This window comes from Hippocampus bargibanti, linkage group LG18 (assembly GCF_051943395.1).
Source record: "Hippocampus bargibanti isolate YZ-2025 linkage group LG18, ASM5194339v1, whole genome shotgun sequence".
NCBI lineage: Eukaryota > Metazoa > Chordata > Actinopteri > Syngnathiformes > Syngnathidae > Hippocampus > Hippocampus bargibanti.
The window spans coordinates 1,035,269-1,179,447 of NC_142751.1; the positions used below are offsets into that span (position 1 = coordinate 1,035,269).

Genomic DNA, 144,179 nt, shown 5'->3' on the forward strand with positions numbered 1-144,179 from the left:
AGATAGCTAATAGATAACTAGCTAGAGAGCCAGATAGCGAACAGACAGCAAATGAATAGCTAGCTAGGTAGCCGGCTAGATCGCCAGCTCGATAGTCAGTGAGATAGCAAATAGACAGAAAATAGACAGCAAATAGCTAGCTAGCTATATAGCCAGCTAAGACGACTCGAGTCCTTGTTTTGACCATGGTTGCACAAAAGCATCTCATTCACACTCTAGATCTATTACGGTTATTTAATACCTCTCCCAATTCGTCAGTGCGCTGTTTAAGGAAGCATAACAACCTTGCACAAAAATACATAAAATAAAATACATTTTAATAAATCTAATTGTAACTCACCTGTATCTTCTGGTAATTTTCACTCCAATAGCTGATGGCCTGCTCAGTTGTATAATCATGTATCTAAAAGTAGAAGCAGAAAAATGGAAATAATAAAATAAATAATCAATTGCAGTAAAAAAAAAGTGTCAGTGATGATCTCTGTTTCCAGAAATGTCTATATGGGCGTGGCTTAAGATGCAGGTTATGCAAATCCAGTCGGAATCCATCTTGTTGGGCCGACGTGTGCAACCGGCGTGATTGCCACAAAGGACGCAAAACCCAAATATGCGGTCTGATACTCAACATACTCGGTTGATTTGAGTTGTTTGGGGTACAAATCCCTCCACTCGAAAGTCCCTCTGAGTTACGGTGGCAAAGTCGGTTTGGGGAAGCGGCGGGTTCCGTTCTGCATGAATCTTATCCCTGCACACACAAAAAAAAAAAAAACATGAAGAAATGATTCCGTGATTGTCCCAAAAAAATAAATAAATAAAAAGGTGTCATGTGAATGAATGCCTACCGTATTATCTGAGCGATTCTTCTTTCCAAAAGTTCAGACCTGAGGCCTAAAAATAGGAAACAGGTGATGAAATAAAGTCAATGGAAGGTTCACAATATGAGAAAACACTTGAATTAGGACAGTCCCCTGATGAACGTGTGACCATCCACATACCCTGCATCCTCACCCCTGGATTCTTTGGGGGGGCAAATGCGGATTTCAGGGTAGTAATATTCTCCATTTTTGCTCCTGTGTTCATGGTGATGATTCCCTTGTGTCCGTGTCTCAGGATGTGCTCTCTTGTTTGCTTGGGAGGCAGATGAAATATGACATTGCAGTGTTAAGACGTGACAACTTTATTGGTAGAGCAAAAAAGGGCGTGATTCAATTTTGACTTGAATATTTTTATCAGTTTCGTATCTTTTTTATCGAATAAAACTCACGTCTTGCGGGGTGTCATTGTCTTGATCTACAGCATCCACGCCGTCCGCCATTTCAGCAATTTTTCGACCAATAAAATCGTATCTGCCGAGATTTACAGGATTCAAGTGGTGAGTAAATTGCTTTTAATCGAGAAAACGCACCGCTCGTCCAAATGGTGTCCGGACAACGGAAGTGTCTCCATGGTAACGACGTACACACGTGACTTTTCGGGGCAGCCTCGCGGCACCGTGACGTCATGCAATTCCGTCAAAATAATATAACATTATTCCGTCAATAATAATAAGAATAATGATGATAACTTTCTGCGGGTGAGCAGCAGCAGTCAGACGTGCCAGCCTTCACTCAAACCGGAAGTTTAATGGCTCTTTCCAACTTGTTTTTGTTCGTTTTATTTTGTGCATTCCAACCAAGCTATTTGTCCGAAAAGGCCGTTTTCCGGAACACGGAACAAACAATCCGCAAGCGCATGCTTCCCCAAATTGCACCTGGCGCTGCAAACTAAAGTATATTTTTTTCAGTTTTTCGCTGGTTTGGCATTGTTTTGGTCTTACTCAGTCCACGACGTTTGCAAATCTAGCCCGGAAATCAAGCCAACTACCTCGTAAACAAACACATTAACGATTTTTCCTTCTGCTTGGAATGAGCACTCAATCTAATCATTTAATTTTTTTTTGGTTTTGAGCTAGCAGATTTGCAATCCGACCAGCTCAATTTTCCAGCCGTACTTTATTTTAACATCAACAGAAAAAAAAGTAAAGAAAAAAGACCCCACGATTGAATTCACACTGTGGAGTTCCTGGCGTGTCACTCAGTCCTGTTTCCAGACACACAACCCCCTTCTGAAAAATTAGGAAGAAAGTATTCCACAAGTTACCGAGTCCACTGGAGAATGCATCAATCAAACCTTCTGCAAGAATTGGAAAGGCCAAAAGTAAGTTACTCGTTCCATTTAATGTGTTTGATAATATTTCACGGGGGAGGGGGGGGGGGATTCTATTATTGCAAAAACACTTTGAGGGTGTTTTCTTTTGATTATTTTTCGACGAGTATTTTTGGTTGTATCACTGAGAGGAAACCATTTTGTGTTTGTTCACCTTTATGGCAAAAGGAGAATGGGTATGTAATTGTCAATACATTTTTAAAAGACGTGTGTACATAAATGCATTTCAGAGCCAATATTTTTGATTTTACTGGGGTGTATAACAAACCGACACATTTTTAGCCAATATGTGCGTCATATATGGATAGTTTACTTCTCTATCTTCACTTTCCAATATAAATAGATGCAAACGATGACAGTTTTTAGCATATGATGTATACTAACCTCTCAATTACTCTCTGATCTCATCAGTACAGTACGTTTATTGTTCGGAACTATCTTTGCGATGCTATTTTGTGTTTTCATAGTCATCTAATTTTGCCAACTTGCTCTGCCTAGGAAGTGGGGTTACTACTAACCTCTCAATTACTTTCTGATATCATCAGTACGGCACCAGTTAATTGTTCTGAACTACAGTGAGACCTCAACTTACAAACACCTCAACTTACAAACTTTTTGTCTTACAAACGTCAAATTTATGAAAATTAAACCTTATAATAAGCACTATTTTCATAATACACACCCACCACGCCTGGCGGAGTGATCTTCGGCGCAAGCACACGACCGAACAGCACCAGAGGTTGTTACCAACAGTCCTTATGGAAGGTGACTCTCCTTCCATAAGCCATCAACAACCATCAGAAAGGTAAATAAAACTTTATTTTACAGCACAGTTTATTTCTTTAATTACAGTCATCATGTAATGCGTCTCTCTTTCCAAACAGCAATTCCCTTTGACCTTCGACCTCCAACGCCATTCCATCAAGCCATAAATGACCATCACAAATGTAAATAAAGTGACTTTATGATACAATGCAGTGTATTTCTTTCATTACAATACAATAGCACATTTTTTATACATAGAATAAGGTATGTTGTGTGTAGTTTTAAGGCTTATTTAGTTGAAAAGTATATTTTATGGAAACCCGGGAACGGATTATTCCCATTTTAATGGTTTTCGCCTCACACACTCTGTCTGGGAACCAATTAAGTTCGTAAGTTGAGGTCTCACTGTATCTTTGCGATGTTAATTTGTGTTTGCATAGTCATCAAATTCTTGCCAATTTTGAGGTGTTACGTGTCCGGCTTAGAAAGTGGGGTTTCCTCTCAGTTACTGTCTGATCTCATCAATACGGCTGTAGTTAATTGTTCTGAACAATTTTTGCGATGACCATTTTATATTTGAGTTATCGGTGTACATTTCTGGGTTGAGTGAACGCTGGCGTGTCTGGCTGCCGCTGTTCACCCGCAGAAAAATATGTCGTTCTTATCCTGTGCCTGTAAAGTGCCCTTGAGAGTTTTGAAATGCGTTTATAAATACAATGTATTGTTATTATTATAAATACGAACCACTGCAAAATGAAGCCAAATAATTAGACACTGTCATGACAGCCACAATTAAAAATGAGTTCCATAATAAAAAAAGAGTTAAAAAACATTTCCTCTCTGTGGACGATGAGGGTGGAATTGTTTGCCTCCCATTCCTCCATGTGTCTGCAGAGGAAGTTTGCAAGACTTTTGCAAACCGCTCGCCTGGGGTGCAATTAAGGGAAAAAAAAGACATTGCGCCCCTGTCATTTCACCACCTGTTAGACATTTAATTACATCTAATCGCTGATCCATCAAGTCGTTTACGTAACAGCGGGGTTGCGCTGTGGCGCATGTTCTCCAGCAGAACCTGCCATTGGCCACCAATGGGCTCTTTTATTTTCTGGACTCTTGAAGCAAAAATACAAATCCAAGTTGTGTGCGTGATGTGAAATATTCAGTCCCGCGCCGTTTCCCGTCACATCCCCCATTTGTCTTTATTGAAAGTGATGCAAAACCCTGTTGATCTCGTTGAAGCGGATTTGTGACTAAATGAAAACCGCAGAGCTCCTCGCTGAGCTTCTGCAGCGTACTTTTGACTGTCAGGCGGCCAGGATGTCTGGAAAGGGCTGCCAGCTCAGCGTGAAGGCCTCCTTGGCTCCTCTCAAAATTCTCTTACTGGGCTTCATTGCAAGGGCGAACGGTTTTGATGAAGACCGTATGATTCCAGGTGTTTTGAGTGAGCGGGGTGCGTGGGAGTGTGGATGCTACATATTCATGGATCCGTGTAACAAAGAATTTAATGGTACGCGTACTATGTTTTGAGTTTATGCAACAACAAAAAATGCTCAAACAATGACCTAACCTCGTGTTCCCCCTTCTGAAAGAGTAACGTATTTTCCGGGGTATAAGGCGCACCCAAAAGCCTTGATTTTCTTCAAAAGAGGACCCTGCCCCTTATACGCCAGTGCACCTGATATGTGAAGTCATATTGAGCCACATCAGGTCTTGTCAGCGGACACGACTCCATTTCCCCCCCCTGTCCATTTCCCTCCCCCGCCTAACGATGTGGTGCACCTTATACAGTAAAGTCTCGGTATATCGATATCGGATATATCGATAGTCCCGGTTATATCGATACTATTTCTATGCACGCACGGAGAAAATTACATGTCACTGTGAGACGAATAAAGGCATATCCAATCCAATCCAATGTAAACAGGGCCGGATATATCGATAGTCCCGGTTATATCGATATTTTTTCGGACTCCCTTGAATATCGATATAACGAGACTTTACTGTATTTGGAAAACTTTTCTATATTTCAATATCATATTACTTTTTTTTAGCTATTAGTGGTCGAGTAATAAGCCGTTATATCTTATATATATATATATATATATATAAATATATATATATATATATATATTTTTTTTTTTTTCATTCGTTGAAGGTGCGTCTTATACTCCGGTGCTACTTATACACCGGAAAATACGGTCACTTTTTCATAGGCAACATTTTTCCCCCAGCGTCTCTTTCCAAAGGGATATTTGGATTGGATTTGCCTTTATTAGTCTCGCAGTGGAGAAATTTACATTTCACAGCAGCAAAGTGATGAAAGTAGAAAAGCAAAACACGGGAGCTGCTGGAAAGGCAGCCACTATTTTTAGGTGTTCTTAATGAATTGTCCGACTGATGTAGATTCCGCACGGCTCTCTCGCGGCTGTCGTTTCTCGTTAGGATTTCGACATCTTCGGAAAAGTTAGTGCAACAAAAAGAGACACTTCCTAACCTTTGACGTACAGGTCCGCCCAGAATCCGGACTGTGTGGGCAAGGTTACATACGAAACGGCTCGATAACCGGTTGCCATGGTAACGTGAACATCGGCAGTCCCTGACTGTTCGACGGTTGAAATGAGGAGTGATTCACACACTTCCTATGATGGATTATTTTCAACCTCTTGTTCCATTTGCTTGGGTCCCACAAAATGGATGCCATTTTGGAGCTTGTTTTGGAGTGTCGTCGTTAGCGACATACAAAGCATATCGTCGTTGCTCTTGTTTTTTGGTTCTTTGCATGATTGCAGATTTCACTTCACTTTAAGTGCAAGCCACACAGCAACTCTTCATTTATTATACTGTATTTCCATTCGTCGTCCGTCCGACCCGCCCCGCCCGCCCATCTATCTATCTAGCTAGCTCGCGTTTCTATTTATTTACAGCTATTTATTTATTTATTGTTGCTTTATTTATTTAGTTATTTATCTGTTTATCTCTTTATTTGTTTATTTATTATTGTTGTATTGGTTTTTTTTTGCGTCTCCCCTTGCACGAAAAAAAGGGTTTATTTCTAGTTTCCTTGATGAGGCTAGCTAGCTATCTAGCTAGCTATCTATCTATCTCGCTAGCTATCTATCTAGCTAGATATTGAGCTAACTCACATTTTTATTTATTTATAGCTATTTATTTATTTATTATTGCTTTATTTAGTTAGTTATCTGTTTGGCTCTTTATTTGTTTATTTATTATTATTATTATTATTATTATTATTATTATTATTATTATTATATTTATTTATTTATTTATTTATTTATTTGCGTCTCTCATCTGTTTATTTTTTATCAAGTGTTTATTTGTAGTTTCCTTGTTGACCGCCATCACACCAAAGCAACCCATCGTTCCTCTCCCTGCTTTCATCTTTTAATTAAAAAATAAATAATAATAATACATTTAATTTCTAAGCGCCTTTCAAAACTCTCAAGGACACTTCAAAGTCATGGGATAACGATGAAAAGGTTTCTTCAGCCGTCATCTGTACTTCTTTGAAGGTGTCAGACGTTTCGCTTCTTATCCAAGAAACTTTGTCAGTAAACTAAAGCCTTACTGGTAGTTTAGGCCCTATATATATATCCCTACTGTCCAGACATGGCGGTGCCGGACTCTGCTATGATAGGTCCCTGCTCTCAGGTTGGGAGGAGCAGAGGGCGACTCCCTGCCGCTCCACTGATTGTTCCGATTGTTCTAACTAACGACTGGCCTGAATGCCCTACTTCCACCGGTATCACCTCATCAGTATTCCTAATCCTATTTTGCCTGAGTAGGCTGTTGTACGAACAATCCAAATTGAACCTCACCCCACCATATCGGTTTAAAGAAGGATTTAGCTGTTTTATGAAAATCACTTCTTTTACTCCCCTTTCAAACCATCTATGTTCTTTCGCTAAGATTTTAACCTCATTGTCGTCAATCAGAATCAGAATCAGAATACCTTTATTCGTCCCGCAATGGGGAAATTTGCAGTCCACAGCAGCAATTGAAGAGGGATGGGGTTGGGATGGGAGTGAAAGGATAGAAAACAAGATATTCTAAGCAAAACAAAATAAAAATGTCAACTGTATACTGTGCAAATGTAGATGTGCAAAAACCGTTCTATAAACAAGACTGTACATAGTGCAGAATCAAGAGATGCATTTAGATATATTGCAACAACCCATATTTACAAGTGTCCAGTTTTTTTTTTTTTTGTTTTTTTCACATGTGATCATTGGGAATTGTGAAGCCTGACTGCAGTCGGTAGGAACGAGCGGCGGTACCTCTCCTTCTTGCAGCGCGGGTGTAATAGTCTCTGGCTAAAGGAGCTACCCAGAGCTGTCAGGATGGGCAGGAGGGGGTGGGAGGGGCTGTCCGTCATAGCTTTTAGTTTAGCTAGCGTCCGTCTGTTGCCCACCTCCTCAAGAGAGTCCAGCGAGCAGCCCACGACAGAACTGGCCCGCTTGACAAAGCGCTCCAGTCTTTTTCTGTCCCGGGTGGTGATGCTGCCTGACCAGCAGACAATGCCATAGTGGATGGCTGATGCCACCACAGAGTCATAGAAAGTCTTTAGGAGTGACCCCTGAACTCCAAAAGACCTCAGTCAAATGAGTGGTTGCTAGCTTTTAGGTGCAAATGTACTGCCGATTGAGGCCCACTAGGATTATCCCTGGGATGTTGATAAAAAGTCTTTTTTTGAGAATATGTTTAGTCTCCCCAATGTACTGCTTTTTACAATTTTCATTCTTACAATGTATTGAATAAACTACATTACTTTGTTTTTCATTTGGTAGCCTATCTTTTGGATGCACTAATTTTTGCCCTTAAAGTGTTTATCGGTTTGAAATAAGTAGGAATTTTGTGTTGCCAAAGGACTCTTTGTAGTTTTTCAGAAAGTCCTGCAATGTAAGGTACTGCTACTCCTCTCCTTTTTGTATAATGAGAATTATTGGTTTCATTCCCTATTCTTTCTTTCTGACATTTGTTAAATGTCTACAGAGGGTACCCACAGTTAGTGACTGCTCTCCTGATATGTTTTGACTCCTTTTCTCTTCCTTCAACGCTTGTTGGTATTAGTTTAGCCCTATGCTGGAGGGTTCTGATAACTCCTACTTTGTGTTGTAAAGGGTGGTTAGAATCGAAAAGTAAGTATTGGTCAGTGTGCGTAGCCTTCCTAAAGACTTCTGTTTTTAGCGCTTTGTCCTCTTTTATAATTACTTTACAATCCAAAAAGGCTAGTTGGTTCTCTTTAATGTCCTCATGAGTAAATTTAATGTTGATGTCTACAGAGTTGAGGTGGTCTGTGAAGGATTGAATTTCGTGTTTTTTAATTATGACAAAAGTATCGTCCACATATCTAAACCAGTGTCTAGATTTTGTCCCCGGGAAGGATTGCGAGGGCCTGTTTCTCCATCTCTTCCATGTACAAATTAGCCACTTTGGGTGAATCTGGTGAGCCCATAGCACAACCATGAATTTGTTTATAAAATTTCTCCCTAAATTGAAAATACGTAGTATTAAGGCAGATTTCCAATAATTGGCAGATGTGGTCCGGTTTAAGTTTGGTTCTTTCATCAGAATCAGAATCTCGCAGAGAAACGTCCGCCAGCAGTCTCGTCCTCACCACCGAGACTGCTGCTGGGGTTGGGACAGATGTAAAGAGAGTCACATCGTAAGATGCCAATGTTGCCTCAGGTTCCAATATGAGGTCTTTGATCCTCTCTACAAACCCTGTGGTGTTCTCTACGTGATATTCTGTGTTACCAACCAACGGAGCTAAGATAGTTTTTAAATATTTGGCTACATTGTATGTAGAGGAGTCAATGCTACAAACAATGGGTCTGAAGGGGAACCCTTCTTGATGTATTTTTGGCAGGCCATAGATACATGGCGTGGCCTCTCCCGGGTATAATCTAAAATACATCCGTGTGTCTAGATGTTTTCCTTTCTCTAACTTTTGGAGACAGTGTCTCATTTCTTTCTTGTATCTATTGTCCCTTTTTAGTTGCTCATAAGTGATTAACCTATTTATTTTGTCTTCATAATCCAATGTGTTGAGAAGCACTGTACACCTACCTTTGTCTGCTGGCAAAATAGTCATATTTTTATCTTTTTGTAGAGTCTCTCTTCTAATGTTATGTTGGACGGAGGTGGTTTGGCACTTCTAAGAAGGGCCGATATTTTAATGCGTAGATCATCTGCCTCTGCATACGAAAGTTTGTTATTTTCAATAGCCGATTCAGTAGCTGTGATGTAGTGACTGCTGCGACTCCTTTGTAAACTACCAGTAAGACTAGTTTGCTGACGAAGTTTCTTGAATAAGAAGTGAAACGTCCGACACCTTTAAAGAGGTACAGATGATGGCTGAAGAAACCTTTTCATCGATGGACCACTCCTGTACCACTGAGAGCTTACACTGACGTAAGTCATGGGATAAGAATGTTTTTTTTTTTGTTTTAGTTGTTTTTTTGGTGCGGGTGAGCAGCGGCAGCCATTCGCACCAGCGTTCACTCTACCCGGAAGTAACACAGCAGCAAACTTATGAAAGAAAGAGGAAAGGAAAGAAAGAAGTAGCAAAACAAAATACAAAACACTTTAGTTCAACACTTTGTTAGCTATCTAGCTAGCATTCCATCTATTGGAGTTACTTCCGGGTTGAGTGAACGCTGCCGCATGTGGCTGCCCCTGCTCACCCGCAGAAAAAACGATCCGATAACTGTAAAGTGACCTTGAGAGTTTTGAAAGGCGCTTAGAAAATAAATTTATTATTATTATTCATTCTTCAGCACTTGCTGTACCCTCTTTGTGACATGAAGCAGTTCTAGATGAAAGAGAAGAGGATCAAAGCATCATTTTCAGCAGTGGAAGTGACAAAAGGAAACACAAAGACAAGGAAAAAAAAAGCAATGCTCATTAGAGCACTTGCTCACGGCTGCCTACTCGGGCGCCATCTTGGAAAAGGCTTTATCAGCATGTCCCTGCTAATCCCCTTTTGGTCATTGCCTTCAAAATAAAAGCCAAAGTCATTAGGCATCATGAGCACAATCCGCCGCCGGGTTAATCCAACGGCATTCTTTCAAGGGTCAGCCATTTTGGATGAAAGTCATCTTGCTTTCCGCCGCCCAAAGACGTCCCGCTGTTTGGTTAGCGAGGGGCCAATGTCATCCGCCGCATGACTTTCATGAACTTGCGTCAAGACAACGTACCCGAACAGCGTAATCGTGGTGCGCATCCCTCTTTTGATACTTTGGGCTAATTTTCGGAGCACAATGGGAGAACCAACGATGACATTAGAGGTAAAAGGTGACGTGGACAATCGTGCGGATCCTGAAGGGTATAAAAGAAGATTCCCAAGAGTTTTCGGTCGTGACTAGAACCTGAGACATCTGCAGAAGCGATTCGTCCCTGAAGTCGAGCGATCTCCCAAAACGATCTTCACGATGACAAAGTCCTTGGTGTGCGTCATCGTGGCCGCAGCGCTTTTGGTGCACGCTTGCTGTGCGTCGCCCATCGACCTGGTCCAAGGCGGCTCACTGGAGCAGGACGCCTTCGCCTCCCTCCTGAGCGAAGAGATGACGGACAACAACGGCGGCGATGCGACCGCCGTCTCCGACGGCAAAACCAGAGGTCAGCGGGTCATCGTCGTGGCCGATCCCGCACTTTGGCGAGACCTCCGAGTGCTCCACGACGGGATGAGCGTCTACAAACGACGAGCCGACGACAACAGCCAGGCCGTCCAACGTACCAACGGCGGCCAGGACCCGAGCATCCCCATCCTTAGGCGAGACACCGTCAGATGCATGGTGGGACGTGTCTACCGGCCATGCTGGGAAGTCTAGGACACTTGGGACGCGTCCCCCCCGGGACCCACGCTCAAAATCATGTGTCCTCCGTTGATTTATTTGAGATTAAAGCTGATTCATTGTATTCCCACATCTCCTTTGTTTTATTGTGTCTTTCTGTGTCGTGTGTGTGACTTTTGCTCCGTCTGACAGGCTAACTGGAAATAATAATAATAATAATAATAATAATAATAATAATAATAATAATACATTTAATTTATAAGCGCCTTTCAAAGCTCACAAGGACACTTTACAGTCACAAACAAGCATAGATACTATCATAAATAAAATACAATGATACATAGAAACAAGAGATAAAGCTACACCGAAAATTCCATTTGAAATAGGTGGCTTTTGAGATGGGATTTGAAGGTGGCAAGAGAATCGATGTTACCAAGGGAGAAAGAGGATATGAGGGAACCAGAGGGAATAGAAATTTGAAGGAGGTCAGATAGGTATGGGGGCAAGGTTATGAATAGCGCAAAGAATAATTTTAAATTGATGTTGTTTCCCTGCTCATCTGGGAAAGGCCAGATTAGATTACGTTACATTATATTATATTAGATCACAGGTGTCCAAGTCAATGCCCGGGGGCCAAATCCATCCTGCCACATCATTTTATTCGGCCCCCAAAAGCAAATCAAACCAAAATTTCAAATTGTTATATATAAACGACAATAAAAGTCATTATTCTTTGTGTTACATTCATACTGTCTCTTTATTATCGAATTTACAACAAATTCTTTTCTTACAGACAGTTGTGTCTATTACCTGACATGTTTCGGCGCGTAGATTAGTCATTCTTCTTGACTTCAGATTTGAAAAGTAGTTCTTCATTGATTTGTTGTGCGTTCTGGATGTAATATGTGGAAGGGATGAACCATTCGAAAGGCTTCCCCAAATTCAGAACGGCCCTCGAGAGGAAACCAGAACTACAATGTGGCCCGCGGCAAAACATTACTTTGACACCCCTGCATTAGATGATTCTTTATTTGTCCGACAGTGGACAAATTTACATGCATCATTTTTTTAGCTTCACAATAAAATGAGGTGGCTAAAGTCCATGTTGACCTCACAGGAGGATTTACCAGACCAAATGTGTCATACGTGATAATAATAATAATAATAATAATAATAATAATAATAATAATAATAATAATACATTTCATTTATAAGCGCCTTTCAAAACTCTCAAGGACACTTTACAGTCACAGGATATTTTTTTCTGCGGGTGAGTAGCGGCAGCCATACGTGCCAGCGTTCATTCAACCCGAAAGTAACAAAGTAAAAAAAAAAAACAAAGAAATAGATAGCAAATAGCTAGCTAGCAAGATACCTAGCCAGATAGCTGGATGGCCGTTGTAAAAAAAAAGGTTTGCCCAATGCTACCTTAAAATTATTTACAGATGTATATGTATATGTACAGACAAGTCTATTCTGCACATTTGGCGGGAATATTGAGTTTTGTGATTCTGTGACACTACCAAGAACACAGCGATAGACTAATCAATGTACGTATTGTCTATTTCCACATGTAACAATTATTTTTATTATTTTAATAGTATTGTGAGAATTCCGACGCTGACCTCCTTCAAGGCTAATAGCTAGTCACTCCGTCACTAGTAGCTATTAAAATGGACAACTGATAAGCTAGCCCCCTTGTCTGACCTAAAAGAGTTTGCCCACGACCTGGTGAGCTAACAAGATAACAAACAGCTTGTAAAAAAACAAGCTAGCTGAGTGTATTTCTGACTAACTAACCGGTCAACCAATAGCTAATGACATGACTGCCTTCCAGCTATTTGAGTTACTTCCGGGTTGAGTGAACGCTGGCGCGTGTGCCTGCCGCTGCTTACCCACAGAAAAAAACTTATCCTGTGACTGTAAAGTGACCTGGAGAGTTTTGAAAGGCGCTTAGAAATCAAATGTATTACAGTGATACCTTGGCTTACGAACTTAATTGGTTTCCAGAGTGCCTAAGGCGAAAAGTGTGTGAAATGTATTATTATGTACAGTGATGGCCTCTGCAATGTATTTTTTTAAATAAAGAGGACAACCATTTCCGTTTATATCAAAATTACAGGCTAGCAAAAAAAGTCATTTCAATGTTAAACATTGAAAGGATGACTGCCAGAATGGACCATTTTCACAGTGATAGTTTTATTTAAAAGGGAAGTTCCACCTACACCATCTGTCGCAGGCAATAAAGCATATCAGTAATTGTTATCTGATTTGGTGCTGTGACAATGAGTGGCACTCACTGGATGAAATCCGATTCCCAAAGCTAATTAGAGCCATCTTTTTGTGTGTGTGTGTGTGTGTGTGTGTGTGTGTGTGTGTGTGTGTGTGTGTGTGTGTGTGTGTGTGTGTGTGTGTGTGTGTGTGTGTGTGTGTGTGTGTGTGTGTGTGTGTGTGTCCTCGGCGTCATCTGGCTTGGTCAAACGGTTCCGTGGCATCTGGCGCCAAAGGGGTCTCCCACGTCCGTTACTAATTGAATCCCACCCAGTCGGTGTCAATGATCAGTGTCCAGCTCAAACTCAACATGTTGAATCACCAACTCAAAAACAAGACTTCCTGAATATTCAGCGCAAGTCTTAAAACGTGAAATATAGCTATATGCGGTGGGATCTTGGTCAAATACGTCATTTGAAGTGATTTTACAATATGGACACAACTTGTCCGGAGGCATCGGTTGTCCTTTAAATGTAATTTTCATTTCATTGTAATTTAATCTAAATATAATTTGTATTTTAATTGAATTGAATTAGTTTAATTTTAATTTTGATTTAAAATTAATTGTCTTTAAAATGTTAATGACATTTTATGTTATTTAATGTTTTAGTTTATTCATTTTGCATGTAGGCGTATAAGTATGTGAACTTAATGAGGATTTTCGGATTTAATTTTACGTATTTAATTTATTGTATTTATTTTTGTCTTGTGATTTTAATATAGTTTAATTTAATTTACATGTAATTTACATGTGACTTTAATTTTAATTTAATTTCTATTTCATTTTAATTTACTTATTTAAATTTTAATTTAAATTTAAATTCAATTTGATGTTATTAATTTTGTAAATATTTCTTTATTCATCCTTTTTTTTATTTTTTTTTATGACTCTTACCACCAGCTAGACTTTTGTACGACCGACCGGTGTCACGCCATATTCCGATGTTTTGTGTTTTTTTCATGAATTCACTCTCGTTAAATATTTCTGCAGATCACACACTCAATCGAGCACATACTGTACGCCAGGGGTGCTCACACTTTTTCAGCATACGAGCTACTTATAAAAACTACCAAGTGAAAATGATCTACCCACGACAAAAATGCAAAACATAATTATTTTCAAATGTTTTAAGGATTCTTTGTATGTACAATGTATGTTGATGTACCTTGCATAACTGAATAAGCCAATATTGCACAACACACATAATACTACTACTACTACTACTAATAATAATAATAATACATTTCATTTTCAAGCGCCTTTCAAAACTCTCAAGGACACTTTACAGTCACAGGATATTTTTTTCTGCGGGTGAGCAGCGGCAGTAACTACATATACATAACATACTAAATAACTATGAACATTTTTTTGTAATTACCTGAGTTTACTTTGATGACTTGCACTGAATTGAATCAGCCAGGGATGCATAGTCCGGACAGGAGCTGCTGACAGCCAGCCTCAAGCACATTTCCAAATGTTCATCATTCATGGTGGAACGGTATTTGGACTTAATGATCTTCATGTAGGAAAAGGCTGACTCACATAAATAAGTGGAGCCGAATAATGCAGTCAAGGAGGTAGCACATTTGCACATCTACATTTGCACAGTATACAGTTGACATTTTTATTTTGTTATGCTTAGAATATCTTGTTTTCTATCCTTTCACTCCCACCCCAACCCCATCCCTCTTCAATTGCTGCTGTGGACTGCAAATTTCCCCATTGCGGGACGAATAAAGGTATTCTGATTCTGATTCTGATTCTGATTTCCTCATGTTGGGGTACTTTTCCTGTGTGAGTAAGTTACAGAACTGTCCATGAGCCCTGGACTTCAGCAGTGAGAACACTCACAATCTCCGATGTCTTTCCACATTTGCTGGGTTAAATCCTCAGCCTTGGCTTCACAGCGCCGTGTAACTGTATGTCTTGACAGCTGCAGAGCTTTGATTGAAGATATCTCTGCCTTATTTTTAAAGTCTCTGACAAGGAGTCAGCTGCTTCAACGAATGCTTCTTTTACCATCTCTCCGTCTTGGAAGGACTTATTGTTTTTAACGATGGCGTGACTCACCCGGAACGATGCTTCGGTGGCGGCTTTCGCTTTTGAAGTATGTTGAGTGAAAAATGACTGCTGTCCGGACAACTGGGATTTTAGTTTGTCCACCGTTCTCTTTCTCAGCTGGCTTTTCGGCGGGAAGACAGTCCGAAAATGCCGCTCCACATTTTCCCATTCCGTATGAAAGTAATATATTTTACCCCCTTACTTTATCCAGGTTTCTCACTCATTTTGATCACCATATGTTTTAGCAAGGGCTTAAAATCGGAGGTAATTCGCTGACTAGCTTGTAAATTTTGCTGCGTTTAGCGCCGTTGTTTACGCATGCACGGCAACCTAAAGGTAAAAATTCAGTTGTCATCTGAATGGTTGCCCTGTATGTCAATCAAGTGACGGGACGTTTGATAGGCTGACAAATGTTTTTTTACTGTCACGCTGCGATCGACCAGTAGATCGCGATCAACGTAATGAGCACCCCTGCTGTACGCTTTCCGGCGACATAGCGGCTAACAAAAGTTATTGATGGAATTGGTCCAGAAGGAGCAGTTTCCTCTTGGGCCATTGTAGTCGTGCACTTAAGGGTGAATGTCGCAGCGCAGTTTTGCATCCCAGGTTGCAAAGTGCCTTAATTATTCACAACGGCTTCCCACCAGCGTTGACCCTCCATTAGAGGCCGGAGAACAGGGGCATGCAGCGAGGTGTATCAACATGAGGTCACTTTTCCCCGATTGAATCACGGCGAGGGCGCTTGGGACTGAATGATGGACCCGGTGGTCATCAATCACCCGCGTTCTTCTGAAAGTCACCAAGTGCCGCTCACTTCATAATAATAATAATAATAATAATAATAATAAGCTAATATATAGATAATAGCTAGCCAGCTAGATAGACAGCTGATAGATAGCTAGATAGCTGATATATAGCCAGCTAGACAGATAATAGATAGCAAATAGCTAGGTAGTAGGTAGATAGACAGCTGTATAGCCAGATAATAATAATAATAAAAATAATAATAATAATACAGTAAAGTCTTGTTATATCAATATCGGTTATATTTATAATACTGCTTATTACGATACTATTTTCATTTTATTATTTTTATTATTATTATATTATTTTATTATTATTACGATAATCTGGTTACTACGGTGCTCTTTTTCATCTCCCGCCGGCTATTTTGCTATGTTTATATCGATACAAAAGATACTTGAGGTAAATCGATATTTGCTTAGGGGTTTCTATACAGTACTACCATTATCGAAATCTGTATCGATCGCGCCGTTGGTTGACTTGGTCACGTGACCTGGTCACATGACCAGCTCCCGTGTGCAGTGTAGCAGATGTCATTTTCTACCATCTTAAACCATAACGAAACAAAAGAATTGTGACCTCGGAACGAAGTATAAGGCAATCGTGGCTGTTGAGGAGAATCCAACACGGAATCAAAGCCAAGTATGCCCCAGAAGATTCCCATAATGACGAGGATGATGAGGATGAAGAACCAACTGAATACACACCTATTGCAACAAAGACACAAGCGTTGCAAGGTGCTACGGACACGATCTTACTTAGAATCCAGAGAAAATGAATCAGGTTTTTTTTTAGAAATGTTGAACAAGATTGAATCGTTTGTGAAAAAAGGTGAAAATGGGAAGCAGAAGAAGATTGAATATTTTTTTAAATTGCATAATAAGATGTAACTGTACTGTATGTGAATGCAATCGTTTTTTGCAACAATGTTTATTGTTTTGTCTGATGAAGCGTGATGATTTTGAAAATTATTGTACATGCCATACTGTATTAAAGATCCCCCAGTCACGTAACCGGCTTCCGTGTTTTGACCTGTCATAAGCGAGCACTATAAAAAAATTCGTAGCAGAGCTCACGTCTTTCATTACTGCTGCAATAGCATCTGAAACATGCTGAGGGGCATGTTGCGCACAGTCGCTGCTATAGCGGGTCGGTCTTTTTAATAACAAACGTAGCAGTTATCACATACAGATACAAACCGGAGCTGCTGTTGCGCCACAGCTCGGCCATTCTATTCAGGCACTCTCTCGAACCCCGTTGTCGGGTCCTCCCAAGCCCCAGTCACGTAACCGGCTTCCGTGTTTTGGTCAGTCGACGCGAGCACAATAAAAAAAGGCGTAGCAGAGCTTATATACAGTACTGTTGTTCAACACCAATTTCAGCCGTGGGGTAACATAAGAATTGTGATATCCGAACAACGTACAAAACAATAGTGGCTGTGGAGGACAATCCAACAAGCAAATCCTTCATCGCGAAAGAGTTTGACGTGCAGCAGAATACTTCATCAACGTAAGCCATGTAAACGTTGCAGTTTTGGTTTTTCATCCATGTATTTGTGTTGCATTCAGATATCTTTATCGCTTGCAACAATCACTGTTTTTCATATATATATATATATATATATATATATATATATAGTAACGTCCGGGGCGAACGAGAAGTCCGCGAGAGAGCGAGAGAGAGGACTGCGCGTGAGTTGTGGCGTAACAACAACTCCGGTATGATTGTGCGAACTGCAACGTTTGCTTAATAAAAGCCTGACCAGCTGTGCCAACGACTGTGCGCATCCTTTATCACGCCGAGGGGCATTACAATATATATATATATATATATATATATATATATATATATATATATATATATTGGATTGGATATGTTTTTATTAGTCTCACAGTGGAGAAATTTACATTTCACAGCAGCAAAGTGATGAAAGTAAATATATATATATATATATATATATATATATATATATATATATATATATATATATATATATATATATATATATATATATATATATATATATATATATAAATCCTCGTCTCACCCACCATGGGTGGTGTCTGTCCCCATTTCAGCTCGGGTCCTCTACCAGAGGCCAGGAAGCTTGAGGGTTCTGCGCAGTATCCGTGCTGTTCCCAGCACTGCGCTTTTCTGGACCGAGATATCCGATGTTGTTCCCGGGATCTGTTGCAACCACTCGTCGAGTTTGGGGGTCACTGCCCCAAGTGCTCCGACCACCACAGGCACGACTGTCACCTTTACCTTCCAGGCTCTCTCCAGCTCCTCTCTGAGCCCTTGGTATTTCTCCATTTTCTCATGTTCCTTCTTTCTGATGTTTCCATCACTCGGGACCGCTACATCCACGACAACGGCTTTCCTTTCCCCTTTATCTATGACCACGATATCTGGTTGGTTGGCCATTACCATCTTGTCAGTCTGTATCTGGAAGTCCCACAGGATTTTTGCTCGGTCATTCTCCACCACCTTGGGAGGTGTTTCCCATTTTGACCTTGGGGTTTCCAGTCCATACTCCGCACAGATGTTTCGGTAGACTATGCCAGCCACCTGGTTATGGCGCTCCATGTAGGCTTTCCCTGCCAGCATCTTACACACTGCAGTTATGTGTTGGATTGTCTCAGGTGCCTCTTTGCACAACCTCCACCTTGGGTCTTGTCTGGTGTGGTATATCCCTGCCTCTATGGCTCTGGTGTTCAGGGCCTGCTCTTGGGCAGCCAGGATGAGTGCCTCTGTTCTGTCCTTTAGGCCAGCCCTCTCTAGCCACTGATAGGACTTCTTGAGATCAGCCACTTCTGCTATGGTTCGGTGGTACATCCCGTGTAGGGGCTTTTCCTCCCATGATTGTCCCTCTTCCAGCACCTCATCCTCTGTTCCCCATTGTCTGAGACATTCTCTGAGTACATCATCCGTTGGAGCCTTCTCTTTGATGTATTCATGGAGCTTGGATGTTTCATCCTGGACAGTGGCTCTCACACTCACTAGTCCCCGGCCTCCTTCCTTATGGCTTGTGTACAGTCTCAGGGTGCTGGACTTGGGATGGAACCCTCCGTGCATGGTGAGGAGTTTTCGGGTTTTAACATCCGTGGTCTGAATCTCTTCCTTTGGCCACCTTATTATTCCTGCAGGGTATCTGATGACTGGCAGGGCATAGCTGCTTTCCTTGTTGCTAGTTCGAGGTTGCCATTGGCCTGTGGTATACCAAGGTACTTGTAGCTGTTTTCAATATATATATATATATATATATATATATATATATATATATATATATGTATGTATATGTTGCATTTTTGAAAGGAAATAGTCATTAAAAAGTGTAAAGACGTTTTTATTTTATGCACAAGTTTATTTTTCACTGCACTACTGTACAAAAAGCATGCTAGATACGCAAATCCATGAACCCAATGATAAAGTTACATGCCATATCAAAGATCCCCGATTTACGTGTTGCCCCCCCCCCCCTTTTTTTTTTATGCAGTTCGGCGCAGGACGGATATATCGATAGTCGGGTTATATCGACATTTTTACCGACTCTCGAGAATATCGATATAACGAGACATTACTGTAATAATAATAATAATAATAATAATCATAAATTTAATTTCTAAGCGCCTTTCAAAACTCACAAAGTCACTTTTCAGTCCCAGGATCAGTTTTTCTGTGGGTGAGCAGCGGCAGCCACACGCGCCAGCGTTCACTCAACCAGGTAGTAACTCAAATAGATAGAAAGCTAGCTAATATATAGCTAATAGCTTCAGCGACCGATTTCATTGTTGGGCACGATGGAAATGTCCAGAAACCAAAAAGAACTATTGGAGATATCAATTTGCATTATCGGGCAGAGTTCCATGCTGCTCGCGACTGGTCACGACATAAACAATGAGATCCTCGACCCCCAAAGTTTGGTTTTAAGATTGCGTTCCCAGATTGAAGTGCAGGACCGCCTTGAGGATTTTACCCAAGGAATTAATTGTCTTGAGTTATCAAGCGAGCTTTAATATGTTTTGCGCTGAATAGGATCCCACGGCGATAGCTGCTTCCAGAAACAAACATTTCATCAAATTGGATTTCATCAAATCTGCAGAGTCATCAAACAAAAAGATATGAAGATGCGCGCATTGAATAAAACGGCTCATCGAAAAAAAACCTCACTCCAACATATACGTCAACATTTTCTTTGGCACTCTGTCTTTCATAAATTTCAGTCAAAAAAGTTCAGTAAAAAATTATTATTATTTGCGTATTGCAAATTGCTCAGTAAGGAAATCCCATCGGAGACCCATGGAATAGTCTCCCTCCTTTCAGACAGTAGAACAAATGTTTCCTTAGCTTTGCTCGCCATGCTTCTTCTCTGTTGGCCCCAAAGCCAAACATGAAAAGGCTTTAGTGGTCTAGACAAAAAAAAAAGTCGACTTGCAGCACTTTGCTCTAATTGGAGACAATGGCTCCTTTGTTAGACACAAAATCTTCCAAATTTCATAGCCATGTGGAATTTGCTTGATAAGCTAAATGCCGCCCAAATAAATGGCGCCGTGTTGATGCACGCGACGCTCGACCTCATTCTGTGCAATTTGCCTTCTGCAAAGCCATCAGCACCCCACAGAATCGCCGCTGGCACTGCCCGTTTGTTTGACTTCAGCACTCACCAATGGAAACATATGAAATGATAGACACGGAGGGGTCGAGGGGGGTCTTTGCGCCTTCAACGGTTTATTTGTTCAAAGACTCGGTCGTTTCGGACCATATGCAAACTTGGGGGAGGAGGGGGGGGGATTAAAAATTCCGAGACTGATCTCAAAGTTGCTGGAATTCCAGACATTGGAGGCTCACGAATTCCATTCTTGGAAAAACTCAGACCTCACTAGCAAATTCTCCCCATGGGGGGTGAAAGCAGTGAAGAGCGGGAATAAAATGGATGGATGGATGGATGGACCGATGGGTTTGGGTGGAAGGATGTGGTGGGAGGTGTTGTGGATGGAATGATGGATGTACGGATGGATGGAAGGACGGGTGGATGGAAGGGGTGGATGGTTGAAATGGGTGTTATGAATGGATGGAGGACGGATGGATGTATTGATGGCTAATAAATCAATCTTGAAAAAATGAATTGTTTTTTTTTTTGCCCAAGGCCGTGTGTCGATTTTGGAAATGTCTTATCACATTTGACCTTTTATTGTTGCCCTTTCCCCCCCATTGCAAACGAGTCCTGCTTAGAACTTGCTTTAAAATGAAATGTGCTAGCCATAAAAAAATAATCTACGCACGGAGCAATTTAATAAAACGGGACCAATATGCTTTTTCTCAACACATTCCATCCAAAAAGTTGAATTTAGCGTGTTGACTTGACCCTCTGCAAGCACTCCACTTTCTCATGAAAACAATTTGCCCACCTTATTTGCCCACCTTTCATAGTTTATTTTCAAATTAGTAGTCAAGGACTGTCCAGCGAGCATGTTTTTTTCTTTCGATGTGCCGCTTTTGGGTTCAAATCCGGGCTCCGGCTTTCCTGTGTTGACGATGCGTGTTTTTCCCCCACTCTCCGGGTGCTACGCTTTCCGCATACGTTCCAATAACATGCATAGTAGGAAAATAGCATGCCAATTGTGAGTGTGAATGTTTTTTCTCTTCTTGTGTCTTGCCATTGGCTCATAACAAGTCTACTGTGTGCCTTGCTCATCAGAATATTGCCAAGTATGTAGGACACAAGGAATTTGTTTCAGTAGAACACGCTGCACTAGTATCATCATCAAAAAATTGCAAAGAGGCACTATACAGTTCCATTGCGTGGACTCATACTATTATGCAAGTAAAATTTAAATTAAAATGCAGTCAATTGGTACAGAAATCCTAATACTGTTCAATTTAGCACCCACTACAAATGTGTTATTGATACTGATAACCACTTGTTTATTAAAATGCAATCGCATGAGATTTTAATTGCAGAGATAATCTTCGTTTAAAGCATTCAGTCTTTGTTGTGGGCACAATAAAGTTATTAAAAGCACCTTTACAGTGAAGCAATTTTGAACATTTTAAATTGGGAAAATAGTCAGTTTTTTTGACAGTCAAGACTGCCCTCTGCTGGTAAAAAAACTGGAGTATCAACATGAATTAAAAAAAAAAAAAAACAAGAGTAAAAACTTTGTGGTCAAAACATTTAATTTTCAACACAGTCAAGAATGTAAACAGCGTGAAAATGTCGCTGTACAATTACATCACTTGAACAGCAGCAAAAATGTCACATTTATCAAATAAAATCCACAAGTCATTAAGAGCACACATTTTAGAAAAAATTCTGACGATCAATTACTATCATTTAACAGATTACATCTGATGCAGGTGCAAGATCAAGAGCCAAATCAATCTTTCAACCGACATTTTCACACAGATTTAAAAACAGAATTAAAAGCATTGAAAAAGGATAAAAGCTTTGAAGGGTGGGGGGGGGGGGGGGGGTTGTCATAAGGTGAAATCTGTACAAAAAATATATATAAAATAACAAAATGTACACGCAAAGTCACTCCATTAGCTGCTTCAAAAGATCTTTCACCGCCGAAGACTTGAGCTGTGAGATGGTTGCAATCCTCATTTGTTTTGAAGAAGAGTATTTGTCTTTGACCGCCTGTCAGGTCCAAAATAAAATTAGAAATGTTCACATGCCATTGCGCCAATCAATGTCAAGAGAACCAAAACAGCCCCTTACCAGATGCTTAGTTAGCCCGTCATTCACCTTCACCACATTTTTGGCAATGTGCGCCATGACTGGAAGCAAACTGTCTGAGGTGTAGTCCATGTAATGTTGCAGCGTCACATCCTAAAATAAAATTTAAAAAAAACATCAACCTGGAGGTAATTATCGATACACACCAATTTCCATCCCCGTCCGGGTAAGCGTGGAGTTTTCACTCAACTCCTCACCCATTCACCCGCATCCAGCAGCTTGAGCGTAAGCGCCAAGGCGGCACTCGCCACCATGGAAGGTGGGTAGTGAATCATTTCGTAGTCCACCATGGTCAGCTCCAGCAAGTATTTTGCCAGGGTGTGTTGCTCTGCAGTCACCTGAGTCAAAACATTTCAGTCAGTTAAACGCTTAAAAACTATCAAAAATGGCACTTTGGGTATTTGAGTTTCTGCAACCAACTTCATGAATCTTTGAGGCCCTTCTGAGGAACTGCAGAGGAAGAGGGCGACCCAGTTGAAATTTTAGCACACGCAATATTGTCATTTCCATCTCTCGGATTTGGGCAGTGGTGTAGGCCTGATCGGTCACCAAGGCAAAGTCCATGATCTCCGGTGGATACATCTCCTCATACTTTGAGGCGAGGAACATGGCGGTCACTCCGACCAGCTGCAGTTGCTTTTTGGAGACTGGATTGTCCTATTGAAAAAGATAATAATCCACTTCATTTCTAAGCACCTTTCAAAACTCTCAAGGTCACTTTACAGTCACAGAATAGGTTTTGCTGTGGATGAGCAGCGGCAGCCACATGCACTCAACCCCAAAGTAACACAGATAGAAAGCTAGCAAACTATCTGGCTAGCCGTTAGCTATTCATTAGCTAGCCGGCCAGCTATTATTTCAAGCTATTGTTTAAAGGACAACCGACAATTTGTGTTTCCTAACTGACATCAGAAAAACGTTCTAAAATACCCAAAACTGGCTGATATTTTTAGTCAATTGCAAAACACCAATAAAAATAACTGTCCCAAAACTGCCACAAAATGAGCTCGGAACTGGCAAGATTCAGAAAGTCCCGCCCCCCTGTTCGTGACATCACGGCAGAATACTCCTCCACAAACTGTTGCTCCAGAGAGTTCAGATTCAGAGAAAATGTTTTGTTACTCATCCAGTTATGAATATGATTCAACTAGTTCTGAAGAGGAAAGCATAAACGTTTGCAATTGATTAAAGAAGTCCTTCCGGATCAATTCGAGCCATCTGGACTCCAATGTAGCGGACAGAAAATGCACAAGATGGCACATAAAAGTTGATTTGTCCACTGGGAATTTGTGTCAACTTACACCTTTATGCGTGTTACCGCAATTGGCTGCAACTCACAACGATTCACCATCACATTATTTATGTAGTTCGCCTTCTAATTTCGCGATCAACACTGTTTTCAGTTGAAAAAATTACCCAAAATGCATTGTGTGTCAGGGGCATTCCAAATGTGATGCGACGTCAGGAATCATCACCAACTCAAAAACAAGACTTCCGGAATATTCAGCGCGAGTCCTAAAACATAAAATATAGCTATATGCGGTGGAGTCTTTGTAAAATGCGCTCAGGAGAAGTGGTTTCACAAATTTCCCAGAGGTGTCGGTTTTCCTTCAACTTAAACCCTCAAAAGTCCAGCATCTCAATTGTAAATATTTTGACAAAACATTTTTCCATTCAAAACCCTTCTTGGAAGTATTTACTCCTTTTTTAAAGCAAATCCAAATGATATCCCTCATGTTAGCCACCACAAGTTATGTGAAATAATGTAAGGATGCGCTAACTCTGCTAAAAGGTAGCCATTATCGGAAAGTTGAATTTCAAATACTTTTTTTGTTATGATCATTTTGTCACTATAATGTAAAGAGAGTTATGCAGAGCGCTTGTAAATGAAATGTATTGATAGATTCTCACCACTTTTTTTAAGCGTTTCATGAAGCAAGCAGTCTGAAGATTTACCTGAAGAAAGCGGTCAATTATCCCCACAGTCATGTACATGGTCTCCTGCAGCAGGCGGAACTTCAGGCTCACTTGGACGAGCCAGTCGATAAGGATGGCCCGCATGTTGCCCGTCACTTCCTGGTCTTGAAGGTAATTTGCTCGGACACTCTGCTCAGCCTTTGTTGGGGAGGAGGGGGGGGGGGGGGTTAGCAAGGCAGCGCATTTAAGCTCAAATGGGCAACTTCACTGAACTTGAAATCCCTTCAGTGTATAGACCAGGCGCTATGGAAGTCAATTGAGATTTATTTATGCAATAAGCGAATGCCTTAAACAAAAAGTAGACTTGAAAATAGGTTGTCTGTCATCTGAATGTTCAGTTTTAATAAGAGGTGAAAAAAAACAGACAGGAACCAACTGATTGGCTTTCAATATTCAAAGATCATTTTATAACCGGGAAACAAGTTAAGCTCTAATCATGACCTCTCCCATAATTGACAAATGTGTTGTCATCCACATCATTTCCTCACCTCCAGCTGACGCATATACTTGTATATATCTTTCACATATTCGCTGCAAAGCATGGGGTTGTCGTAGTCGTTGGCATCCACGTCCTTGATAGCGCTGTGCAGAATGACGTCAGAAAATGCTTGACACAAGTCAGCTGGTTCGCAACCAGAAGTCTCCATTGGAATTGGAGACACCGACTGCAGTACAGGCTCCGGCACCACCTAAAACAGCCATCAAAATATTTTAGCCATTCAACGGATATAAATAAACCTAAATTACAATTTACCTGTACCACTGGAACATTTTTTGCTTTCGGTTCAGCCTTTTCGGTCACAACGGGTGGTTTGGGCTTTTTAACAGCCTGGGCCTTGACTGGCTAAGTGGACATCATAAGCAGAAAGTAACAATCAATGCAACCAAAATATTTCACACGCAAGAATGCAAGAAATACATTTGCTGCGCTGACAGCCTCGTCTTAACAGTGGAACAACATTTTTGAGACATTACTAAAATGGCTCGCTAGAATTTGATCATTGCAACAGCCAGGGGTATAGATAGCACGAAACAGTCGCTCGATTACAAAATTTAGAAAAAATATTACCTTCTTCTGGGGCTGTTTGTTGACTGGGACATTACCAATGTCCCCAAGAGCGGCTCGCGCCTTGAGCGGGGGCCCAGTAACGGAGCATGTCTTTGAAGAGAGGTCAGTCCGAGTGGAGGTCAATCGGTTCTGAACACAGATTTTACATTTTAAAACATTTTAAGAAGTTATCGTTCGTACGCGAGTGGTTTACCCGCAAATGTAGCATTGTTAAAAAAAGGGAAGGGCTGCGGATAATTGCTGCACAAAACCAGAACATGCATCGTTTGCACTCAAATTTTCAGATTATCCGAAGGTTCAGCATATAAACCTCCACCCGGCCGAGCGAAGAGCGACAAACATTCACGAGAAATGATGGATTGCTTACTCTTGTAACACGAAAAGCCATTCCCGAATGCCCGTTTGTTTGCCGCAGCGTTCTGAGAGCAAGAATAACGTTGAACCCGACCCACACTACAGCAAACTGCGTGTCTTGGTTTAAATCCTTGAGCACTGCAATCTGATTGGCCGATTCAAATTATTTGGAGGTTTTGATTGGTCGAACGCATCTGCTTTCAATGCATTCCCATGACTCCGGACAAAAAAAACGAAGAGAAAACAATGACATATAAACAACATCGACATATAGAAATACAACAACTTCTCTTCCTCTGGTTTTAATATGTAAAAATAAATCAAGTATATTATAAACACTATTTCGATTCCGGAAATCACCTGCCCTTTAATAACCAACTTCCGTTTCCTTTATTCCCTGACGTGTTTGGGACTGAGTAAGTTAAAAAAAGCTAATCATGTGTGGGCTAATATTTTGACACGTGGATAAAAATGAGACCTCGTTTGTTAAAAAAGGGAGATAATGGTTAAGGATTACGGATATTGCGCAACTTTTATGAGAGACAAGGAAAGAGGCCTTGAATGCATCCAACGACGACTCCAGTACACATACCGCTAATACTATAATAGTATTTTGATGTCCAAAAGAATCGGCCATCTACCGTACTTTAATGACATGTGAGGACCAATATTTTTAAAACATCCTGCTATCGCCCAAACACGTCTTCCTGTCAGTCAGAAGTTCATAATTTCCGTGACGTCTACCGGAAGCTGAGTCCCTCTACGCTACATGAAACAAAACAGATGCTCGCTCGGACCAGCTCCATAGTTCACACTAGGACGCTAGCGGGACAGTAGCTAAGTTCTGGGTCAGACGACGACGACGACCAGGACAAATATATAATAAAAATCTCAAAAGAAACGACATTAAGTATCCATTCGCAATACCCTTTATTCTAAAAGGAAAACCAACGGTCATCCACATAGCCGGTGAGTAAACTTCACGAGAGCTAGCTAGCTAACTAGCATTGCTAGTTTGTTTGCTGATTTTCTGGAGTTGCCTTAACCCTATGGACTTGGTTTTGAAATGAGATGTAAAACGAATAAAAAATATCGTCGCTGGTGTTTCAAGAATTGTAACTGTCAGTTTAAATGTGCGTGGTCTTCATATTGTATTTCATAAATTGACTATGTCTGTATAAATACATTCCCATGCGTCGAGTTTTATGTTGGGTATTGTTTAAATATGTACTGTATATATATTTTTTAGAATATATACAGTACGTTGTTAACTTGCTTTGGCGACGTTTGTTCAAGTTAGAATTGAAGGAATATGGTCTGAATATTTCACGAGCACATGCTCGGAAATGTTCTCATATTTCTTTGATGATATACTCGGTTATGCCATATTTCGTAAACATATACCGGACAAATAAACACGAAGACAACGAAGAAATCAGAAACTATGGACTTTCCTTTCAATTTGGGACTTTCCATTAAATTTGACCACCAACTAATACCGTATTAGCGTACCGTATTAATCACGAGAAGTTCACCACCTCGCAGTGTATTTGGCTAACTATAGTTAGCGTACTAGCTACGAGACTCAAAAGTTGTGTCGACTTGTATTTAAACCACATCTTTTGGGCCTTGCAGGCTAAAATAGTTTCTCGCATTGTATCGTTTGTCCCACCTTTAACTAGGTTTGAAAATATATTTTCTTATTTCGAAAAAGTAACTTGGTGGCAGCGTTTAGCGTGCTAGCATGACTCAGTGGAATTGCTCAAGTGACCCGGTTGTGGCCTGTTCGGAAGGTGGAAACCGGTGATGGCTAACGCGTTAAATTGTTTCTCTTCCAACCCTGTCAAAGATAATCGAGTAGACGGTCTGAATTGTAGTTTTCAGTGGCGTTATCTGGCGGCGTTGTCAACGTTTTCGGGTTACACGCTATCTGAGATGGTTCGCCTTTGTCTCGGTGTTTTAATGAAGCATGCCCCTGTTGTTCATCCAATTCTCTTTTTATGTAGGGATGCGACATTTTTTAATCATAATTCATCACACATTTTCTGAGACCCTATTAAAGTGCATCTAAATAGCTTTCAAATGATGTATAGATTATTATTTTTCTATGACAAATAATAACGAAATAATGGAATTTTTAGTTTTCGAAATATGAGGGGATTTTCTGCCTGTAATTACAGTTAAAACAATGAAAATCTGTCACTGAGTTCTTGATTACAGTTTAAACTATCATAACTTTCTTAATTTTTGGCAGATCTTAACGAGTACAGTACCTTTGGAAAGCTTTTGACATTCTAAACAAGAATAGAAAACACAAGAAAATATTCAAAATATAAATTTGTTAATATCAACGATCGAATGCAGGCAGAATTTCGTCAGAAATCAAAAATGGCTGCCACTGAGTACTAGGAAAGAGAATTGCGAGCTCTAGAAATATATATGCTAATGCTTCTTTTTGCTTGAACTTGGCAGTTATGGACAAAAATATATATTCTCCCACTTCTATGAGTTATAAAAATACAACTTACTCAACTTTATTAACTGTAGTGTTAGCAAAAAGAGCATAAACATCAATCAATTTTTTTCCCAGTTTCTTGTATTCGAAATTTCAAGAACCAGCAGGAAGGGGAAACATGTAATACATCGTCATAAACTGCATAGCTTGGAAAACCCACGAAAAATAATTGCGTACTTCACAAAAATGCAATGATATACGATTGCGAGTAGATCTGTGTAAGCTCTCAGTCGTACAGGAGTGGTCCATCTGTACTGTACTGTACAGTAGGGATATATATAGGGCCTAAACTACCAGTAAGACTTTGGTTTGGTGACGAAGTTTCTTGGATAAAAAGTGAAACGTCCGACACCTTCAAAGAAGTACAGCTGATGGCTGAAGAAACCTTTTCATCGTCTGCACTGCGAGTAGAATGCGCTCACTTCACTGGACAGAAACAATCGCAGTGGAATATAGGTCACTGTAGCATACCTACATCTTGTTGTTTTTGACATTATTAGTGGTCGAGTTATAAAAAAAAGTTGCTGACATATGGCCGTTACGTTTAGTGATGGAACGGATTTCGCCAAATTGTGTGGGACGCTCGTGATTGCAAGTCACACGAGGCTCGCTCTCAATCACGGGTCACTAACTCACACATGATACTGCATGCTTTGCACCAGGGGTCCCCAAACCTTTTCCTGTGAGGCCCACGTAACTTTTCCCTTCTGTGATGGGGGGGCCGGTGTCAGTTTGTAACAACAAAAACTGACGATGGTAGGGAGCTTAAAAAAGTCGTTTTCCAGCAAGCCACACATAAACAAATAACCAATTCCAGGCTCTTTACAGAAAAAAGTTAGGAAATAAATAATAATACTATTAATGAAATAAATAATAATTATGTTATGTTGCTTAGAATATCTTGTTTTCTATCCTTTCGCCTCAACCCCATCCCTTTTCAATTGCTGCTGTGGACTGCAAATTTCCCCATTGTGGGACGAATAAAGGTATTCTTATTCTGAATAATAACTAAATAACCCTCTCTGAGTTCTTCACATAAAAAAATCAGGAACAAAATACACTATGAAAAAAATAATAACTAAATAACTCTCTGGGTTCTTCATAGAAAAAAAACAGGAAATAAATAACACTACTTGTGAAATAAATAACTAAATAACTCTCTCTGGGTTCTTCATAGAAAAAAAGCCATAGAACATTAACTTTCTGTTGTGCCATGCACAATCTTAACAAATAAAAGTTCAGCTCAGTTGTCAGAGCAGAATCTCTCTGACACATATGAGCAGTCTTAAAGGACAACCGACGTCTCTGGACAAGTTGTGTCCATAATTTGTAAAATGGCTTCAAATGACTACTACTGAGCGTATTTTAATAAGATTCCACCGCATATAGCTATATTTTACGCTTTAAGACTCGCGCTGAATATTCAGGAAGTCTTGTTTTTGAGTTGGTGACGAGTCCGTACGTGACGTCACTGAAAAAAAGACACATTGTAGCAGTCCTTCATTACGTCAATGTATTTTGCTGTACTTTTTGTTCTGAAAACCATGTTGTACCCAAAAGCCGCCAGAAGAGGCGTCCAAGCTCCATATAAGGAATTTATCAGCCTGTGGAAACGGAGGTGGCCACAGGAGGTCGCCATTTTGTGCCTCTTTTTTGGGTGAGACATTTCCCCCCAACATTGCCTCAAAATGGCACGAAATAAATTCTTTAATCTATTGCAAACATGTATGCTTTCCTCTTCAGAACTACTTGAATCATATTCATAACTGGATGTGTAACAAGGAAGCATATTCCCCAAATCTGAAGCCATTGTTTTTATTCTCCAGCAATGCAAGACGTCTATGCGTGACGTCACGAACTGGGGGCGGAACTTTCTGAAAATGCCCAATTCGCAGCTCAATTTTTTTTCAGATTTTGGACACTAAGTCATTTTTATTGGTGTTTTGCATTTGAATAAAAATATCATTCTCAGTGTTTGGGGTATTTTAGATGCTAAAAATAACGTTTTTCTGATGTCTGTTAAAAAACAAAAAAATGACGTCGGTTGTCCTTTAAAGTTCTTGTGTTCCTTCCTTATAATCCTTTTCTAGGTTCCAGTAGGCTTGTAGACACCACTGTTTGCAGCTCTTTCTCATCAACTTCCCTGTGAAAACCACAAAGGAAGCAGGTTGAGAAACCGAACTAAGTGATACAGCACCTACACAGCACAATATGCCGCCCTTGGGGAGGGCGGCATAGAAGTCAATAAGACTGTTGGGCTTGAATGCGTCTTTCAGAACATCACAGTTCTGTAACTCAGGTCCAACTTCTTCGTGGTTTGGTACACTTGGTCAAAAATATCCTCTCCCGTGGTAGTCCCTTTGAGACTTTGGAGGGCTGGCAGCTCCTCACATATCTCAAAGTTTACGCTCACTCCACGAATAAAAAATGATCAGTTGCGCTGTGTCTTACACGTCCGTGCTCTCATCCAGTGCTAATTTAAAAAAGTCAAATTATTTAGTCTTCCGCTGCAGCTGGGCATAAACATTAATCACGATTTCTTCGCCGCGTCTGGTGATTGTACTCGCCGACAGACTTAGGGCATTATATGCATCTTTCTTCTCGGGACGCAACTCCTCCTCGACAGCATCCATACATTTCTTAACAAACTCTCCGTCCGTGAAAGGATTACCGCTGCCGTTTAGCAACCCGAAAGCTGGCCCGAACGGATGCCTTCTTCAGCTGAGCTTTGCGTACAAATGTATTCTGCTGAGATAGTATTGGATTGGATTTGCCTTTATTAGTCTCGCAGTAGAGAAATTTACATTTCACAGCAGCAAAGTTATGAAAGGAATGAAATACATGAGCTGCTGGAAAGGCAGTCACTCTCTCAATATGACAACACAAAAACAATATTACAACACAAAACACAGTCAGTCATTCTTTAGCACTTTCTGTACTATCTTTGTTACATAAAGCAGTTCTAGATGAAAGAGGAGAGGATCAAAGCAGCCTAGTAGTCCACTTTTTCGCTTTTAGAGTTTGCTCGTATTTGGCCTTGCAAGCTATCGTACTTGTCTTTGTGACGGGATTTATAGTGTCCGTTAACACAAGAAAACGGGTCTGGGACCAAATAGGGCGCCAAATGTACCACCGGACTCCCCTCCACTTCCTCATACGTCACTTTCTTGTGTCGCTTCGCCTTGTGACCGACTCCTTTAGCGTTCTATTGTGAGCAGGCGTGTTTGTATTATTCAATCACGATTATAAACAACATACATTGATTACATTGATTAAAATAGGAACAGATAATGATGGAAAACCGACCTTTGACTTGTAAAAGGATTTTTTATTTTTCTGGAGGCCGAATAGGAAAAACATCTGATAGCACCTCTGGTATTGTTCAGGGGGCTGGGCCAAATGTGCTGACGGGCCAGATATGGCCCGCAGGCCGTAGTTTGGTGACCACTGCTTTACACGCTTTGGTCCTCCAACACACCACATTTAAACACATTTTCAGTACTGTACAGTGTAGACGCACACCGCGTTTCAAGATATATCTTTTTTATTTTTTCTCCAGATTAGTCGCTATGGCCCAGGAGACCAATCAGAGCCCAGCTCCTATGCTGTGTGCGACGGGCTGTGGTTTCTATGGCAACCCGAGGACTAATGGCATGTGCTCTGTTTGCCACAAGGAGCACCTGTCACGACAGAACAATGGAGGAGTCAGTTCCCTGAGTGCTGTGGGTAAGAACTACCGTGTCTTTATGTTTCCACCTGCATGAATAAAGGTGCTTGCGCTTAGGAATGTGTTTTTGTGTCTGACTTTAATTTTAAGTTAGCTTCATGCGAGGTCAATTGAACACAGTGATATCTCGGCTTACGAACGCCTTGGCTAACGAACTTTTCGTCTTACGAACGTTAAATTCACGAGAATTTAATCTTGGCATATGAAGAAAGAAATTGTTATTGATGTCCTGAGCTGACCGATATGGTTTTACAATTTGTTTGCCACTTTCTGTATTCTCTCACACTGATCATGAATACCTGGTCCCAAGACTGATACCACTTGTTTTATCGCTTGTTTCACACTGATAATATATTTTGTATTTGATAATTTGTTTTGTATTTTTGCATGAATCGCCTTTTTATTTGGAGTGCCTGGTGTTTTCCTGACAATGTATGTTACGCTGATACGACTTTTGAATGGCTCTTTCATACGTGTTTTTCTGGAGCACCTGGTCCCAGGGCTGAGGGAGGGGGAGAAATGACTCATCCCTAGCGAAGACAAACTGGCCACTTGTTGTCGCGTGAGTGGGTCTATAAGATGGGAAGTTTCCTTAATACCGGTTGGTCTGCTCTGAACTGTGCACGAGTGTCCAGCTCTTCGGTTTTCCAGATTACTCTATCAGGGTGTTTGCCGGCTCTCCGCCCTCTGTCAACAGTAAGGTATACGATTCTGGATCTCAACTGTGATGTTGGAGTCTTTACGTAGGGGCATAAAGGTGACAGTTTGTGTCTAGCGTAATTACTCATGAGGGGAAATATTGTGAACTGCTGTCTATTCTATCATTAAACGTATGGGAAATGTTGTGAACTGCTGTGCATGCTATCATTAAACGTCACTGATATATATACAGTCGTTGTTTGTGGTCATTTCTCTGCTGCGATCTCTCCGAACCTGTAATAAGGCAATTTTTCACAAAACAGCATACAAACTATTTTTCGGGATACACACGGAGCGCCCCAATGAGTGAAGTGTCGTTCGCGAACGAGACCATTCTCCTAACAAGGAAATGGCAGCCGACTTTGTTTTGTCCTCTATTCCCCGCCCCCAGTCTTCGGTTAAAGCCGCACGTGATTGGTCAAGAACGCAGCAGTAAGGGGGTATTACAGAAACACAGAGCTGCAAATAAAAATAGATAGGCAGACAGTGAGAAAATGGATAGAAAACACTGAAATTTGGACTTGTTTCAACTTTATTGATAGTTCAAAGGCAGAGTGTAGACTGCAAGTTTAAAATATCCCATCAATCAGCCAGGCTCCACAAATAACCCGCACAAGCCATCTGTACACTTGATGCAAAAAGCTATCAACCCAGCTAATCAGAACACAATTGATGAGGAACGAGGTAAAATTATCGCAGAGAAAGCACGGCAACTTCACTCGGATATCGGCAAGAGGCAACCTGGAAGTTCGTCATCCATTGATGATTTCAAGGTTAGCCACAGATGGTTCGAGAAGCGTCGTACAGGGATTCATAGTGTCATTCGTCATGGTGAGACAGCCAGTTCTGACAATAAAGCTGCCAACGACTACAAGGAATCATGGTGAAAGAAGGCTGTTCCTCATCAAGTGTTTAATGCTGATGAAACCGGACACTCCATTCCATCACGCCATTAACGACAATCACAAAGGTGAATAAAAACTATTATACAGTACAGTTTATTTCTTTAATTACAATACCATAGCACAGGGGTGTCAAAGTCATTTTTTGCCGTGGGCCACAATCTAGTTATGGTTTGCTCTCGAGGGCCGTTATGAATTTGGGGAACCCATTAGAATGTTTAAATCCCTTCAAATATTACATATAGAGCACACAGCAAATTAATGAATAACTCATTTTCAAATCTGAAGTCAAGAATAATGACTTTTATTGTGGTTGACATCCAAAAATATGAAATTTTGGCTCAGATTTTAGCAATCATCATGGAGTCAAATCAAGTTTGATTTGCTTTCGCGGGCCGAAAAAAATGATATGGCGGGCCGGATTTGGCCCGCGGGCCTTGACTTTGACACTTGTGCTATAGCACATTTATTATACATAAAATAAGGTATATTTTGTGTAGTTTTAAGGCTTAGAAAATTAGAAAGTAGAAAATTATGTTTTATGGGGACCTGGCAACAGATTACTATGACAACTATGGGAAATTTATGTTTGGTATACACCCTTTTCGCCTTACACCGTCTGGGAACCAATTAAGTTCTTGAGCCAAGGTGTCACGATACTTGAAATTATGTTTAGGTGTGGATATGTGTATGGATGTTGTCTATATATATATATATGCACTGTGATTGGCTGATGTCCAAACCAGGTTGGACCCAATATTGTTAAAGGGGGTAAACATGCAATTTAGTACTTGCTATTTGTCCTCCACCAGGCGGCGCGAGCGGCCCCACCGTCGAGGTTTCGGCAATCCAGAGGTTAGAGGCCACCTTGAATAATGCCGCAGCAGCGGCCGTGGCTGCCGCTGAGGTTGCGGCTGAGGCGGCTGCTTCGGCCAAGGCTGCCGCAACTGAAACCCTCAGGTAAGAGGATGCAACCAAAACTCTTTTCACGAATTTCAATCCAAATTGCAGTCTCATTTCTTGACGTATTTGTATGTTGCAGCGGGATGTCCGCCACCGTTTCGATGACACAAAAGATGGCTGAAATGACTTTCTCGTCAGAGGGCAACGACGCATCGGAGAGCCAAGTAGAAAGCACAGAACCTGGTGGGTAACAAATTTAAACTGGCGAACAAAGTAAAGTTTGACACAAAAAGACATTCTTGGCCTGCCATACACTCCTTTGTGATACATTGCAATCCGCTTGGAAATGTGCTATTTCAGGTAATACAGTGATACCTCGGTTCTCGATCATAATTCGTTCCAGGATCCTGTTCGAAAAGCGATTTGTTCGAACACCGAAACCATCTCTTTTCTCCTGTCACTTGCGAGTTGACAATGGGCGGGGAGTGTGGGGGGGTTCTCCACCTGCTGTCAATTCTCTAATCATGGACACGGGTGTATGTCATCTTCCGGGATTGCGTAATTTTGCACCCTCGTGTGCCATTTGCTTTTTGGCGTAGTAAGCGGGTCGGATCACCCCCTGCCTTCTTACTCGCTGTGTTTTCTTTTATTTGTGAATAAACATCCTGCTTGGGTAGTACGTCTCTGCCGCCTGCTTTGGGATCCCAAACATTTTACTACGTTCCGACGAGTCAGCTGCCGTCACTCTCGCTCGGAACGTGAAAGCTACAGATGACTCGGCTACAGGATGTTCTTTTATCTTCAAATATATATCCAATTACACTTGCTCTCACTCCCACAACCACATCACTAGATTTCACAGCCTCCTGATTCTTTAATATTGTACTGATCGTAGATTTCGCCATGCTGTATTCCCTAGCCGATCAGACACTCGCACACCTCCTTCATATTTTGCGATTATTTCTTACTTAAATGCAATAGTTGTACGCACTACTTTTCTTTTGTCACTTTTAGCAGCACTTTCTTTGGAGGCATGAATAGCGGATAAAACTCTTCGTACGCCTATATTAAATGCGAGGGCAAAACGCAGCACGTCTGCAAGCGACAACAGTTGGTCACGGAGAGAGCGATACACCCGTACGCCGCTCACCACCCCACCCTCGCGTACACACTCACGTGTCGTCGGACACCGATTGGTGTTCGAACTACGAAGCAAGAATATCTTGAATTTTTGTTCGAACTGTGAGGCGTTCGAGAACCAAGGTACCACTGTATTAAGAAGCGAAAGATCAGCAGTCCTGCGGCCAAGTGAGATACTGTCAGCCTACTAGCTGATATTAAATTAGCTGTTTAAGGTAACCTGGATCTCCATTTTAAGGTCCACTTGCTTGTAGGCATGTCATCTCTTAGCTAGCCTGCTAGTTAGCTTTCTATCTGTTTGAGTTACTGCTCTTCCAAAGAAAAAATCAGTGACCTTGAGAGTTTTGAAAGGCGCTTTTAAATCAAATGTATTATTACAGTAAAGTCTCGTTATATCGATATTCAAGGGAGTCTGAAAAAATATCAATATAACCGGGACTATCGATATATCCCACCCTGTTTGCATGTAATTTTCTCCGTGCGTGCATAGAAATAGTATCGATATAACCGGGACTATCGATATATCCGATATCGATATAACGAGACTTTACTGTATTTGTATTATTATTTTTCGGAATGTAGCAACAGTGGTGTAATAAGACAACAGCCGTGCGGTACGAGTGATATTTCGCGAGTACAGCGGTTAGCAACTAGTGCTCTCACAAGAGTATCTATCAAGCTAGCTAGCTACATCTATTAGCTATCTAGCTAATGCTGGCTATCTAGCTCGCTATCTATTAGCGATCTGGCTTGCGAGCTAGCTAACTATTAGCCATCTATTAGTTAGCTACCTAGCTTTCTATATATTTAAGTTATTCTGGGTTGAGTGAGGGCTAGCGCGTGTGGCTGCCGCTTCTCACCAAAGAAAAACCTGTGACTGTAAAGTGACCAACCTTGAGAGTTTTGAAAGGCGTTTATCAATGAAATTTATTATTATTATTATATTAGGCAAAGCACCTAGGATCAGAGCATTGTCATCAAATGGTGAGTATAGTTGTTGCTTTTTTGAATGTTGCTGTGCCAATGACCATTTTGTGTTTGGGAGCCTTTTACTGAGCGAGTTGCTTGTTCTGTAGCCACAAAGGGACTTAAGTCTTCTTGTGCCGGTCCCAAGCCCGGATAAATACAGAGGGTTGTGTCAAGAAGGGCATCCGACGTAAAAGCTTGGCCAAAACAAACGTGGATCAAACCTCTAAAGATATAGGACACCGATTTGCTGTGGCGACCCCTTGTAGGGAAAAGCCGAAAGGAAAAGAAGAAAGAAGATTGTTATTATTATTATTATTAATTCAGACTTGTCTTTGAAAATACTTGCAGATTCCTTTGTAGCATGTGCCTTTTTGCCTCGGAATGTCATTCATCGGCATGAGTATGAGAGCCAAATGTTTTCCTTGCTCGTTTGCAGCGGCGAGTCAGAGCATGGTGACAACAGTACTTCCTCTCTCCGCTGCCGGCAGTGAAGAGTCTCAAGCCTCCGAGCCTCCCAAACCCAAGAAGAACCGTTGTTTTATGTGTCGCAAAAAAGTTGGCCTTACGGGTGAGCCCTTTTTTTTTCTTTGTAAGAAAAACATGGCGGGCGAAACTGGCTTCACAACAACAAAAATCTGAGAGACTTTTGCTTTTCGTCAATGGATGCTACAGCTTTGTGTTTGATTTCAACATTTACCTTGTAGACGTGCACATTCCACAATGACGTCCCTCATCCACTGATGAAAAAGATGCTTTAATCCTCTCCTTTTTCATCTAGAACTGCTTCATATCACAAAGAGGGTACAGCAAGTGCTGAAGAATGAATGACTCTCTGTGTCTTTGTGTTGTCTTTTTTGTTTGTTTTTTTACCCCCCAAGATGGCGGCGCGTGAACACGCAGCGGCTCCTATCTCCTGTCAAATTGGCATTTTTGTGTTTATTATGTTTGTCAAAGTCATAAGTGCGTTGCACGCTGAGTCGGAGAGGACAGTAATTTCATCTGTGCTGTATGTCATGCATATTAGCATGTTTGACAGTAAAGTTGACTTTGACTTTGTGGCCTTTTCAGGTTTCGAATGCCGCTGCGCCAACGTCTTCTGCGCCTTTCACCGTTACTCAGACCAGCACAACTGTCCGTATGACTACAAAGCCGAAGCTGCGGCTAAGATTCGCAAAGAGAACCCAGTGGTTGTTGCCGACAAGATCCAGAGAATATGAGGAGAACTTTTCATGCCTGTGTGCTCTTTTTTTTGGGGGGGGGGGCTTGACACAAAATGGACATGAGCCCAAAGCTTCTGTGGCGGACCCTCATTCTCACCAATCATGGCTTTTCCTTCCGTTGATTCATATCTCCAGCTTTCCTTCGTTGTGTGATTTTATTTTAGTTTGTTTATTCTTCCACGGTGATCAATGACAGTGGGGTTGGTGTTTTCGGTTCTCCTTGATGGAAAAAGTAATGCCTTGAAAGTTGCCCAATAATCGTGATGATCTTCCACACAGCCACTTTGGGAAGATCTGATTTTCATGGGCTGCACCGGACACGGGTAGCCGCTGTTAGCTTAGCGGCACCATCCCTCTCATGCTTGCTCTCTGCTGGCGTGAGTAGCAAAATTGAATCCTGGGATATTTTACTTTTTTCTCTTCCTCGCTTTTGGCCCCTGGTTGAGAACGGAACCCGTCTGGAGGCGCTCAGATCCCGTGCGTTCGAGTCTGCGCCGCTGCGTCCCACGCATCCACTTTGCTCACAAAATAGGAGAAAACTCACCGCGTGCCCGTGTGAATTTTTGGAAAAGTTCTGAATGTTGGCATGCCGGCCTTGCGTTCTTTAGGTCCTTTTACTTTACACGACTGTTAATTGTGTTCTCACCCCACACGTTTCTCGCCTGTTTGTGCGCACGCACGTCTGTTTTGTCATCTGACAAGTAGCCTAAACTTGAATCGTCTTGGTTTTGCCTTTCCGAGTGTGCTCCCACTAACTAATATTTTCCGTTCCAACTTCTCTTTTGAATGCATTCTGCTGTTTTTAATGTGAGTGGATGTTGACAAAGTGTTACGATAAGTTGATTTATTAAACAAAAAAAAGATTTTTTTTGCGGGGAAATATGGGAATGGGAACCGTTGTGAGAAGCGGATGAGAAAAGTGATGGATGGATATGTGAATGATTGTTGACTGAGTATTTGCGATGGTTAGTGTTTGCGTTTCATGGATTTTTTTTTAACCTTATTAGTTATGCAAGTTTGTACAAACATCTTTATTTATATACCGCGGTGTGTGTTATCTTCCAATAATACGGAGTCAGTTGTATGATGGAAATAAAATGTGTTCACAAAAATGATAGCAAGCCTTTTGTACAAATGCTTTTTTTTTTGTAAGGCAAACAAATTGAAATATTCCCAACCCTGAAATTGTATAACTCATTGTAAAAAAATGGTTTAAAATGAATTGTAAATGTTTTAGTAGGCTTTCCCTACCTGAATCACTTAGCAATGTCATTCATCGACAGTACCAACTTTAAGCATGCATGTGATGTCTGCTATTGAGTCATGGCTGGAGTCTTGATCAATATCCCGATCCTCCAGGTGCAGGTGTGACAACATCCAATGGCTGCTCGTTCATGCACATGCTCATAAACTGTCATGAACTGCCTTTTGTCTGTACGCCAGGTGAAATGGGATCTCTTGCGCTGGCCGCGTGTCACCTTTCCACACTGGACCTCGCCATGAAAGCGCATGTTTGGCGCCCCCCAGCAGTCCAGTGACCTTTTTCATCAGCACAAGTGGTGTGGCTGTAAAAAGCTCCACAATACTTTTCTTCTGACTGCTGGGCGGCCCGGTAGTCGAGGGATTAGCACACCGGCTTCACAGTGCAGAGGTCGCCGGTTCGCGTCCCGGTCCGGCCTCCCTGCGTGGAGCTTGCATGTTCTCCCCGGACCCGCCTGGGTTTTCTCCGGGTCCTCCGGTTTCCTCCCACACTCCAAAAACATGCATGGCAGGCAGATTGACCACTCCAAATTGTCCCTAGGTGTAAGTGTGAGAGTGACTGTTGTATGTCTTTGTATGCCCTGTGATTGGCTGGCAACCAATTCGGGGTGTCCCCCGCCTCGTGCCCCAAGACAGCTGAGATAGGCTCCAGCAACCCCCGCGACCCTAATGAGGAATAAGCGCTACGGAAAATGAGATGAGATGAGACTTCCTGTTTTGTTTTGAAAGAACCACTCACTTCCCAAAGCGTTTTGGATTTACAGGACGTTTGAAGCCCAAGTCGTCATAGTGACAGCTGCATTGTGAGATACCTGAGTCGGCAGAGGGCAGGACGCCATCGCCCGGCGAGGACGCGCTCATTCGTTTTTCATCATGCCGAGAAAAAGGAACTTGTCAACGGATGATGGTGAGCTAGATGGATTTTTTTGCACTTGGAATTCCTTGTGAGGTCAATTCCCATTTGCCTGGGTTGTGTTCATTCTAAACTAATGAACCAGTTAACCAATCAAATTGGATTGGATTTACCTATATTCGTTTATTCGTCTCGCAGTGTAGAACTGTACATTTCACAGCAGCAAAATTATGAAAGGAATGAAAGATGTAGAAAAAACATGAGCGTGAAGGCAAATTAATAATGCATTTTATTTCAAGCGCCTTTCAAAGCTTTCAAGGACACTTTACAGTCACAGACAAGCAGAGATACAATAATCAATACAATTATAAATAGAAGGCAATAAATAAAATGCAATTTTAAATAGTTGGGTTTTGAGATGGGATTTGAAGGTGGGAAGACAATCAATGTTACGAATGTTGGGAGGAAGTGAGTTCCAGTTTGGAGGCAGAGCAGCTGAAAGCTCTGTCCCGCATCGTGCTGAAACGGGGCGGGGGCACAGAATTCACACACAGAATAGCCAATTGGTAATGTTTTTCCTCCTTGTTTTAATGTCAGACTATTTCCATCCGACAATGACGATATTGCAAGATCGTAGATTTGTCACACACTTGTGTCATTGTCTCCGCAAACTACTTCTCACGCAGCAATGCCGATCAATATTTAATCATCATTGTAATCGGCACGCTGGGGTCATATGGTTAACTTACCCGGCTCACTATCGAAAGCTTTGGTTCCAGTCATAGCTTGAGGCTTCATGTGCGAAATTCTACAGGTGTTCACGTGAATTTTCTCTCTGCACTCTGGCTTACTCTCAAGTTTAAAAAAAGGTAGAAATTGAAATGATTCCATGATAAGAATATTATACAGGGATGAGAATCATCTGCCGATCGGCGGATGAGAATCATCTGCCGATCGGCGGATTTCCAACTTTTTCAGACCGAAATATGTATATATATATATATATATATATATATATATATATATATATAGTAAAGTCTCGTTATATCGATACCGGTTATATCGATAGTCCCGCTTATTACGATACTATTTCTATGCACGCAAGGAGAAAATTACATGCGCGCAGGGTCAGATATATCGATAGGGCGGTTAGGACGGCGGAAGAAATCATTGGCACCGCCCTACCCACTCTCGAGGACTTGCACACTGCAAGAATCCGAACAAGGGCGCGGAAAATCCTACTGGACCCTCCGCACCCTGCCCACCACCTTTTCCAGCTACTCCCCTCAGGCAGGCGCTACCCATCCATGCGCACCAAATCCAGCAGACATTTAAACAGCTTCTTCCCCCAAGCCATTAACTCTTTGAACTTTTTGAACTCTTTCAACAGTAGCCAAAATGGAACTGTATAGTGCCACTTAGCAGTTTTTTTGACAACGATACTAGTGCAGCGTGTTCTACCGGAAACAAATTCCTTGTGTGTCCTACATACTTGGCAATAAAGATGATTCTGATTCTGATAGTCCCGCTTTTATCGATATTTTTCGGACTCCCGAGAATATCGATATAACGAGACTTTACTGTGTATATATATATATATATATATATATATATATATATATATAAAGAAGTTCTATCAGTGGCTAGAGATGGCTGGCCTAAAGGACAGCACAGAGGCACTCATCCTGGCTGCTCAAGAGTAGGCCCTAAACACCAGAGCCATAGAGGCAGGGATATACCACACCAGGCAAGACCCAAGGTGTAGGTTGTGCAAAGATATAGGTATATATATTGCAAGATCGTAAATTTGTCACACACTTGTGTCATTGTCTCTGCAAACTACTTCTCACGCAGCAATGCCGATCAATATTTAATCATCATTGTAATCGGCACGCTGGGGTCATGTGTTTAACTGTGTGTCATTGTCTCCGCAAACTACTTCTCACGCAGCATGCATATATATATATATATATATATATATATATATATATATATATATATATATATATATATATATATATATATATATATATATATATATATAGTGGGGCCTCGGTTTACGAACGTTACATTTATGAAAATTAAACTTTGGATTAAGCACTATTTTCGCGATACACCCCCCACCACGGCTGGCGGAGTAATCTTCGGTGGAAGAACACCAAAGCACACGACAGAACAGCGCCTCACTGATGCTGAAGCCTATATCAGCTCATTGGTTTCCGTGATCGTTCCGGTCGGGATCACTCTCAGTGCTGCATTCACAGTTTCCATGAGACTTTCAGGTGGTACTTCACATAGCCATTGTAATCGATTTCTTGGTTGCCCAGTTTTCATTCTTGCCATGATCTTATCTCTCAGGTCAGTTGCTGCTTTGCTCAGCATTTCATTCATCGGGGCTGGCTTCCCAATCTCATCATTCATTGGGGCTTGCCTCCCAATGTCTGGTCTAACCTCTTCCTCTGATGTGGCAGCCTGGGGCCCTTCACCTCGGAATTTGTGTTAATTGACACCTGTTTCTTTCTGACTTGTATGATCTTACGAAACTGAGGCGTCACATTATCGTTCATCGTGTTGATGATTCTCATAGCCTTTTCTGGATGGAAGTGTTCAATAAAAGCCTGCACATCAACTCCTGAATGTCCTGCTTCTGCTTGTCCTCTTGAAGGCAAATCAAATCCTCTGTGTTGAGGACCGCAACAAGCTCCTCGATGTCATCTGCATCCACTTCGAGTCCCGTAGGTGCTGGCAGAGATTTTATTACAACAAAAGGCGCGAGTCCGATGATTCCACGGACACGGAATTAAACGCGACAAAAGAAGGCGGGCAGGGCGATCCGTCCAGCACATTCGCGATCCCGGAAAGCACCAAACGTGCGCGATCGCGGCTAACAATCACCTCGGGCAGAGCAAACTCTTCAACTTGCCAGCACAAGACACAGCGAGGCGCGAGGCGTCGTAATCATGTCACTGGTGAGGTGACAGCGATTCGTTGAAATGAAATGAAATTGAAGTTTCTTCTTCGGCTGGCGGAGGTCGCGAGCGTCGGCCCCGACCCAGCTGTCAACTCGCACGTGACAATTTCGGTGTCAATAGTCACGTGAAAGCATCGACTAAATAACACCTTTGTGTAAAGCTTTTAGGCGATGGATGGTTGCAATGGTGGACGGTACCGGGCTCTTTATTTGTAGAATGGTCGTAGAAAGTTACTCTCAGGGAAGTGACACACAGCGTGAGAGATGTGTCAGGCTGAGATTCACATGACAGCCGCGGTGTGCACATGTGACGCCACAAACGCAAACCTCGTTCGTGTTTCTCAATGATCTCCTTCTTCTCGACGGTGATTATTAGGGGATCATCTTGTGCCGTGCGGTGAGGTTCATGGCTGGTGAGGCACTGACGTAATCACGGTCAGATTTACAAACACATGAACGAAACAGAGTAGCTTATTCACCATTTGATTGGCAGCAGTTAACATGTTTTGTGTAAAATGTCATGTCAGCATTCTTTATATATACAAACTGTAGCATAGAAAAAAAGAATAAAAAAATGTGATGCTCATGTTACCTTTACTTATAAATGAAGTCCATGCGCCGCTCCTTCTGAAGAAAGCCATCAATAACTTCTTTGTTTGCAGCCTTCCTTATCTTTCTTCCATTTTAAAAATCTCTTTCTCAATGGGCATCACTGCCAGTGAAGAAAGTCGTCCTTGATCAGTCCTGTTCCGATTGATGCTTTCAGTCTTTTCAGTGCTGAGAATGATCGCTCCTACTGATGCTGTCGTGGCTGGAACAGTGAGCACGACCTGGAGCAACTTTGTCACCTCAGGAATAGTTTCAATGAGATCATTCTTGGCCAAAAAGCTAAGAAGCTGTCTAGGAGATTTACATCCATCCCTCACAGTTTGTGAGCTATACAGTCCGGTGTTGGTCTTCCTTTAATTATTATCTCCTGCATCGTTTGAAAGTCCAGTTTAGAAAATTCTTTCAATTTAGATATATAATCCTCCATTCCGAAAATAAGGCCAAGCAACACGAAAAAATGACTGGATGGTTGCACTTAACTTACTAACTGTTTACTGCAGCTTGCTGTCACTAATTCTAATATTCTGCAACCGAGGAGTCGCAAGATGAATCTGTAATCACCAGCGCCCCCGTCATGAGGCAGGAGAACTGTGTGCCTCATCTATGCACATAGTTTTGATAAAAATAAAATAAACACTGTATTACAGTGTTTATAATGTAGAGTGACTGTACATTATATACGTCTAAACTGTAGAAATGTAGTTCATATACTAAAAGTGTTTGAACACTTTAATAGCGATATGCAGAGGGACAGCAATGCGGTCTCACTGCAGAGCAAGCCAGCACAGTTAGTATCGTCATTGCGCAATCCATGGTGAGGCTCAGCCGGCTGCTGCCTCACTGCTCGTCTCTACTTAGTATTTGAACGGTAAATGTGAAAATTCTGCGATTTTGAAAAAAAAAGGTATTAAGTTAAATGTTAAAAAGCTTTAAAGGACAAATCACTAAATAAATATAACTGTTTAATTTATTTTTTCATTTGATATTCCCATGATGAGAGGTGAGAATGGCCGCGAACGACACATCACTCATTGTGTATCCCGGAAAATAGTTCGTATGCCAAGGTAAAATTTTCATAAATGTAACATTCGGAAACCGAAAAGTTCGTACGCCAAAGGGTTCGTAAACCGAGGTCTCACTGTGTGTTTGTGTGTGTGTGTGTGTGTGTATATATACACACACACGCACACACACACACACACGTGTGCCGCCCCCCTTTTTTTCAGACTTTTTTTCTCATTTGTCATTCTCATCCCTGACTATATTTGTTTGTTTACCATGCAGTCGAGATTGATCTGGAGGATGATTCCAGTGACGCAGACGGTAAGTCTGCCCGTAGTATCTTCTGGACTTCTCATGCGCACAGCACAATCTGTTAATTTCCTCTTCCGTAGACGCCGCCACCCGCCGACGAGGCAACCGGAGGCAAGCCGCTGGAAGAACCGCCGCCAAGGCGAGCGGCCGCGGCAAAAACACCTCTGAAGATGAAGAGGACACTGAGGCTCCTCGAACGAAAAGAGGCGCAGGCGCCAAGAAGCCCACCAAGAAACACGGAGGTGAGGACGATGAAAGTGAAGATGAGGACCCCAAGAAGAAGAAGCGTGTGGGAACTGCTAATAAGAAAAAAGGTGGTAAAAAAATGGACAGTGAAGAGGAGGAGGACGACAGTGATGAGAAGAAGGGAAAGAAAGCCAAAAAGGGAGGAGGAAAGAAAGGTGCAAAGGATGAGGAGGACAGTAAAGCCAAGAAAGGAGATCCCAAAGACAGAAAGAAGAAGAAGAAACAAGAAAGGTGGGCGGAATAATATTAATAACAATACATTTCATTTATAAGCGCCTTTCAAAACTCTCAAGGTCACTTTACAACAGGGGTTATATTATAATATTATAATAATATTATAAATTATATAATATTATAAAAATAATATTACATATTATAATACAGATTGTATTATACAGTTGGGGCTGCAGTTGGCGGAAAGCGCAATTTTGATTGGATGACACTGACCTAGAATGGCCGAAAGCGCCGTGTTGATTGGATGATAGTGGCCGTCATGTTGAAACAGGTAAACGCCCCTTTAAATGAGCCCAACTAGTGCACTTCAGCCTGAATGCACCGGAGCATTAGAGGAGAGAAAATGTTCTGATTCTAATTTGCAATGAAACAATACCATCGATGAAACAGTCGAATGTCAGTGACATTTTAACAAGCCCCTGTTAACGTTAGCATCGACATACTTCTGTATGTGGAAGCTTATGAGCCGTGTGCAGGCGAGCTAGCAGTAACTTCGCCTCTGGACCGGCAAATTGAATTTCATTCCGATCGTTTGCCTGGATTTTTACCAAACACGAGGAACGGAAAACCATCCATGTTAACGGTGAGTACTATCACAGTTATTTTCAATAATACATTCTGATATTTTGTTGACAAGTGGCCGCGCGTTTGAATGTGTGCGCGCGCACGCGAGCGTCTGTATGTGCGCGCGAGCGTGCGTGTGGCTCTCGCTGAAAAACATTTCTAAATATTTTACTTTTATGGCTCTCTTAGTCAAAAAGGTTCCCGACCCCTGCTTTACAGTCACAGGCTAAGTCTTTCCGTAGGTGAGCAGCGGCAGCCACATGCGCCAGCGTTCATTCAAACCAGATGTAAATCGATAGAAAGCTAGCTAGCCAGCTAATGGATAGCCAACATATGTCTTCTTGTGCCGGTCCCAAGCCCGGATAAATACAGAGGGTTGTGTCAGGAAGGGCATCCGACGTAAAAGCTTGGCCAAAACAAACATGCAGATCAAACCTCTCAAGATAGAGGATACTGATTTGCTGTGGCGACCGACCCCTTGAAGGGAAAAGCCCAAAGGAAAAGAAGATTTACCCTTAAAGGACAACCGACGTCCCCGGACAAGTTGTGTCCATAATTTGTCAAAACACTTCAAATGACTTCTACTGAGCGTATTTTAATAAGATTCCACCGCATATAGCAATATTTTACGTTTTAAGACTTGTGCTGAATATTCAGGAAGTCTTGTTTTTGAGTTGGTGACGACGTACATGACGTCACGAAAGGACCACCCACTGACCGTGAACGTACGTGACGTCACGAAAGGACCACCCACTGACAGTGAACGTACGTGACGTCACTAAAGGACCACCCACTGACCGTGAAAAGGACGCATTGTCACATTGTCCTGCCATCACGTCAATGTATTTTACTGTAGTTGTTTGGTCTGGGGACCTCGTGTTGCACCCAAAAGCCGCCAGAGGGCGTCCAAGCGCCATTTAAGAATTTATCAGCCTGTGGAAACGGAGGTGGCCACAGGATGTCGCCATTTTGTGCCTCTTTTTTTTTTTCTTTGTGAGAGATTTTCCCCCAATGTTCCCTCAAAATGGCCCAAATAAATTCTTTAATTGATTGCAAACGTGTATGCTTTGCTCTTCAGAACTATTTGAATCATATTCATAACTGGATGTGTAACAAGAAAGCATCTTCTCCGAATCTGAAGCCATTGTTTTGATTCTAGAGAAAGGCGAAGACGTCCTGGTGTGATGTCACGAACAAGGGGGCGGGACCTTCTGAAAGTCGCCATCTCCTGGGTCATTTTGAAGTAGTTTTGGGACACGTTAACTCATTTTCATTGGTGTTTTGCATTTGACTAAAAATGTCAGCCTGCGTGTTTTGGGTATTTTAGATGCTATAAAACGTTTTTCTGATTTCAGTTAGGAAACAAAAAAAATGGTGTCGGTTGTCCTTTATCTTCCAGTTACATAATAATAAATAAAGCAGTTATTTTACTTAATTCATACAATACAATACAATACAATACAATACAATGCGAACAATGAAACACTTTTCCTTTTCCATGGTAAAAGGTTTGTGTATCCACTTTCATGACATTCATTACATTTCATTCTTTGTTTTACGGATATATAAATGAATAAATAAACATTAATAAGTGTGATGTAATTTAAAGTGAAAAATCTATGACACACACAAAAATGACAATTTACAATACATACAATTACCAAAAAAAGTGTGTTAATAACATTTTCCCCATCAATGAACCTAAGAGGTATTTGTTGACACCTGCTCCTTCTGTGTCCCCCTCTCCAGTTCATCCGACTCCAGTTCAAGCTCCGATGAAGATGAGGAATCTTTATCCGAAGGAGAGATGGCCTTGCTGATGGAGGAGGTGGAAGAGAAGAAGAAGCTGATATCCACCATCAGGAACAAACCTTGGAGGATGAAGAGGCGACTCACGCACCTCAAGTAAACTCCAAATGGGACTGACGAGGAAAATAAAGCTTCACATTTGCTTCGCGAACCAGTTGTATTATTTGGACCATCCTCTATATGGCTCTCTTCGTATTTTACTCATTACTAATTTATAATAACAATTACACATTTAATTTATAAGTTCTTTTCAAAACTCTCAAGGTCACTTTACAGTCACAGAATAACTTTTTCTGCGGGTGAGCAGCGGCAGCCACACGCGCTAGCATTGACTCAACCCGGAAGTTACTCAAATCGATAGAAAGCTAGCTAAATAATAGATAACGAACAGCTACCTAATGGATAGCTAATGGATAGTGAATAGCTAGCTTATAGATAGCTAATAATAATACATTTAATTTATAAGCGCCTTTCAAAACTCAAGGTCACTTTACAGTCACAGGATAAATTTTTCTGCGGGTGAGCAGCGGCAGCCACACGCGTTAGCGTTGACTCAACCCGGAAGTTACTCAAATAGATAGAAAGCTAGCTAGCTAATAGATAGCGAACAGATAGCTAATGCATAGGGAATAGATAGCTAATAGATAGCAGATAATACTTTTCATTTCTAAGCGCCTTTCAAAATTCTCAAGGTCACTTTACAGTCACAGGATAAGTTTTTCTGCGGGTGAGCAGTGACAGCCACACGCCATTTACTCATTTTCCTATTTTACTCATGTCTTATTTGAACTAACAGCGCCATCACGAGGAGAAAAAAAGCAAGTGCTTCGCGAATTTTGAAGCTTCTTTTTCCCCATCACGCATCAACAGCCAATTGCTAAACAGTTTTGTCACCGCGTACGAGTTAGTGAGGCCCAATAGCAAAACCGACCTTTACATCCTCTGCAGGGAAGCTCAAGACTTTGTGGATAAATTTGAAGGAGCTCTCGGCAAAGGAAAAGGCAGGAAGTGGTACGCCTACAAAGTCATGATGACAAAGGTTAGTAAAAAAAAAATATACATATATACAGTGATACCTCGACTTACGAACTTAATTTGTTCCCAGACACAGTGTGTAAGGCGAAAAATGTGTTTTCCAAACATTAATTTCCCATAGAAAACCATTAAAATGAGAATAATCCGTTCCAGGTCCCCATAAAACATATTTTTCTACTAAATAAGCCTTAAAACTACACAAAATATACCTTATTTTATGTATGATAAGTGTGCTATTGTATTTTAATGAAAGAAATAAACTACTGTATAATAGTCGTTTTATTTACCTTTGAGATGGTCGTTGATGTAGTTGCCTCTTGATGATATCAGAGTAAAGTTATCGTGCTTTCTCAGTGATAATACCTTCAATCCCACTGTCCCCTGCGAGCTGCTTTTTGTTCATCCAAATCAACTGATGTTTTTCAACCATTTCTATTACCTGAGACTGTTGCTTAGACAACACAGAAAAACACCCTTAGCTACACGTAGCAATGGTCGACTTAGCGTACTGGGACGCTAAGTCACACAAATGCACACCTCGTTCGTGTTTCTTGTTGATCTCCTTCTGCTAGAACTTAATTTTCTTTTGTGTCTTCTTCGGCTGAACACTAGCCTGTGGTGGGGTCTTTTTCGATCCCAAAAAAGCAAAAGTATCCACTCGACAGGAAACCACGTATGTTACGTATGCACTCAGAGAAAGTGGGTGTAGAAAAGTAGTCCGCAAGCCGTGTTGGCGCTGTTCGGCCGTGTGGTTTGGTGTTCTTCCGCCGAAAACTAGTCCGCCAGCCATTGTGGCGCTCCGTGTGTTTCCCGAAAACTAGTTCCTATGCCAAGATTATATTCTCACAAATTTAATGTTCGTAAAGTCCGTGAGCTCAAGCGTTCGTAAACCGAGGTATCATTGTATATACAGTAGATATGTATATCTCACTGGTACTTTATTATTTGCGCATACGTGCATTAAACCTCGTCCTCAATATGTTTGTTTGTTTCAAAGAAATGGATAAAGTTCCAGAGGGACTTTGACAATTTTAAAACCGCCTGCATTCCATGGGAAAGAAAAATCAAAGAGGTGGAAAGTGAGTCACAGTTAATCCTTAATTTTCTCTCTTAACTTATTCAATGCCAGACATGTGCAACAATGTGTCCACTCTAGTGCCAGGGTTTTTGTCATTTGAATTCCAGGACCAACACAGTATTGACTTTTAGGACTACATACACATTCAATGGAGTGTAAGAAACACAAGACTCTTTTTTTCATCAGAAGAAAGAGTTAATTCCTAAATGATATAGGTCTGGAGTTGTCTGAGGCTGTCCAAAATACAATGCAATACATACATATAATAATAATAATATTTTTTTATTTTTATTATTACAGTAAAGTCTCGTTATATCGATATTCCCGGGAGTCTGAAAAAATATCGATATAACCGGACTATCGATATATCCGATCCTGCGGCATGTAAATTTTCTCCTTGCGTTCATAAAAATAGTATCGTAATAAGCAGTACTATCCATATAACCGATATCGATATAACGAGACTTTACTGTATTATTATTACAATAAAAATAGCCTGTCAAAGCACTCAAGGTCACTTTACAGTCACAGGAGATCCGTCTTTCTGCGGGTGAGCAGCGGCAGCCACATGCGCCAGCGTTCACTCAACCCGGAATAACTCAAATCGATATAGCGCTTTAACAACAGCTGAAGCTGGAACAACGCGTTAACATGGTCAAAAGGCAAATGCTGCGCCCTTGTGCAACGGACAAAAAAAAAAAAAAAAAAAACAATGCTAGAGGTCTGACCAGCACTTTATCAGCACCAAAGCATGACAAACCAAAACCCGGACAAATTTGGGAATGGCACTCTACGTCATATTTTCAATTCCTGAATAAATTCCGGAATGGCAGTGACTGAGTGAGTAAACATCTACGCAGTGAGCGATCATGTCCAGATGTTGAACTCCTTCCAATGTCCTCAGGTCACTTTGGCTCCTCTGTGGCTTCTTACTTCATCTTCCTGCGCTGGATGTACGGGATGAACCTCGTAATGTTTGGCTTCACTTTCGGCCTGGTGGTCATTCCTGAGGTCAACTTCTGTTCTCGGGTTTTAACGAGCAAGTTAGAAGAAATGAAAAAGTTTTTCTTTCTTTATACTGCAGGTTTTGATGGGCCTTCCGTACGGCTCCGTTCCCAGGAAGACCGTTCCCAGGGCTGAACAGGCGACCGCTCAAGACTACTCTGTCCTCATGGACTTCAATGTAAGTACAGTGATACCTTGGCTTACGAACATAATTGGTCCCCAGGCAGTGTGTAAGGCCATTAAACCATTAAAATGAGAACAATCCGTTCCGAGGTCCCCATAAAACATAATTTTCAAATTTTCTAAGCCTTAAAACTACACAAAATAGACCTTAATTTCTGTATAACAAATGTGCTATGGTATTATAATTAAAGAAATAGACCGTACAGTATAATAAAGTGTTTTACTGACCTTTGTGATGGTCATTGATGGCGTGACGGAATGGAGTGGCCGGTTTCATCAGCATGAAACACTTGATGAGGAACGTAGCCTTCTTCTTTCACCATCTTGAGGAATGATCCCTTGGAGGTGCTTTCTCAGTGATAATTTTACCCAATCAATTGTGTTCCATTTAGCCGGGTTGATAGCTTTTTGCATCAATTGTACAGATGGCTTGTGCCGGTTATTTGTGGAGTCTGATTGAGGTTTTTTTTAACCGTGCAGTCTACACTCTGCCTTCGAACTATCAAAGTTGAAACAAGTCCAAATGTCACTGTTTTCTATCCATTTTATCACTCTCTGTCGTCTGGCTGTCTCTTTAATGTTAAACCCCCCCCCCCCCCCCCCCACTGCTGCGTTCCTGACCAATCACGTGGCTTTAACTGAAGACTGGGGGTGTGGAATAGAGGACAAAAACAATTTGGCTACCATTTTCTTATTTGGAGAATGGCCTCACTCTCTCTCTGTCTGTAACCCCCGCACCCCCACTGCTGCGTTCCTGACCAATCACATGGCTTTAACCGAAGACTGGCGGCGGGGAATAGAGGACAAAAAAAAGTTGGCAGCCATTTCCTTGTTAGGAGGACGGGCTCGTTTCGCGAACGACACATCACTCACACACGACACGACGCATCATTCGCTCCGTGTGTATCCCGAAAAATACTTTGCATGCCAAGGTAAAATTTCCTTAAATTTAATGTTCGTAAACCGAAAAGTTTGTAAGCCAAGGGGTTCGTGAACCGAGGTATCAGTCACTGTATGATAAGCGATTTGGGGAAAACGTGTCATCGATTTCAAGTCTTTTTTTTTGTGTTCATTTTCTTTCATTAGTTTTGATTATGAATTAGGAATAAAAGTATTTTTGTGCCTCAGGGATATTGCAAATATTCAGTCCTGTTCTACGGCTACTACAACAACCAGAGGACCATTGGCTTGTTAAAGTTCAGGCTGCCCCTTGCCTACCTCATGGTTGGGATCGGAACGTTTGGCTACAGTTTGATGGTCGTAATCCGCACGTGAGTCGCGGGCAGTTGCTCGATTGCCGTCGCAATTGGGGAAAGGTATCATTTTCCTCATTGCAAATCCGTCTGACTTGAGTCCATCGAGGAAGAGGTATCTTCAGCCGTCATATGTTCTTCTTTGAAGGTGTCGGACGTTTCGCTCCTCATCCAAAGAGCTTCGTCAGCAAATTACAGTTATGCTGGTAACTCTGGCCCTATATCAGGGTTTTGCTCATTCAATCGCCATGATGGTTTAAGGTTTCATTTAGACCGTGCTTACAACACACTTCTTAGGCCGATACCACTTAGTGCTTAGTCATGGTAGTGAGGTGAAACCAGAGCCAGGGATAGAACAATCGAGGTAAACAGATTGGCTTCAGGTCTGGCACCACCACCTCTGTCCATTAGGGATATACAGTAAAGTCTCGTTATATCGATATTCAAGGGGGTCCGAAAAAATATCGATATAACCGGGACTATCGATATATCCGAACCTGTTTGCATGTAATTTTCTCCGTGCGTGCATAGAAATAGTATCGATATAACCGGGACTATCGATATATCCGATATCGATATAACCAGACTTTACTGTATATGGGGGCAGAGTTACCAGCACGACTTTAGTTCACTGATGATGCTCTTTGGGTGAGGAGCGAAACGTCCGACACTTTCAAAGAAGTACAGATTACCTCTGAAGCAACCTTTTCCTCGATGGACCACTCCTGTACAACTGAGAGCCTACACAGGTGACCCGAGTCCATGTATGTTTGGTGGGTCAGAATGGCAAAGAATGCGGACCTCGGTGGCGGCGATGGAGAAGACGGAGAGTTCACCTTTGCCTGGAAGATGTTCACCAGCTGGGATTACCTCATCGGAAACGCCGAGACGGCTGACAACAAGTATGCCTCCATCACCACCAGCTTCAAGGTAACGCTGCCGTAGGGAAACCTGCTTGATGACGAAAAGCCACGCGTGACCGCTTGTTTTTCAAGATCAGGAGTCAATCGTGGACGAGCAAGAGAACCAGAAGGACGAGAACATTCATCTGAGAAGGTTCCTCAGGGTCCTGGCTAACGTCCTCATCACCTGCAGCCTCGGAGGGAGCGGCTACCTCATCTACTTTGTGGTGAAAAGGTCTCAGGAGTTTGCCAATCGGAACGATCTCAGCTGGTATGAGAAGAATGAGGTGAGGTCCAAATTTGCCGACGTTGGGACCATGCGTTGTTTTCTCCACCTTTCTTTGTTTCGGTCTTGTCGTCCAGTTGGAGATCATCATGTCCCTCCTTGGCCTTCTGTGTCCCCCGCTGTTTGAAACCATTGCCGAGCTTGAGGATTACCATCCTCGGATCGCCCTCAAGTGGCAGCTGGGACGCATCTTTGCTCTTTTGCTGGGAAACCTCTACACATTCCTCTTCGCCCTTTTTGACGAGGTCAACACCAAGGTGCGTTGTCTCCCCGGGCACTCGCGTGTCTTTCTCAAAAACATCTCAGTGTGACTTCACGCCATTCATCGCACCCAATCTTCAGCTTGAAATAGAGCAGTCCATCAAGAACGCCACCATCCTGGCTTTGAAGGAATATCACGCCAATTACACCCGCCTGGTGAATGACACTGAGGCCACCCCGCCCCCCATGAACCCCGCCGATGTGATCCGAGGACCGTGCTGGGAGACCGCCGTTGGCATCGTCAGTCGCGAGATTTTCTTCCGTCTGGAATTAATTTGAGCAGTTGTGATCTGCTACTTTGGTTGCAGGAGTTTGTGAAGCTGACCGTGTCGGATATTCAGGTTACCTACCTGACCATCCTGATCGGCGACTTTGCCAGGGCCGTCATCGTGCGTTTTCTCAACTACTGCTGGTGCTGGGACCTGGAGGCCGGATTTGTGAGTAGTTTACGAAACTATGGGGAAAAACAAATACAGTGATTCCTTGGCTTACGAACTTAATTGGTTCCCATACAGAGTGTGTAAGGCGAAAAGTGTGTATCCCAGACATTAATTTCCCATAGGAACCCATGAGAATGAGAATAATCCGTTCCCAGTTCCCCATAAAACATCATTTTCTACTTTCTAATTTTCTAAGCCTTAAAACTACACAAAATATATTATGCATAATAAATGTGCTATGGGTCTGTGTAAGCTCTCAGTCGTACAGGAGTGGTCCATCGATGAGAAGGTTTCTTCAGCCGTCATCTGTACAAATTTGAAGGTTTCGGACGTTTCGCCTCCACATCGATAAATGTGCTATGGTATTGTAATAAATGAACTATACTGTATAATAAAGTGGTTTTATTTACCTTTGTGATGGTCGTTGATGGCTTGATGGAATGGAGTTTCATTAGCATTAAACACTTGATGAGGAACGTAGCCTACTTCTTTCACCATCTTGAGGAATAATCCCTTGTAAGATTTGGCAGCTTTATTGTCAGAACTGGCTGCCTCACTATGACGAATGACACTATGAATCCCTGTACGACGCTTTAAGTTCTCGAACCATCCGTGGCTAGCCTTTAAATCATCAATGGATGACGAACTTACAGGTTGCCTCTTGACGATATCCGAGGGAAGTTGCCGTGCTTTCTCTGCGATAATTTTACCTAGTTCCTCATCAATTGTGTCCTGTTTAGCTGGGTTGATAGCTTTTGTATCAAGTGTACAGATGGCTTATGCGTTTTTTTTGTGGAGCCTGATTGATGGAATATTTTAACCCTGCAGTCTACACTCTGCCTTTGAACTATCAATAAAGTTGAAACAGGTCCAAATTTAACTGTTTTCTATCCATTTTCTCACTCTCTGCCTATCATTTTCACACTCTCTGCCTATCTATTTTTATTTTCAGCTCTGTGTTTCTGTAACCCTCCCCCGCCTCTCACTACTGCGTTTTTGACCAATCACGTGTGGCTTTAACCGAAGACTGGGGCGGGGAATAGAGGACAAAAAAGTCAGCTGCCATTTCCTTGTTAGAACGGGCTCATTCGCGAACAACACATCACTCATTGTGGCGCTCCGTGTGTATCCCGAAAAATAGTTTGTATGCCAAGATTAAATTCTCATGAATTTAACATTTGTAAGCCGAAAAGTTCGTTAGCCAAGCGGTTGTAAGCCGAGGTATCACTGTACTGTATTGTCCGGTGTATGACGCGCACCGGAGTATAAGGCGGACCCCCAATGAATGGTGAATTTACCAAATATAAGGCACACCTCATGATGGGGCGATGGGGGTTACGCACTACTTCTTCTATGGATGGATATGAATGGAGGCGGTAGTTGCCAGACCTGTTGTGGCTCAATATGACTTCACATATAAGGCGCACCGGCATATAAGGCGTAGGGTCATCTTTTGAAGAAAATCAAGGATCTTGGGTGCGCCTTATACAGTGGAAAATACGGTAATCATTGATTTTGATTTGATTCATGATTTTATGAGCCGTTGTAGCCCTTTTCATTCTTCATTTTAGCCATCCTATGGAGAGTTTGACATCAGCGGTAACGTTTTGGGACTTGTCTTCAATCAAGGGATGATCTGGTATGATTTGTTTTGTCTTGATCCAGACAAATAATGTCATTCACCTCATCTAGCCCAATTAATTTTATAGGATTGGACATCAATGAACGGAACATTGTTTTTTTTTTTTAATTACCTTATTTTCTAGTATACAAGGCACACCTCCAGCCAATGGTGTTATCAAATGTATTCCATATATAAGGCCCACCGGGCCTTATATAATTAATTAAATAATTTATTTATTTGTAAAAGATGGCAACAAAACGTTTACTTAAAGGACAACCGACGTCTCCGGACAAGTTGTGTCCATAATTTGTAAAATGGCTTTAAATGACTTCTACTGAGCGTATTTTAATAAGATTCCACCACATATAGCTATATTTTACGTTTTAAGACTCGCTCTGAATATTCAGGAAGTCTTGTTTTTGTGTTGGTGACGAGTCCGTATGTGACGTCATGAAAGGACCGCCCCCTGACCGTAAAAAAGTTGCATTGTAGCGTCCCTCCATCACGTCAATGTATTTTGCTGTACTTGTTTGGTCTGAGAACCGTGTTGCACCCAAAAGCCGCCAGAAGAGGGAGTCCAAGCTCCATATAAGGATTTTCTCAGCCTGTGGAAGCGGATGTGGCCACTGAAGTTCGCCATTTTCTGATGATCCATTGTTGCCCCAATGTTGCCTCAAAATGACCGGAATAAATTATTTAATCGATTGCAAACATGTATGCTTTCCTCTTCAGAACTATTTTAATCATATTCATAACTGGATGTGCGGCCCGGTAGTCGAGTGGTTAGCACACCGGCTTCACAGTGCAGAGGTCGCCGGTTCGCGTCCCGGTCCGGCCTCCCTGTGTGGAGTTTGCATGTTCTCCCCGGACCCGCGTGGGTTTTCTCCGGGTCCTCCGGTTTCCTCCCACACTCCAAAAACATGCATGGCAGGCAGATTGACCACCCCAAATTGCCCCTAGGTGTGAATGCGAGAGTGACTGTTGTACGTCTTTGTGTGCCCTGCGATTGGCTGGCAACCAATTCAGGGTGTCCCCCGCCTCGTGCCCGAAGACAGCTGAGATAGGCTCCAGCAACCCCCGCGACCCTAATGAGAAATAAGCAGTACGGAAAATGAGATGAGATGAGATAACTGGATGTGTAACAAGAAAGCATCTTATCCGAATCTGAAGCCATTGTTTTGATTCACAAGCAATGCAAGACGTCTTGGCGTGACGTCACGAACTGGGGGCGGGACTTTCTGAAAATGCCTAATTCACAGCTCAATTTTTTGCAGATTTTGGACACTTTAAGTCATTTTTATTGGTGTTTTGCGTTTGACTAAAAATTTCATACTACGTGTTTTGGGTATTTTAGATGCTATCAAACGTTTGTCTGATGTCAGTTAAAAAACAAAAAAGTGAAGTAAAGGTTGTCCTTTAAATGAATGAAAAATGTTTTCCAAATACAGATAACATCCGACTTACGACCACCGTACTTACGACCACGACCTCCAGACCCTAATTTTACAATTGTAATTCTACGCCTGGCACCGCAATGCGCTAGCAGGCCGGCAACGCGTACAACAATTTTGTCCAGCCAGCCAGCATCTCACTCTCGCACAGCAATCGATTGTGTGATGGCACCAGAGGGGGGAGTTTGCCAGTCATTTAGCCTCAGAGTCTCTATTCAACCTTTTGAATGGATTTCGACTTACGACCGTTTGGTCTGAACGGAACTCCGTCGTAAGTCGGATGTTAACTTTATTATATATAAATACATCAGTTTTCCAATGATGATATACAGTAAAGTCTCGTTATATCGATATCGGATATATCGATAGTCCCGGTTATATCGATACTATTTCTATGCACGCACGGAGAAAATTACATGCAAATAGGGTCGGATATATCGATAGTCCCGGTTATATCGATATTTTTTCGGACTCCCTTGAATATCGATATAACAAGACTTTAGTGTATAAATACAGTATTTGTTGTTGTATAAGGAGCACAGGGGAATAAGGCACACCCCAGATGAACGGTGTATTTTCTTTCTGTATATAAGGCGCACCTTTAAAAAATGAAAAGTTTTCCAAACATAACATTTAAATATATTAAGTTTCCAAAATGGAAGGTGAACCACATTATAAGGCGCAACAGAAGAAGCAGTACATTTTCTACAAGGGAGGGGGGTGAAGTTAGTGGCTGCTGACAGTAGTTGCAAGGCGTGTTGTGGCTAAATATGACTTCACATATTGGGCGCACCGGCATATAAGGCGCAGGGTCATCGTTTGAAGAAAATCAAGGCGCCTTATTCACCGAAAAATACAACAACTCTTGTTTGAAGTGAATGTGACTATTTTAGGATGGGGGCCTTTTATGCTCCCGGTCTGGTTGGCATCAACGTCCTGCGCCTGCTGACGTCCATGTACTATCAGTGTTGGGCGGTGATGGCGACCAACGTCCCTCATGAGAGAGTCTTCAAGGCCTCCAAATCCAACAACTTCTACATGGGCCTTCTTCTCCTCATCCTTTTCCTAAGTTTGTTGCCGGTGGTCTACACCATCATGACCCTCCCGCCCTCGTTTGATTGCGGACCCTTCAGGTGATGCGGACGGCAAATATGAGGTTGTGTATTTCTGTTGTTTGCAGTCAGTGTTGATTTATTTGTATTTTTTTTTCTGGTGGGGTGGGAAAAGCGGGAAAGCCAAAATGTTTGACGTGATCATTGAGACCATCGACCTGGACCTGCCGGCCTTCATCGGGACACTGTTTGGCTACGTAGCAAACCCGGGTCTCATCATACCAGCTGTTTTGCTCATGGTGTGAGTACACAGACCCAAAGCAAAATGAAATGGTTTGCATTTCCTGCCTCTACAAAAATGTCAATAACGTCCTACTTTCTTCTTCAGACTGGCCATCTACTATTTGAACTCAGTCTCGGAGGCGTACAAAAACTCCAACTTGGATCTGAAGAAGAAGATGCAAATGGTAGGTAAATGGAGATGATGATGACGCTCTGATAATAATAATAATAATAATACATTTGATTTCTAAGCGCCTTTCAAAACTCTCAAGGTCACTTTACTGTCACATGATCAGTTTTTCCCCCAGTTTTGCCCCACGCGGCAGCGTTCACTCAACACGAAAGTAACTCAAATAGAATAGTAAGACAAATAGATAGAAAGCTAGCTAGCAAGCCAATAGATAGCTAATAACTAGCCAGCTAGATAGCCAGCCAGCCAAATGACACTAAAAGTTATAAGATTTTTCAGACTCAGATTCATCTTTATTGCCAAGTATGTAGAACACACAAGGAATTTGTTTCCGGTAGAACATGCTGCACAAGTATCATCAGTATCATCATACAGTTCCATTTAGGCTACTGTTCAAAGAGTTAATCGCTTGGGGGAAGAAGCTGTTTAAATGTCTGCTGGATTTGGTGCGCATGGATCGGTAGTAGCTGGAAAAGGTGGTGGGCAGGATGCGGAGGGTCCAGTAGGATTTTCCGCGCCGTAGTTTTATATTCTTGCAGTGTGCAAGTCCTCGAGAGTGGCGGTGCCAAGGATTTTTTCCGCCGTCCTAACTGTCCGTTGAAGTCGGATTTTGTCCATTTTTGTCCAAACGGTGATGGAAGAACACAGGATGGATTCGATGACAGCCGTGTCGAAATGTTGCAGCACCTCCTGTGGCAGGCTGTTGGGCCTTTTTCAGGATAGAGTTGGTGTTGACCTCCCACTTCATGTCCTGGGAGACTGTGATTCCCAGGAACTTGAAGGTCTCAACGGTTGACACAAGGCAGTTGGATAGTGTGAGGGGTAGCTGTGGGAGTCCGCGAGCATCTCTACTGTCTTGAGCGTGTTCAGCTCCAGGTTGTGACGGCTGCACCAGAGCTCCAGCTGCTCCACTTGTTGTCGGTACGCAGACTCGTCGCCGTCTTTGATGAGACCGATGACCGTGGTGTCGTCTGCGAACTTGATGAATTTGACAGCTGGGTGCGTTGAAGTGCAGTCGTTTGTGTAGGGAGAGAAGAGCAATGGAGAGAGGACGCATCCCTGCGGGGCTCCAGTGCTCGTGGTTCGTGTTGAGGATGATATATTTCCCAGTCTGACCTGTTGTGTCCGTCCTGTCAGGAAGCTCAGGATCCACTGGTAGATGGTAGGGGACCCACCAAGCTGGAGAAGTTTGGGGATGAGAAGTTCTGGGATGATGGTATTGAACGCAGACCTGTAGTCCACAAACAGGATCCTTGCGTAGGTTTGTAAATGAACTGCAAGCAGTTTGGTATATAATAGTATTCAATAGAAAATGTTCTTTCTAGTAACAAACAAACAAAGCAAAACTCAACAATCCGACCAGCGTGGAGGCCTCCTTGTTTAGTCTTTGTTGCTCGCAGTGACCAAAATTCTCTCCCGCCATTGCCTGGCTTTGACCGTCATGATGCCTATTTTGAGTTTCGTCCAACGTCTAAGCCAATGTTTCCCACTTAATGTGAATTGGGCATCCGAGCCGGGTACTGATATCCTGCTGCGTTTGTCACACGGCGGGTAGGCTCGCGATGAAGAAAAGAACCGGCGGAACAACACGGACAGCACCAACGAGGTTATGAAAGACTTGGAGGACCTGCTGCCAAATCGCTCTCTGGCCCCACCTGTTCCCGCGGCGGAGTCTGGTTTGGAACATTTCATTGTCCCCAAATACTTTGTCCAGGTGTCTTTCTTTCTTTCCTTTTGTTTTCTTTTCTTGTCTTCTTTTTTCTTTTTGTCTTCCTTTTTTCCTTTGTTCTTGTTTTTTTCTCGTTTCTTCTTTGTTTCTTTTGTTCTTTTTCTTTTTTCCTTTACTTTTTTTGTCATTTGTTCTTTTTTATCTATTCTATTTTATTTATGTAGTTATTCTTTTTAATTTTTTCTTTATTAATGTTTTCTTTCTTTGTGTTTATCTATTCATTCTTTTGTTTATTTTATTAAGGATTTTATTTATTTATTTATTTATTTATTTATTTATTTATTTATTTATTTGTAAAAGGTGGCAACAAACGTTTGCTTAAGGTACAGTAACCCATGAGCCCATCAAATGAATAAACACATGAATAGATAAATAAATGCATACTTAAATGTTGGGTTTCTTTTTTTTTCTTGTTTTCCTTTTTCTTTTTTCTTTTCTTTTTTCTTGTTTTTTTCTCGATTTTTTTTTTTTCTTTCTCGTTTTTTCTTTTTTTTTTCTTTTTTCTTTTTTCTTTTTCTATTTTCCCTTTACATTTTGTTATTTGTTCTTTTGTATTTACTCTATTTGTTTTACAGTAAAGTCCTGTTATATCGATATCGGATATATCGATAGTCCCGGTTATATCGATACTATTTCTATGCACGCACGGAGAAAATTACATGCAAACAGGGTCGGATATATCGATAGTCCCGGTTATATCGATATTTTTTCGGACTCCCTTGAATATCGATATAACGAGACTTTACTGTATATAGTTATTTATTCCTTTATTTTTTTCCTTTATTTTTTTCTTTCTTTATGTATTTATTCATTCTTTTAGTTATTTTTTTAATAATTAATTAAATAATTTATTTATTTGTAAAAGATGGCAACAAAACGTTTACTTAAAGGACAACCGACGTCTCCGGACATGTTGTGTCCATAATTTGTAAAATGGCTTCAAATGAGTTATACTGAGCGTATTTGACAAAGATTCCACCGCATATAGCTATTTTACGTTTTAAGACTCGCGCTGAATATTCAGGAAGTCTTGATGACTTGAGTTGGTGACGAGCGAGTCCGTACGTGACGTCACTGAAGGAACGCCCCTGGCCGAAAAAAAAAGACACATTGTAGCAGTCCTTCCATCACGTCAATGTATTTTGCTGTACTTGTACTTGTACTTGCCGTGTAGGGAATTAATCAGCCCGTTTCCACAGGCTGGTTAATTCCTTACATGGAGCTTTGTCGCCCTCTTCTGCCTCTTTTTGGTCCTACACGACGTTTTCAGAACAAAGTCCCGCAAAATGCATTGACGTGATGGAAGGACTGCTACAATGTGTCCTTTTTTCGGTCAGGGGCTCCGGTCTCTGACCCACGGACTGGTACCGGTCCGCGGCTGGGGGTTAGGGTTGGGGACCTCTGCTTTAAGGTACAGTAACCCATGAGTCCGTCAAATGAATAAATAAATAAATAAATACATACATACATACATACATACATACATACATACATACATACATACATACATACATAAATGCATCAATAAATAAATAAATACGGACATTAATGCATCAACAAATAAATAAATAAATAAATAAAGCACCAGCCAAAAGCTTTTTTGTTTTTTGTTTTTTGTTTTTTGCGGGAAATGAAAATGTGACATGTCCTCAATTCAGAAAAAAAGCCATCAGATCCGAAGCCGATGAAGACAAAAGCGGGAGCAGCCGGGAAAGGCGTGGCCCTCCAGAAAGACGTTGCACTTGCGACATCCAATCCCGCCGCTCGAGGACAAGTCGTTGGACAGCCTGGACCAAGAAGACCAGGACCAACGTCCAGTCCTGGGCGAGGTCGCGGGAGAGGAGCCCCTCCCAGATAATGACATCATTTTTTTTTGCCATTTCGCGCCAGTTCTCGACACCGCTTCAGAGGCTTTAATGTGAACTGTGGAATTTGACCCACGTGGTTGATTATTTGGCCCTTTTTGCTTAAAATCGATTATAAAAATGTCACCAAATGTGTTCATACCATTTTCTTTCCTGAACAAAATATAAAGGGCATGACACCGTATGACAGCTGTCACTCAAATTCATATCTAGTTTAGATCCAATTAAAAAAAAAAAAACAACAACAATTTGATTCTTCTTCTTTTTTACTTCACGGGACACAATTTGTTTATTTTTTTTCCATATTTTTGGTTCTTGAAGAGTATTTGTTCTTTGCTGCTGCAGTGTTCTTCTTTTCACCTAAATTCAGTACGTGCATGTTTGTGTGCTCGTGACGGTGTGTGACATTGTTTGGATTTCAGGGCGAAGCATTTATTTCAAACAAAAGTCACCCAACCGGTCAGGGATGCGCAACCCCGCTGGCTGGCTGGCTGGCTGGGTGTGTTGTTCATGAAAAAAAACGGCAGGTGATTGGTTCATCTTGTGCAGGTGACAGGAAGGTCTGATATTTTTTGTCCTTCATCATCATCATCATCTGATGGGTGGAGTGACTTCAAAACTTCCTCACCCATCAAACTCACAAAAGACAACGTGAGCAGCGTCCGTAATAGCGCAGGTAAGTTTTGCAGGCCTTTCAACATCAACAAAAATGGATTTTCCCTCATTCTGTCATGCATGTGTCTGCTTTTTCCCCTGCAGATTATTTGTGGTCATCTTGCCCCAAAATAAAAATGTCTTTCTTCAGAAAATTCTACCAAAACATCATCCATGACAGAAACCCCGACGAGGAGACCATTAAAGTAAGTAGCAGCTGCGCCCCTGTGACATGAACTCCATTAATGAGTTGCAAAAAGGGGATATGAAATTGTTCTGGTCCAATTGTTTTACGTAAGGAGTGTCACAGTCATTTTTTTGCCATGGGCAAAAAGTGTGACCGTTTCCTGTCAATGGTCGTTATGAATTTGGGGAAGCCATTAGAATGTTGAATCATATAGAGCGCACAAAAAATAATCATGGACTACTTTCCATTGACTATCCGTTAGCTATCTACTAGCTGGCTGGCTTGCTTTCTATCAATTTAGCTTTCATTCCTTTTATCACTTTTCTGCTGTCAAATGTAAATTTCTCCACTGCGAGACTTATAAAGGCAAATCCAAGGCAATCAAATTCATATTAGCGAAATACTGTAGCTATCTAGGTGACTAGCTATCTAGCTTGCTATCTATTAGCTATCTACCAGCTGGCTAGCTACCTTTCTATCTATTTAGCTTTCTATTACCGCTATACTGTAGCTATCTTGGTGGCTATCTAGCTAGCTAGCTATCTGTTGGCTATCTATTAGCTATCTTCGAGCTGGCTAGCTTTCTATCTATTCAGCTTTCTATTAGTGCTATACTGTAGCTATCTCTTTGGCTAGCTATCTAGCTTGCTATCTGTTGGCTATCTATTACCGATCTACTAGCTGGCTATCTAGCTTTCTATCTATTTACTTCCGGGTTGAGTGAACGCTGGCGCCTGGCTGCCGCTGCTCACCCACAGAAAAACCTATCCTATGACTGTAAAAGTGACCTGGAGAGTTTTGAAAGGCGCTTAGAAATGAAATGTATTATTATCATTACTTTCCAAATTCAAAGTAAAAAAATAATGACTGTTATTGTGGTTTTCATACGACAATTTGAAATTTGGATTGAGACTTTAGCTTAGCATCATGGAACTTGACATGCTTGATTTGCTTTTGCGGGCCGAATAAAAGGAGGTGGCGGGCCAGATTTGGTCCTCGGGCTTTGACTTTGACACCTGTGTTTTAGGTGAAAGGAAAGGCCACACCCGTGTTTTACGGAACAGTGGCCCCGTACCCAAATTTCATCGCAAGCAACGACGCCAAAGTTCTCCAAACAGCCATTGAAACTAAAGGTGATTGGCAAGCTTCTTCTAAAATTGGACCTCAGAGGTCACTTCACCTCTGCGGTATCGAATTCAGAAAAGCAAAATGTCTTTTTTGCAGGAGTGGACGAGGATGTGATTATTTCCATTTTGGTCAAAAGGAACAATGAGCAGAGGCAGAAGATCAAAGTCGTTTATGAGGCTTCCACTGGCCAGGTAAGTGCCCCGTTTCATCAAGTCATTATTAGGATTAAGGTTGGAAGAATTCGACAGGATAAAAAAAAGAACTTAGTCGACTAGGAGTGAAGTCCTTAGGAAGGCCACGCACACTGACCAATACTTACATTTTGAATCTAACCACCCTCTACAACACAAACTCGGAGTTATCAGAACCCTCCAGCATAGGGCTAAACTAATACCAACAAGCGTCAAAGGTAGAGAAAAGGAGTCAAAACATGTCAGAAGCGCACTCACAAACTGTGGGTACCCTCAGTGGTCTTTTAACCTATGTCAAAAGAAAAGAATAAGGAATGAAACCAAAACTTCTGCAGATACTAAAAGGAGAGGAGTAGCAGTACCTGACATATCGGTGGTTTCTGAAAAACTACACTTTTGGCAACACAAAATTCCTACTTATTTCAAACCCATAAACACTTTAAAGGACAAACGACATCACTTTTTTGGTTTCCTGACATCAGAAAAACGTTTTATAGCAACCAAAACACACAGTATGATATTTTTAGTCAAATGCAAAACACCAATAAAAATGACTTAAAGTGTCTAAAAACTACTTCAAATTGAACCCGGAAGTGGCCAGTTTCAGAAAGTCCCGCCCCCAGTTCGTGACGTCACGCCAAGACGTCTTTACTTGCTCGAGAATTAAAAACAATGGCAATGGTGGTGTGTCCTACATACTTGGCAATAAAGATGATTCTGATTCTGATTCGGAAAAGATGCTTTCTTGTTACTCATCCAGTTATGAAAATGATTCAAATAGTCCTGAAGAGGAAAGCATACATGTTTGCAATCGATTAAATAATTAATTCCGGTCATTTTGATGCATCGGGAGAGAAATGTAGTGACAAACTCTTTAGTACTCACAGTACCCAAAAAAGGCAGAAGATGGCGACAAAGCTCCGTGGAAATTGTCTCCTGGGAAGTTATGTCAGCGAATATCAAATAAAAGTCTTGGTGCAACACACAAGGATTCACCATCGCGTTATTTATGTATTTTCCTTCTAATTTCGCCATCAACACGGATCAACACGAAGTTTTCAGACCAAACAAAGTACCGCAAAATGCATTGACGCCATGAAAGGACTGCTACAATGTGTCCTTTCTCGGTCAGGGGCGTTCCTTCCGTGAGGACGTAGTACTCGTCACCAACTCAAAAACAAGACTTCCGGAATATTCAGCGCGAGTCTTAAAACGCAAAATGTAGCTATATGCGGTGGAATCTTTGTAAAATACGCTCAGTCGAAATCATTTGAAGCCATTTTACAAATTATGGATACAACTTGTCCGGATGCGTCGGTTGTCCTTTAAGGCAAAAATTAGTGCATCCAAAAGATAGGCTGCCAAATGAAAAACAAAGTAATGTAGTTTATTCAATACACTGTAAAACTGAAAATTGTAAAGAGCAATACATTGGGGAGACTAAACAAATTCTCAAAAAAAGACTTTATCAACATCGCAGGGATAATACTAGCGGGCCTCAGCCTGCAGTACATATGCACCTAAAAGCTAGCAACCACTCATTTGATGACAATGAGGTTAAAATGTTAGCGAAAGAACATAGATGGTTTGAAAGGGGGGTAAAAGAAGCGATTCTTATAAAACAACAAAATCCTTCATTAAACCGGTCTGGTGGGGTGAGGTTCAATTTGGATCGTTCTTCGAACAGTCGTCTTAGAACACATAGGCTTAGTTATGCTGATGAAATGATATCAGAGCAAATGGGGCAATCAGGCCAGTCGTAGACCCCAAAATCAGGCAGGACAATAGAAGTAATCAGTCAGGACAATAGAGGTAATCAGTGTAGCCTCAGGGAATAACTCCTCTGCTCCCCCCAACCTGACAGCAGGGACGTATCATAGCAGAGTCAGGCACCACAACCTCTGGACAGTAGGGATATATATATATATATATATATATATATATATATATATATATATATATATATATATATATATATATATATATATATATATATATATATATATATATATATATATATATATATATATATATAGGGCCATAACTACCAGTAAATTTTAGTTATCTGACGAAACCTCTTGGATAAGAAGTCCGACTCCTTCAAAGAAGTACGGATGACGGCTGAAGAAACCTTCTCATCGATAGTCGACGAGAATAAACTTTTTATTTTTATCCCAACACTCTTTTTTTTCCTCTCCACATGTTGCAGCGATTGGATGAAGCTCTGAAATCGGCATTAAGGTCCGATTTAGAGGACATCGCTCTGGCCTTATTGTTGCCGCCAGCCCATTTTGATGCTGCCCTAATCAGAAAGGCAACAAAGGTAAATTAGCAATGTTTCTTATCATTCAAAAAACCTCATCAGCCTACTTCGGCTGATTATTTGTGAAAATTCAGTCGCCGGGTGACAATCTCAAGAAATCAATCCCGTTTGACTTGATTTGAACAGAGATTTGGCACGGATGAAGATGTTCTGGTGGAGGTTCTGGCAACCAGGACAAATGAACAAATCCGAGAGTTGAAGACGGTCTACCAAGAAGGTTGGACTTTTTTGCTCTCAAAAATAGTTCATCGCACTCCAGTTAATAATAGTAATAATAATAATAATAATTATTATTAATATTATTATTATTATTATACATACATACCGGTTGTTTTTTTTTAATCATTTTTTTACCTTCACAATAAAATGAGGTGGCTAAAGTCCATGTTGACCTCACAGGAGGATATTTACCAGACTAGATGCGTCATACGTGATGATAATAATAATAATAATAATAATAATAATAATAATAATAATAATACAGTTAATTTCTAAGCGCCTTTCAAAACTCTCAAGGTCACTTTACAGTCACAGGATAGGTTTTTCTGTGGGTGAGCAGCTGCAGCCACACGCACCAGCGTTCGCTCAACCAAAAAGTAACTTAAAGCGATAGAAAGCTACCTAGCTAATAGATAACTAATAGCTAGCCAGATAGCTAGCTATATAGCTATTATCGAGATTGATAGATAGTTAGCTGGCCAGACAGATTGGATTGGATTGGATTTGGATTTTTATTAGTCTCACAGATAGCTATAAAGATAATAGTTAGCCAGCTAGATAGCCAGCATATAGATAGCAAATAGATAGCAAGTTAGATAGCTAGCAGCTTGATAGCAAGGGAAAAAAAACAGATGGATGGATAGATAGCTCAATTTGTTGGCCATTTTGAAACCATTCTGAAGCATCGGGATAAAACATTTGAGCATAAATCTCAATTTTGGATGTGATTTGATTTTCACCTTGTTATAAAACAATTATGGAAATATTTTTAAGTGTACGTGTGTGTGCCAGTTGTGAGGAAAATGAGAAACCCACAAAAATCCGATTGGAAAATATGTATATACACAGCCAAACCTCTGTTTTCAAACCTGTTTGTTCCGGACCAATTTGGTGTTTGACCCATTATTTATTTATTTATTTATTTATTTATTTATTTATTTATTTATTTATTTATTTATTTTATGCCTCGGTTTACAACCGAAAATGGGCTCTGGAGCAAATTGAGCCCATCTGAATGCATCACTGAACTGAATAAATTAAATTATTCAACATATAGAGAAAAAAAGTGAGCATGGGAACATATTACAACATTTACATGTTACAACATTTTACGCTATAAACGTGAATAACTAAAAATAACATTCAGTGTATTAGCTAACTAGCTCTCTAGCTAGCTATCTATTAGCAGGTTTGACTGTATTTCAAAATGAGGTGGAGTCTTCATTTCAACGCCGCTTTCCCTCAGTGTATGGCGACGACCTGGCGCACGTGATTATGGATGAAACCAGCGGCGATTTCACCGCTGCCCTACTGGCGATGTTGAGTGCAAACAAAGACGAGGACACACAAGTCAACATGACTCGGGCCCAAGAGGATGCAGAGGTAAAAATTGGATCATGTCACATTTTAACTCATTCACTGCCGGACGCTGTGGAAAAAGGTGTCCACTCCAGTGCCAGGGTTTGTGTCATTTTCATCCAAATTGCAGGACCCACACAATATATAATAATAATAATGCATTTCATTTCTCAGCGCCTTTCAAAACTCTCAAGGACACTTTACATTCGTGGGATAAGTTTTTCTGCGGCTGAGCAGCGGCAGCCACACGCGCCAGCTTTCACTCAACCCGCAAGTAACGCACACATAATATAATAATCTTAATATGATAAAAATACATCTCATTTATAAGCGCCTTTCAAAACTCTAAGGTCGCTCGACAGTCACAGGATAAATTTTTCTGTGGTTGAGCAGCAGCAGCCACACGTGCCAGCGTTCACTCAACCCACTCATAGAAAGCTAACTAGCCAGCTAATAGCTAGCTTGCTAGCCAGCCAGATTTCTAATAGATAGCTAGCGAGTCAGCCACATAGCTAATAGATAGCAAATATCTAGCAAATAAAGTGCTGTCAAGGACACTTTACAGTCACAGACAAGCATAGATACAATAATAAATAAAATACAATTATAAATAGAAACAAGAGATAAAACTACATTTTTATAAATATGAAATATTGACTTTTAGGACTTGAAACCGCCCCGACGTGTGATTGTGAGGGTCGAATGGTGTTTGTCTATTTGTCTCCTGTGATTGGCTCGCATCCAGTTCAAGGTGTCAATCAACCCGTGTTGCGCACCCGCAGACGCTGTTCAAAGCCGGAGAGAACATGAAAGGTGTGGACATCGCTCCCTTCTTAGACATCCTGACCACGCGCAGCGGACCTCAGCTCTCCAAAAGTAAGCGTGAAACTCAACTCAGGTGAAAACTTGACTGGCTTCCAAAGTGGACAAATGGCTGGCGCCACGCCCATCTCGGGTAACAAGTGGAACGTGTCTTTGAGTCACTGTGCGACAAAAAAGACATTCCCGGGTGACGTTGTAATAATAATCATAATCACAATAATCCATTTCATTTATCAGCGCCTTTCAAAACTCTCAAGGTCACTTTACAGTCACAGGATCAGTTTTTTCTGTGGGTGAGCAGCGGCAGCCACACGCTCCAGCGTTCACTCAACCAGGAATAACTCAAATAGATCAAGTTAGCTAGCTAGCTAGCTAATAGATAACTAATATATAGCTAGTTAGATAGCTAGCTAGGTAGCTAGCGACGGTGATACCGTTCAACCGGGAATAACTCAAATAGATAAAGTTAGCTAGCTAGCTAGCTAATAAATGCCTAATAGATAGCTAGGTAGCCAGTAACAGTGACCCCGTTCAACCGGGAATAACTCACATAGATCAAGTTAGCTAGCTAGCTAATGGATAACTAATAGCTAGCCAGTTAGGCAGCTAATAGATAGCAAATAGCTAGCTAGCTAGGGAGCCAGCAACGGTGACCCCGTTCAACCGGGAATAACTCAAATAGATCAAGTTAGCTAGCTAGCTAATAGATGCTTGATAGATAGCTAGCTAAGTTAGCTAATAGATAGCTAGCTAGCTAAGAGATGATTACATTTAAACTTTCACGAATATTGATTTCTCATATCAGCTGTAATCATCGTTTACATCGTGATTCACAGTACAGGTAACATCCGACTTACGACCAACTCGACTTTGGACCACCCGTACTTACGACCACAACCTCCAAACCTTTTTTTTTTTTTTTTTTAATTCCTTACACCGCAACGCGCTAGCAGGCCGGCAACGCATACGACAATTTTGTCCAGCCAGCCAGCAACTCACTCTCGCACAACAATCGACCGTGTGATGGCACCAGAGGGGAGTTTGCCAGTCATTTAGCCTCCGAGTCTGTATTCAACATTTTGAATGGATTTCGACTTACAACCATTTTGACTTGTGCCCCCTTGTTTTTGCCCGACAGCGTTCCAGAGGTACGCCTGCCTCAGTGACATGACGCTCCCCAAAGCTCTGAACGTGGAGCTAAAAGGAGACATCGAAGACTGTCTACTTGACATTGGTGAGATTGCGCGGTCAATGTCGCTTCCGTTCAACAAGCCCGACGCCAAATTCAAACCGGAGCTTAGAGAAGACAGTAAGGCGTTTTTAGCCGGGGAAAAAAAGACCATGCATGGTAAGGCGTTATTAGCCGAAAAAAACGACCATGTATAGTAGGGCGTTTTTAGCCCAAAAAAACAACCATGTGTAGTAAGGCGTTTTTAGCTGAAAAAAACCACCGTGTATAGGAAGGCGTTTTTAGTCGGAAAAAAAACGCCCATGTATACTAAGGCGTTTTTAGCCCCCCCCAAAAAAACATGTATAGTCAGGTGTTCTTAGCCCAAAAAAACATGTCTAATCAGGCGTTTTTAGCTGAAAAAAATGACCATGTATAAGTTAGTTTTTAAATGGACGTCACAAATGCCCTTGGGCTTACATTGCCAATGTCATGTGACCAAACCGGGAAAATCGTGAACCTGTGACGGTCGCAATGTGACCCCCGAGGTCATTTTAACACCAATTTCCGGCGACAGCAGAAGTTTCAATTCTTATTCCATGATGGCAATATTCATCCAAGTATCATTTTCATTTGATTTCCTTTTTCAATGGATGTAATTCTCAACGATCCTTTTTTCAATGTCTTTTCTCTCAAGTGAAATGTGCATGGAGCACACCGGCATTCTTTGCCGAGAAGCTCCACCGAGCAATGGAGGTATGAATGAATGCAACAGCCATCTTTATTTTACGTCTGTGTATTGTTGGAATTCAAATGCAACATTTTGTCAAAAGTTACTTTTTTACTTGTTGTTTTTTTTGTGGTTGTTGTTGCTGAAATACTGTTACTGCGCCCTCCCAGCGCCATGGCACATGTGAAGATACGTTGATCAGGGTGCTGGTGAGTCGCTCCGAGGTGGACCTCAAGAAGATTTTGGAAGAATACAGGGCCATGTATGACACGACGCTCCAGGAAGACATCCTGGTAAAATCAAAGATGCATCCTACCCCGAAACACTATGTCGCGGTGAAATGAAAGCCTTCAAATGTATTTTGACTTGTGTTTTTCACAGAAAGACACCAAGCATCATTTTGAGAACATCCTTCTTGGACTGTGTGGGCCCCACTGAGAAAGCACCTCATTGAAATTTCAATTGCTTTTTTTCCCTCTGAAATAAAATGCCTGAGTTGACGGTCACATTTATTTCCCAAAATGGCAGTATTATCAAATGGAAGAGTATGAAGTAGCCGTGGATCCTTGAGGAAGAAAAATCGAACAAAAAGTTAAAAGGTCAAAGGTCTTGGACAGGGACAGTGCTCAAATTTTATTTTAGGCTCGGGATGAGTTCCAAGGGCCCGATTGCATTGAATCATGTCACATGCAATAATGTGTGACTTTTTGAAGGTACCGATTAGGTCATTGAGAAGCAAGTCAGTGGAGGATTTAATGACACTCTTGTCCAGTAAGGAATTAGTGTGACTTTTAAAGAGTTTGATGTTTCTCTTTATTTGTAAGTCGGTTCGTTGTCAGATCTCCCGGGCAGGTGATACGCAGAGCTTGATCATGGCGTGGAGTCGAGCAAGTCATTCTTCGGTGCCGTGACTTCCGTCCGTGACTGTGCGGGTCTCTGCAACTCTCTGTGACTCCTTGGCAGTCCGTGTGATTCTGATTCTCTCTGTCCCGCGACGGCTACTTTTAAACCCATTTTCATGCGTGGGAAATGCATCAGGCTGAGACGCACATCAAGGAGATCAAAGGGCTTGAAAGACATCAAAGACACAGTGCGCACCAATGACGCCAAAACTTCATGTGCACCCTCTCACTATTTTGTATGTACCCTGTAACTACTTTGTGTTTCCACATGAAACTGTAATTGATGCGCACGAAATAGTAATTAGTATGCCCAAATAAGTTAGTCATCAAATTTCAAGTCCAATTTCAGGTCATAAGATGAAAAGGTTTCTTCAGCAGTCGTACTCCTGTACGACTGAGAGCTTACACAGACGTATTGCTGCCAACTTCAGGTCATAAGGTGGGCGTTCGTGCGCCCTCGGGCGGACAAAATTAGCAACAACAAACAAAACAATTACGTAGTTTTATTTTTTAAGAATAGATTTCATTTCCAAAACAAACATGCGAATGAAACCTCTGAAGATTGAGGACACTGATTCGCTGTGGCGACCCCTTGAAGGGAAAAGTCGAAAGGAAAAGAAGATTTATAAGCGCCTTTCAAGACCCTCAAGAACACTTTACAGTCACAGGATATTTTTTCTGCGGGTGAGCAGCGGCAGCTACGCGCGCCGGCGTTCACTCAACCCGGAAGTAACAAAGTAAAAAAAAACTACATAACAAATCTAACAGACACAGAGAGTCATTCATTCTTCAGTGAATGTGTTTCTTTTCCTACAGCCAGAATGGACCACGACTCAACACTATTCACCATCACATAAAATAATATATAATAATAAATTTCATTTATAAGCGCCTTTAAAAACCCAATAACAGTGTATTTAGTCACAGAATACGGTTTTCAGCGGGTGTGCAGCGGCGGCAGATGCGCCAGCGTTGACTCAACCCGGAAGTAAAACCCGGATGTATAATGGATATGACGTCACGTCCTTTCAACCGCTTGCTCCGTCCAAGCCCATAATAATAAATACAGTACCTTTATGAATAAATTGTCGCATTGGCTATTGTACATTTTGTAAAATCGCCTTCATGTAACTAAAAAAAAACATTCAAATGTTGACATTTTGCTTTTAAATTTTAAAACTTTAATATTTGTGATAACATGTCTGCGCAATCGCGCATCGCTCTCGCCACTGCACTCTGCGCAATAGCGACTCTCCTAAAGTGTTTTCGTGACGTGAAATTGTTGATCGTGTCCGGAAGTGCTTCGGCACACTTTTTCACAGTATGGAAAGATTTTTATTTTGCTCTTGTTATTGCAATAAACGCCGTCAATCGCCCCAAAATAATGACCAACGCTGTTTACACTTTTAAAAGACTTGTTAGAACTTGAAAAACGAATGCTTTGTTACCGCTAAATCACCTCGTTATCTATCTAGCTCGAAGCTAACCTTGGAGGAAATCACCTTTTTCGATGGTTTCGTCCTCGAGGAGAATGGTTTTTAAAATTGTTTAATTCGCGGCGTAGATAGCAGTCATGTTATAGGGTTGCCGGCGACATTGTCAAGCCGGTCGGCTGAAAATGGACGACAAATACAGCAACAACGTCCTCTCTGGAGGACAACTTGGGATGGTTGAGGTTCCAAATTCCAGGTAAGATTATTGTTCGCGGTAAGCAAAAGATGTGTTGATGTGAACGTTGAACCATCCCAGTGCTTGCATCAAGATGCTTATGAAATACAGTCTGCACGCTGTCCTTTTCATCCGCAGGTTAAGCAGGTACATTGTGTTGTTGGTCATCTCAAAGATCTTCAAGGTCTTGGGGATCTTTGAAGCGTATGACATCCTCAAGGTCGTTCACATTGTGCAGTTTATCTTCACATTAAAGTTAGGGTGAGTATTGCGAATGAGTGTGTTCCGCCAATAGAAACGATGAACTTGATATGATTCCATTTTTCTCAGGTCGGCTGTTATTTTACTTGTTTTTCAAAAGCCGTTTTCCTCTGGAAAAATCATTTCGAAAAGACAGGTAGCAGATTGTTTTTTTTTTCTCATCCTTTGACGCCACAATCCATATTTTATGGAATGTATTTCCTGGTCTATATTTATGGTGTGGGATGCTAACTAACGCATTTTCTTTCCATTCTTTCTAGTGGATAAAACTACTAAAGCACAGTGTTTTCAGTTGTATCATATCCCTACTGGGCTTTTTTGGTCTCACTCTCTGTGGACCCCTGAGGTAAATACTTGCGCTACTTTGTATATACGATACAGCAATTTAATATTTCAATGCAACAATGCACGAGTGCTTATCTTGCGTCTTTCACAGGACGTTGCTGCTTTTTGAGCACAGCGATGTGGTGGTGATTGCTCTCCTCGGTGTCTTCTTCACGAGCTCGGGAGGTGGGCCAGCAAAGGTAAAAATGTACAATGGTACTTGTTGGACTGTTGGTGTCAGCCTGAACAGCTAATTTTGTATATGTATAGATATATTTTTCATCGAACTAGCGATACCATACAGCGTGACTAATGGGTGTCAAAATGTTGATTTATTTGTATTTTTTGTTGATTAATCCAGAATCTGTCACCACCCCTCCCGCCAAGTTTACCAGTTGTCGAGTGAAAAAGTGGACATATGTTTACTTAAAGAAAAAAAGATACGTTGAAATGAAAAGATGGCCTGCCCCATCTGTCTTCCAGACTCGAGGCGCTGCTCTCTTCATCATCGCAGTGATTTGTCTTCTCCTCTTCGACAATGATGATCTCATGGCCAAAATGGCGGAGCACCGTATCCTGTCTAAAATACAATGCAATACAGACATATTGGTTGAGATCGTGCTTTAACAACAACTGAAGCTGGAACAAAGCGCTAACTTTGGGCTTTTCCCTTCAAGGGGTCGCCACAGCAAATCAGTGGCCTCCATCTTGAGAGGTTTGATTCGCATGTTTGTTTTGGCCAAGCTTTTACGTCGGATGCCCTTCCTGACACAACCCTCTGTATTTATCCGGGCTTGGGACCGGCACAAGAAGACATATGTCCCTTTGTGGTTACACAACAAGCAACTCGCTCAGTAAAAGTCTCCCAAACACAGAATGGTCACCGACCCAGCAACAGTCAAAAAAGCAAAAACTATACTCACCATTTGATGACAATGCTCTGATCTTACCGTGAAATGGGCATCTCTTTGCTGACATTACATCACAAACAGAACTTCAGTCCTTTCAGATGCTTTATCTTCCTGTCACTGTATCTGACAATGTGAAATGCACATCCGGTAGTGGGGACTATTTTGTCCACTAGGTGGCAACAAAACCTTACATGGCACAAGTGGAAATTCAACCTATTAAGTTTTTTTAAAACAATCATTTCTACATTTTCTGATTCCAAATTCTTTCTCTCGGATGATAAAAATAATAATACATTTCATTTATAAGCGCCTTTCAAAACTCTCAAGGTCACTTTATAGTCAGAGGATGTCGAATGCTCAAGGATGTGTATATCAAATCGTTCTATCATTCCCTCCTGTTGCACATTCAAAACATCAGTACATACATATCCAAAACGGTTTTCAGCATGAACGTCATAATTAACGGCATGGGGAGACTCTCGAAAACCTCTGTCGTAATTAACGAAGAGGAACAATTCCTTCTCGGAATGAGTTAAAAATGACAAAGTTTTTTTTTCTGTTTCCTACTTCAGCCTTAACTTCTCTTTGTAATTAGCCGAAGGACATCACGACAGTGCGCTAACTCACTTCCTGTACACCGCCATTGCGTTTTTGGGGGTTGCGGATCACAAGGTAAGCATGTATGACATGGTTTAACTCATTGACTGGCAGATAATGTGCAAAAATGTGTCCACTCCAGTGCCAGGGTTTTTGTCATTGTCACTTGAATTCCAGTACCTACATAAGATTGAGTTTTAGGACTGTATAAACATTCAATGCAGTGTTAAAAGCCTTCGACTCTCTTGTTTCACCAGAAAAAAAGAGTTAATTCCTAAGTTATATGGGTCTGGAGTTATATGGTCTTGAAATGAGAGTGGCTGTCCAAAATACAATGCAATACACACATAATGTTTGAAATAGCGCTTTAACAACAGCTGAAGCTAGAACAAAGTGCTAACATGGAATAATGGGAAATGCTTGTGGAAAAGAAAAAATACAATGTCAGAGGCCATGACCAGCGCTTTATTGGCACCCAAGCATGAAAAACCAAAACCTGAACAAATTTTGCATTGGCGCTCTACGTCATATTTTCAATACCTGCATACATTTGGGAATGGCAGTGAATGAGTTCAAAGTATTTGTCGTCTTTCTGATTTCTGATTTATTTTTCCTTTTCCCCAATGATCACACTGGAGTGTTTGCGTAAGAAAGTCTAAATATTTAGTTGGGCAAAGGAAAGGAATAATAATAACAATAAATTTCATTTAATTTCAAAACTCTCAAGGTCACTTTACAGTCACAGGATACGTTTTTGTGTGGGTGAGCAGCGGCAGCCACACGCGCCAGCGTTCACTCAACCCGGAAATATAGAAAGCGAGCTAGCTAATAGATAGCCAGCTAAATAGCTAATAGATAGCTAGCTAGATAGCTAAATAGCTAATAGATAGCTAGCGACATAGCCAGCCAACCATCCAGATAGGTAGCATGTAGATGGCTAGCTAGATAGCTAGCAATATTAAGTCATTCACTGCCATACGACGTGATATGAAAAATATGTCCACTCCAGCTCCAGGGTTTTTGTCATGTTCACTGAAATTGCAGGACCCGCATAATTCTTCAATTATTTGATGAGCGCATGCATTGTCTCGTTGTTCTTGTCAGGGCGGCGTGGTGCTGCTGGTGGTCTCCCTGTGCCTGAAGGTGGCCTTCCACACGGCTTCCAGGAAACTTTCGCTGGAAGTTGGTGGAGCCAAGCGCCTCTACGCTCTGGACAACTTGCTGTCTGCTGCGGTGCTGCTGCCTTGGGTCATAGTGCTGTCAGCCACCACCCAAGTCAGCGCCATGAAAAAGACACTTTGACAAACTTTTCCCTCCAGACGTCTCACTCAAGGTTTTTTTCCACCGTCTCTCCGCAGAGCAAAATTGAGTCATGGTCTGCTCTCATCCCGCCATTCGCCATGATCGTCTTCTCCGTGATGATCCTGGACTTTTACGTGGAGGCCATCTGCAATACCAAGATGGAGGTGCAGCGCTGCGCCCGATACGGCGCCGTGGCCCTTTTCTCCAGCGCTCTGCTGCTGGCCAATTTCTGGACTCACCCGCTGACCGATCAGTTGCGTTCCATCAGTAAGCCGCCGCAGCGGAGTAGCACCGAGCACGTCCTGTCCGGCGGGGTGCTGGTCAGTGCCCTTTTCTTCATCTTGTGTAAGTAAGTTTTTGCCTCCTTTTGGGATTTCCACATAGTACCGGATTTTCCGCACCCAAAAGGCTTCATTTTCTTACTTTCATACCTTGATATTTCAAGTCATATTGGCGCCACAACAGGTCTGTCGACTCCATCCCCCCGCCTCTAGAAAAAGGATTGCGCAACTCTACTGTGGCGCCTCATAATGTGGTGCGCCTTATAATAATAATCATCATATCGATATAATATAAATAATATCGAGAAGCTTCGTCAGCAACGAAGCTTCTTGGATAAGAAGCGAAACGTCCGACACCTTCAAAGAAGTACAGATGACAGCTAAAGAACCCTTTTCATCGATGGACCATTCCTGTACAACTGAGAGCTTACACCGACAGAATAATAATAATAATTATAATAATAATAATAATAATACATTTGATTTCTAAGCGCCTTTCAAAACTCTCAAGTTAACGTTCCAATCACAGAATCAGTTTTTCTGTGGGTGTGCAGCGGCAGCCACACGGCCAGCGTTCACTCAACCCAGAAGTAACTCAAATAGAATAGTAAGACAAATACAGTAAAGTCTCGTTATATCGATATCGGTTATATTGATAATAGTCCTTATTACAATACTATTTTCATTTCCCGGCAAATTTCTCGTCCTTTTATGTATAATTAGTTCCGTTTAGTACGATACATGGTTATTACGATAATCCAGTAACTACGGTGCTCTTTTTCATCTCCCGCCAGCTATGTTTATATCGATACAAAAGCAGTTTAAGATGAATCGATATTTGCTTAGGGGTTTCTATACATTACCACCATTATCGAAATCTGTATCAGTCTCATCGAGGTTCGTCACGTGACCAGCTTCCATGTCTTGCGCAGTGTAGCAGACGCCATTTTCTACCATTTTCAATCATGGCGAAACGAAAGAATTGTGACCTCGGAACGAAATACTGTACAAGGCAATCGTGCCCGTTGAGGAGAATCCAACAAGGAGCAAATCCTCCATTGCAAAATAATTCGATGTGCCGCAGAATACTTTATCAACGTGGTTGAAGAATAAGAATAAAATAAAGACGGCATACGAAGCGTCGGACTTCGGACCTGGATCAAAGAGGATGAGAACGTCACAATACTGTAGTCTACTTATACAGTCTACAGTTGTTTGACACCAATTTCAACCATGGGGAAACGTAAGAATTGTGATATCCGAACAACGTACAAGGCAATCGTGGCTGTGGGGGACAATCCAACAAGCAACTCCTTCGTCGCAAAATATAGTTCGACGTGCCGCAGGTTCGGACATATCGATAGTACGGTTATATCGACATTTTTTTCTGACTCCCAAGAATATCGATATAATGAGACTTTACTGTCCATAGAAAGCTAGCTAGCAAGCCAATAGATACTCTAGCTAATAGCTAGCCAGCTAGATAGCTAGCCAGCAAGCCAGATAGCTAGTGTACGGTATTACAGGAAAAAAAGAGAAATGACTTAGCACAATATGTCTTATGTTTGGAAAACGTTTATAAATGTATATCTTATTTTTCATTCATTGAAGGTGCGCCTTATAGTCCAGTGCACCTTGTATATGGAAAATCTTTGAAAATTCACCATTCATTGGGGGTGCGCCTTATACTCCAGAGTATTTATATACAATGATACCTTGGTTGACGAACGCTTTAGCTGATGAACTTTTGGCCTTACGAACATTAAATTTGCGAGAATATAATCTTGAACCGAAAAGTTCGTAAGCCAAGGGGTTTCTAAACCGACGTTTCACTGTATGTGGAAAACGTTTGAAAATAGAGCATTCATTGGGGTTGTGCCTCATACTGCGGTGCACCTTATACACCGTAAAATACGGTACAAATGGCAGATGTTCCTTTTCGATGATTTCTCTCCATTTTGTTTGTGAATGCAACAGTTCCCAGTTGTGAATTTAATGGCAAAATACAGGAAATAATACTTGAACAGACTTCTAATCCAATTGTCCACTTCTTGCAGTTTTGAGGGATCTTTTCTGCAAATGCCTAGTTGGTCTTTTTGCGACCATGGCAACCAATGGCGGAGTTGGAATATGAGTGTAAGCGAGCCTACTCAGTGTTTCCAACAGAGGGGCTTTGTCGCTATATTTAGCGACTTTTCCGAGCTACTCAAAAAAACAAAAATGTCGGGACTTTTTGTGGTCTTGTTGGAGATGTCTGGACACTCTGAGCCTTGTACTGTGCGGAGGATGGTCATCGCGTTTTGTCCAGATTGTGTGAAGCCACCACCAAACCAACGTTCAGAGTGTCCTTGCTTCAAATGTCAATTGTTTTTAACATGTAAAAATGCGAGCTAGCGGGACAAGGAAATAATGTCCAAATAATTGTATTTTGTGCACCCACAAGCTTAAAAGTGAGGACAATGTGTCTTAGTTGGCTTTTTTTAACCCTTTGTCTCTTCAAATTCCTCACGCAGCATCCAGCATCCTCTCTTCCCCATCGAAGAAAGGTCAAAAGGGCACCCTGGTGGGTTATTCCCCCGAAGGGACTCCTTTGTACAACTTCATGGGCGACGCCTTGCAGCACACGTCTCAGTCGCTGCCGCGCTTCATGAAAGATTCCTTGAAGCAAATCTTGGAGGAGTACGACTCCAGGCAGATCTTCTACTTCCTGTGTCTCAACCTGGTACGTGCAATGGGCCAGTGTTAGTTCCTGGCTCCTCCGAAATTGCTGTCTAAAACACGGCAGCTATCATCAAGTATACAATGACAACAACAACAAAAAAAAAATTCAAGCGACACAGTTTGGACGAATTTTATTTTTATTTAAAAAAAATGATAACAGCCAAAATGAACACAAAAAAAAAAACAATTCATGCTACACATTTGAACTAATGATATCTTTATTAAAAAAAGATGTGATGACAACAGCCAAAATGACCACCAAAAACAAATTCATGCTATACATTTTGGACTACTTTTATTTTTATTTAAAAAAGCGATGTGATGATAACAGCCAACATGACAAAAAAAATGAATTTATGCTACACATTTTGTAAGTAATTAATTTTTATCCAAATAAAATATTTGATGATAACAGCCAAAATTACCCAAAAAACAATTCATGCTGCACATTTTGAACTAATTATATGTTTATTAAAAAATACAACAACAGCCAAAATGATACAAAAAAAAAACAAAATTCATGCTACATGTTTTTAAGTAATTATATTTTTATTTAAAAAAAAGCTTTGAAAACGACAGGCAAAAATCCCCCCAAAATTAAAAATGTGTATTTTGAACTAATTCTATTTTTTATTGAAAATATTTGAAAAATACAAAAAAAAAACAGCATTCATGCTGCACATTTTGAACTTATTATATTTTTATAAAAAAAAAAATGCTAACAGCCAAAATAACAAAAACCAGAATTTAAAATGTGTGTTTTGAACAAATTCTATTTTTTATTAAAAAGGTTTGAAAATTACAACAACAACAAAAATTTCATGCTACACATTTTGGACTACTGCTAATTCTATATTTTATATATATATATACAGTAAAGTCTCGTTATATCGATATCGGATATATCGATAGTCCCGGTTATATCGATACTATTTCTATGCACGCACGGAGAAAATTACATGCAAACAGGGTCGGATATATCGATAGTCCCGGTTATATCGATATTTTTTTGGACTCCCTTGAATATCGAGACTTTACTGTAAGTTTTTGTGGGGGGGCAATTTGTCCGCCCTCCTGCTTTCATGTGGTGTTGACTGTTTGCGTGTCTTCATTCCAGTTGACAAGGTTCGCTGTCAAACGGCGTTTCTGTGTTCCAGGCGTTCACCTTTGTGGAGCTCTTTTATGGTGTTTGGACAAACAGCCTGGGACTGATCTCGGATGGCTTCCACATGTTGTTTGACTGCTCGGCTTTGGTCCTGGGCCTCTTTGCCGCCCTGATGACCCGCTGGAAAGCCACCAGGATCTTCTCCTACGGGTAAACTTTGGGGAGGGGGGAAATCTTCATCCCGTAGAAATTCCGTTTCGTGTTTGAAATGACGACCCGGTCCTGTGCGCAGGTATGGCCGTGTGGAAATCCTTTCGGGGTTCGTCAACGGGCTCTTCTTGATGGTCATCGCCTTTTTTGTCTTTGTGGAGTCACTCAGCCGTTTAGTGGACCCTCCCAACATCGACACGGACATGCTGACTGTGAGTCAACCTCTTGACATTTCTCTCGATCGTTATCTTGAAACATCGATCTGATGTTTTGCATTTAACAATCTCACATGCGTCAAATCTGGCTTCGTTTTTCTGTCTGGCCGGTGGGCGTGCAGCAGCGGCAGCCGGAAGGTTGTTTATGCCAGGCACTTGTCCCGTCCCGCTCCGAGAACGTAAACCATGTCGAGAGCATCGACGGCGAGACATGACATGAGAATGTCAAACAAAAAGTTAGCGCCAGGGGAAAAAATGGCCACTTAGTAGGCTGTTGCAAAGACGCTATTTAAGGATCCTTCCTCCAGGCTAATCGCTCGCTTGCTTGGCCTTTTTAGGACATCCTTTTTTTTTCTTTTTTGCCACACGAATGAGCCGGTAGGCTGTTTTCGCGTCCGGGACAAACCAATTTGAGATTTGTTTGCATTCATTGTTTTTTTTAGCAAAGGGGGGAGGGAATAAACCAATCCAAATCTCAATGAATATAAGGCAGACTTAATTTATTAAAGCACAAAATAAATAAATAGATAAAGAATGAATACATATTGAATACATATTTAATAAATAATGAATACTACTACTAGTACATTCAACGGACTGCCAGACTCCTGATCTGACACTGAGTCAGTCATGTTGGGATGGAGACGTGGACACTGACTGGGAGAATAAGGAAGAAATAAATACTAATAATAATACATTTCATTTACTGTATAAGCGCCTTTCAAAACTCTCAAGGTCACGTTACAGTCACAGGTTAAGTTTTTCTGTGGGTAAGCAGCGGCAGCCACACGCACCAGCGTTCACTCAACCCGGAAGTAACTCAAATAGATAGAAAACTAGCTAGCTAATAGATAGCAAAATCCAACTTGCAGCATTTCTGTATAATAATGAAGAATAATGAATAATAATAAGTACATAAAACATGAATTACAAATAAATAATAAATAAATAATGCATAAATAATAAATAATACATAATAAATAAAGAATACATAACTATTAAATAACTAATAAATAAATAATTAATAAATAATACAGAAATAATACATTAATGATAAATGATAAATAAATAATAGAAAAATAAATGATAGATTCATAATAAATAATACATAAATAATAAATTCCTAATAAATACATACTAAATACATAATACATAAAGAAATGAATAGATGGATAAATAAATTAATAAATAATTAAAAAGATAAATAAAGGAATAGATGAATGAATGAATGAATGAATCCAAAACTACTGTTCCCTATGTGGAAAAAGTAATCCTTGTTAAACAACAATGATGCTAAAATAGAACATCCGACATTTGGCAAAAGAATGTTGATTATCCTCAAGATCTTTTTGAAAAACTGGTGGACAGAAAGTCCAAACAATGGACATTTTTGTCGGTGGCAGTAGGACGATGTGTGTGGCTGGACTAATCACCTTTTTTTGCCCCCATCTGGGAAAGCCGGTCTCCGTTGGCGGCTTATTGGTCAACCTGGTGGGAATCTGCGCTTTCAGCCACGCCCACTCCCACGGCGGCAAAAGCTGCTCGGGGCACGATCACGGCCATTCGCACGGCGGCCATTCGCACGGCGACCACGCTCACGGTGGCCACGCCCACTCTCACGCCCATTCCCACCACGGCTCGGGCGGCGGAGGCATGAATGCTAATATGAGAGGTGGGCTTCGCCGCCATGTGGGGGCGGGGTGGGGGGGGGGGGTGTTATGGTACCCGTCTGGACCGGTGCCGTGTTCCCCGCAGGTGTGTACCTTCACGTCCTGGCCGACACGTTGGGCAGCGTGGGCGTGATCATTTCCACCGTCCTCATCCGGCAGTTCGGCTGGTTGATCGCCGACCCCATTTGCTCGCTCTTCATCGCCACGCTCATCTTCCTCAGCGTCATTCCGCTGCTCAAGGACGCTTGCCAAGTGCTCTTGCTCAGAATTCCCCCCGACTGCGAGAAAGGCCTCAACAACGCTTTGCAAAAGGTGACGGAGATCAAGCCGCATCATTCGCTGCCATTCCCAAAATTATTTGCATTTGCTTTTTTCTTGCGGGAGGTGCTGGTAAAGTGCTGGTCAGACCTCTGGCAATGTTCTCCCTTGCACAAGGGGGCAGCATTTGCCTCTAGTCCATGTTGCTGCTTTGTTACAGCTTCAGCTGTTGTTAAAGTGCTATAGAGGTAACATCCGACTTCCGACCGGCGCGACTTGCGACCACCCGTAATTTTGGCCAGCCACCCAGCAGTTCACTCTCGCACAGCAATCGACCGGGGACGGAGGGAGGGGGGGGCAGTCATTTAGCCTCCGAGTCTCGGTTCAACATTTTGAATGGATTTCAACTTACGACCATTTTGACTTACGACCGTTTGGTCGGAACGGAACTCGGTCAAAAGTCTGATGTTACCTGTATCAATCAATATGTATGTATTGTATTTTGCACAGTAGTTGCCCCCATTTCCAGCTCAGATAACCTCAGACCCATATAATTTAGGAATTTTTTTGATGAAAGAAGAAAGTGGTTTCTAAAGCTGCATTGAATGTTTATGTTGTCCTAAAACTCACTCACTATTCTGTGGGGCCTGCAATTCAAGTGACAATGACAAAAACCCTGGCACTCCAGTGGACACATTTTCGTCTGGCAGTGAATGAGTTAATGAATAACTAGTTTTCAAATATGTAGTAAAAATAATGTCTGTTAATGTGGTTTATATACGCCAATTTGAGATTTTGTCCAACTCTTGTCTCCTGTGATGTCACCAAACGGGATCAAGTTGTCTGATTTAATCTCATTTAATTCCCTTTTTTGTTTTTTTTCCCAGATTGAGAAGATCGAAGGAGTTTTGTCCTACAGAGACCCTCATTTCTGGAGACATTCAGCCAACGTGATCGCCGGGACAATCCACCTCCAAATTATGTCCGACGTGGTGGAACAGCGCATCGTCCAACAGGTCGCTGACCACTGACACTCATTTTCATATTTCATATTCACCAGACACAACTTGAGAGTAATAATAAGATGAATGATGATCGGGGCGGCCCGGTAGTCGAGTGCTTAGCACGCCGGCTTCACAGTGCAGAGGTCGCCGGTTCGCGTCCCGGTCCCTGTTGCATGTTCTCCCCGGACCCGCGTGGGTTTTCTCCGGGTGCTCTGGTTTCCTCCCACACTCCAAAAACATGCATGGCAGGCAGATTGACCACTCCAAATTGTCCCTAGGCGTGAGTGTGAGAGTAACTGTTGTACGTCTTTGTGTGCCCTGCGATTGGCTGGCAACCAATTCAGGGTGTCCCCCGCCTCGTGCCCGTAGACAGCTGAGATAGGCTCCAGCAACCCCCGCGACCCTAATGAGGAATAAGCGGCACGGAAAATGGATGGATGGATTGATGGATGGATGATGATCAGCGTGATTGTCTTTTTTAGGTGACGGCCATTTTGAAAGATGCCGGAGTGAATAACCTCTCTGTGCAGTTGGAGAAAGATGCCTACTTCCAGCACATGTCGGGACTCAGCACTGGATTTCAAGATGTTTTAGCCATGACACAACAGATGGAGTCCCTGAAACATTTAAACGATGGAACATGTATCATGTAACTTCCATCTGTGGGAACAATTGAAATTGTATTCATGCCAATCTTTTTTTTTCCTCAATGGACCTGTACAGTGTGTGTTTGGAATAAATTGGGGTGTAGTCATTTTTATCTGTACTCCAACTTGGATTCTTTGGATGACTTAAAGGACAACCGACGCCTCCGGACAAGTTGTGTCCATAATTTGTAAAATCACTTCAAATGACTTCTACTGAGCGTATTTTACAAAGATTCCACTGCATATTGCTATATTTTACGTTTTAAGACTCACGCTGAATATTCAGGAAGTCTTGTTTTCGAATTGGTGACGTTGCATGACATGACATCACGTTTGGAACGCCCCTGACCGAGAAAGCGACACACAATGCATTTTCGGTACTTTGTTTGGTCTGAAAACTTCAAAACGTGTTGATGGCGAAATTAGAAGGAAAACACATAAATAACGCAATGGTGAATCGTTGTGTGTTGCACCAAGACTACTATTTGATACTAGTTGACACAAATTCCCAGCAGACAAATCAGCCCATTTCCAACGGAGCTTGGGCGCCATCTTGTGCATTTTCTGGGACGCTACATTGGAGTCCAGACGCCTCAAAATGACACGGAAGAACTTCTTTAATCGATTGCAAACATTTATGCTTTCCTCTTCAGAACTATTTGAATCATATTCATAACTGGATGAGTAACAAGAAAGCATTTGAGAGTTTTGAGAGTTAGAAATCACATGTATTATTATTATTATTATTATTATTATTATTATTGGTAGTAGTAGTAGTAGTTGTTGGGGGAAAAAGGCAAAACATGTTAAAATCCGACTTCAACGGACAGTTAGGACGGCGGAAAAAAAAATATTGGTCCCACCCTACTCACTCTGGAGGACTTGCACACTGAAAGAATCGAAACAAGGGGGCGGAAAGTCCAACTAGACCCTACACACCCTGATCACCACCTTTTCCAACGACTCCCCTCATGCGCACCAAATCCAGCAGATATTTAAACAGCGTCTTTCCCCGTCGCCATTAAATCTAAAATGTCACTCAAATAGAACTGCAAAGTGCCTCTTTGCATTTTCTTGTGGTAATACGTCTGTGTAAGCTCTCAGTGGTACAGGAGAGGTCCATCGATGAGAAGGTTTCTTCAGCCGTCATCTGTACTTTTTTCACAGTGTAAAAAAAAAAGTACAGATGACGGCTGAAGAAACCTCATCGTTGTGATAATAATAATAATAATAATAATCCAATACTTTTCATTTATAAGCCCCTTTCAAAACTCTCAACATTATTGTCAAAGTGGGTGAGCGGCGGCAGCCACACACGCCAGCGGTCACTCAACCCGGAAGTAACTCAAATAGATAGAACGCTAGCTAATATAAAGCTAATAGCTAGCCAGATAGATAATAGCCAGCCAGACAGCTAATAGATAGCAAATAGGTAGCTACATAGCCAGGCAGATAGATAGCTAATAGCCAGCTCGATAGCTAATATATAGCCAGCTAGATAGCCAGTTTGACAGCTACACAGTGGAATGCAAGTTAGAATGATAATAATAAATTTAATTTATAAGCGCCTTTCAAAACTCTCAAGGTCACTTTACAGTCACAGGAAACATTTTTCTGTGGGTGAGCAGCGAGAGCCACACGCGGCAGCGTTCACTCAACCCGGAAGCGAAGGAAATAAGTACATTTAGTCTAAGTCAAGTCAAAGTCAGCTTTCTTGTCAAATATGCTAATATGCATGACATACTGCACAGATGAAATTAATGTCCTCTTGGACCCAGCGTGCAAGGCACTTATAACGTGGCTAAAAAGACATACAATTTAGTTAGCCATTTTAAACATTGAAGGATGAACATTAAAAGAATGAGTTAATCAGTATCAATAGTGTATATCAATAGACTGCTTAGGCAACATCGGATTAGTCATGATGATGAGGTGATAACAGGGCAAATTGGGCAATCAGGCCAGCGTTAGTCAGGACAACAGAAACGATTGGTGGAGCCGCAAGTATTAGTCCTCTGCTCCCCCTCAACCTGAGAGCAGGGACCTATCATAGCTGAGTCCGGCACCGCCACGTCTCGATAGTAGGGATCTATATATAGGGCCGAAACTACCAGTAAAACTTTAGTTTGCTGACAAAGTTTCTTGGATAAGAAGCGAAACGTCCGACACCTTCAAAGAAGTACAGATGACGGCTGAAGAAACCTTTTCATCGAAAGCTAATATATAGCTAATAGCTAGACAGATAGATAGCTAATAGCCAGCTAGACAGCTAATATATAGCCAGCCAGACAGCTAATAGATAGCCAATAGATAGCAAGCTAGATAGCTAATAGGAGATGCCAGTTGTTTACAGAGGTGACGTCACGAATCACGTGTTTTTCTCGCCGGTAGGCAAACGCAACAATGGCGAGGATGGACAAAGCGAATTACGGGAGCATGAAATCTTAACAATGCTCCGATTATGTGCAAAAGCTACCGCTAGAAGTCCGAGAGCGATACTTTGAGAAGCCGGGATATCGTGACGGTACTTGTAACTTGACGGATCCTTTCAATTTGAATACTGGATGGCTTGACGATCCATTATTACTTTCACTCACGATAGTTTGAAGGCATATGAGTCCCTCAAAGCAAAGTTATGAAAGGAGCTTAGAAATTAATGTATTATTATTATTATTAAAAGCATCGTGGTAAGAGGAGTTCACGTGGCTTGTAGCAGACGACACAACGCAAGCATTGCATTGTGCAACATGACCAGTGTATGGAAAAACGACCAACTGGAGCAAAATCATCAGCAAGGGATCTTTAACATCAATTAAGCAAGGCAATATTTGTGGTAGGTACATCCGTAATTAAAAAAAATCCTTAATACTTTGCAAAAATGTTTTTTTTGCCATTAGTCGTCTTTTTGTGTTTCAAGTTGTGGAAAATGGGGCAGGCAACTTTATGGTCGGGCAGGCAACTTTTCAGAGTGGGCTGCCCTGGTGTCCGCTAACTTTTTGTCATGAGTTTCAGACACTGATTAGAACATTTGAAAGGGATGTTCCCTTTCTATGTCAGTTGTGGGAAGTCATTAAACCAACTTGCTTTGCAAATTTGAAAGAGCACAGCATATTGTCATAATATTGTCAAACTGAGGCACAACATTAATTCTCATAGTTGTACATACAGTAAAGTCTCGTTATATTGATATTCAAGGGAGTCCGAAAAAATATTGATATAACCGGGACTATCGATATATCCGACCCTGTTTGCATGTAATTGTCTCCGTGCGTGCATAGAAATAGTATCGATATAACCGGGACTATCGATATATCCGATATCGATATGACGAGACTTTACTGTACTTAGAATCTTAAAATGTTTAACACGCTCGATGGCTCTCTCTACATGCGTCCTAACACAAGCGAGCCTCCTCCCTGTATCAATTTCCTGAGGGCGGAGCTGTGACTTCCAGCAATGCACCACGAGCAGCAAGATCATCAGCAATTAAAAAAAACACCCTCTGCCAAAACAAGAGCCCCATGTTCTAACAGCTGTAGAAATCCAGACCGTTGAGTGATGACTGTCTGAAATCCTTCGTCCAACTGGTGAAATGGCAATCAAAACTTTTGTTATGACTCGTAGAGTTAGACCAAGTCGATCCTCGGACAGTGAAATTTCCAGGTCTTTCTATGAACACCTCACAACAGTCAATTATTACCCTGCAATGCTTGTAGGTACAGGGAGACCTCGGTTTACGAACCTCTTGGCTTCCGAACGTTTTGGGTTACGAACGTTACATTTATGAAAATTTTACCTCGGCATACAAACTTTTTTCGTACACGGAGCTCTCTCAGTGAGTGATGTGTCGTTAGCGAACGAGCCCGTTCTTTTCACAACAAAATGGCAGCCAACTGTTTTTGTTCTCTATTCCCCACCCCCAGTCTTCAGTTAAAGCCACGTGATTGGTCAAGAACGCAGCCATGGGGGGTTGGTTTAAACATTAAAGAGACAGCGATGAGAAGGTTTCTTCAGCCGTCATCTGTACAAAAGTGAAGGTTTCGGACGTTTCGCCTCCTATCCAAGAGGCTTCGTCAGCGAACTAAAGTCTGACTGGTCGTATCGGCCCTATTTATATCTCCCTAATGTCCAGACCTGGTGGCGCCGGACACAGCTATGATAGGTCCCTACTCTCAGGTTGGGGGGGCAGAGGACCCCTCCCTGTGGCCCCACTGATTGTTCCTAGACTGCAAGGTTAACATCCTGAAGATGGCGAAAGAAGAAGGCTACGTTCCTCATCAAGTGTTTAATGCTGATGAAAGCGGCCACTCCATTCCATCAAGCCATCAACGACCATCACAAAGGTCAATAAAACAACTTTATTATACAGTAGTTTATTTCTTTAGTTATAATACCATAGCACATTTATTATACATAAAATAAGATATATTTTGTGTAGTTTTAAGGCTGAGAAAATTAGAACGTAGAAAATGACGATTTATGTGGACCTGGGAACGGATTATTCTCATTTTAATGGTTTCCTTTGGGAAATAAATTTTTGGGATACACACTTTTTGCCGCACACACTCTGTATGGGAACCAATTAAGTTGGTAAGCCAAGGTATCACCGTATCTTTAATTATTGTAGACGTGTTCATGATAACTTGCCGCTTTTCTGGCCAGTGCACCAAAAATGCCAATTTACTTGCTAATCCAGGAAGTGATTTGCAAACGACTTCACTAACAGTTTGTCGTGAGAAATTGAACCTGTAACCTGTGGTCTTGATCCACCAAATTAAGTCTTGGTTTCATCAGTACCATCAAGAGCAGACTTGCAGCAGTATTTTTGTGGGACAGGAGATGTGAGACAATCTCTTTTCGTCAATGGATGCTACAGCTGCGTGTTTGCTTTCCACATTTAGCTTGTTGTCGACGTGCACATTCCACCACGATCCACTGGTGAAGAGACACTTAGATCCTCTCTTCTTTCATTTGGAACTGCTGCGTGTCACAAAGAGGGTATAGAATGTGCTTAAGAATGAATGACTGTCAAAATCTAAGTCAGCTTTATTGTCAAATATGCTAATATGCATGACATACAGCACAGTTGAAATTAGTGTCCTCTCTGGCCCAGCGTGCAAGGCACTTATAATGACTTGAACAAACATAATAAACACGAAAACGGCAATTTGCCAGGAGAGAGGTGGTGTCATGTTATTTGTTATTTAGTATTTTTGTTCTTTTGACTTCAAGACGGCGCCGCGAGAGCGACGGTGCCTTTCCAGCAGCTCCTGTATTTTGTTTTTCTACTTTCATTCCTTTCATAACTTTGCTGCTGTGAAATGTAAATTTCTCAACTGCGAGACTAATAACGGCAAATCCAATCCAATGTGTCATTGATACTGGTAGTATGTTCACACACACGTTTACTAACCACAAGAAAGTAAGATGGTTGAGAACTCCAGTAAAAAAATAAAAAAAAACACTGTCCTTGCGTCCTTATTTCCTTCGCTAAGAAAAGTGTCCCCAAATTTGCAGGCTATAAGTTGGCGGTGACACTCTCTCAGGTCATCTTGTAGTTTGGCCAGCTCTGTAAGCAACTTCTTCTCACCATGCAGTTTTGTGATAACACTTAGACCAGGGGTGCTCACACCTTTTCAGCATACGAGCTACTTATAAAGACTACCAAGTGAAAATGATCTACCCACGACAAAAATGCAAAACAGAATTATTTTCAAATGTTTTAAGGATTCTTTGTATGTACAATGTATGTTGATGTACCTTGCATCACTGAATAAGCCAATATTGCACAACACACATAATACTACTACTACTACTACTATTAATAACTAATAATACTACTAACTACTAATATTAATAATTAGTGACTTTCATCACTTTGCTGCTGTGAAATGTAAATTTCTCCACTGTGAGACTAATAAAGGCATATCCAATCCAATCCAATCCAATAATAATAATAATAAATTTCATTTTCAAGCGCCTTTCAAAACTCTCAAGGACACTTTACAGTCACATGATATTTTTTTCTGCGGGTGAGCAGCGGCAGTAACTACATATACATAACATAATAAATTACTATTAACATTTTTTGTAATTACCTGAGTTTACTTTGATGACTTGCACTGAATTGAATCAGCCAGGGATGCATAGTCCGGACAGTAGCTGCTGACAGCCAGCCTCAAGCACATTTCCAAATGTTCATCATTCATGGTGGAACGGTATTTGGACTTAATGATCTTCATGTAGGAAAAAGCTGACTCACATAAATCAGTGGAGCCGAATAATGCAGTCAAGGAGGGAGCACATTTCCTCATGTTGGGGTACTTTTCCTGTGTGAGTAAGTTACAGAACTGTCCATGAGCCCTGGACTTCAGCAGTGAGAACACTCACAATCTCAGATGTCTTTCCACATTTGCTGGGTTAAATCCTCAGCCTTGGCTTCACAGCGCCGTGTAACTGTATGTCTTGACAGCTGCAGAGCTTTGATTGAAGATAATATCTCTGCTTTATTTTTAAAGTCTCTGAACAAGGAGTCAGCTGCTTCAACGAATGCTTCTTTTACCATCTCTCCGTCTTGGAAGGACTTATTGTTTTTAACGATGGCGTTAATGGCTTATTGGCTGGATGGCTTATTGTTTGTCACGCTGCGATCGACCAGTACTACCTCCGTGATCGACCAGAAAAAATGGAATCAGTACGTATGTTGTTTGTCAGGGAATTAAATAATTAAATAGAATGTAACTAGCACAGAATACACACACACAACATTAATTTAAAACATACTTGTGAAATACAATGATCTTCTGGTTGTTTGGGTTTTAAGAAATGGAATTTTAGTTTTAAATGAAGGTTCAAATATTCACCCGCAGCAGGTTGATTCTCTTCTTCTTCAATGTCCCCTGGTTCTTGATCAGTGTTACTCGTACAGTTAAGTCAAAGTCAAAGTCAAAGTCAGCTTTATTGTCAAATATGCTAATATGCATGACATACAGCACAGATGAAATTAATGTCCTCTCGGACCCAGCGTGCAAGACATGCAAGGCACTTATAATGTGGCTAAAAAAGACATACAATTGACAACAGACAATACATGTAATTTCTGTCGTATGGAAAGTGAGGCAGTGACGTATGTAAAGTGAGGTAGTGACATATGTAAAGTGAGGAAGTGACGTATATAAAGTGACGTAATGTAGTAATGAAGTGAGGTCTTGCAGAAAAAAATGAGAAAGAAGAAAAAAATAGAGTTCAGGGTGATCGTACAGCATGTAGCGTGTACTCAGAGTTCGGTGAGTGTGGCAGTCGGAAGGGGCAGGCTGGTCAGGGCTGGGAGGGAGTTGAGTCTCCGGACTGCCTGGTGGCAGAAACTGTCCTTGAGCCTGCTGGTCTTGGCTCGGAGACTCCGCAGTCTCCGACCCGATGGCAGCAGGCTGAAAGCTGTGGGAGGGGTGGGTGGGATCGCCAGCGATCGGATGGCTCTGCGGGTGAGGCGGGTGTTGTAGATGTCCAGACACCGATGATCTTCTAAGCTGTCCTCACGATCAGAGTCTTACGGCAAGACACGGTGCAGGCGCCATACCACACGGTGATACAGCTGGTCAGGATGCTCTCTATGGCGGTAGAAGGAGGTCGTGATGGGGGTCGGGGCTCCAACTCTTTTGAGCTTGCGGAGGAAGTACAGGAGCTGGTGGGTCTTGGCCATTGATGCCGTGTTGTGGCTCCAGGACAGGTCTTCGGATATGTGCACTCCCAGGAACTTGGTGCTGCTCACTCTCTCTGCAGCCCGTCAGGAAGTCCAGCAGCCAGTTGCACAGGGAGGTGCTGATCCCCAGTTTGCTCAGTTTATCGGTGAGTTGTTGGGGGATGATTGTGTGGAATGCTGAGCTGAAGTCGATGAACAGCATTCTGACGTAGGAGTCTCTGGTCTCCAGGTGGGTGAGCGCTGTGTGGAGAGCAGTGGAGATGGCATCATCGATCGAGCGGTTGGGCCGATATGCAAATTGGAAGGGGTGGTAGTCATTGTGGCAGGTGGGGGACGACTTCTTCGGGACCGGGATAATGGTGGTGGCTTTGAGGCACGTGGGCACAACAGCCTGGCTCAGAGAGGTGTTGAAGATGTCCGTGAAGACATCTGTGAGCTCCACAGCGCAGTCTCTCAGAACACGGCCAGGAATGCCGTCGGGACCCGGGGCTTTTCGTGCGTTGGTCCCTCTGAGGGATCGCCTCACGCTGTCCTGGGACAGTGTCAGCACCTGTTTGCTGGGAGGTGGTGGGGTCTTCTGTGCTGGAGTGCTGTTGTCTGCCTCGAAGCGGGTGAAGAAGTCGTTCAGCTGGTTCAGCAGAGTGGTGGAGTTCTCGCAGGTCTGTGGAGTGGGCTTGTAGTCTGTGATGGTCTGTATCCCACGCCACAGGTTCCTGGTGTCTCTGCTGTCTTTGAAGTGGTTGGCGATCCTCCTGGAGTGCTGTCTCTTGGCCATCCTGATGCCACGTGACAGGTTGGCCCTGGCTGTCCTCAGGCCCAGCTCATTGCCAGCTTTGTAGGCAGCGTTCCGAGCCCTGAGGAGCCTGTGGACTTCACCCGTCAGCCATGGCTTCTGGTTGGCCAGGATGGTGACAGATCTGGTGACAGTCACGTCATCCATGCACTTCCTCATGTAGGAGGTAACAGAGTCTATGTATTCTTGGAGGTCGGTGTTGTTGTTGTAGGTGGCCGCTTGTCTGAACATGTTCCAGTCAGTGTTGGAGAAGCAGTCTTTGAGTGCCTCTGACGACCCATCAGGCCACACCCTTATCTGCTTCTTGACTAGTTTGACGACTTTGACAAGTGGCCTGTAAGCGGGCATTAACATGATAGTGGAGTGGTCCGAAGCTCCTAGGTGGGGGAGGGGGTAGGCTTTGTAGGCTCCTTTGTGTGTGGTGAAAACATTGTCCAGAATGTTGTTACCTCTCGTCGGAAAGTTAATGTGTCCATGGAGATGTGGAAAAACACTTTTCGGGTTGGCATGGTTGAAATCGCCAGCCAGGATAAGGAAAGCATCTGGGTGGGCTGTCTGTTGCTCGCTGATGTGCTGGTAGAGTTCATTCAATGCCGCGCTCCAGTTGTTAATTGAGCCCGGGGGTATGTAAACTGCTACCAGCAGTATGGCACTAAATTCCCTCGGCAGGTAGAATGGCCGACATTTTATGACCATAAGTTCCATCAGTGGCGAACAGTGTTTGCATACCACAACAGCGTTGCGGCACCAGGCATCACTGATGTAAACACAGAGTCCCCCGCCCCGAGTCTTCCCCCCCTCTACGAGCGCTTTGTCTGCCCGGAAGCTAGTTAGCTGGGCTAGCTGGATGGCACTGTCCGGTATGCTGTCGGTTAGCCATGTTTCCACAAACACAAAGGCACAACACTCACCCACGGTCTTGGAAGTTGAGCGGAGAAGTCTGATGTAGTCCATTTTATTGTCCAGCGAGCGCACGTTAGCCAGCGTGATGGTAGGAATGCAAGGCCGGTGGCAGCTAGCCGCGAGCCTAATGCGAATACCACCACGCTTTCTCCTCTTTTGTTTCCTCATACAGCGCTTATGGCGCCTCCACTCTGGGTTGGGTGCAGGAGTGGGGGTCGGTGGAAGAGTGGGGCTCAATGGACGAGCCGACTCCCTGAGCAATCCATGCTTGCGTAGCACTTCTGCTTCAGCTGGTTTAGGTTTTAAAAATGAACTGCCGATGTCGAGCAGAACCTCACGGGAGTAGGTACGCCTCGGGTGTAGCGAGGCCAATGGAGACGGACATTTGCACGAGTAAGACAAACACAATAAACACGAAAAAAAAACAATTTGCCGGGAGAGAGAGGAGCCGCTGCGTGTGCACACGCCGCCATCTTGGAAAAAAAAAAAAAAAAAGTTACGATAGTCCCGGGAGAATTGAGGCAGCGTTGTTCGTTTCTTGCTGGATCCTTGCAGTCGTCTGCCTGTCATCTTCCCGACGCTGTGCTCGCTGATACATTTTCTTTGAATTATCAGGAGTTAACATGGCTGAAGTTGTATACAACCGCACACGATATCACCATTATACTAAAGGCGAAGACTTTCATTCATCTAAACCGAAAATGAAACGCATACGCTTACAAAACAATGATAGCACTCGCCAACAAGTGTTGTGTAGCCTACTGGAAGTTAGCGGCCGATCACGTGATCATAACAAATAACAACACGCTGGATCTCTTTAGCCAGCGAGATAGCCAGCTAACTGTATCTGACACAGTGGTATGCAAGATAATAATAATAATAATAATAATAATAATAATAATAATAATAATAATAATAATAATAATAATACATTTCATTTATAAGCGCCTTTCAAAACTCAAGGTTCTACCAGAGACAAATTCCTTGTGTGTTCTACATCCTGTACTTAGCTAATAAACATGATTCCGATTTTGAAATAACAACTTTATTGAAGCAAATGAGCATTAATCTAATGCATATTAATGTCTGGAAAAATACAGTACAGTACAGTACAGTACTCAGTGTTTTACAGAGTGTAAAGTACAATGACACCGTATAAAAACAAAGCGACGTAAATGTGCGTCGGCTAGTCGAAAAGCATTTCGAGTGTGCCAAAAAAATTAAAAAAATACACCAACAAAAAACATGCATCCTGCCTCAAAGTGTTGTTGACCTCTACTCGATCTCATTGGACGTTTCCACGGTGACTTTGGTCTCTACTGCAGGAAAACGGGGGGTGGGGGGACCGCACCATATGTTACTAACAAAACCTTTGTTTGTTTATTTATGAATTTATTATTATGATTTTTTAACAGTATTTCCTTTGTGTTCTTAGTTCCCGAACGTTACCTGGACAAGGTCCGCCCTCCAGCACGATGTCATCGATGGCGATGTCACTCCTGACGGATGAACCTCGGGTCGCTTCAAACACAATCTAGGACAAGGCAGAAAAGACAAAAAAAGGCGAGTAAATGAACGTGACCGCGTCGACATACAACAAAGAGGGCGCAGGAGCTGCTGGAAAGGCAGCCACTCTCGCGGCGCCGTCTTGAAGTCAAAAGAACAAAAAAAAAACACAAACTACATAACAAATAACATGACAACACAAAGACACACAGAGTCATTCATTCTTAATCGCTTTCTGTACCCTCTTTGTTACACGAAGCAGTTCCAGATGAAAGAGGAGAGGATGAAAATAATAATAATAATAATAATAATAATAATAATAATAATAATAATAATAATAATGATAATAATAATAATAATAATAATAATACATTTAATTTCTAAGCACCTTTCAAAACTCTCAAGGACACTTCACAGTCACAGGACTTTTTTGTGCGGGTGAACAGTGGCAGCCATTTGCGCTAGCGTTCACTCTACCCAGAAGTAACACAGCAGCAAAGTTATGAAAGAAAGAGGAAAGGAAAGACAGGAAAACAAAATACAGGAGCTGCTGTAAAGGCAGCCACTCTCACGGTGCCAAAATCTAAATAACAAATACACAGAGTCACTCATTCTTCAGCACTTGCTGTACCCCTTTGTGACATGAAGCAGTTCTACATGAAAGAGGAGAGGATCAAAGCATAATTTTCAGCAGTGGATCAAGGACGTCATGGTGGCATGTGCACGTCTGCTACAAGCTAAATGTTGAAAGCAAACACGAAGCTGTGTCCACTCCAGTGCCAGGGTTTGTGTCAATGTCACTTGAATTCTAGTACCCACACAATATTGAGTTTTAGGACTACATAAACATTAAATACAGTGTTAGAAACTTGAGACATTCTTGTTTTATCAGAAAAAAAGAGTTAATTCCTAAATGATATGAGACTGAAGTTATCTGAGTTTGAAATTGGGGCAGCTGTCAACGGACAGTTAGGACGGCAGACAAAATTATTGTCACCGCCCTACCCACCCTCAAGGACTTGCACACTGCAAGAATCGAAACAAGGGCGTGGAAAATCCTACTGGACCCTCTGCACCCTGCCCACCACCTTTTCCAACTAGGCAGGCGCTACCAATCCTTGGCACCAAATCCAGCAGACATTTAAACAGCTTCTTCCCCCAAGCCATCAGCTCTCTAAAAACAGTAACCCAAATAGAACTGTATAGTGCCTCCATTTTTCGATGATACTAGTGCAGCGTGTTCTACCGGAGACACACTTGTGCGTTCTACATACTTGGCAACAAAGATGATTCTGATTGATATAGCACTTGAACAACAGCTGAAACTGTAACAAAGCGCTAACATGGGAAAAAGGGAAATGTTGCCCCCTTGTGGAAGGGAAAAAACTTTGCCAGTGGCCATGGCCAGCGCTTTATTGGCACCCTAGCATGACAAAAAATACTGGACGAATTGGGGAACGACGCGCTAGGCGTTTTGCCGCCTTGCCTGATGTTGCCGTTCGCTTTGGTATTCCACTGCGGCCCTCAGCCAGGCGACGCTCTGCTCGCCGTTTCGTTGCCACAAGAAAAGGTCTCGTCCGTCTTTTCGGAGGTGAACGCTCAGCCGGCCCGTGCTGGAGCCGTACATGTGGTAGTAGAATCGCAGGCATTGACGTCCCCTCCAGCCCCTGAGCGGACGGGACAGCAGGCGAGCGCTCTGGCCGGGCAGCAGGGGGGAGGCTTCCATGTATAGGTAGTAGCCTGCCAGTTGGTACATACACGACAAATTCATCATGACTGTATTTTGCGCACCCTGAAGCCTTCATTTTCGTCAAAAGGCCACCTTGCGCCATATAAGGTGCACCTTATATATGGAAAAGGTTTGAAAATACACCATTGATTGGGGTGCGCCTTATACGCCGGAAAAGATGCCATCTAGTAGTTTTCAAATTTGAAGTAAAAAAAGAATGGCTGTTATTGTGGTTGACATACGACAATTTGAAATTTTGGTTTGGACTGATGGAATTTTACAGGTTGGATTTGCTTTCGCGGGCCGAATAAAATGATGCGGCGGGCCAGATTTGGCCCCCGGCCTTGACTTGGACACCAGTGCTCTAAACGTTCACAATTTGACCGTGGTGTTCGAATTGAGCGTTTTCTCTCACCCAGTCCGCTGGTGTGATCTCCTCTAGGTCCAGTGTACGAGGTTGGGGTTGGTCCTCTCCTCCGCTGCCAGTCAGCGGCATCACTCTGCTTGTCCTGTGTGTAACCGCAAAGGCCCGTCGCAAAGTCGCAGCAACCCGGGAGGGGGGAGGAAATTCCTGCAGCCACAATACACCATGACTTTTTTTTTGCACAGCCCTTCAAAAGTCTTGATTGCTCACAAGCACATCGTCCCACTCTTTGGCTCATTTAATGAAAAAACAAAGTCCAAATTTTACTTGAGGCCAAGTCACAGTCTCCCAGACTCATGGTGATGTCATCAAGAGCAACGGAGCCGCAGTCCAGCAGACTTTTGCATGTGCTGACAAAAACAACCTGAAGAGCAAAAGTCACATTTTGGAAGCTTCCCTCGAGACTTGAGACTCCCCCGCCCCACCCCAGCCACCCATTTGGGGTTTTTATCAAATCCTTCCGGCCTTCCAATAAATCACCGATCTGCATGTGTTCAATGCCATGGCTCGCCTTTGATATTTTGACATCTGGATGAACAACATGGTTCCAATGGCAAATAAAAAATGAGTCACTGGATCAGTTTTTCTGTGAGTGAGCACCGGCAGCCACATGTGCCAGCGATGACTCAACCCGAAAGTAACTCAAATAGATAGAAAGCTAGCTCGCTAGCTAATAATAAAAATACTAATAATCCATTTCATTTATAAGCGCCTTTCAAAACTCCCAAGGTCACTTTACAGTCACTGGATCAGCTTTTCTGTGGGTGAGCAGCGGCAGCCACATGCGACAGCGTTCACTCAACCCGGAATAAGTCAAATAAATAAAAAGCTAGATGGCTAAGAGATAACCAGCTAGCCAGCTAGATTGCTAACAGATAGCCAATAGATAGCCAGCTAACTAGCCAGCTTGCTATGAGACAGCCAATAGACAGCCAGCCAGACAGGTAGCCAGCCAATAGATAGCCAGTCAACCAGCTAGCCAGCCATCAGATAGCCAGCCAGCCAGCTAGCTAGCTAATACATAGGTAATAGCTAGCTGGATAGATAGCTATCCAGCTAGATAGCGAATAGAGAGCTAGCTAGATAGATAGCTAGCCAGCTAGACAACAAATAGAGAGCTGGCTAGCTCCTTTGCCACCAAAGTTTGAAATCTTTTTCTTTCTTCACAGATTTGCGCATTTCTTCTTTCTCTCCTAACCTTGGAAGGCTGCGACGTCTGGAAGGTGACATCAGCTGCGATCCAGATTCCTCTGGACTTCTCTCCCAGAGTCGAGATCTTCTCCCGGCCGCCATTTTGTTCCAGATACACGGCAAGGGCCTGATCCGTCTGGTTGAATCCTGCAATTTTTTTTCTTAACTGGTGAGTCTGGTGATTTATGCGCGACTGGAGATGGCAAGATGTCAACCAAGTGTGGCTCACCCCTCAAAGAGAAGTAAAAGTGGAGGCAGTATTTCATATTTGCAGCCAGTGTGGGGCTCACCAAGCGACTCATGTAGCTGGACTCGGTGCTGAGTTGTGAGTGGGCCAACAAGAAAGTCCCTGAAAGGACACAAAAAAGCCAGTATTTGGTGTTTTATGGCACAGGTGTCCACATCAAGGCCCGCGGGCCAAATCCGGCCCGTCACATCATTTTATTCGGCCCACGAAGGCAAATCAAATCTGTGAAATTCCATGATGCTAGCTAGAGTCCCAACAAAAATTTCAAATTGTAACAATAACAGGCAATATTTTTTAACCTCAGATTTGAAAACGGGTTATTTCTCAATTTGTTGTGCACCCTATATGTAATAGTTGAGGAGATTATACATTCTAATGGCTTCCCCAAATTCATAATGGCCATTGAGAGGAAACCGTAACTACAATGTGGCCCACGGCAAAAAATGACTTTGACACTCCTGTTTTATGGGAACCCCCCCTCCACCCCTCATTTTAACTCATTCACTGCCATTCCTGAATGTATTCGGAAATTGAAAATACGACGTTGAACGCCATTCCCAAATTAGTTCGGTTTTGTTTTTTCATGCTTGGTTGGTGATAAAACGTTTTGCATGTTCGCCCCGGACCCGCGTGGGTTTTCTCCGGGTCCGCCGGTTTCCTCCCACACTCCAAAAACATGCATGGCAGGCAGATTGACCACTGCAAATTGTCCCTAGGTGTGACTGTGAGAGTGACTGTTGTACGTCTTTGTGTGCCCTGCGATTGGCTGGCAACCAATTCAGGGTGTCCCCCGCCTCGTGCCCGAAGACAGCTGAGATAGGCTCCAGCAACCCCCGCGACCCTAATGCGGAATAAGCGGTACGGAAAATGGATGGATGGATGGATAGATAATTAGGTAGCTAGCTTGCTAGCTAGCAAGACTGTCATAAATACTAGTTTATTTTTATAGTGTGAAATTTAAGTTTCATTTTAAAATACGACTTAAACGGACAGTTAGGGAGCCCTGTTCCAGCTTCTGCTCTATACAAAACCAATATTTTATTGCATTTTGTACAGCCGCCCCCATTTCAAGCTCATATAAGTCCAGACCTAAATCATTTAGGAATGTACTTTTTTTCTGATGAAGGAAGAGAGCCTAAGGTTTCTAACGCTGTGTTGAATGTTGATGTTGTCCTACAAGTCAATATTCTCCGGTTCCTGGAATTCGAGTGACAATGACAAAAACCCTGGCACTGGAGTGGACACATTTTTGCACATCGTCTGCCAGTGAATGAGTTAATTTAAAAACACAATAGTTAGATTTTCAAAATGGGGATGGAATTATCACTAATGTCCGAGTTTATTGGGCCTACCCGCTCCGGATGTGTGGTCGCCGTTCCTAAAAATGTTGGGTTTGACTGATACTCTCCTCCACAATGATCCTATGGCCTGGTCCTGCGTGTAGTGGCACAAATCTGACTCAAAGTCACAGTTGGCAATGGAGGCATCAAATGTTGGCTCTGTGGGGAGGGGGGGGGTGAGATAAAAAAAAAAAAAAAAGATAGGATCAGCGATATGGGATGTTGACCTAACTGTTCCAAGACAATGGAGCCTGACTTGTCAAAATAGTCCGATGTGGAAAGAACACGAATTGAAGGATTGGTCAATATTTATGCAAGAAACATTCAGAGAGATTTGATCATTTGCTCAACATGGCACTGTCCTGAGTTATTCAAATGCAGCGTTGCGATTTCAGGGCTGACCTGTGTCTGAGCTGCAGAACTCGGGCCAAAAGGAAATGTCATCCACTGCAACGTGACCGCTTCTTGGACTGTTAAAGGCCACCTCGAAAATCACCTGAAGGGTGCAACACACGCACACACACACACACACGCACACACACACACACACACACACACACACACACACACACACACACACACACACACACACACACACACGCACGCACGCACACACACACACAATGTTTATTTAGTATATTTATTATTATCATGATGATTATTAGCATTAATAATAATAATAATAATAATAATAATAATAATAATACATTACATTTTAAGCACCTTTCAAAGCTCTCAAGGACACTAAAGTCACAATACAATACATATAAATTTATATAGAGCTTTAAAAACAGCTGAAAGTGTAACAGAGCGCTTAACATGGACAACTATTATATTATACTTATTATTATTTTATTCAATTAACGATGAGAATTATTATAATTATTCTATTCTATTGTATTCTCCTCTATTTTCTTAAATTATAATACATCTTATTTGATTTGTATTTATGTTTTTATTTTAATTTTAAAAAATATTTTTCTATGTTTATTTATAATTACCGGAATATGTATTTTTATTTAAATTTGTAATTTGTAATTTGTATTTTGTTATTTTTTAGTTTTTTTATTTATCTTTTTTATATTAATCTTTTTTATATTGATCTTTTTTATATTGATATTTTTAATATCAATATTTTTATATTAATATTTTTATATTTATATTTAGTTTATTTTGATTTGGTTTGGTATATATTTGTTTTTATTAATACATTATTTATGTTTTTTATTATATTTATTATTTGATTATATTTTTTAATAATTAATTAATTATCAAAGTAATATATATATATATATATATATATATATATATATATATATATATATATATATATATATATATATATATATATATATATATATATATACAGTAAAGTCTCGTTATATCGATATTCTCGGGAGTCCGAAAAAATATCGATATAACCGGGACTATCGATATATCCGACCCTGTTTGCATGTAATTTTCTCCGTGCGTGCATAGAAATAGTATCGATATAACCGGGACTATCGATATATCCGATATCGATATAACGAGACTTTACTGTATTCATATTATATACAGTAAAGTCTCGTTATATCGATATTCGCGGGAGTCGAAAAAAATATCGACATAACCGGACTATCGATATATCCGATCCTGCGGGCATGTAATTTTCTCCTTGAGTTCATAGAAATAGTATCGTAATAAGCAGTAATATATATATATATATATATATATATATATATATATATATATATATATATATATATATATATATATATATATATATATATATATATATATATAAATATTATATATATATTATATGTATGAGACAAATATTTATGAGACAAATAAATATTTCTTATCAATCAATCAATCAATCACAGAGCACAATAAAATTGGTCCAAAATGTCACCTGCAAAGAATACGGCGCTTTCAGGTCCAACTGCACAAGCGTCCACTCCGCGTCCGTCCCGCTCCAGTCACCGGAGGTCTCGGACTCGGCCCTCCACAGTTCCTGGTACTGACCCAGTCCATCGCGGGTGTAAACGGAGAAAAGGTTCCCACCTGGGTCACTTCTCTGGTAGTGAAAGTTCAGGCAGCCGGACACGGGCACCGTGGTCATGGGAGACAGCAGTTTGGCCACTTCTTTTAACCTTTTGGCGTAGATGGAGTCCACGTACATAAAGTGACCTAAGAACCAAGTTGCGTTGGAGTCTTAGGAAGTGTGCGGTAGGAATCAACTGGAACCACAAAGCACCCAAGCATTTTTCCAATGAGGAAATGCTATCAAATGTTTGCTTTGTCTTCTAATTTGCTCCAGACTGGAATGTATATGGTGACATTTATCACCACAGAGGAGGCCCACCGTGAATTTTAATGTCTGCAAAATAGAGCAGGGCTTTCCAAAGTCTTTTGAGCTTTTGCCTTGAAAATATGACGTAGAGCGCCATTCCCAAATGTGTTCAAGTTTTGTTTTTTCATGCTTGGGTGCCGATAAAGCGCTGACCATGGCCTCTGGCAATGTTTTTGTCTTTTCCACATTTCCCCTTTTTCCATGTTAGCGCTTTGTTCCACTTCAGCTGTTGTTTTCAAAGGCACTTATAAATGAAATGTATTACTATTGAAATAAAATTATTATTATTATCATATTAAGATTATTCTATATAATGTGTGCGTTATTTCCGGGCTGAGTGAACGCTGGCACGTGTTGCTGCCGCTGCTCACCCGCAGAAAAACTGATCATGTGACTGCAAAGTGTCCTTGAAAGTTTCGAAAGGCGCTTATAAATGAAATGTATTATTATTTTGTATTAATATTTATTCCGCCATTTTCTCACTGACCTGTCCTGTTGTCATGCGTGTGATCGTCTGGCAGGTTGTTATGCAGCAGCTGTCCTTCGCCGCCTCCGCCGCCACCCACAAACCAGTTGACGTTGGCGTTCCATTGGTTATTGTACCCGCACAGGTGAGACTCCTCAAAGTCGCAATCTGACAGTGACAAAGGAAGTATGTAAACTCTTTCCGACCATTTTTTTTTACCCCTGTGAACTAGAGAACCACATTTTTTTTTAAATATTTTTCCCCCCACCCCAAAAAATTATCAATGAGCTGAGTGCTGAGCAGAACCATATGGAGAAGACGACATACATGACGCCTGTCAAACAGATTACGGTCTAAATGTGAAGGCGGGTGTGTCATCAGGTCAAAATGTCCAAGGCACGCATGTGATTTTTTTTTCACGAAACCTCAAATCCAGTCGGATTGATGGACTTGATACACGAAGGAGTTGAAGGAGTGACATCACCAACCCAGGCAGTATCCTGGACTAATGTGGATCTGGAAAATGGCCACGCTGCTCCCAGACGTCCGCCCAGGTATTCCTTCCACAACCACCTAATAGATAACACGTGTCAAATCACCGTAAAATATGACGTACGTATCGCAAGGCGGAGTCCCTTAACTCATTCACTGCCGTTCACGAATGGATTGGAAATGGAAAATGGGAGGTAGTGCGTCATTCACGAATTTGTTCGGGTTTTGTTTTTTGTTTTTTTCATGCGTGGGTGCCGATAAAGCATTGGTCAGACCTCTGGTAAAGTTTTTCCCTTCCACAAGGGGCAGCATTCCCATTTTTTCCATGTTAGCGCTTTGTTCCAACGTCAGCTGTTGTTAAAGCGCTCTATAAATCTAAACTGTATTTTGTACATCTACCCCCATTTCAAGCTCAGATACCACCAGACCCATATACCTTAGGAATTAACTTTTTTTCCTGATGAAATAATAATAATAATACATTTCTTTACAGTCACAGGATACGTTTTTCTGTGGGTGAGCAAAGGGAGTCACCCGCGCCAGCGTTCACTCAACCCAAATGTAACTCAAATAGATAGCTAATAGATAGCCAATAGATAGCCAGCTAGATAGCTAACCAGCCAACTAGAAAGACATACAGCTAGCCAGCTACATAGCTAGATATCAACACAGCTAGCCAGCTAGATAGATCTATAGCTAATAGATAGGTAGTTCGGTAGCCAGCTAGTCAGCTAGATAGCAAATAGATAGCTCACCTAACATGGATTTTTTTTTTATGTGGGAAGTAAAATAAAAAGAATCTGGGTGGGGCAGTGGAGGTGGGGGGGGCACCGTCGCCGAATATTCTGATTTATAGTCAGCCACCTGGACTGCTAATAGCCAGTTAATAGCTAGCTAACAGATAGCAAATAGGTAGCTTGATAGCTAGCTCGACTGTCATAATTTATGATGTAACAGGAACCCTAACCATTTGGATTGTTTTCAAAGGTTACTCACTTATACCTGTTTACATCTTATACTCTGGTGCGCTTTATACTTTGGAAAATTCGGTAACTGCACAAAAAGTGGCATCACGGGTACTAATCCGAACCATGAGGGGGCAACAACCCTGGCACACGTTGGCAGTGAATGAGTTAAGATAAATGGTAGTCTTGCAGGGTTTATATGTTACCCGAGCGGTCTCTGAGCTGTTGGCCAGGTCCACGCTGGCAATGACCCAGCTGTCGGAGGGCATTTGGCTGCTCCACAGCGGCCTGTCGAAGCTCCGCCCCTCCGTGCGATGCGAGACTTGAAGGCTTCCGGCCACGCTGATCTGGTAGACCAACCTCAGGCAGCTCCACTCGCTCTGTTCCAGTACGGGACTCAACAAGACGCCCGTGGTATCCTCGCGTATCTCCAAATCCTCGCCGTCGTCATCGTCATTCAAAGTAGCGTCTACAGCGATGAAATGGCCTGCGGCGGAGGAGAAGATATGGTGAATATGGAAATTATATACAGGTAACATCCAATTTACGGCCGAGTTCTGATTTTCGAAATCCATTCTAAATGTTGAATAATAATAATAATAATAATAATAATAATAATAATAATAATAATAATAATAATAATAATACATTTCATTTCTAAGCGCCTTTCAAAACTCTCAATGTCACTTTACAGTCACAGGATGAGTTTTTGAGTTTTACTGTGGGTGAGCAGCGGCAGCCACACGCGCCAGTGTTCACTCAACCACAAGGTAACTCAAATAGATATAAAGCTAGATCGCTAGCTAAAAGATACAGTTGCTAATAGATGGCTAACTAGCCAGCCAGATAGCTAAATGATAGCTAGCTAGATAGCCAGCCAGAAAGCTAATAGATAGCAAATAGATAGCGAGGTAGCTAGCTTGATAGCTAGTTAGACTGTCATAAGTCTTCTTTCATAAGTAATTCTGTCAAAACGGAAATTACTTAATCCGGAAAAAAAAACGTATGTATTAACTTTTGTAGAAGGCGCACCCCCTAGGAATGTTGATTTTTCAAACTTCTTGCATTCATAAGTCACAGCTTCAATGAATGAAAAAAGGTTTTGCAATTACATAAATATATAAACATCTTCCAAACATATAAATATATAAAAGATTTTGGGTGCGCTGGAAAATATGTTAAATGACATTTTAGATACAGACAAAATACATTGCAGAGTTGTAGTTGTAGTACAGTAGTTGTTTTATCAAAATCGCTTCTTTTACTCCCCTTTCAAACCATCTATGTTCTTTTGCTAAGATTTTAACCTCATTGTCGTCAAATGAGTGGTTGCTAGCTTTTAGGTCAGACATGGGCAACCTACAGTCCGCGGGCCACATACACATTAGGTTTTTTAATCCGGCCTACCGAATTTATCCAGATTATAGTAAAAACAGTGTCTGAAAGTCATGACAAAAAGTTAGCGGACATCAGGGCAGAAAACTCTGAAAAGCTGCCTGCCCCATTTTTCCCCACTGGAAACACAATCAGACCAGTAATCGCAAAAAAAAACAACAACATTGTAACAAAGTACAGTGAGACCTCAATTTACGAACGCCTTATAATACGAACCTTTCATCATACGAACGTTACATACGAACATCCATCCATCCATCCATCTTCTGCCGCTTATCCGGGGTCGGGTCGCGGGGGCAGCAGCTTCAGTAGGGAAGCCCAGACTTCCCTCTCCCCAGCCACTTCTTCCAGCTCGTCCTGGCGGATCCCGAGGCGTTCCCATGCCAGCTGGGAGACATAGTCTCTCCAGCGTGTTCTGGGTCGTCCCCGGGGTCTCCTGCCAGTGGGACATGCCCGGAACACCTCGCGAGGGAGACGTCCCGGGGGCATCCTAATCAGATGCCCGAGCCACCTCATCTGGCTCCTCTCGATGTGGAGGAGAAGCGGCTCGACTTTGAGCCCCTCCCGGATGACCGAGCTTCTCACCCTATCTCTAAGGGAGAGCCCAGACACCCGACGGAGAAAGCTCATTTCGGCCGCTTGCATCCGGGATCTCGTTCTTTCGGACACAACCCATAGCTCGTGACTATAGATGAGGGTTGGGAAGATACGGTAGATTGAGAGCTTTGCTTTTTGGCTCAGATCGGTACAAAGTCCGCATCACGGCAGACGCCGCACCGATCCGCCTGTCGACCTCTCGATCCTTTTCACCCTCACTCGTGAACAAGACACCCAGATACTCCCCGACCCGGAGAGGGCACTCCACCCTTTTCCGACTGAGAACCATTGTCTCAGATTTGGAGGTGCTGATTTTCATCCCAGCGGCTTCACATTCAGCTGCGAAACGCTCCAGCGAGAGTTGGAGAGCTCCACTTGAAGGCCCCAACAGTACAACATCATCTGCAAAAAGCAGAGATGCTATACTGAGGCTACCAAAACGGAAACCTTCAACGCTTCGGCTGCGCCTAGAAATTCTGTCCATAAAGGTTATGAACAGAATCGGTGACAAAGGGCAGCCTTGGCGGAGCCCAACCCTCACTTTAGGGACCGAACGGCCCGTATCAGCCGCTCCTGTACCCCATACTCCCGAAGTACCCTCCACAGAATCCACGAGGGACACGGTCAAACGCTTTCTCCAAGTCTACAAAACACATGTAGAGTGGTTGGGCGAAACGTCAAATTTATGAACATTAAGCCTTATAATAAGCACTATTTTCATAATACACACCCACCACGGCCGGTCCATCAAGCACACGACCTTCGAATCTGGCGGAGTGATCTTCGGCGGAAGCTAACGACCGAACACCGCTCCTGCCGGCGCTACTTTCCACACCCCCTCTCATTGAATGCACACGTTGATCGCCTACTTGGACCTTTTTGCTGATAATTTGACTATTATGGGACAGGAAAACCACAGGCTCGTGTTCAGCCTCAGTTCAAATGTGGCGCGTTACGAGGAATAAAATGAAGAAACTACCAGCCGTACACGTCTACTCTGCTCTGTTTATTTGTCATCCAAGACTTTGGGTGCGTTCAGGTTCGAGAATAGCGCACGACTTCTTATGACTCTAGGCTGTTTGGAAACATTTGTCTAACTGAATGAGCAGGGAAAAACACTTGCCAACGTTTCTGTGTTGCTACACTTGAACAAGATGTCAAGATGCGATAGAAGTGATTGTGATTGGCTAAAGGGTAGAGTCATGTGTCATGGTAAGCCAATAATAGCTAGTGTTTTTACACACACCGGAACAGCGTGTGAATAGTTACGCTAAATTGTCACGTGCAAGTTGACACCTCGGGCGTGGCCGCCGCTCGCGACACTTCAATTTCATTTCATTTCAACGAGTCGCTGTCACCTCACCAGTGAAAATGTACGACGAAAGTCCATCGCTATGTCTTGTGCTAGCAAATCCAACAGTTTGCTTTGCACGAGGTGATTGTTAGACGCGAGTGTGCCATTTTATTTGCCCCGACCGCCTTCTTTCGCGTTTTCGCGTTTTATTCCGCGTCCGTGGAATTATCGGACTCACGCCTTTTGTTGTCATAAAATCTCTGCCAGCACCTACGGGACTCGAAGTGAATGCAGATGACGTCGAGGAGCTTGTTGCTGACCATAATGAGGTCATCAACACAGAGAATTTGATTTGTCTTCAAGAGGACAAGCAGATGTTCAACAGTTGATGTGCAGGCTGTTATTGAACAGTTCCATCCAGAAAAGGCTATGAGAATCATCAACATGATGAATGATAATGTGATGCCTCAGTTTCGTAAGACCTTACAAGTCAGAAAGCAACAGGTGTCAATTAAGAGCCATCAATGACCATCACAAATGTAAATAAAGTGACTTCATTATACAGTGCAGTGTATTTCTTTCATTACAATACAATAGCACATTTATTATACATAGGATATGGTAGGTTGTTTGTAGTTTTAAGGCTTATTTAGTTTCGTTAAGTATATTTAGTTATTTAGTTAAGTATATTTTATGGAAACCCGGGAACGGATTATTCCCATTTTAATGGTTTCCTATGGATTTTTTTTGGAGATACACACTTTTCGCCTTACACTGTCTGGGAAGAAATTCAATCCTTCACAGATCACCTCAACTCGGTAGACATCAACATTAAATTTACTCATGAGGACATTAAAGAAAACCAACTTGCCTTCTTGGATTGTAAAGTAATTATAAAAGAGGACAGAGTGCTAAAAACAGAAGTCTTTAGGAAGGCTACGCACACTGACCAATACTTACTTTTTGATTCTAACCACCCTTTACAACACAAACTAGGAGTTATCAGAACCCTCCAGCATTGGGCTGAACTAATACCAACAAGCATTGAAGGTAGAGAAAAGGAGTCAAAACATATCAGGAGAGCACTCTCTAACTGTGGGTACCCTTATTTGTCATTCAACAAATGTCAGAAAGAAAGAATAGGGAATGAAACCAAAAATTCTCAAGATACAAAAAGGAGAGGAGTAGCAGTACCTTACGTTGCAGGAGTTTCTGAAATACTACAAAGAGTCCTTTGGCAACACAAAATTCCTACTTAATTGAAACCAATAAACACATTAAGGAAAAAATTAGTGCAGCCAAAAGATAGGATGCCAAATGAAAAACAAAGTAATGTAGTTTATTCCATACATTGTAAGAATGAAAATTGTCAAGAGCAGTACATTGGGGAGACTAAACAAATTCTCAAAAAAAGGCTTTATCAACATCACAGGGATAATACTAGTGGGCCTCAATCGGCAGTACATTTGCACCTAAAAGCTAGCAACCACTCATTTGACGACAATGAGGTTAAAATATTATCGAAAGAACATAGATGGTTTGAAAGGGGGGTAAAAGAAGCGATTCTTATAAAACAACAAAATCCTTCATTAAACCGGTCTGGTGGGGTGAGGTTCAATTTGGATCGCTCATACAATAGCCTGCTTAGGCAAAACAGGTTAGGCAACATTCGTAATGCTGATGAGGTGATACCGGTAGGAGTGGGGCAAACAGGCCAGTCCTTAGTCAGGAATGTAGGAACAATCAGTGGGGCCACAGGGAGCGGTCCTCTGCTCCCCCCAACCTGAGAGTAGGGACCTATCATAGCTGTGTCCGGCGCCGCCATGTCTGGACAGTAGGGATATATAAATAGGGCCGATACGACCAGTAAGACTTTAGTTCGCTGATGAAGCCTCTTGGATAGGAGGCGAAACGTCCGACACCTTCAAAAAGTACAGATCACGGCTGAAGAAACCTTCTCATCAATCAGGCCAGTCGTTAGTCAGAACGACAGGAACTATCAGTGGAGCAGCTGCAGGGAGTAGTCCTCTGCTCCACCCAACCTGAGAGCAGGGACCTATCAAAGCAGAGTCCGGCACTGCTATGTCTGGACAGTAGGGATATATATATAGGGCCTAAACTACCAGTAAGACTCCAGTTTGCTGACAAAGTTTCTCGGATAAGAAGCGAAACGTCCGACACCTTCAAAGAAGTACAGATAACGGCTGAAGAAACCTTTTCATCGATGCGCTGAATATTCTATTCTTGTTTTTGAGTTGGTGACGATACCTACCGTGACGTCACGTCAGGAACGCCCCGAGAAAGCGACACACAATGCATTTTGCGGTACTTTGTTTGGTCAGAAAACTTCGTGTTGATCCGTGTTGATGGCGAAATTTGAAGGAAAACACAAATAACGCAATGGTGAATCGTTGTGTGTTGCACCAAGACTACAATTTGATACTCGGTGACACAAATTCCCACAAATCAGCCCATTTCCAACAGAGCTTGGGCGCTATCTTGTGCATTTTCTGGGACACTACATTGCTGTCATTGACGGCTCGAATTGATATGGGAGGACTCCTTTAATCGATTGCAAACATTTATGCTTTCCTCTTCAGAACTACTTGAATCTGTCACGTCCTCCTCTGCTCCAGGAGCGTGCCCCTCCCCTCCTGTCTCATTCTCCTCTGTGCCTGGAGTGGGCTCCTCCCCTCGTTACTCTCCGGACTCACTCACCTGTTCCTCATTCCGTTAATTGTGCCTTCTGGCTATAAAAGCCACCCATACCTTTCGGTCAGTGCCGGTGTATTCTCCGAAGTTCCCCGTCACCCAGCCACACGCAGGTCTGTTTTGCTGTACTCCTCCATTGCCTGATTTCCTGTTTTGCCTTATGTGTCTCAGTAAAGACTCTTATTGAATCACTGTCTTCGCCGTGTATTTCGGATCCAACCCTTATTATTTCCCGTCGTCCCTCGAGTTCTGTCACCACTCCTCGAGCGGACGTGACATAATACACCGGCCACCTATGGATCTCGCCGGTGGAGACAAATTCTTATCCGCCCGAGCCCATCAGGTGGACCGTTCGAGTCAGCTGGCGCAAGCGATCGCGGACAACCGCCACATCGTGTCCTCGCTGGCTCAACGCCTACAGGAGGTCGAGACACGCCTCCCTACCCCATCTCTTGGGAGGGTCCCACCATACAGGTTTGGAGCCCCTACTGCTATGCCAATTGCCTACAGTCGGCCACGACCCCTCCCGCGGCGGCGCGCCCAAAGAGATCTGTCTCGAGGGCGTGCCACGTTGTTACCATGATCTGCGGGAGGCGTTCATTAAGTGCAACGCGCAATCCTTGCCACCCCACCGATCGTATGACTGCGCCATCGAACTGCAGCTGGGGGCTCCACTACCGGATTCCAGACTCTATCACATCTCACACCTGGAAGAAGAAACCCTGAGCACATACATAGAATCTTCCCTCGCGGCGGGACTTATCCGACCCTCGCGTTCCCCGCTCGGCGCAGGGTTCTTCTTTATTGAAAAGAAAGATAGATCCCTGCGCCCGTGGGTCGGCTATAGGGATCTGAACGACATCACCATCCGCAACAAATACCCTCTCCTCCTCATGGACTCAGCCTTCGCGCCTCTCCAATCGGCTACCATCTTTACTAAATTGGATTTGCGTAGCGCATACCACCTGGTTCGCATCAGAGAGGGGGACGAGTGGAAGACCCAAGGGCGTTTTGAATATCTGGTGATGCCGTTCGGACTCACCAACGCTCCCGCCGTATTTCAAAACCTCATCAACGATGTCAGTTGGGGTTTGCAAACCACTACCGCCGCTTTATCAGCGGTTATAGTCAGAAGGCACTCCCCCTTACTAATCTCACATCCACCAAGGTCCCCTTCAGGTGGACACCCGACGCAGAGGGGGCGATTAACCGTCTCCGTCACGCCTTCTCCAATCCTGAGAATCCAACTCGCGGCAGGCTCGATGGGCACTGTTCCTCATGCAGTTTCACTTCACTTTCACCTACTGCACAGGGTCGCAGAACACCAAGCCTGACTCCCTATCTCGCATCCACGAGCCCGTCAGAGAAGGAGTAGGTCGTCGCCAACATCCTGCCGGCGCAACACATTGTGGGCGCCCTGCGGTGGGAGGTTGAGAGGAGAGTTCAGGAGTCCCAGGGGGATAACCCTATCCCCAAGGGTTGCCCGGCGAATCACCTGTTCGCCCCCCCCCCCCCCGGATGGTGGACGGCGGTCCTGTCTACACCGTGCGGGAGATTGTTTTGTTTCTTGAGCAAGGCAAGACAACCTGGCGTGACGTCACGAACTGGGGGCGGGACTTTCTGAAAATCCCCAGTTTCGAGCTGATTTGTGGCAGTTTTTGGACACTTTGTCATTTTTATTGGGGTTTTGCATTTGACTAAAAATATCAGCCTGCGTGTTTCGGGTATTTTAGATGCTATAAAATGTTTTTCTGATGTCAGTTAGGAAACAAAAATGGTGTCGGTTTTCCTTTAACTTTCATACTATGAAAATAAACTATTTATGACTGTCTAGCAGCTAGCTAGTAAGCTAGCTACCTAACTATCAATTTGCTATCTATTTGCTATCTATTAGTTGTCTAGCTGGCTTGCTAGCTAACTAGCTAGCTATTGTTTAGCTATCTAGCTAGCTAGCTATTAGCGACTGTCTTTTCTGACTGTAAAGTGACCTTGAGAGTTTTGAAAGGTGCTTATAAATAAAATGTATTATTATTATTACTGTATCTATTAGCTAGCTAGCTAGATTTCTATCTATTTGAGTTACTTCCAGCTTGTGTGAACTGCCGCTACTCACTCACAGAAAAGCTTATTCTGTGACTGTAAAGTGACCTTGAGAGTTTTGAAAGGCGCTTATAAATTACATTTATTATTGTTATTATTATTATTATTATTATTATTATTATTATTATTATTATTATTATTATTATTAACATGGAAAAAAAAGGAAATGCTGCCCCCTTGTGGAATAGGAGAAAAACATTGGGGTCTAACCAACGTTTTATCGCCAACCAATCATGAAAAAACAAAACCGAACAAATTCCGGAATGGCGCTCTACGTCATATTTTCAATTCCCAAATACATTCGGGAATGGCTTTTAATGAGTTGATTTTGACTTTTCACTGGACCGAATGAGAACAGCGACATGGAGCCAAAAAGTATTTAGTTTTGCTTGCAGACTAAATGACTTCCTGATCATTCACCAGCCAGCTTTGATCATGTGAAATAAACAGAGATGTCAGCGTTTGATTGCACGCAGCTCTCTTGTCTCGCTGACCCAGTGAAAATCGCAAAATGTGCTCTTGCACCCTGTCCAGATGTCGCAGGATGTCGGAGTCGATGGAGACCAGATGTGCTTCCTCTCACCCGCGTTCAAAGTGGGACGCAATATGTTTTATTTATTTATTTTTGGGGTCATTAGTGAATTCAACATCCATGAATGACAAATGAGATGTGTGAAAACAGCCTGATTACCGTCTTTGTGTAGGCTCCAGCTGCTAAAGTCTGCGTCTGACATGTAACCGCAGGTGCTGGCATCGAAGTTGCAGGAGCCGGGCAGCAACTGCTTGTGGGCTTGGACGGCGGCTTGACGGAGCAAAGTGAGGAAAACCGCAAACGGCAAGTATGAATCATATAAATTGCCGTTAAAAAATAAAAAAAATGAAAACATGAAAAAAAAAAGACAACTACATGGAGCAGCAATGGCATCATCATCATCATCATTGAAAAGGACTCACCAGCTAGAACCAAAAGCAAGAATGGAAGCATTGCCAACGTCTGCCGGTTGGATTTCTGATAAGAAAAACAAAGAAAAAAAATTAAGAAGAAAAAAAGTCTTCTCTTTGCAGTCTGTCGTCTGAGCGTCTTTCCAGCTCACAGAGTGGCAGCACACTGCTGGCTTTCCCCAACGTCGAAGTGGGTGTGTGAGGCCGAGCGAGAAGGCGGGGTCAGAGAGAGAGAGAGAGAGAGAGAGAGAGAGAGAGAGAGAGAGAGAGAGAGAGAGAGAGAGGGGATGCATGGATGGATGGATTCTGGATGGACGGATGGATTGTATGGGTGGATGGATGGGTTGGATTGATGGATTGGATGGATGTATTTGATGGATGGATGTATGGATTAGGTAGGTGGATGGATGGATGGAGTCGATGGATGGATTAAATGGGTGGATGAATGGATGGATGGGTGGATTAGATGGGTGGGTGAATGGGTGGGTGAATGGGTGAGTGGTTGGGTGGGTGGTTTGGTGATTAGATGGTTGAATGTATGGATAAATGGATGGATGGGTTAGGGTGGATGGATGGATTAGATGGATGTATTAAATGGGTGGATGAATTAGATGGGTGCATGGATTGGATGGATGGATTAAATGGGTGGATGAATGGATGGATGGGTGGATTAGATGGGTGGGTGAATGGGTGGGTGAATGGGTGAGTGGTTGGGTGGGTGGTTTGGTGATTAGATGGTTGAATGTATGGATAAATGGATGGATGGGTTAGGGTGGATGGATGGATTAGATGGGTGCATGGATTGGATGGATGGATTAAATGGGTGGATGGATGGGTGGTTTGGATGGATGGTTAGGTTGGGTGGGTGGATGGATGGATGGATGGATGGATGATTGGATGTGTGGGTGATTGGATTTTTGGATGAATGGAAATAAATGAGGTTGGACGGAAGGTAAGTTTGTAAGGATGTAAATAAAAAGTGCTGAGGAAGCCCCGTGAGACGCCGAGATTCAGCCATTTTATTCTTCTGGGTCACTGCGCTCACACTGCATCTGGAGTCAACATGTAATACATAAAAAAGGTGAAATGTTTTCCCCAAAAAATATGATATGCCCATGAATCTTTTTTTTTCTTGGAAAAACAAGCCACCATTTGGCATTGGTTCCTGTCCCCAAATATTTTTTCTCTGGTGGATTCTCATCCTCACTTTCTAATTATGATCCCACTTTGAATTAAAATTTGCAATCGATGTGGAGATAACTCATCAGCCAATCATCTCCAGACGATCTGACGCTTCCTTGATGGAGAACGTGAGTCATTCTTGGTTGGGTTTTATGAAGACATGTGACTCATACCCATCATTTCGTACAGTAAAATGTATCTTACTTTTCCTCCTTACAAATGAAAAAGAATTCATTCCGAGATCAGATGATCTTGTTACTGGCCTCAACAGCACAATGCCAGAACATAAGCAAAGCCGGCGGGCAGGATGGGCCATTTTCACCACACAAGCGCTTCGTGTTTGCATGATGACGTCGCAGTGAAATGTTTAATAAGGAAGATTTATCATCTCACAGCCTTTTCCGCCCTTTTCTCTGGGAACACCCAGCCGCTCATTTGAAGCCCCCCGTTTCTACAAACTAACATAAAATAACACACCAGAATTATCATGTTACATCATTTGATCAGAGTACTGAACCCTCTGACCACCGGGCAGGACGCCGTATTTTGAAGACAATTATTTGAATTACTTTCCCCTTAGAGTATGTATGTATGTATGTATGTATGTATGTATGTATGTATGTATGTATGTATGTATGTATGTATGTATGTATGTATGCATGCATGCATGCATGCATGTGTGTAGGTAGGTAGGTAGGTAGGTTGGTAGGTAGGCAGGCAGGTATGTATGTATGTATGTATGTATGTATGTATGTATGTATGTATGTATGTATGTATGTATGTATGTATGTATGTATGTATGTATGTATGTATGTATGTATGTATGTATGTATGTATGCATGTATGTAGGTAGGTAGGTAGGTAGGTTGGTAGGCAGGCAGGTATGTATGTATGTATGTATGTATGTATGTATGTATGTATGTATGTATGTATGTATGTATGTATGTATGTATGCATGCATGCATGCATGCATGCATGCATGCATGTATGTAGGTAGGTAGGTAGGTAGGTTGGTAGGCAGGCAGGTATGTATGTATGTATGTATGTATGTATGTATGTATGTATGTATGTATGTATGTATGCATGCATGCATGCATGCATGCATGCATGTATGTAAGTAGGTAGGTAGGTAGGCAGGCAGGTATGTATGTATGTATGTATGTATGTATGTATGGATGTATGTATGTATGTATGTATGTATGTATGTATGTATGCATGCATGCATGCATGCATGCATGCATGTATGTAGGTAGGTAGGTAGGTAGGTAGGTTGGTAGGCAGGCAGGTATGTATGTATGTATGTATGTATGTATGTATGTATGTATGTATGTATGTATGTATGTATGTATGTATGTATGTATGTATGTATGTATGTATGCATGCATGCATGCATGCATGCATGTATGTAGGTAGGTAGGTAGGTTGGTAGGCAGGCAGGTATGTATGTATGTATGTATGTATGTATGTATGTATGTATGTATGTATGTATGTATGTATGTATGTATGCATGCATGCATGTAGGTAGGTAGGTAGGTAGGTAGGTTGGTAGGCAGGCAGGTATGTATGTATGTATGTATGTATGTATGTATGTATGTATGTATGTATGTATGCATGTATGTATGTATGCATGCATGCATGCATGCATGCATGCATGGATGTACGTATAAAAAAAATCCTCATCTCTTTCTAATTATGATCCCACTTTGAATTAAAATTTGCAATCGATGTGGAGATAACTCATCAGCCAATCATCTCCAGACGATCTGACGCTTCCTTGATGGAGAACGTGAGTCATTCTTGGTTGGGTTTTATGAAGACATGTGACTCATACCCATCATTTCGTACAGTAAAATGTATCTTACTTTTCCTCCTTACAAATGAAAAAGAATTCATTCCGAGATCAGATGATCTTGTTACTGGCCTCAACAGCACAATGCCAGAACATAAGCAAAGCCGGCGGGCAGGATGGGCCATTTTCACCACACAAGCGCTTCGTGTTTGCATGATGACGTCGCAGTGAAATGTTTAATAAGGAAGATTTATCATCTCACAGCCTTTTCCGCCCTTTTCTCTGGGAACACCCAGCCGCTCATTTGAAGCCCCCCGTTTCTACAAACTAACATAAAATAACACACCAGAATTATCATGTTACATCATTTGATCAGAGTACTGAACCCTCTGACCACCGGGCAGGACGCCGTATTTTGAAGACAATTATTTGAATTACTTTCCCCTTAGAGTATGTATGTATGTATGTATGTATGTATGTATGTATGTATGTATGTATGTATGTATGTATGTATGTATGTATGTATGCATGCATGCATGCATGCATGTGTGTAGGTAGGTAGGTAGGTAGGTTGGTAGGTAGGCAGGCAGGTATGTATGTATGTATGTATGTATGTATGTATGTATGTATGTATGTATGTATGTATGTATGTATGTATGTATGTATGTATGTATGTATGTATGTATGTATGTATGTATGTATGTATGCATGTATGTAGGTAGGTAGGTAGGTAGGTTGGTAGGCAGGCAGGTATGTATGTATGTATGTATGTATGTATGTATGTATGTATGTATGTATGTATGTATGTATGTATGTATGTATGCATGCATGCATGCATGCATGCATGCATGCATGTATGTAGGTAGGTAGGTAGGTAGGTTGGTAGGCAGGCAGGTATGTATGTATGTATGTATGTATGTATGTATGTATGTATGTATGTATGTATGTATGCATGCATGCATGCATGCATGCATGCATGTATGTAAGTAGGTAGGTAGGTAGGCAGGCAGGTATGTATGTATGTATGTATGTATGTATGTATGGATGTATGTATGTATGTATGTATGTATGTATGTATGTATGCATGCATGCATGCATGCATGCATGCATGTATGTAGGTAGGTAGGTAGGTAGGTAGGTTGGTAGGCAGGCAGGTATGTATGTATGTATGTATGTATGTATGTATGTATGTATGTATGTATGTATGTATGTATGTATGTATGTATGTATGTATGTATGTATGTATGCATGCATGCATGCATGCATGCATGTATGTAGGTAGGTAGGTAGGTTGGTAGGCAGGCAGGTATGTATGTATGTATGTATGTATGTATGTATGTATGTATGTATGTATGTATGTATGTATGTATGTATGCATGCATGCATGTAGGTAGGTAGGTAGGTAGGTAGGTTGGTAGGCAGGCAGGTATGTATGTATGTATGTATGTATGTATGTATGTATGTATGTATGTATGTATGCATGTATGTATGTATGCATGCATGCATGCATGCATGCATGCATGGATGTACGTATAAAAAAAATCCTCATCTCACTAAATTGGATTTGCGTAGCGCATACCACCTGGTTCGCATCAGAGAGGGGGACGAGTGGAAGACCCAAGGGCGTTTTGAATATCTGGTGATGCCGTTCGGACTCACCAACGCTCCCGCCGTATTTCAAAACCTCATCAACGATGTCAGTTGGCGTTTGCAAACCACTACCGCCGCTTTATCAGCGGTTATGGTCAGAAGGCACTCCCCCTTACTAATCTCACATCCACCAAGGTCCCCTTCAGGTGGACACCCGACGCAGAGGGGGCGATTAACCGTCTCCGTCACGCCTTCTCCAATCCTGCGGTCCTACGTCACTCCGACGCGGATCTCGCGTTCGCGGTCGAGGTCGACGCATCGAAGTCCCGGTGGGGGCGGTCCTATCCCAGCGCTCCCCGGTCGACCAGAAGCTCCACCCATGCGCCTTCTTTTCCCGCCGGCTCAGCCCCGCAGAAGCCAACCATTCGGTCCGCCAAGAAACTCAACTCTCGGCAGGCTCGATGGGCACTGTTCCTCATGCAGTTTCACTTCACTTTCACCTACTGCACAGGGTCGCAGAACACCAAGCCTGACTCCCTATCTCGCATCCACGAGCCCGTCAGAGAAGGAGTAGGTCGTTGCCAACATCCTGCCGGCGCAACACATTGTGGGCGCCCTGCGGTGGGAGGTTGAGAGGAGAGTTCAGGAGGCCCAGGGGGATAACCCTATCCCCAAGGGTTGCCCGGCGAATCACCTGTTCGCCCCCCCCCCCCCCCCCCCCCCCGGATGGTGGACGGCGGTCCTGTCTACACCGTGCGGGAGATTGTTTTGTTTCTTGAGCAAGGCAAGACAACCTGGCGTGACGTCACGAACTGGGGGCGGGACTTTCTGAAAATCCCCAGTTTCGAGCTGATTTGTGGCAGTTTTTGGACACTTTAAGTCATTTTTATTGGCGTTTTGCATTTGACTAAAAATATCAGCCTGCGTGTTTCGGGTATTTTAGATGCTATAAAATGTTTTTCTGATGTCAGTTAGGAAACAAAAATGGTGTCGGTTTTCCTTTAACTTTCATACTATAAAAATAAACTATTTATGACTGTCTAGCAGCTAGCTAGTAAGCTAGCTACCTAACTATCAATTTGCTATCTATTTGCTATCTATTAGCTGTCTAGCTGGCTCGCTAGCTAACTAGCTAGCTATTGTTTAGCTATCTAGCTAGCTAGCTATTAGCGACTTTCTTTTCTGACTGTAAAGTGACCTTGAGAGTTTTGAAAGGTGCTTATAAATGAAATGTATTATTATTATTACTGTATCTATTAGCTAGCTAGCTAGATTTCTATCTATTTGAGTTACTTCCAGCTTGTGTGAACTGCCGCTACTCACTCACAGAAAAGCTTATTCTGTGACTGTAAAGTGACCTTGAGAGTTTTGAAAGGCGCTTATAAATTACATTTATTATTATTATTATTATTATTATTATTATTATTAACATGGAAAAAAAGGAAATGCTGCCCCCTTGTGGAATAGGAAAAAAACATTGCCAGAGGTCTAACCAACGTTTTATCGCCAACCAATCATGAAAAAACAAAACCGAACAAATTCCGGAATGGCGCTCTACGTCATATTTTCAATTCCCGAATACATTCGGGAATGGCTTTTAATGAGTTGATTTTGACTTTTCACTGGACCGAATGAGAACAGCAACATGGAGCCAAAAAGTATTTAGTTTTGCTTGCAGACTAAATGACTTCCTGATCATTCACCAGCCAGCTTTGATCATGTGAAATAAACAGAGATGTCAGCGTTTGATTGCTCGCAGCTCTCTTGTCTCGCTGACCCAGTGAAAATCGCAAAATGTGCTCTTGCACCCTGTCCAGATGTCGCAGGATGTCGGAGTCGATGGAGACCAGATGTGCTTCCTCTCACCCGCGTTCAAAGTGGGACGCAATATGTTTTATTTATTTATTTTTGGGGTCATTAGTGAATTCAACATCCATGAATGACAAATGAGATGTGTGAAAACAGCCTGATTACCGTCTTTGTGTAGGCTCCAGCTGCTAAAGTCTGCGTCTGACATGTAACCGCAGGTGCTGGCATCGAAGTTGCAGGAGCCGGGCAGCAACTGCTTGTGGGCTTGGACGGCGGCTTGACGGAGCAAAGTGAGGAAAACCGCGAACGGCAAGTATGAATCATATAAATTGCCGTTAAAAAATAAAAAAAATGAAAAAATGAAAAAAAAAGACAACTACATGGAGCAGCAATGGCATCATCATCATCATCATCATTGAAAAGGACTCACCAGCTAGAACCAAAAGCAAGAATGGAAGCATTGCCAACGTCTGCCGGTTGGATTTCTGATAAGAAAAACAAAGAAAAAAAATTAAGAAGAAGAAAAAAAGTCTTCTCTTTGCAGTCTGTCGTCTGAGCGTCTTTCCAGCTCACAGAGTGGCAGCACACTGCTGGCTTTCCACAATGTCGAAGTGGGTGTGTGAGGCCGAGCGAGAAGGCGGGGTCAGAGAGAGAGAGAGAGAGAGAGAGAGAGAGAGAGAGAGAGAGAGAGAGAGAGAGAGAGAGAGAGAGAGAGAGAGAGAGAGAGGGGATGCATGGATGGATGGATTCTGGATGGACGGATGGATTGTATGGGTGGATGGATGGGTTGGATTGATGGATTGGATGGATGTATTTGATGGATGGATGTATGGATTAGGTAGGTGGATGGATGGATGGAGTCGATGGATGGATTAAATGGGTGGATGAATGGATGGATGGGTGGATTAGATGGGTGTGTGAATGGGTGGGTGAATGGGTGAGTGGTTGGGTGGGTGGTTTGGTGATTAGATGGTTGAATGTATGGATAAATGGATGGATGGGTTAGGGTGGATCGATGGATTAGATGGGTGCATGGATTGGATGGATGGATTAAATGGGTGGAGGGATGGGTGGTTTGGATGGATGGTTAGGTTGGGTGGGTGGATGGATTGATGGATGGATGGATGATTGGATGTGTGGGTGATTGGATTTTTGGATGAATGGAAATAAATGAGGTTGGACGGAAGGTAAGTTTGTAAGGATGTAAATAAAAAGTGCTGAGGAAGCCCCGTGAGACGCCGAGATTCAGCCATTTTATTTTTCTGGGTCACTGCGCTCACACTGCATCTGGAGTCAACATGTAATACATAAAAAAGGTGAAATGTTTTCCAAAAAAATATGATATGCCCATGAATCTTTTTTTTTTTCTTGGAAAAGCAAGCCACCATTTGGCATTGGTTCCTGTCCCCAAATATTTTTCCTCTGGTGGATTCTCACCCTCACTTTCTAATTATGATCCCACTTTGAATTAAAATTTGCAATCGATGTGGAGATAACTCATCAGCCAATCATCTCCAGACGATCTGACGCTTCCTTGATGGAGAACGTGAGTCATTCTTGGTTGGGTTTTATGAAGACATGTGACTCATACCCATCATTTCGTATAGTAAAATGTATCTTACTTTTCTTCCTTACAAATGAAAAAGAATGCATTCCGAGATCAGATGATCTTGTTACTGGCCTCGACAGCACAATGCCAGAACATAAGCAAAGCCGGCGGGCAGGATGGGCCATTTTCACCACACAAGCGCTTCGTGTTTGCATGATGACGTCGCAGTGAAATGTTTAATAAGGAAGATTTATCATCTCACAGCCTTTTCCGCCCTTTTCTCTGGGAACACCCAGCCGCTCATTTGAAGCCCCCCCGTTTCTACAAACTAACATAAAATAACACACCAGAATTATCATGTTACATCATTTGATCAGAGTACTGAACCCTCTGACCACCGGGCAGGACGCCGTATTTTGAAGACAATTATTTGAATTACTTTCCCCTTAGAGTATGTATGTATGTATGTATGTATGTATGTATGTATGTATGTATGTATGTATGTATGCATGCATGCATGCATGTATGTAGGTAGGTAGGTAGGTAGGTTGGTAGGCAGGCAGGTATGTATGTATGTATGTATGTATGTATGTATGTATGTATGTATGTATGTATGTATGTATGTATGTATGTATGTATGTATGTATGTATGTATGTATGCATGTATGTATGTATGCATGCATGCATGCATGCATGCATGCATGCATGGATGTACGTATAAAAAAAAATCCTCGTCTCACCCACCATGGGTAGTGTCTGTCCCCCATTTTTTAGCTCGGGTCCTCTACCAGAGGCCAGGAGGCTTGAGGGTTCTGCCCAGTATCCATGCTGTTCCTAGCACTACGCTTTTCTGGACCGAGATATCTGATGTTCCCGGGATCTGTTGCAACCACTCGTCTCGTTTGGGGGTCACTGCCCCGAGTGCTCCGACCATCACAGGCACGACTGTCACCTTTACCTTCCAGGCTCTCTCCAGCTCCTCTCTGAGCCCTTGGTATTTCTCGATTTTCTCATGTTCCTTCTTTCTGATGTTTCCATCACTCGGGACCGCTACATCCACGACAACGGCTTTCCTTTCCCCTTTATCTATGACCACGATATCTGGTTGGTTGGCCATTACCATCTTGTCGGTCTGTATCTGGAAGTCCCACAGGATCTTTGCTCGGTCATTCTCTACTACCTTGGGAGGTGTTTCCCATTTTGACCTTGGGGTTTCCAGTCCATACTCCGCACAGATGTTTCGGTAGACTATGCCAGCCACCTGGTTATGGCGCGCCATGTAGGCTTTCCCTGCCAGCATCTTATATCCTGCAGTTATGTGTTGGATTGTCTCAGGTGCCTCTTTGCACAACCTGCACATTGGGTCTTGCCTGGTGTGGTATATTCGTGCTTCTATGGCTCTGGTGTTCAGGGCCTGCTCTTGAGCAGCCAGGATGAGTGCCTCTGTGCTGTCCTTTAGGCCAGCCCTCTCTAGCCACTGATAGGACTTCTTGAGATCAGCCACTTCTGTTATGGTTCGGTGGTACATCCCGTGTAGAGGCTTTTCCTCCCATGATTGTCCCTCTTCCAGCACCTCATCCTCTGTTCCCCATTGTTTGAGACATTCTCTGAGTACATCATCCGCTGGAGCCTTCTCTTTGATGTATTCATTGAGCTTGGATGTTTCATCCTGGACAGTGGCTTTCACACTTACTAGTCCGCGGCCTCCTTCCTTACGGCTTGTGTATAGTCTCAGGGTACTGGACTTGGGATGGAACCCTCCATGCATGGTGAGGAGTTTTCGGGTCTTAACATCCGTGGTCTGGATCTCTTCCTTTGGCCACCTTCTTATTCCTGCAGGGTATCTGATCACTGGCAGGGCATAGCTGTTTATTGCCCGGGTCTTGTTCTTGCCATTGAGCTGGCTTCTCAGGACTTGCCTCACTCGCTGGAGGTATTTGGTCGATTTCCTTGTTGCGAGTTCGAGGTTGCCATTGGCCTGTGGTATACCGAGGTACTTGTAGCTGTTTTCAATGTCTGCCATTGTTCCTTCACGGAGTGAGACCCCTTCAATGTGGACTACCTTGCCCCTCTTAGTTACCATCCGACTACATTTCTCCAGCCCGAATGACATCCCGATGTCACTGCTGTCAGGATCAGGGAGTCTATGTCCCTTTAGCTCTTAGCGTACAACTTTATGTCATCCATGTAGAGGAGGTGACTGATCGTAGCTCCATTTCTGAGGCGGTATCCATAGCCTGTCATGGCGATTATTTGGCTGAGGGGGTTCAGTCCTATGCAGGACAGCAGTGAGGAGAGTGCATCATCTTGGTATATGCCACATTTGATGGATACTTGCGTTAGTGGCTTGCCATTGGCTTCAAGCGTGGTTTTCCACATCCTCATTGAGTTTGCAACGAAGGCTCTCAGGGTCCTGTTGACCTTATACAACTCCAAGCATTCAGTGATCCATGTGTGTGGCATCGAGTCATATGCTTTCTTGCACAGATTGGTATGTCGGGACCTGCAGTCTTGTGCGACTGTTCTGTCAACCAGCAGCTGATGTTTGGCACCTCTAGTATCTCTACCAATGCCTTTCTGTGCTTTGCTCATGTATTGATCCACGTGTCCACTTATCCTAGCCGCAATGATGCCTGACATGAGCTTCCATGTTGTGGAGAGACAGGTTATTGGCCGATAGTTGGAAGGAACTGCACCCTTTGAGGAATCCTTCATGATCAGGATTGTTCGCCCTTCGGTTAGCCATCCTGGGTGAGTCCCATCCATCAGCAACTGGTTCATTTCTGCTGCTAGGCGCTCATGGAGGGCTCTGAGTTTCTTTAGCCAGTAGGTGTGGACCATATATCTGCCGCTGTGATGGTAACTGGGTTCTGTTCAGGGAGGTTAATGTGCTCCTCTTTCAGAGTCACCAGCCATTGTGCACTGCTGTTACGTGCGACCTCCTTCTCCCATATGCCTTTCCAGTATCTTTGAGTTTCCAGCCTTGGAGGGTATGCTTCTGGCCTCATTCTCTTTTGTGTACCTCTTTAGGCGACTGGACAAAGCCTTTGTTTGGCAGTTTCGAGTGCTTCAGGTATGGTTATCTGCATGTACCTCTTGGGTATTGGCCTTTTATTCACACCTCTCTGGGTCTCCGTCAATTGACTCACATCTTTCCGAGCCGCCTTGATCTTGGCCTCCAACCGTCTTTTCCATGGTGGGTAATGAATCTCGTGGCTCTCATGGTTGCTCTTGTAGCCAAGCATCTCTAGGATCACTGATGCTGAAGCGTATATCAGCTCATTGGTTTCCGTGATCGTTCCGGTCGGGATCGTTCTCAGTGCTCCATTCACAGTTTTACAGAGACTTTCAGGTGCTACTTCACATAGCCGTTGGAATCGGTTTCTTAGTTGCCCAGTTTTCATTCTTGCCATGATCTTATCTCTCAGCATTTCATTCATTGGGGCTGGCTTCCCAATCTCATCATTCATTGGGGCTTGCCTCCCAATCTCTGGTCTGACCTCTTCCTGTGATGTGGCAGCCTGGGGCCCTTCACCTTGGAATTTGTGTTGTACCTCATTAATCTCAAGTTGTGATAGCAATTGCCGTTTGTGGATATTGGAACACTGGGTTACTTCTGGGTTGTTTCGTGGTCAACCGTGACTGTGGGTTTCGAAGTAACCATTCAGCCCCCAATCTCCGCATGTAACCCCTCTGACTAGGGTTGCTTGAGTAGTAGCATTCCAACAGAGCCATGTTATCGCATCTCGTCCATCTCCGCTTGCTTCCAGTAGCCCATTTTTCATCAAGGTGCTCTGGTTCCCCAGCACCCGACGCAGACCTTGTTTGGCTGGGCGACGTCTGAGCCGGCATTTCATTCCATTTATTGTCTCTCATCATTGTATGAGGTAGGCATTAGCGTGAAGGGTCTTGCCCAAGGACCCACACTGGATGATGTTTTTGTACTCATTTTTCTCTGCCCCAAGTGGGATTCGAACCCTCGTCTCCCCTATGCCAGACCGATGCCTTATCAACTGAGCTATCCAGCCGCTATATATATATATATATATATATATATATATATATATATATATATATATATATATATATATATGTGTGTGTGTGTGTGTGTGTGTATGTATTTGTATATGTGCATGTATTTGTGTGTATGTATATATTTTATATAATTTGCAAATTTCCCCATTGCAGTTAAAGTACAAATCACCAAATAAATATAACTTTAATTTATTTTGTCATTTGATATTTCCATGATGACAGGTGAGGCACTATATAAATAATAATTTCCAATGCATATTTTTGAAAAAAAAAATACACATATATATATAATAATTTCACAAGTTTGATCTGCTTTTTTTGGGCCGAATAAAATGATATGGTGGGCCAGATTTGGCCCCCGGGCCTATACTTTGAGAGCTTTGATAGCTTTGTCTTAGATCATATTTCTACTGCAGGCCACTGCTGACAAAGATGAAGTCCGAGTCTGTCTCGTGATGACGACCACCATGTCGACTTCCACAATGGCGATAACGTCAAGGCTATCCTCCCTGCCGAAGCATGTCAGCATCCGCAGCGCTTGTAAAAAGGCGCTTTCGTGCATCCCTAATCCGCTGTGATGTCACCGGGCGGGAGGAGGGGATTCGCTCACCACGTTAGCGCCCCCACACGTCGCGGTCTGGACGGACGAACCGAACCGCAGCGAGCCGGCGCCGCCTGGGACGCGGACGGCCGAAGCCGGACTTCTCCTCCACTGACGCGCAGGTAAGGCGACGTGCCGCCGCGTTTTGGCTTGATACGAGGCCTTGTTTTGACGACACCTGCCCGGATGGAAGCACCCGGAGGCGCATCGAGACAGGTGACAGATTGTTCTTTCCTCTTTCCTTCCGTCATATTCGAATCGTTTCACCGAGATGGGTCGTGCGTGCTTCGTGTGTCGGGGACGATCGCCTCCTGTTATTTTGCAGCGTATCTCATGACACGACATGATGATGTTTGTGAGACGCTTATTTTAATGGTCAGCTGCTTCTTCGTTCTCATCGTGCTGCCAAATAAATGGCTTAGGTGAGCCCCCCCCCTAACGTCGGAGAATCCTCCGTGCAATGGCAAGGTTCGACAGACGTGTTCCATTCCGCGTCTTTTGTGGTTTTTGGACCTGTGTGCTTGTTTTTGTGGAAATTCGGTGCACGAAACATGACTCTGCGTTGTGTGTTCTTGTGCGCGTGTGCGTGCGTGTGAAAGACGAGGAACGATGCACTCAATTATTAAAAGCTACACATATCCACATGAGTGAGCAGACAGCAAATGAAAACTCATGACTCATATATATATATATATATATATATATATATATATATATATATATATATATATATATATATATATATATATATATATATATATATATATATATAATCTCATTTTCCGTACCGCTTATTCCTCATTAGGGTCGCGGAGGTTGCTGGAGCCTATCTCAGCTGTCTTCGGGCACAAGGCGGGGGACACCCTGAATTGGTTGCCAGCCAATCGCAGGGCACACAAAGACGTACAACAGTCACACTCACACCTAGGGACAATTTGGAGTGGTCAATCTGCCTGCCATGCATGTTTTTGGAGTGTGGGAGGAAACCGGAGGACCCGGAGAAAACCCATGCGGGTCCGGGGAGAACATGCAAACTCCACACAGGGAGGCTGTATATATATATATATATATATATATATATTAGACCTCTTCAAAATTTATCTTTCTCTTCAAACATATGGAAACTGATATTATTCCCATTCTCCAAGGTCTAAATTAGCTAAATATACTTATACTACTACTACTACTATACTACTAATACTTGGACCTTGGCTATGCCTGCCTCAAGAGCCATGTAATTTTATTGTTGACGTTTTTCAAAAATGCTGCAAAATTTGGGATATTGTGTCCTTATTTTTATTGTAGCTTTCCAGAGGTTGATGCTCTAGCATTGAAAGTGGTACCAAATGAAGGCTAATAAAATTTTCTTGAATATGCTGGTAAGCACAATAAAACATATGAACACCTGTGTAAATTTTAGCTAATTTTAATGTACAAATATCTGGGACACTACAATAAATCAGTTTGGTAGTATGATAGCACTGCACTGACACATGTATTGCATAAGAAACTGTTAGATAGGATGTTACTAATACATGTATTATCACTTGTTCCATTTGGCTTTTTTGAAACTCAATTTTTTTCCAGTGGTACTCCACAACTTGTAGTAAGCAGCTTCTTTGCTCTGGGTCAGTTGTGATCTGAGTTGCAAAGTCACTCCTTAGTTTCACACCTCTCTCAGCCACATCATTGGTCACTTTCACTGACCTCACAAACTTCTGTGCATTCCTGTAGCTGTCATTGTCTTCCCAAACAGAAAATGAGACTCTGGCCCTACCAGGTCTGTGAGAACTGTAGCAGCCTTGATGACAGGAAACACTGGCTTGCCTTTCACCAAGAACATCCCGTAGATATAGTATTATATATATTGTGTGTGTGTGTGTGTGCTGTATGTATTTGTATATGTGCATGTATTTGTGTGTATGTATATATTTTATATCAAGTTGCAAATGGTTCCCCATTGCACCCGACGCAGACCTTAAGTTTGGCTGATCGATCTGAGCCGGCATGTCATTCCATTTATTGTCTCTCATCATTGTATGAGGTAGGCATTAGCGTGAAGGGTCTTGCCCCAGGACCTACACTGGATGATGTTTTTGTGCTAATTTTTTTTCCCAAGTTCGCGTCCCGGTCCGGCCTCCCTGTGTGGAGTTTGCATGTTCTCCCCGGACCCGCGTGGGTCTTCTCCGGGTCCTCCGGTTTCCTCCCACACTCCAAAAACATGCATGGCAGGCAGATTGACCACTCCAAATTGTCCCTAGGTGTGAGTGTGAGAGAGAATTCAGGATGTCCCCCGCCTCGTGCCCGAAGACAGCTGGATTGGATTAGATATGCCTTTATTAGTCTCACAGTGGAGAAATTTACATTTCACAGCAGCAAAGTGCAACCTCCGCGACCCTAATGAGGAATAAGCGGTACGGAAAATGAGATGATTTATATATATATACATGCGTGTGTGTATGTGTATGTGTATATGTGTATATGCGTATATGTGTACATATTTGTACGTGTGTATATGTTTATATATATACGTATATTCACACACATACAGTGACGTGCGGTGAGGTTCATGGCCGGTGAGGCACTGTCGTCATCACAGTCAGATTTACAAACATATGAACTCCACAGAGGAGCTTATTCACCTTTTGGCAACAGTTAACGTGTTTTGTTGAAAATGTCATGTCAGCATTCTTTATATACTGTATACAAACTGTCGCATAGAAAAAAAAAAATTAAAAAAACGTTATTATCGTGTTACCTTTACTTATAAGTGAAGTCCAAGTCTCTCTGTCTCAATGAAGATCACTGCCAGTGAAGAAAGTCGTCCATGATCAGTCCTGTTCCGACTGTATGTTTTCAGTCTTTTGTGCTGAGGATGAGAATGCTCTAGTAGCTGGAACAGTGAGCACGAGCTGGAGCAACTTTGTCGCTTCAGGAATAGTTTCAATGAGATCCTTCTGGGCCAAAAATCTGAGAAGCTGTCCAGGAGATTTACATTCATCCCTCACCGTTTGTGAGCTATACAGTCCGATGTTGGTCTTCCTTTAATTATTATTTCCTGCTTCGATTGAAAGTCCAGTTTAGAAAATTCTTTCAATTTAGATATGTAATCCTCCATTCTGAAAATAAGGCCAAGCAACACGAAAAAGTGACTGGATGGTTGCACTTAACTTGCTAACTGTTTACTGCAGCTTGCTGTCACTAATTCTAATATTCTGCAGCCGAGGAACGGCAAGAAGAATCTTTAATCATCAGCGCCCCCTGTCATCAGGCAGGAGAACTGTGTGCCTCACCTATGCACATAGTTTTGATAAAAATAAAATAAACACTGTAGTACAGTGTTTATAATGTACAGTGATTACATTATATACAGCAGCTGAACTGTAGAAATTTAGTTCATATACTAAAAGCTTTTGAACACTTTAATAGCGATAGGCAGAGGGACAGCAATGCGGTCTCACTGCAGAGCAAGCCGGCACAGTTAGCATAGTGCTTGCGCAATCCATGGTGAGGCACAGCCGGCTGCTGCCTCACCACTCGTCTCCATTTAGTATTTGAACGGTAATTGTGAAAATTCAGCGGTTTTGAAAAAAAAATCCAAAAATGGAGAAGTTAAATGGAAAAGAATGTTAAAGTACAAATCACCAAATAAATATAACTTTAATTTATTTTGTCATTTGATATTTCCATGATGACAGGTGAGGCACTATATAAATAATAATTTCCAATGCATATTTTTGAAAAAAAAAAATACACATATATATATAATAATTTCACAAGTTTGATCTGCTTTTTTTGGGCCGAATAAAATGATATGGTGGGCCAGATTTGGCCCCCGGGCCTATACTTTGAGAGCTTTGATAGCTTTGTCTTAGATCATATTTCTACTGCAGGCCACTGCTGACAAAGATGAAGTCCGAGTCTGTCTCGTGATGACGACCACCATGTCGACTTCCACAATGGCGATAACGTCAAGGCCATCCTCCCTGCCGAAGCATGTCAGCATCCGCAGCGCTTGTAAAAAGGCGCTTTCGTGCATCCCTAATCCGCTGTGATGTCACCGGGCGGGAGGAGGGGATTCGCTCACCACGTTAGCGCCCCCACACGTCGCGGTCTGGACGGACGAACCGAACCGCAGCGAGCCGACGGAGCGAGCCGGCGCCGCCTGGGACGCGGACGGCCGAAGCCGGACTTCTCCTCCACTGACGCGCAGGTAAGGCGACGTGCCGCCGCGTTTTGGCTTGATACGAGGCCTTGTTTTGACGACACCTGCCCGGATGGAAGCACCCGGAGGCGCATCGAGACAGGTGACAGATTGTTCTTTCCTCTTTCCTTCCGTCATATTCGAATCGTTTCACCGAGATGGGTCGTGCGTGCTTCGTGTGTCGGGGACGATCGCCTCCTGTTATTTTGCAGCGTATCTCATGACACGACATGATGATGTTTGTGAGACGCTTATTTTAATGGTCAGCTGCTTCTTCGTTCTCATCGTGCTGCCAAATAAATGGCTTAGGTGAGCCCCCCCCTAACGTCGGAGAATCCTCCGTGCAATGGCAAGGTTCGACAGACGTGTTCCATTCCGCGTCTTTTGTGGTTTTTGGACCTGTGTGCTTGTTTTTGTGGAAATTCGGTGCACGAAACATGACTCTGCGTTGTGTGTTCTTGTGCGCGTGTGCGTGCGTGTGAAAGACGAGGAACGATGCACTCAATTATTAAAAGCTACACATATCCACATGAGTGAGCAGACAGCGAATGAAAACTCATGACTCATATATATATATATATATATATATATATATATATATATATATATATATATATATATATATATATATATATATATATATATATATATATATATCTCATTTTCCGTACCGCTTATTCCTCATTAGGGTCGCGGAGGTTGCTGGAGCCTATCTCAGCTGTCTTCGGGCACAAGGCGGGGGACACCCTGAATTGGTTGCCAGCCAATCGCAGGGCACACAAAGACGTACAACAGTCACACTCACACCTAGGGACAATTTGGAGTGGTCAATCTGCCTGCCATGCATGTTTTTGGAGTGTGGGAGGAAACCGGAGGACCCGGAGAAAACCCATGCGGGTCCGGGGAGAACATGCAAACTCCACACAGGGAGGCTGTATATATATATATATATATATATATATATATTAGACCTCTTCAAAATTTATCTTTCTCTTCAAACATATGGAAACTGATATTATTCCCATTCTCCAAGGTCTAAATTAGCTAAATATACTTATACTACTACTACTACTATACTACTAATACTTGGACCTTGGCTATGCCTGCCTCAAGAGCCATGTAATTTTATTGTTGACGTTTTTCAAAAATGCTGCAAAATTTGGGATATTGTGTCCTTATTTTTATTGTAGCTTTCCAGAGGTTGATGCTCTAGCATTGAAAGTGGTACCAAATGAAGGCTAATAAAATTTTCTTGAATATGCTGGTAAGCACAATAAAACATATGAACACCTGTGTAAATTTTAGCTAATTTTAATGTACAAATATCTGGGACACTACAATAAATCAGTTTGGTAGTATGATAGCACTGCACTGACACATGTATTGCATAAGAAACTGTTAGATAGGATGTTACTAATACATGTATTATCACTTGTTCCATTTGGCTTTTTTGAAACTCAATTTTTTTCCAGTGGTACTCCACAACTTGTAGTAAGCAGCTTCTTTGCTCTGGGTCAGTTGTGATCTGAGTTGCAAAGTCACTCCTTAGTTTCACACCTCTCTCAGCCACATCATTGGTCACTTTCACTGACCTCACAAACTTCTGTGCATTCCTGTAGCTGTCATTGTCTTCCCAAACAGAAAATGAGACTCTGGCCCTACCAGGTCTGTGAGAACTGTAGCAGCCTTGATGACAGGAAACACTGGCTTGCCTTTCACCAAGAACATCCCGTAGAAGTTTTCCATCCCAGTGTAGTGTGCAGTAATCTGGCAGACTTCAAGTTATTCATTTAACTTTGGCACAAGTTATGACGAGTGTTGGTCCTATTTCGTCTTGTAGTAGAGGCTGATATAACAAAGTCATCAAGATCTGCGCCTTCTGCCTTCAACACTGCAGACACCATAGCTGTAGTCTGGTTGTCAGAGAGTGACAATCCATCTGCAGTGCTACAAATCTCTTCACTGGTCATAACTGAGCGTGGAAAGTGTAAGGTTATCGTACTTGGTTTTGACGAACAGCTTGGTGTTGTTTCAGTGTATTCTGAACCCTCACTAGTACCAGAGCCTTGACTGTTCTCTGGGTCTTCATCACTTGAAATTTTCCCAACTTCATTGTCACTGATGATAACATTCTCTCTTTTCTTTCTTCTCGGAAGCTTTTCTCTCTAGACTTCTTCTCAAACACCTTATCATGACCTGACATGTGTGCCAGGCGAGTGGTCTGTTGGTCCAAGTAGAAATTGACGTCCTCTTCCTTGCTCTCCTTTGTGAGCAGCCTGTTGCTTCTTATCTCCTCCACAACATCCTTTGTTCCAATATCAAATAACTTGTTTAAGTCCTTCAGAAAGTTAGCTCGTTTCTCTTCCTCTGGTTTGTTATTTCTTCCCTTGTTTTGAACAATTTTCCTGTACTTTTCATGGAGGATCATGAAACGGTTGACTGCATTTGGTCTAGTTAGTGTTTTAATCCTTGCCATATTCCAGAATAGCAAAACAACATCATCTGTATCTTGGGCTAAAGACCTACTGTCACTGTTGGGATTATCATTCCTCAAATGCAGGAAATACTAGAACACCTGGCGATTAGTAGGAAATTGAGAGCCTCTGATGCTGGAGCTGGGTTGCCCAATGAGATACACATCACTGAATGACCTTGTGGCAGGAGTTGCCACCTTTCTTCTCTTTTCAGTTGTTTCATCCCGTTCACTTATATATATATATATATATATATATTCTTATCTTATATATAATTTTTTGTATCCATATATGTATATAACTGTATCTAAAAAACTAGTTTTATATACAGTATATACATTATATACAGTATATACAGCATATATATATATATATATATATATATATATACAGTAAAGTCTCGTTATATCGATATTTAAGGGAGTCTGAAAAAATATCGATATAACCGGGACTATCGATATATCCGATATCGATATAACGAGACTTTACTGTATATAAAATCATTGGCACCGCCCTACCCACTCTCAAGGACTTGCACACTGCAAGAATCCAAACTAGGGCGCGGAAAATCCTACTGGACCCTCCGCACCCTGCCCACCACCTTTTCCAGCTACTCCCCTCAGGCAGGCGCTACCGATCCATGCGCACCAAATCCAGCAGACATTTAAACAGCTTCTTCCCCCAAGCCATTAACTCTTTGAACTTTTTGAACTCTTTCAACAGTAGCCAAAATGGAACTGTATAGTGCCACTTAGCAGTTTTTTTGACGACGATACTAGTGCAGCGTGTTCTACCGGAAACAAATTCCTTGTGTGTTCTACATACTTGGCAATAAAGATGATTCTGATTCTGATTCTGATATATATATTGGCCACCAATTATGATTGCAATTATGATTGCATATGGTGCACTCAATAATTTAATCACATTTTTGTCACTTATTTGCTTGTTGGAGTGCATGTGGAGGTTGGGGGGGCTTAAAATGAAAGCCCACTTGCGTCTCCCAACGTAAATATGATCCTGTTATACTGCGAGATGCAAGTCCTTCCTATGCTCACCAAGTAGCACGTGCGGCGTTGTGAGCGGGTGTTTGTCAGGCTTGGATTAGGGAGTTAATGGTTAAGCAAATCCCCAAGCATGCGGCTTTCACTGCACCCTGACAGATGGAAGTCTAGCACGTCGTTCACGGCCCCGCAGATGTAGCGCCGTAGCCCCGCTCAGCTTGCGACTGGGCCAAACCCTCCTTGATGAGCATCCCTGCAAGGTGCTTGGCGTCTACCCACGCAAATTCTGTGGGGAGAGGATCATCCGGCAGCTTCTCAGTCCACGCTGCCGGTTGGGGTTGGCGGTCAGATTAGTAGCGCATTTTGTCCCTTTTCCCTAATCCGTAAAATTCTGTTTGGACTGTAGCATCCTCTCCCAGCGAAATAGGCAGCACAGGCCAATGCAAGAAATAATTGATGGATATCCTGATAGCCTCGTCATCTTCAATCAGCATCACAACTGGCCTCTGTAGCTCCCAGGACGCTTATTATTCAAATCACCGGCCTATCCATCGCTCTGTGTCAGCTCTTATCCACTGTCGGTAAAATATCCCTTTTTGGTCTTCCCGGCCTGATTCCTCTTTGACCTTTGGTCTCCTTTCGTTGTACCAGCTGCTCGTTGGCTGCATTGAAAGTGGATGAAAGTGCATCTACGATCCAAAACAGTCCCCAGGGGGATATATATTTCTTGATATTAGTCAGGCATCCATCCATCCATCCATCCATCCATCCATCCATCCCTATCCCTCTTTATCTCGATCTCCGTCCGTCTGTCTATTTATTTATTGTGACAGTCACTTTCCAACCTTTCAGTGGATTTGCCTGATCATTTATTGATATTGTCTGTGGTCTCTGTGTCCAAAGGGTTTCCATGTAGGTGAAAGGACAATGTTTTGAGAATTGGAGTCAACGTACGGCAGTTTAAAATGAGCCACCAATACCCGGAAGAAGGTGCGGAAGTGGAGGATGAAAGCCCCGGTGCCTCCGCTTCGCAGAGAGCGAGGCGGAATAATGGGTCTGTGCCTGGAGAACCTCCCCTACGGGTCGCGGAGGTTGCTGGAGCCTATCTCAGCTGTCTTCGGGCACAAGGCGGGGGACACCCTGAATTGGTTGCCAGCCAATCGCAGGGCACACAAAGACGTACAACAGTCACACTCACACCTAGGGACAATTTGGAGTGGTCAATCTGCCTGCCATGCATGTTTTTGGAGTGTGGGAGGAAACCGGAGGACCCGGAGAAAACCCATGCGGGTCCGGGGAGAACATGCAAACTCCACACAGGGAGGCTGTATATATATATATATATATATATATATATTAGACCTCTTCAAAATTTATCTTTCTCTTCAAACATATGGAAACTGATATTATTCCCATTCTCCAAGGTCTAAATTAGCTAAATATACTTATACTACTACTACTACTATACTACTAATACTTGGACCTTGGCTATGCCTGCCTCAAGAGCCATGTAATTTTATTGTTGACGTTTTTCAAAAATGCTGCAAAATTTGGGATATTGTGTCCTTATTTTTATTGTAGCTTTCCAGAGGTTGATGCTCTAGCATTGAAAGTGGTACCAAATGAAGGCTAATAAAATTTTCTTGAATATGCTGGTAAGCACAATAAAACATATGAACACCTGTGTAAATTTTAGCTAATTTTAATGTACAAATATCTGGGACACTACAATAAATCAGTTTGGTAGTATGATAGCACTGCACTGACACATGTATTGCATAAGAAACTGTTAGATAGGATGTTACTAATACATGTATTATCACTTGTTCCATTTGGCTTTTTTGAAACTCAATTTTTTTCCAGTGGTACTCCACAACTTGTAGTAAGCAGCTTCTTTGCTCTGGGTCAGTTGTGATCTGAGTTGCAAAGTCACTCCTTAGTTTCACACCTCTCTCAGCCACATCATTGGTCACTTTCACTGACCTCACAAACTTCTGTGCATTCCTGTAGCTGTCATTGTCTTCCCAAACAGAAAATGAGACTCTGGCCCTACCAGGTCTGTGAGAACTGTAGCAGCCTTGATGACAGGAAACACTGGCTTGCCTTTCACCAAGAACATCCCGTAGAAGTTTTCCATCCCAGTGTAGTGTGCAGTAATCTGGCAGACTTCAAGTTATTCATTTAACTTTGGCACAAGTTATGACGAGTGTTGGTCCTATTTCGTCTTGTAGTAGAGGCTGATATAACAAAGTCATCAAGATCTGCGCCTTCTGCCTTCAACACTGCAGACACCATAGCTGTAGTCTGGTTGTCAGAGAGTGACAATCCATCTGCAGTGCTACAAATCTCTTCACTGGTCATAACTGAGCGTGGAAAGTGTAAGGTTATCGTACTTGGTTTTGACGAACAGCTTGGTGTTGTTTCAGTGTATTCTGAACCCTCACTAGTACCAGAGCCTTGACTGTTCTCTGGGTCTTCATCACTTGAAATTTTCCCAACTTCACTGTCACTGATGATAACATTCTCTCTTTTCTTTCTTCTCGGAAGCTTTTCTCTCTAGACTTCTTCTCAAACACCTTATCATGACCTGACATGTGTGCCAGGCGAGTGGTCTGTTGGTCCAAGTGGAAATTGACGTCCTCTTCCTTGCTCTCCTTTGTGAGCAGCCTGTTGCTTCTTATCTCCTCCACAACATCCTTTGTTCCAATATCAAATAACTTGTTTAAGTCCTTCAGAAAGGTAGCTCGTTTCTCTTCCTCTGGTTTGTTATTTCTTCCCTTGTTTTGAACAATTTTCCTGTACTTTTCATGGAGGATCATGAAACGGTTGACTGCATTTGGTCTAGTTAGTGTTTTAATCCTTGCCATATTCCAAAATAGCAAAACAACATCCACTGTATCTTGGGCTAAAGACCTATTGTCACTGTTGGGATTATCATTCCTCAAATGCAGGAAATACTAGAACACCTGGCGATTAGTAGGAAATTGAAAGCCTCTGATGCTGGAGCTGGGTTGCCCAATGAGATACACATCACTGAATGACCTTGTGGCAGGAGTTGCCACCTTTCTTCTCTTTTCAGTTGGTTCATCCCGTTCACTTATATATATATATTCTTATCTTATATATAATTTTTTGTATCCATATATGTATATAAATGTATATAAAAAACTAGTTTTATATACAGTATATACATTATATACAGTATATACAGTATATACAGCATATATATATATATATATATATATATATATATATATATATATATATATATATATATATATATATATACAGTAAAGTCTCGTTATATCGATATTCAAGGGAGTCCGAAAAAATATCGATATAACCGGGACTATCGATATATCCGATATCGATATAACGAGACTTTACTGTATATAAAATCATTGGCACCGCCCTACCCACTCTCGAGGACTTGCACACTGCAAGAATCCAAACTAGGGCGCGGAAAATCCTACTGGACCCTCCGCACCCTGCCCACCACCTTTTCCAGCTACTCCCCTCAGGCAGGCGCTACCGATCCATGCGCACCAAATCCAGCAGACATTTAAACAGCTTCTTCCCCCAAGCCATTAACTCTTTGAACTTTTTGAACTCTTTCAACAGTAGCCAAAATGGAACTGTATAGTGCCACTTAGCAGTTTTTTTGACAACGATACTAGTGCAGCGTGTTCTACCGGAAACAAATTCCTTGTGTGTTCTACATACTTGGCAATAAAGATGATTCTGATTCTGATTCTGATATATATATTGGCCACCAATTATGATTGCAATTATGATTGCATATGGTGCACTCAATAATTTAATCACATTTTTGTCACTTATTTGCTTGTTGGAGTGCATGTGGAGGTAGGGGGGGCTTAAAATGAAAGCCCACTTGCGTCTCCCAACGTAAATACGATCCTGTTATACTGCGAGATGCAAGTCCTTCCTATGCTCACCAAGTAGCACGTGCGGCGTTGTGAGCGGGTGTTTGTCAGGCTTGGATTAGGGAGTTCATGGTTAAGCAAATCCCCAAGCATGCGGCTTTCACTACACCCTGACAGATGGAAGTCTAGCACGTCGTTCACGGCCCCGCAGATGTAGCGCCGTAGCCCCGCTCAGCTTGCGACTGGGCCAAACCCTCCTTGATGAGCATCCCTGCAAGGTGCTTGGCGTCTACCCACGCAAATTCTGTGGGGAGAGGATCATCCGGCAGCTTCTCAGTCCACGCTGCCGGTTGGGGTTGGCGGTCAGATTAGTAGCGCATTTTGTCCCTTTTCCCTAATCCGTAAAATTCTGTTTGGACTGTAGCATCCTCTCCCAGCGAAATAGGCAGCACAGGCCAATGCAAGAAATAATTGATGGATATCCTGATAGCCTCGTCATCTTCAATCAGCATCACAACTGGCCTCTGTAGCTCCCAGGACGCTTATTATTCAAATCACCGGCCTATCCATCGCTCTGTGTCAGCTCTTATCCACTGTCGGTAAAATATCCCTTTTTGGTCTTCCCGGCCTGATTCCTCTTTGACCTTTGGTCTCCTTTCGTTGTACCAGCTGCTCGTTGGCTGCATTGAAAGTGGATGAAAGTGCATCTACGATCCAAAACAGTCCCCAGGGGGATATATATTTCTTGATATTAGTCAGGCATCCATCCATCCATCCATCCATCCATCCATCCATCCCTATCCCTCTTTATCTCGATCTCCGTCCGTCTGTCTATTTATTTATTGTGACAGTCACTTTCCAACCTTTCAGTGGATTTGCCTGATCATTTATTGATATTGTCTGTGGTCTCTGTGTCCAAAGGGTTTCCATGTAGGTGAAAGGACAATGTTTTGAGAATTGGAGTCAACGTACGGCAGTTTAAAATGAGCCACCAATACCCGGAAGAAGGTGCGGAAGTGGAGGATGAAAGCCCCGGTGCCTCCGCTTCGCAGAGAGCGAGGCGGAATAATGGGTCTGTGCCTGGAGAACCTCCCCTACGTCGACCCTGGAGGCCATGTCAGATGCTAGGTCAAGATGGAGAGTCGAATCCAGATCATCATCATCATCACCATCACCATCTTCAAGCTCCTTATCATCACCACCCGCCTGCAGGTCGTGGTGGTCCGCAACGGCAACGCCGGCGGCCGGTTCAAGGCCAAAGTCAGACCAAATTTTCTGGCCCTATTGCAGAGGATGTTCTCTCTCATGAAAGTCAAAACACGGAACCCCGTCCTGTCCAGCAGCTTCGGCCCGCTGTCGCCCGTTACCGCCGTTGCGGTGACCCGAATCCGAGGCTCAAAGGTCAAAGACAGAGACCGCTGATCAAGGAGATGCCGGTACCTGTTTCAGACCATCGAGAAGGTCGGACAGAAATGACACCGCAGCCAAACGTGACAGATGGTCTTTCAAAGGAGCAATCGCAGGACAGAGGATCTCAGCACCAGACCCCTGTTGCTGTGGTCACCCCAACTCATGTCTCACCGGGACCGGTGTGTCTTGCCTTCAAACCGGACCTCCAAGAAAGTCCTGCGGTCTGTGGGAAACAAGTTCAAGAGGATGAAGAACTGACGGAGATTGTTCCAAATCAGTACTCCAGCACGGATCTCTCCGGCTGCAGCTATGAGAAACCACAGGCAGTTCAAGATGGAAGACCGCTATGCGTCCTCAAGGCGGTGAAAAATCAAGAGGACGAGATGGATGGGGAAGCTCTCGATGTTGAAGCTCAGGGGAGTGAAATCACAGATCTCTGCTCAGACACAGAAAGTGCCGCCTCCCTTAGTAACGACGGACCTCTCCATAGTCCACCGCCGCTCCAGTCCCCAACCCCTCCATCATCTCCCGATGCGCCCCTTTTTTCACAACTGGACCACTTCACCGAGGAAGCCAATATGAGCCCTCTGCCCGACAATGACGCTCTGCCTGACGACGACGACGAGTGCTCAGAATCGCCACCGGAATACTACCCAAAAACCTATGCAGACTTTTATACAGAGTCCCACCAAAAGTCTTACGTAGAGCCGGTTGAAAATTCCGAGACAAAATCCCATCCCGAATCTTTTTGGGAACCCCTTAAGACCTCCTCTTCTGAAGCACACCGAGAACCTCGCGTGTCGTCTCGTCAGAAGTCTGAGCCCTACGAGGGCCAGCAGGGGTCCCACCGTGAGCCATTTAGCAGCCATAGACAAGTGAATGTCCAAAAATCGTCTCCTATCCAGGGCTCCCATCACGCACCAAGACGGGGCAAAGACCGAAGTTCCCGTCCCTCCCAAGTGGACAGCTCAGTCGGCTGCCGGCTGCACCACTATGACGGTCAATCCGACGGAGAGGGGGGCAGCGCTACACAAAGCCCCATTCAGAAAATCTCGAAGCAAGCCGATGCACATCCGTCGTCTTCGAGAGAGACCAAAGATGAGGTTGGCGTCCACGCCGAAGAAGTTACAAAGATCCCAGGAGACGCCATCAGTCTGGTCATTAAAGACATCCGGGAGGCCATCGAGGAGGTCAAAACCAAGACGATACGGTCCCCTTACACACCTGACCAACCCGTGGAACCCATTTGGGTGATGAGACAGGAGATTAGCCCGACGGAGGAAGTCGACCCACTGCAGATGATGCCGGGCCTTGTAAGGTTAACCCCACATTACTCCCACAAATTTGCTTGGTCATTCACCAAGGCCTTCGATTCGTTGAAGGGAGTGTTTATTTGGACGTAGACTGCTTCTGGATGGCGACAGGTCGCCGTAGTCATACTACATTCTTCAGCACTTCCTGTACCCTTTGTGACATGAAGCAGTTCTAGATGAAAGAGGAGAAAGAATTTGATTACAGATTTTTTTAGGTTTCTTTAGGTAAACAGTAGCAGCAAATCAATTTCTCCGACCCAAAAAAAAAAAACTTAAATTTATTATATTGAAATATTTTGTTTCTGCAGATTCGGCTTACATTAGATGGGTGGCTATCTGGCTATCTATTAGCTATCTATCATGCTGGCTAATAAGCTGATGGCTGGCTATCTATTGGCTGTCGAGCCTGCTGCCTGGGTGTCTATTTGCTATCTATCCAGCTGGCCATCTATCTGTTGGATATCTGGTAGCTAGCTGGTTGGCTGGCTATCTATTGGCTATCAGGCTGGCTGGCTGGCTATCTATTGGCTATCAGGCTGGCTGGCTATTAGCTGACTAGCCATCTATTAGCTCGCTAGCTGTTTAGCGGGCTATCTATTAGCTGTCTGTTAGCTACTGGCTGGCTAGCTACCTATTAGCTGTCTGGTAGCTAGCTAGCTAGTTTTCTATCTATTTGAGTTACTTCCAGGTTGAGTGAACGCTGGCGTATGAGGCTGCCGCTGCTCACCCACAGAAAAACTGATCCTGTGACTGTAAAGTGACCTTGGGAGTTTTGAAAGGCGCTTACAAATGAAATGTATTATTATTATTATTATTATTATTATTATTATTATTATTATTATTATTATTATTATTATTGTTATTATTATTATTATTAATTTCTTCCTTATTTTCCCAGTCAGTGTCCAGGTCTCCATCCCAACATGCCTCAGTGTCAGATCAGGAGTCTGGCAGTCCGTTGAATGTCAAGTCCTCCGGAGCAGGCCACGCCCAACAATATCGTGAGCACCAGCCCCAAGGCCGTCAGTCGCATCATCAGAGAGAATACAGGCTGCCTCATCAACCACAGGAACAGCAACATCACCACCAGAATCAACAGCATGTAGTTCAGCAGCCGTCTGTACAAGAGGTGACATCAGTCAATCATCCAAAGACTGTAAAGTTCTCACGTGAAATATTTCAGTTCGTGATGCAAGATTTTTGTGCTTTTATTTGTACAGATTCGCAGATCTCTTCCTCAATTTCCCACATTTGTGGATGGTGAGTAGAATAGGAATAATATTTACAAGTAATATGACCAAGTTTGTTATTTATCCAACTGGTTCTACTTAAAACCTAGGAAATATATCTAAGTTTCCAAAATGTTGATGCAAAGTGATCTCCAATCGTTCACGTCACTCGGGCGGCCGACGACATCATCCGCAAGTGGAAATCTTGCAGTTTATCCATATACAGTAAAGTCTCGTTATATCGATATTCAAGGGAGTCCGAAAAAATATCGATATAACCGGGACTATCGATATATCCGACCCTGTTTGCATGTAATTTTCTCCGTGCGTGCATAGAAATAGTATCGATATAACCGGGACTATTGATATATCCGATATCGATATAACGAGACTTTACTGTAACTGAACTTTGCGTTGGCCAATCTCATGCATGGACCCGGGGCGTATCTATGTCTGTTTCCGCAATGTCAAGTAAGCGCTCCGAGCACCCTGATTTGAATGCAAATGAGATATCTCAATATGAATCATAGTCGGAGATATGACAATGAGAAAGCGTACGACAGGGTGCCCAGAGAAGAGCTGTGGTATTGCATGAGGAAGTCTGGAGTGACAGAAAAGTATGTCAGAGCGGTGCAAGACATGTATCATGACTGCAAGACAGTTGTGAGGTATGCTGTCGGTGTGACTGAGGAATTCAAGGTGGAGGTGGGAATCCACCAGGGGTCAGCTCTGAGCCCCTTTTTATTTGCTATGGTGATGGATAGGCTGACAGACGATGTTAAACAAGAATCTACTTGGACCATGATGTTTGCAGATGACATTGTGATCTGTAACGAGAACGGGGAGCAGGTGGCGGAGAAACTAGAGATGTGGAGATATGCCCTGGAAAGGAGCGGAATGAAGATCAGTCGCAGAAAGACGAAATATATGTGTGTGAATGAGAGGGATCCAAGTGCAAGAGTGATGCTACAGGGAGAAGAGATAAAGAAGGTGCAGGAGTTTAAGTACTTGGGGTCTGTCCAGAGCAATGGCGAGTGTGGAAAAGAGGTGAAGAAGCGTGTCCAGGCAGGCTGGAGCGGCTGGAGAAAAATGTCAGGTGTGATGTGTGATAGAAGGGTTTCAGCTAGGATGAAAGGAAAAGTGTATAAAACAGTGGTGAGACCAGCCATGATGTTTGGACTGGAGACAGTGCCACTGAAGAAAAGACACGAAGCAGAGCTGGAGGTAGCAGAGCTGAAGATGTTGAGGTTTTCTTTGGGAGTGACCAGGTTGGATAGGATCAGGAATGAGTACATTAGAGGGACAAGTCATATTAGAGGCTTTGGAGAGAAAGTCAGACTGAGATGGTTTGGACATGTCCAGAGGAGAGAGAGTGACTATATTGGCAGAAGGATGCTGAGCCTTGAACTGCCGGGCAGGAGACCAAGAGGAAGACCGAAGAGGAGGTTTATGGATGTGGTCAAAGAGGACAGAAGGTAGCTGGTG

At 42.5% G+C, this 144,179-nt stretch overlaps 9 protein-coding genes across 10 annotated transcripts in view; 6 read left to right on the top strand and 3 right to left on the bottom strand.

Moving 5' to 3' along the window:
- Positions 1-1,424, bottom strand: part of spag8 (sperm associated antigen 8) — a 2,248-nt gene extending 824 nt beyond the window's left edge. The window contains exons 1-5 of the mRNA XM_089020810.1: positions 1,265-1,424; positions 996-1,128; positions 843-888; positions 631-745; positions 341-403 (exon numbers count right to left, since the gene is read on the bottom strand). Coding sequence (XP_088876936.1) covers positions 341-403; positions 631-745; positions 843-888; positions 996-1,128; positions 1,265-1,315 — 408 coding nt within the window. The 5' untranslated portion in view covers positions 1,316-1,424. The remainder of the gene's footprint in view (positions 1-340; positions 404-630; positions 746-842; positions 889-995; positions 1,129-1,264) is intronic.
- Positions 1,425-10,380: 8,956 nt separating this feature from the next.
- pmchl (pro-melanin-concentrating hormone, like) lies at positions 10,381-10,906 on the top strand. Its single transcript, XM_089020534.1, has one exon. It carries the CDS (start codon positions 10,422-10,424, stop codon positions 10,818-10,820), a length of 399 nt encoding a protein of 132 aa, XP_088876660.1. The 5' UTR covers positions 10,381-10,421; the 3' UTR covers positions 10,821-10,906.
- An 11,186-nt stretch (positions 10,907-22,092) lies between these two features.
- On the bottom strand, positions 22,093-26,159 carry ccnb1 (cyclin B1). The gene is made up of 9 exons (XM_089020236.1): positions 26,074-26,159; positions 25,707-25,835; positions 25,392-25,481; positions 25,126-25,326; positions 24,617-24,775; positions 23,081-23,317; positions 22,858-22,998; positions 22,643-22,753; positions 22,093-22,561 (listed from the first exon to the last, which is right to left on the bottom strand). Exons 1-9 carry the CDS (start codon positions 26,092-26,094, stop codon positions 22,457-22,459), a joined length of 1,194 nt encoding a protein of 397 aa, XP_088876362.1. The 5' UTR covers positions 26,095-26,159; the 3' UTR covers positions 22,093-22,456.
- A 655-nt stretch (positions 26,160-26,814) lies between these two features.
- On the top strand, positions 26,815-39,250 carry LOC148884163 (AN1-type zinc finger protein 5-like). The gene is made up of 6 exons (XM_089019948.1): positions 26,815-27,029; positions 32,135-32,301; positions 34,716-34,863; positions 34,946-35,049; positions 37,352-37,483; positions 37,984-39,250. Exons 2-6 carry the CDS (start codon positions 32,145-32,147, stop codon positions 38,130-38,132), a joined length of 690 nt encoding a protein of 229 aa, XP_088876074.1. The 5' UTR covers positions 26,815-27,029; positions 32,135-32,144; the 3' UTR covers positions 38,133-39,250.
- A 682-nt stretch (positions 39,251-39,932) lies between these two features.
- Positions 39,933-63,073, top strand: tmc2a (transmembrane channel-like 2a). Of its 2 annotated transcripts, XM_089019946.1 has the most exons (20): positions 39,938-40,302; positions 45,113-45,151; positions 45,223-45,619; positions 47,936-48,091; positions 48,944-49,034; positions 50,028-50,109; positions 51,013-51,119; positions 51,193-51,291; positions 52,425-52,567; positions 53,332-53,479; positions 53,550-53,738; positions 53,815-53,994; positions 54,080-54,238; positions 54,307-54,435; positions 56,010-56,077; positions 58,407-58,646; positions 58,741-58,866; positions 58,954-59,032; positions 60,593-60,713; positions 62,425-63,073. In XM_089019946.1, exons 1-20 carry the CDS (start codon positions 40,269-40,271, stop codon positions 62,622-62,624), a joined length of 2,787 nt encoding a protein of 928 aa, XP_088876072.1. In that variant the 5' UTR covers positions 39,938-40,268; the 3' UTR covers positions 62,625-63,073. The 2 variants fall into 2 exon arrangements, with proteins under 2 accessions (XP_088876071.1, XP_088876072.1); XM_089019945.1 differs by lacking the exon at positions 62,425-63,073 and having other exon boundaries at positions 39,933-40,302; positions 60,593-60,961.
- A 101-nt stretch (positions 63,074-63,174) lies between these two features.
- Positions 63,175-71,918, top strand: LOC148884165 (annexin A1-like). The gene is made up of 12 exons (XM_089019947.1): positions 63,175-63,307; positions 63,391-63,491; positions 64,500-64,605; positions 64,697-64,791; positions 67,001-67,114; positions 67,241-67,331; positions 68,580-68,716; positions 69,475-69,568; positions 70,653-70,748; positions 71,380-71,438; positions 71,583-71,705; positions 71,794-71,918. The coding sequence occupies exons 2-12, from the start codon at positions 63,423-63,425 to the stop codon at positions 71,848-71,850; spliced, it is 1,041 nt and encodes a 346-aa protein (XP_088876073.1). The 5' UTR covers positions 63,175-63,307; positions 63,391-63,422; the 3' UTR covers positions 71,851-71,918.
- A 1,665-nt stretch (positions 71,919-73,583) lies between these two features.
- On the top strand, positions 73,584-85,607 carry slc30a5 (solute carrier family 30 member 5). Its single transcript, XM_089020845.1, has 16 exons — positions 73,584-74,003; positions 74,121-74,243; positions 74,313-74,379; positions 74,504-74,589; positions 74,680-74,767; positions 75,051-75,138; positions 76,074-76,150; positions 77,180-77,350; positions 77,434-77,722; positions 80,172-80,380; positions 81,537-81,694; positions 81,777-81,906; positions 83,368-83,581; positions 83,665-83,891; positions 84,725-84,853; positions 85,324-85,607. Exons 1-16 carry the CDS (start codon positions 73,933-73,935, stop codon positions 85,492-85,494), a joined length of 2,298 nt encoding a protein of 765 aa, XP_088876971.1. The 5' UTR covers positions 73,584-73,932; the 3' UTR covers positions 85,495-85,607.
- A 10,307-nt stretch (positions 85,608-95,914) lies between these two features.
- On the bottom strand, positions 95,915-114,775 carry LOC148884167 (MAM domain-containing protein 2-like). Its single transcript, XM_089021151.1, has 15 exons — positions 114,634-114,775; positions 114,371-114,481; positions 105,788-106,068; positions 104,613-104,697; positions 104,146-104,292; positions 103,218-103,495; positions 101,723-101,816; positions 101,333-101,479; positions 99,963-100,082; positions 99,741-99,880; positions 98,810-98,906; positions 98,534-98,689; positions 97,876-98,129; positions 96,333-96,417; positions 95,915-96,202 (listed from the first exon to the last, which is right to left on the bottom strand). Exons 1-15 carry the CDS (start codon positions 114,662-114,664, stop codon positions 96,159-96,161), a joined length of 2,070 nt encoding a protein of 689 aa, XP_088877277.1. The 5' UTR covers positions 114,665-114,775; the 3' UTR covers positions 95,915-96,158.
- Positions 114,776-139,667: 24,892 nt separating this feature from the next.
- LOC148884168 (uncharacterized) overlaps positions 139,668-144,179 on the top strand; it is a 16,064-nt gene continuing 11,552 nt past the window's right edge. Inside the window, exons 1-3 of the mRNA XM_089021320.1 lie at positions 139,668-141,465; positions 142,364-142,594; positions 142,686-142,725. Of these exons, the coding sequence (XP_088877446.1) occupies positions 139,726-141,465; positions 142,364-142,594; positions 142,686-142,725 (2,011 nt within the window). The 5' untranslated portion in view covers positions 139,668-139,725. The remainder of the gene's footprint in view (positions 141,466-142,363; positions 142,595-142,685; positions 142,726-144,179) is intronic.

Bases quoted from the DNA above. Each gene is read 5' to 3' on its own strand.
- LOC148884165 (XM_089019947.1), top strand. From the start codon at position 63,423: ATGTCTTTCTTCAGAAAATTCTACCAAAACATCATCCATGACAGAAAC. The intron at 64,792-67,000 runs GTAAGTGCCCCG...CACATGTTGCAG, and splicing joins ATGAGGCTTCCACTGGCCAG to CGATTGGATGAAGCTCTGAA. The intron at 71,439-71,582 runs GTATGAATGAAT...GCGCCCTCCCAG, and splicing joins AGCTCCACCGAGCAATGGAG to CGCCATGGCACATGTGAAGA.
- tmc2a (XM_089019945.1), top strand. From the start codon at position 40,269: ATGCCGAGAAAAAGGAACTTGTCAACGGATGATG. The intron at 53,480-53,549 runs GTAACGCTGCCG...TTTCAAGATCAG, and splicing joins CCATCACCACCAGCTTCAAG to GAGTCAATCGTGGACGAGCA. The intron at 58,867-58,953 runs GTGAGTACACAG...TTTCTTCTTCAG, and splicing joins CCAGCTGTTTTGCTCATGGT to ACTGGCCATCTACTATTTGA.
- LOC148884163 (XM_089019948.1), top strand. From the start codon at position 32,145: ATGGCCCAGGAGACCAATCAGAGCCCAGCTCCTATGCTGTGTGCGACG. The intron at 32,302-34,715 runs GTAAGAACTACC...GTCCTCCACCAG, and splicing joins CAGTTCCCTGAGTGCTGTGG to GCGGCGCGAGCGGCCCCACC. The intron at 35,050-37,351 runs GTGGGTAACAAA...GCTCGTTTGCAG, and splicing joins AGTAGAAAGCACAGAACCTG to CGGCGAGTCAGAGCATGGTG.
- ccnb1 (XM_089020236.1), bottom strand. From the start codon at position 26,094: ATGGCTTTTCGTGTTACAAGA. The intron at 25,836-26,073 runs GTAAGCAATCCA...ATCTGTGTTCAG, and splicing joins TGGCTTTTCGTGTTACAAGA to AACCGATTGACCTCCACTCG. The intron at 22,562-22,642 runs GTAAGGGGCTGT...TGGACCTGACAG, and splicing joins ACGGGCTAACTAAGCATCTG to GCGGTCAAAGACAAATACTC.
- LOC148884167 (XM_089021151.1), bottom strand. From the start codon at position 114,664: ATGCTTCCATTCTTGCTTTTGGTTCTAGCTG. The intron at 99,881-99,962 runs GTGAGCCACACT...AAAAAATTGCAG, and splicing joins CTTTTACTTCTCTTTGAGGG to GATTCAACCAGACGGATCAG. The intron at 98,907-99,740 runs GTTAGGAGAGAA...TTTGCTCTTCAG, and splicing joins AGACGTCGCAGCCTTCCAAG to GTTGTTTTTGTCAGCACATG.
- slc30a5 (XM_089020845.1), top strand. From the start codon at position 73,933: ATGGACGACAAATACAGCAACAACGTCCTCTCTGGAGGACAACTTGGG. The intron at 74,380-74,503 runs GTAGCAGATTGT...CATTCTTTCTAG, and splicing joins AAATCATTTCGAAAAGACAG to TGGATAAAACTACTAAAGCA. The intron at 80,381-81,536 runs GTACGTGCAATG...TCTGTGTTCCAG, and splicing joins ACTTCCTGTGTCTCAACCTG to GCGTTCACCTTTGTGGAGCT.
- pmchl (XM_089020534.1), top strand. From the start codon at position 10,422: ATGACAAAGTCCTTGGTGTGCGTCATCGTGGCCGCAGCGCTTTTGGTG.